Below are 144,179 nucleotides of genomic sequence, written 5' to 3' on the forward strand. Positions count from 1 at the left end.
TTATGTACCAAAGTTCCCTCGTAGTTAAATCTACCTATCTTGACTTTTAGTATTAAATTATTTATGGTTCCTTTAGGAACCCAAACTAATTTATATAAGATAAATTTTTAAATAAATACTTATAAGCATAATGATCACACTTACCATAAAAATTATATTTAACTTTAGGAGAGAATATATAATGTGGGTTTTTTAACAAATATAGTTGACTTTTTTTTAGTGTTACTACTCATGAAGTTAATTGCTTCTTTCTATGTACATAACTTTTATTAGCAAGAATCATGTTTAATGATTTGTTATCAATTTTAAATTTTTTAATATTTATTATAATAACATATTTTCTTTTTTTGAATGAATCTAACTCTTTACATTTAGTACAAGGTGTTAACAAGCATCTATCATACCCATTTTTCAATTTATCAAATTCATTAAAGAGAGATACGTGATCCTTTTTTTAGCAATTTACATTTCTTACCAACTATTTTAAGTTCATCATACAAATCATGAAATGCATCAAGTAATTCATTATAATGTAAAGAAGTTTCAGTTGAGTCATATACCTCGTTGCTGAAAGCCATCCATGCGTAGTTTATCACTTAATTTTCATTTGTTTGCTCTTCAACTTCTGATGCATTTAATTTATCCCAAGTTATCTTAAGTATTTTATTCTCTTTTGTGCTAGTAGTTTTTTCTTCAATTATAGACACTTATTTTTAAAATACCCTAGCCTTTTACATTCATATCAAATAATTATGTCCTTTTTTAGTTCATTTTTATTCTTAGAGACTTGTTTTACAAGATTTGCTTTGTTTCTTTTTATGAACTTTTTAAATTTTCTTGTGAAGAGTGCTAAGTTATCATCATCACTTGAGCTTTCACTCAAGTGGTTTTCTTTGGTTCTAAGTGCAATATCCGTCTTGTTCTTTGGAAGGTTGTCCTCATGTTCATTATGTGTCTTACAAATCATTTCATAGGTCATTAATGATCATATGAGTTCTTAAAAAAGAAAGTTGTTTAAGTCATTTGCTTCTTAAATTATAATTACCTTTGGATCCTAACTTTTTAGAAGAGCTCTTAAAATTTTGTTAACCAATTCAAGATTAGTATAATATTTACAAAGAGCTTTCAAACCATTGACAACATCCGTAAAATTGGTATACATATCACCAATCGTTTCACTTGGCTTCATTCTAAATAATTCATAACTATGTACCAAAAGATTAATCTTAGATTATTTTACTTTACATGTGCCTTTATGAGTAACTTCAAGTGTGTAACAAATATCATGTGCAGTTTCATATATAGAAATACAATTAAACTTATTTTTATCTAAAGCACAAAATAAAGTATTCATAGCTTTAGCATTTAAAAAAATATTTTCTTATCAAGATCATTTCATTCATTTATTAGTTTAAATAATTTTTCAAAACCACATTCAAGGATATTCCACAAATCAAAATCTATATAAATTAAGAAAATTCATATTCATATCTTCCAATAAGTATAGTTTGTCCCACTAAACATAGGAGAATAAGTGATAGAGTAACCCCTCTTGATTGATAAAAAAAGTCATTTATTCTCTCTTGGGTGTTAAACCAACTAAGAGAATATACTCTGATACTAATTGTTAGGATCATAAAGACACTATTGGGGAGGGGTGGGGTTTGTGAATTAGTGCTTTTAAAAAATTTTGATTTGAAAGTTCAATCAATGAATCTGTATCGAAAATATGATTAACAAAAAGTGCGAGTAAGGATTACTTAGTAAGTAAATCAGTATGTAATAGTAAATCAAGGTGAAAGAAGAAATACAAATCGATTTATAATGGTTCGGTTTTCTCGACCTACGTCCACTCCCAATTCCTCTTTCTTCAAAGCTATCGACTTTCACTACCGATCTTTCTTTCAATGGACAAAGATCAACTACCCTTGTTTCAACTCTTTTTTCTTTTCACAAAAGAGAACCCTTACACCCCTCTTTTACAAAAGACCTCTCACCTCCCTTAGAATAACTTCTATACTCAAGGAGGAAGAGATTCAACACTTTTCAAGAGTTTATAATATTTTAAAATCATAAGCTTTTCATATTTATCAAGCAAGTATGAAAAGATATTTATAAGCCCCAAATAGCTTCAGAAATTTAGCCAAAAATTTAAATCCCTAAGTTTTCGGGGTACTTATGGTACCATCGCCTGCACTAGGTGGTTCTATCGCCTAACAACCTAAGCACTGGTGTGACCATCGCTTGCCAGAGCGATACCACCACCTAACACGACCTAGGAGACTATGTTCTAGTAGTACCATCGCTAACCTAAGCGGTACTATCGCTTGACATTGGGCGGTACTACTACTGACCATAATAGTACCACCATTAGGTTTTTTGGAAAAGTATATTTTGTACTTTCCAACTTATAAGTGGTATCACCACCTAGCCTAGCGGTGCCATCGTTTGGCCTAATCTCAGGTCACTGAATTGGCTTTCCAATAGGCTCAATTCAACCCTGATTCAGGCCCAATGGACTCCTAATCAAGTTGGCATGGTTACACCCAAAAACCAACTTAATTAATCTCTAAACTACTTCGAACAAAACACAACAATTATAATCATGAAGCCTATGTTACCCGGTATGTCATTAGTTTATCTAGTATTTTGTCTGAAATTCCAGCATGTCGTCTTTTCCTTCAGAGTATTGCTTAATCCACCAGCATGTTGACCTCCCGCAACATTCGATTTTCTTAGTGAAATATCCGATCCTTTTGGCTTGATGCCCGATCTCTGACAAGATAAACTCTGGCCTAATGTTTGATTCTCCTACTTCAATCGATACGCCTCTCCATAATTGAAGTTTGTCATACATCATTTTTCTCAAATACTTATTAGTTCATAAACTTATCAATTGATTTCATTATCAAAATATGAGATACAATATTATCAATTTCTATGATACTTATTTTCATTTACTTAAACGGTTGCATTGGTAAAAATCAAGCACAAATTATGTTATTGTTTAAATTTGTCAATTTTTTGTAAAAGCATGTAAGTGATATAATCGTTGGAATTAAACTTGTTAAGATATCATAAAGAGATTCATTATATAAAGATAAAGGTTTATCGCATAAAAAGTACAAACCAAATTGACTATTAATATTTTAAAAAAAAGTAAAAAATAATTCATTTTAAATATAATTAATATTATGTAACTATGCGGACTATATAAACATGGGTCATAAAATATATAAAATTTTTAAAATTATAGAAAATTTTGAGAAAAATATAAAATATTTTATCTTGTCATACTCTTCCCTTTGCAATAGTTTTATCTCTACTTCCTATCTAATTCAACATCAACAGTAATTTCTTCAAAAGAAAGTGAGCAACTGAGATTGTAAAAGCTCTAAAACTGATGATCTCAATAGAACATAGAAACTACGTACACTTAAAGATGTTTTGATGATACGATGAAGCTTCCATTATGTCAAATTTCGATGTTCATGTGCTTGAGATAGTTGAAGTAGATGGATCACATTCACGAGAACGAGATGAAGCATTTACTAAGACAGTTGAATGAATTTGGTTTGAATTATGAAACTAATTAAAATTGCATGGCATTGACTTCTTGATTCAGAAAAATAGGAAAAGAAATATATATTTTGGATGGCGTTGACAATAAACTGATTTCGGCAAGTGTGAAATCACCGTGAACGATCACAATTGATCCATATTTTGGCTTAACATGGCATTTACTTACTTCCATTTGAGATCACAACTATTTATTTCTTTCGCAGATAAAACTACAATTTATTATCATCAACTTATACAAAAATACTCCATTTGTTGGATGCCAAAGTATTGATTCTGCTCAATGCAATGTCTTTTGCCAAACTAGGATCAATCTAGTCAACAGTAGATGCTTCCAAAGTTTTGATAAATTAAGCTAATTTTTACCTTGAGATATTTCGATTTTCTTTCTTCCAATCTTACCTTTGTGCATCGGTTTAACATCATGATTATAGTGTGTTCATCCAATGTTACCATTGTTCAATTTTTGTTACTCCAATCTTACTTCAAATTGTATGATTTGTCAATATATTCCTTCCGGTCATTATAGCATAATTATAATATGTTGGGAGGGAGATGATAAATGAAAATCAAATAAATATTTAAAAATTAATAAATATAAATATATTAAAAAGTTGATGTAAGATGTAACATGGTTCAACAATTTCTTACCTACGTCCACAAAGAAAATTAAAATTGTCACTATATAATATTAATTATAGTCATCCCAACTCAAGCATCATCCCTTGGATACCATCTCATATAAACCCAAAGAAGCTTTCTCTCAACTCTCTCTAGATCCATTAGATATAAACTCTTAAAAGCCTCCAAAATTTTTTACTCCTTCCTATTGTTAAAATCTTTATATTTTGATGTATTTATTGGAATAAATCCTAATTCTCTATGGACTTTTCCTACTTGAATCTTGATCCACTAAGGAGTTTGAATTCAATTATGACTCTTCCCAAGTAATTAGAACCTAGTTAGGAGTTCTAAAATACTTATAAATGCTAACAATATCTACTATGGTGAGAATATTTTCACTTTGTCTTCTATAAAAATAGAACTATTGGCTTGAAAAATTCATCACGACTACACAAATCAAATTAGTTCATATTCCAATACCTAATTCCAATAAATCTACTAATCCACTACTTGATTCCATAGATATCATCATCCCATTGTCTTACCACTAATAGGATTTTTTTTCATAATTGTATATATCCTAGAAACTATGAACATCACATTTCATTTTCTAGCTCCCGATATCTATATCCGCTGCACATGATATTTATATTTAGCTCTTTGAGATTTTTATTATACTTCTAGATGATATAACTGTTGATATAATCTTTCTTTCATTAAGACTATGCAATCTCAAGTAACTTTTAGAACTCCACCTTTAGTCTTATATTCTTCTATACCTTTGGAACATAAGTCATAAATATGCATCACTCCATAAAATATTTTGATCTTCACTTTATCGACACTTACGGCATCTACTATCGAATCATTACTCAAACTCAACTTATTAGTTAACTTATCGGTCAATGAATTAAAATAATATTTTTAAGTGTAAATATGAGTAACATAAGCAAAATCTAAAAATTAACTTTTTGAAAAGATGCATCGGTACTTTAAAATTTATGAGAATATTTTCATAATCATTTATCATAAGAGAGCACTCACTATCTCTTCTTCATGTTTCTTTTTTCTGGAATAATTTTGTTTGATATGCATATACTCTCTTTGCATTTATAGAATAAAATATCATTACAAATCTTGACTCTTAATTTTGACTTGCCATAGTAAGATCTACCCTTGTCAAAAAATTCTCCTCATTGACTTTTATCTTGAGCAGCTAATGTCTCACCATCTGCATTTTCATATTTATCCTTTTTCCTTATAGTAAGCAATACTAAAGTTTTTTTAACTTATTCCATAGTTACGTATTTATCCCATGTAGTATCATCTCCACAAAGTTATATTAAGAATCGATGAGTGATGTAAAAAAGCAATAGTACCTTATTTTCTTCATTAATCTTAATATCAACTTGTTTTTAGTTATTCTATCAAATCTTTGCCTTTTTTTCATCTAAAAATTTTATTTTAGATATAATTTGTTAGTTCAACTTTTAACCATATAAAGCTATTCTAACTTATCCCAAATAACTATAGTAGAGTCACCATTAATAATATTTTTGATAATATTATCAGCGATGCAAAAACGAATAGTACTTATATGTTTTACCTTAAGCTTCTGTTAATCTTCGTATCTGTCTTTTTCTATTTTACTTGCTTACCCCTGCAATGTTCTTACTAAGCCTTTCTAAACAATTAGATCTTTTACTCTTCCCTGCCATAGGATGAAATTATTTCTTCCATCAAGTTTCTCCATGATAAAACTAGTAAAAACAATCAATGTCATCCTTATTAAATCTTTGATCACTAAACATTTTGGTAATCGATACCACTTTATTGAGTAAGGAGAGGAGAACAAAAAGCTAAAAGAATACCTAGAGATAAATAAATAAAGAATATATTAGAAAGTGGACGTAAGATGTAACGTTGTTATGTAACACCGTCTACAAAGAAAATTATTTTTTTATGAGATTAATTATATAACTCTTGAACTACCTCACTCAAGCATAATTCTTTATATACTTTCTCATATAAACCAAAATAACTCTTCTCTCAACTCTCTTTAGATCCAACAGGATAAACCATAAAAAGCACCTAAATTATTTTGCCACTTCCTCTCACCAAATTCTTGAGACTCGATATGTATCTGTAGAAGTAAATCCTAATTCTGTAAGGAGTCTTAGAATCTCTAATATAAATCCTAATCATAATCCACTAAGGAGTTTGAATTTAATTAGAACTCTTCCCAAATAGTTGAATCTGATTAGGACTTATAAAATACTTATCAATCATAACATAATGATCATTCAAAAAATTAATTATAATTATTATTAAAAAATTATCGATAATTACCATAGTGAAATAAAAGTTATAGAAAAAAGTTGTATAGTTTAAATTTTCTGATGCTATTATTAACTGAGAAAAAGAAAGAAAAAAAAAAAGAAGGAAACCCATGAATCTATTGTATTAATCTCAGGTTTACAAGAAGAATCTTGAAAAACCAACTATATTTATAAGATAAATCAAAATGAGAATCTCATCCATCTCAAACTCCTAAAATAATTATAAAATTGTATATCTTATCATTATTTAGAAAAGATAAATCTATCTAAATCATCTAATTATACCAACACTGATTAGAAAAGGAAATAAGAAGAGCTTTGCCGAACTAGGATCAATCTAGTCAATTGGAGATGCTTCCAAAGTATATGAAGCAACAAGGAAGAATATTGAATGATGGAGAATTTTGGCAGTAGGCCACTTTAGGTACATACAATAGCACTACACTTTCCTACCCTATCAATATAGGATGGTGGTGGATAAATAGGGTTTTGGTTGGACTGCTAATTCCCTTAAACTATACAGGCTAAATTCAACGCCTCCTATTAGGCTTTTGCATGCGAGGATGAACTCATCAAAATCTTTAATAAGCTATTCTGCATGTTCTTAGCAATAAAAAGGTGGTAAGTTTCAAGTTTCTTATCGAAGAGCATGGATGAGTCGATCATAAGAAAGGAATCCATATTGCTTATGGGGTCTAGATTTTATATTTCCTTTTTAATTTCTCATTATTTTCTTATAATTTTAGTATCATAAATTTTTACTATTTCCCTTAGTATTGAGAAAGCATTGTGTAATTAGGCTTGAAATTGTCTTTGTTGAGATATCCATTGTTACACTTATGATAGTTCTCCAATTCAAATCAATATGTGAATGTTTGAAGGTGTTAGCTAACATAGCTTATAGAAACTTTGATAATATATCGTAAAATTCTAGACTCTAATCTCATCTTCGATATTTACTTTAAAAAAAAAACATGTGAGTATTGTTTATACCATTTTACTATAATAAATATTTATTTTATTTTTTAAAAAATATGGGCTTGAACTCTTTATTAGTGTTTTGCTAGGGTTCATCTTTATATCTTAATGTCTTAACAAACACTTCCAAGAAATCCTCACTTCGTAAAACTTTTAGAATTCCTAGAATCTATATTATTCATATCAATGAAAAATTTGAATATTTATGGAACGTAAATTTCTACTTGAAAATTTTGGAATAATATTAGAATTTAAAACCATATATCAAATAGGGGTTTCCACAATATTTGTTGTATGTTTTCTATCTTCTTGAGAAAAAATAATTTTTTTTTTTTATAGGATTTGATAGGTTTACTTCTTCATTTGAAAATTTAACTTAGTGGATGGTGTGGCCATCTATTGCTACATAAATACACATTCTATTTGGTCCCTTCTGTTAGGCAGTAGAATAGTGCAATTTGTTTTGTTTACATTGATCATATTATAATGTTTCGACCATAATATTCCTAAAGGTTTAAATTTCTCTACCTCTCTTAACACCATTGATCTTAATTGACACTAATTATCTAGTTGGGGGAATTTGTGATTTCCTTCTTACTAGTTAATATCTTTTTGGTTTCATCTCCATTGAAGACACCACCTAGTTATAGATGAATCTAAGCATTCATCTCAACATCAGTAATATTTTCATGTCTTTTCTAACTATATATCCAACATTTGGATCCATATTATGGCTGAAATGTATTGCATAATTCTCCTTTTAATTAAAGTGATAAATGATAACTCAAAACTCCTAATGCCCTTAACCATTTCAACTATGTATGTTCAATTAGGAACCTTTCAAGATCTATGATAATTAGAACTTTTGCTTCCCCTATTTAAGAACTTATTAATTAAAACAATCATCGGAAAATAATAGATATAATCGAGTTATATAAATAAAAAGGATAAATAACTTAGTCCACTCCCATAGTGTCAAAAACATGCAGTCCTTTGGTTGGGCAAAGTGGATCGATCCTTAAATTGTAATTTTCTTTTTTTACTTTTAAATTAGTTAAAAATATAATTAGTAATTAATAATCAGGTTCTCACAATAATTTTCTTCTATAAACCTTGATGGAAAGCTATAAGTAGGACTTCATATGCCAACCCTAATAATTCAACCTAGCAATTTCAGTACAATCCTAAATATATTCCAAATTAAACTTTTTTATACCATACTTGGCAAGCTAAATATTTTTCTCTGGCTATATTTCTGTCAAGTCAGTAAAGTAAAGTCCTACTAGTAATAGAACATGATTGAAATGTCAATCGCTAAGCTAAAATTTGCGGTCAAGATTAAGGCCTACTAGTATAATTTACCTTCAAACAATATCTATCTTTGTGTCTAAGATCCAAACACTGCATACTCATAACTCACTAAGAGTTTCATGAATATAAATGGTTTGGACATTTTATTTTTCCAAGTAATCAACCAAAAAACTTGTTTCATATTTGAAACAATTATTTGACTTGTATATTAATCAAATAAGAGCAAGGAGAGAATGTAAGTTACCTCCCCTTCGACAATCGTTTAGAAGTCAACATTATCAATATCTCTATGTGCAAATTCATTTTCCTGAAGTATATAACTTGCTTCTAATTCTATATTATATTGCTACGAAGGAAAATAATAAAATGAGTTCGTTTAGGGATAAGATAAATTAGCACTTACAAAATATGTAAAAGGATAAATGATAAAAAAAAAAAAAAAAACCTAAAGGTTAATTGTTATATTAATGACATTAAATATATGGCATACAGTTCATCCTCATTATTTGAATATTCAGTTTTCAGTTGTACTAATTCTATATATAATGGATCTTTTATTTTTCATGGCAAGTAATTTTAAATAAGGTCATTAGTTTTCAAAAGGAATTTAATTCCTATACCCCTATTTTTTTTGTAAAAATATCTGCTAATCTTGCAATGTTCATTTGATTAGTTGATATTTATGCACTGATTTACTTAATGGTTGATTTATAGAATGGTATTTCAATTTAATCCTGCAAGGAATAAGGTGAAGATTTGAGTTGGTTTATATGAATGAATGAATGAATGAATAAACCTATTATTATTATTATTATTATTATTATTATTATTATTATTATTATTATTATTATTATTATTATTATTATTATTATTATTATTATTATTATTTATTAAGTTAGGCTTAAACATTTTGGATTATAGGGTCCATCAAATTAAAATTTGCATTTCTATAAATATCTTATTTATCTCAAGGTTTCCATGAAAATAGATTTTCTTTGGTGGATTTAGAAACATAGGGCAGAGCGTAAAAGAGAGAATCAGACTTAAAGTTTAAGTTGATTTAAAAGTGATTTATTCATTATTCATTTGTGCATGAATGTAAATAAAAAAGAAATGATCTTAATTATGATATTTTCCTTTTTTATATCGAGTTCCCAACAAATAATGTGTAATCGCGAAAGGGAAAAAAGAAAAAGAAAAAAAAAAAAAAAGACGCTTTCTTTCTGCTTTTACTTTTTCTCAACTTCTGCTAAACTAAGATTAATTTAGTCAACCAAAGATGCTTCTAAAGTTTATAGAGCGAAGAATATGGGAATGATGGAGAATTTTCGGCGGTAGGCCACTTTACAAAGTCGTCTATATGTATGCCTAATGGTGAAACAATAGGTTTGGAATGGACCACCACTTTCCTTAAACTATAAAACTTACTAATGTCAATACCTCACTATAGGCTTTGCATGCTACGATGAAGCCTCATCGGAATGTTTAGCAAAGGCTATTTTCGTAGGAGTAAAAGGGCTTAATCATGTTATTGATGATATCATATTTAATCCTTTCATTGATGTGAGTCTTTTGAGGTCCATCTCCAAGGAATAAAACTATAGGGGTAGAGATCATTTCGTCTCATGTCAGAGTCGGAGGAAGAATCAGAGAATTAAAAGCTTTTACTAAGGTTGAAGATGACTCCTCTCTCCGATGTACTCTCGGATCTCACACCATTAACAATCAGTGTAGATATCATCAAAGTAGAAAAGCATTGATTGTATGTTTGTTTCGTGCTGCTACATTGAAAAATTCAAAGAGCATTTATTCTAAAATTCTTCAAATAATAAAATAATTTAGTAAAAAAATGTTATTTTTTTAAGGACATGTTTACCATTTCAGTGGAATATCTATCTCATGACAGTCTATTAGTAATTGGGAGTTTTTATTTTTTTACATGGTTTAGAGAATAATGTGATTTTTCTCTTTCCTTTTCATGGTAAGAATGTGGAAGGATCTATTGATTTATAAGCTTAGAACTTATTATTATGACATAATAAATATACAAATAACATAGTATATTTTTTTAAAAAAAAATATTATAACATAATGTAAAAATATTATCCTACGGATTGATTTATTAAAAAAATAAATAACTAAGATGTTTTAAATAGTTTTCAAAAAAAAAAATTGTCTGAATCATCTCAAGTCAGTTTTTTAAATTTTTTTTCTACTTTTCTTCATTTCTTGGTATGAAAAAAAAGATGTTTTTTCTTTTGTCTTTCTTCCACGCAACAAATGCATAGCGTAATGTTCCATCTTATCTAATTGGTCGACGGCCGAGGGTCCCGCACCTAAAATGGGCCTGTGGTCAATGGGGGTTGCATGAAATCCCTGACAAGTCCCATGGTAGCGTGTTAGAAAGACGGCCATTTGGATCATCCCTCACGTGAATACACTAATCCCCTCATATATGTGCTGTAAAAGCACCTTTATCTCTTGCATCCAATCATGCTGTCTCATGACCGCTGCTTTCCTTTCTCTCAGCAACCCTTCCGGCCAAAGCAACAAAAGCCAAAGAAGAAAGCTGAAGGAGGAGAGTGGAGAAGTATAATAATGAAAAGGGCGATGGGAGTACTGCATGGCATGCGTACATGATGGATTATTATGGAGATTCTCCTACTCTCTCTCTCTTTCTCTTTCTCAGGTTTTGTATCCTCTCATGTGACAAAGTCGGTCAGCAATGCACGTAACGCAAGGAGGAGGAGAGGACGGCCTGCATGCTTATGACTCTGGTGCCAGAGACATGGCTGCAAGTCCATCTCAGCTTTTGTCTAAGCGTTGTCCAATTTCCCTTGGGTACTCAACATGATATGAAGAACTAAGTTGGAGAAACAAAAAAAACATCTCCTCCTACCTCAACTCTCGAGTTGCACACACAATTCAGACTCAATCCAGTAATTACTTGAGTTTTTCTTAGTTTATCTACGAGTAATCATTTCCTATTTATTACTCATTATTATGTCGAACACAAACTCCGGTGTGGTGAGAATCAAATGTGTAATGCATTTGTCAAGATGAAATTTAATGAGATATCTATTGACTTTGTAGACCTCAAGTAGTAATCCCAAATGCTTAAACCTATAGATCGGTAACATCAATACAACAAAATTGTTTGATGGTTAGCATCAGAACCAACAACATTTAACTGCATAATAAGAAATTTATAAGATACATTTAATTTTCGTTTGATCTTTTATTAGTCAAATTAATTTACTACATATTAGGATCTCCACCTTAAATATATTGAAGATGATTAAAGAAGGGACAAGAAGTCTAATGACCCTTGCAAAACTAAAAGTGATTTATAACTTAATGTAAATTTGGAAATCATAAATAAGAAACGCTGAAAAACAAATTTAACAACATTTGCTTTAGAAACAAAGGATAATTATCGATATTCTTCGAGAATATCAAACTGAGCAGACAACCAAGTTTTGATATTCTTGATAATTAGTCATTTGGAATATATTTGCTAATGGTCCTCCCCAAATTAGTCACCTCAAGCGAACAAATATGGCGTGCAAACAACACATCTCAACTTTTTTTTTAATTTTTTTAAGCGTTAATTTATTTGTTGCAACACAAACCCAATCTCTGATAGAATAACTACCGTTGTAGAACACTATGTATGGTCTCTTGTACGCGTTGAAAGATCACCTTTGTGTTGTTAATTCACGAGCACGTTTGAACAATGAGAATGATCGAAGAGGAAAGAAGAGAAAGTCTGATCGGACGATCATTTTGATTTATTAGTCATATAATAATAGTAATAATAATAATAATAATAAAGTATTCGATTAAACCACACATAAAATAGTATTTTGATACTTAGTGTAAGTATTATCAATGCAAACTGCTTCATTGGTAGATTGAATCACCAAACAATTTATGCTAAACATTGCTATATAACTGAACTCATATGGAAAATTAATTTTATTTAATTTAAAAAAAATAAATGATGAAGACAAGTCTTGATCTTAGAGATTTGTGATGATCTGACAAAGCTTTTACTAGCCAAGTTAACTGATACCTTATACATATTTCTTTGTGCTTTATTTTATTTTTCTAAAATATCTTTAAAAAGGAGAAAGATTATTTTATAGAAAACTTAAATCTAAAATTATAAAGCAAAAAAAGACTAAGCTATATGAAGCATGTTTCAACCCGATTTCATCTAATCGATCCGAACTGTTCTGAGTGTTATTAGAAGAAAATTACCAAACTTAATACTCTGATCCTTTAGTTTGTTATCCATGTCTATTAAAAAGCTATTTTTTAAGTTTCTAAAAATAAAGATTCAGTGGATTTTCAGAAAGCAAAATGAACGAAAAATAATGCTAGAACAAGTTGAGAAGTTATATCATCTTCAATTTAATGGATCCTTGTTCATTTTGATTTTTTTTAAACCTTTTTATAACACTAATTATTTCCTTACTTTATGTATATATAAAAAAAAAAAAAGTGGTTCCAAACCAAATAAAATGTCAAAATAACATTAAAAAAAAATTCTCAATTTATTTCTAGCAGATAGGTTTTGTAGAATAATTTGCTTCTAACTTAGGTTTCAAAGAGTGGAGGATGAAAACAAGAAAAAACTATGATGTCTCCGGATGGCGTTGTACTGGTAGTAGACATAATTATGGGCATTTTTTAGTTATTTATTATTAATTAACTTTTTTTTTAGCTTTATGTTTCTTAATGCCTGTTGTCATTATGTTCAGACCAAAGGTTCTCATTCCTAAACCGAATCAACATCACGTAGTTATATGTGGTGGGTAAAGTTAGCATCAAGTGCTCAACTCCTTACTTTTTCTAGTCAAATTTAAAATTCAAGTGGAAATGCGCATATATATATATATATAATTAATTACTTTAATCTATATCATAACCATTGAGGTTTTATAAAATGAATCACAACAGTTCTCCAGAAATCGACTATAATTTAATGTGTAATGTGGTACCCATCAATTATTTATAATATATATATATATATATATATATATATATATATAATTGCTGTCTTCAATCATCAAACAGGTAGGTTAAGAGATATAGATTTAAAAAAAATACTGTTAAATAAAGGGTGAATTTTCAGAAAAAAAAACTTTTGGACTTTTGCCAATAGCTACCTTTTTCATATTTCCAAAGAAAATCATTGTTTTTCATAATATTTTTAAATATTTTTTTTCTGACAAGATAATTGGTACGGTGCTGATGACATTGTACTTGTTATGAATCTATCTAATTCTATGTGTATGAAATTATAATCTTTTGAAGAGACTTATAATTAAGGAACACCCTATGAGATCGATTCAAATTGATGATATGAATCACTCGGTAGTTATTATTGTCTCATCAGATATATTAGGAAATATGACAAAAAAAAAGTATTAATTGAAAATTATGAAAAAAAATTGCCTCTTGAAAAAAATAAAAAATAAAAAATTATTTATTCATTTATTCGGTGATTTTTTTTTTTGTTAACTTCAAATGAAAAAAAAATAATCACTGACGTGGCCAAGCAGAGAGACAGAGAGAGAGAGAGAAAGAAGGAGGTCAGGTTTTTATTGGATTCTGTGTACGTCTGCTTTGTGCTCTTTAGCCAGCCTTCCGCTCCTCACCTCACCGGACCTATCCCTCTGTCACTGTCTGCGACATCTCTCCGTCGTCCGCCCCCGACCGACAGAAAGCTAACTCTCTGGTAGACAACAGCAGCGCTGCTGCTGCTCCTAAACGTCCCTTCGCTGCTTCCCCTCGACGCTACTCCCAAACACATCCTTCCTTTCTCGCCTGCTATTAAATGGCATCATAAATATTTCGCACAGTTGCCGTTGCCGGCAGCAAGTACCGCCTCCCCTCGCTTCTCTTCCGTCTGCTTACTCAGAGCTTTCTGCTGTTGCTATCTTCCTCCCCATTCCCACTACCTTCGCCCATATTTTGCACCTCTCACTGTTTTGTCATCATTTCTCCTCGAACACTGTCACACCATTGCGATAAAAAAGCTACTTCTTTCCATCTCAGCCTGTACGACTGCTCCCGTCTTCAAGCGAAACAGGGGCTCTTTTAGCTCCCCCTGCTTCAAGACCCATCCCATTTCCCGTCCTCTCATTTCAGCCGGAACCGAAAGGGACCAGAGCTCCTCCGGTTGCCATTCGGCGGAAGCAACAGCGGCGGCGAAGGAGATGATCTCCGCCGCTGACCTTTACCACGTGCTGGTGGCCGTGGTGCCACTGTACGTGGCCATGATCCTGGCCTACGCTTCCGTGAAGTGGTGGTGCATCTTCACCCCAGACCAGTGCTCCGGCATCAACCGCTTCGTGGCCCTCTTTGCTGTCCCCCTCCTCTCCTTCCATTTCATCTCCACTAACAACCCGTATGCCATGAACTACCGCTTCATCGCCGCAGATACGCTGCAGAAGCTCATCGTGCTCGTCGTGCTTACTGTGTGGACCAAGGTCTGCTCCCGTGGCTGTCTCGAGTGGACCATCACCCTCTTCTCCCTCTCCACACTCCCAAACACCCTCGTCATGGGCATCCCCCTCCTCAAGGGCATGTACGGCCCCGACTCCGGCAGCCTCATGGTGCAGATCGTCGTGCTCCAGTGCATCATATGGTACACCCTCATGCTCTTCCTCTTCGAGTACAGGGGTGCCAGGCTCCTTATCATGGATCAGTTCCCGGACACCGCCGGTTCCATCATCTCGTTCCGGGTGGACTCCGACATCATCTCCCTCGATGGCAAGGAGACGCTCCAGACGGACGCGGAGGTCGGCGACGACGGAAAGCTCCACGTCACGGTGCGTAAGTCGACGAGCTCCCGTTCCGAGATCTGCTCCAGGAGGTCACACGGGCTCAACTCCGGCGGCATCTCGATAACGCCGCGCCCCTCCAACTTGTCCAACGCAGAGATTTACTCCCTGCAGTCATCAAGGAACCCGACGCCCCGGGGCTCCAGCTTCAACCACGCCGATTTCTATTCCATGGTGAGGAATGCCAACGGAACTGCCAGCGTCAGCCCGAGGCACTCCAACTCCGGGACCATGGTGTTCGACGAGGAAAGCGACCTGAGGGCGAGTGGCATCGCAGCGCCTTGCGGCTATCCAGCCCCGCCCGCCACCGGAATATTCTCGCCGGTCATGGCGACGAAGAAGGCACGTGCGGCCGAGGGTGGAAAAGACCTGCACATGTTTGTATGGAGTTCGAGCGCGTCACCCGTGTCGGAAGGTGGGATGCATGTGTTCAGAGACACAGATTTCGCTAACGAGAATGGTGGGGCAACTCACCCAGCCGATCACCATCACAGAGGTTTCGATCATTTCCTTTCTCTGGGTTGGATTCAGCTTCCTACATTTTGCTTCGTGCTGTTCATGTTGCACTCCATGGTCTCGTGGACCCTTTGTTGCACTTCTTTAAGCTTAGATTTCCTTCGAGTCCTCTAAAACACAAACTACTGTTTCCCTTATCGCTCAGGAACCTCTCATGCTTCGATCTTGTTCTCGCAGTGAAATCTCAACTACGTAAATCTCGCTAATAACTTGGTTCTTTTCTGGTCTTAGAGGCCCATCACGATGCTTACGATGTGTACGCCAGAGATGGCTTCAGCTTCAGGAACAGACCCTTCCATGGAATTGAAACGACGCAGAGTGATGGTCCAAGCCTCTCCAAACTAGGTTCCAGCTCTACCGCCGAGCTTCACCCCAAAGCTGGTGCTGCAGGAAACCCAAAGCCTAATTCAATGCCTCCTGCAAGTGTGATGAGCAGACTTATACTGAGCATGGTCTGGCGGAAGCTGATCAGAAACCCAAACACCTATTCCAGCCTTCTTGGTGTCATCTGGTCTCTTGTCTCTTACAGGTACTCTCCAGTATGCGCAAATCCGTATGATCTTGAAGTAAATCTCATGCTCACTCCTCTTTCTCAAGGTGGGACATAGAAATGCCTGCTATTATTGCTCGCTCCATCTCAATACTCTCTGATGCAGGACTTGGAATGGCTATGTTCAGTCTCGGTGGGTAACTGCAGATTTATGTTTCCGCAGGAGACAAATTGAAGTTTATAAATCAAGAAATTTGTGTTTCAATTTACAGGTTTATTTATGGCCTTACAGCCGAGAATTATAGCTTGTGGCAATTCTGTAGCTGCATTTGCTATGGCTGTCAGATTCGTCACTGGTCCTGCTGTCATGGCTGCAGCTTCCATTGCGGTAGGCCTGCGTGGAGTGCTGCTACATGTTGCTATCGTGCAGGTTGGGGTTAATCGACACCAAAAACTACAGTAGATGTGCATATTGTTCATATGTTGATGACACATGTTTCTTTTACTTTGCAGGCAGCTCTTCCACAAGGAATTGTTCCATTTGTCTTTGCAAAAGAATACAATGTTTATCCTGATATTTTAAGCACAGCGTATGATGTCTTCTACCTCTTTTATGTGTGACCATTGATGCAATGTTTATGCCAGTTTCACACTGTATTTTTCTCACAAACAGCCTAATTCTTGCAGGGTTATCTTTGGGATGCTAATTGCTCTACCCATCACCTTGGTGTATTATATCTTGCTCGGACTTTGAAGCTCAGCCATCTATTATAATCATCATCGTTCTGACTGAAATAGTTAGGTTTTGGCAGATATATATATATATATCAATCATGGCAAGTAGATTAGAGCACTGTTCGGAAACTAGTGTTAGATAGATACTAAACACCTCGGTCTTCTTCATATCCTTGTAATGTTAGTTGAAAGACTTCGCTTTTGAAGAAGAATCTATCGGAATTGCATTCTAGCTCTGTGATACGTTACCATATATATTTCATTTCGATATATATTTTCTATGCAAAGAGCACCATCAAACTTTTAGATTTGAATCTATTTGGATGTCTGTATGCATAGATGTTACTTGTAATCAACATTAAACCTATTGAATTTCACCTATTTTCTTTTCTTCAATCTATTGGTTTTCTAAGATATCACTGTTTTTATTATTTTCTTCGAAAATTTTTTTTTGATCAAGACAGTGAATTTCATTTTCGTTTGATGAAGAGTAGAAAGTTTTAAAAGTGTGATTACTAATGTAATTAACAACAACAAAAAAAATGGTTTTTTTTTTTTGGAAGAGGGTGTTCCCTGCAATAAGATAATTTTAAAACATAATAGAATAGCTATATGTAATTTTGCTTATATTTAAATGTATACAAACTAAAATGGTGATATATTTCACATAATCAACAACAAAAAAGTAAGAAAAGACATTATTAGATGAAGAGTGGAAAGTTTTAAAAGTGTGATTATTAATCTCATTAACAACCTAAAAATCCATTTTTCATTTTTTTTGGAGGAGGGTGTTCCCTATAATAAGATAATTTTAAAACATAATAGAATTGCTATATATAATTTTGCTTATATTTAAATGTATACAAGCTAAAATGGTGATATATTTCACATAATCAACAACAAAAAATTAAGAAAAGACATTAGAAGAAGAATAGAAAGTTTTAAAAGTGTGATTATTAATCTAATTAACAACAAAAAAAACTATTTTTCTTTATTTTTTGGAAGAGGGAGTTCCTTGCAATAAGATAATTTTAAAAAATAATAGAATAGCTATATGTAATTTTGCTTATATTTAAATGTATACAAGCTAAAATTGTGATATATTTCACATAATCAACAACAAAAAAGTAAGAAAATAAATTTGATATAGCTACCTAGAATCGGATCATGGCATTTAAATTATGCTATATAATTTTTCATAAAGGAACATTGGTATATTATTATTCTTTGAGCACAAAATCAATTAGTCCTTTGGTTCAAATGGAGGGTGGTTGAACACATGAATAACAACTCTCAAATAAATATAAAAAAAAGTTATAAAACAATGAAAATACTGAAAAGAAGTCTCTATTTAATACACATATCATATTAAAAAAGGGGGGCACATTTGATGATTCTCCTTAATTATAAAGAGAAAAACAAGTTAGGAGGTATACTATATATAAAACTAGCACAAACACATGGAAAAAAAAAAGACCTATAATTGTCTCAAAAGTCTAATTTACATATATTAATTATTAGTCAAGAAGATAAAAAAGATATAATTTACCTCCATAATTATAGATAAAAAAGAAGAATGGGCATCTTTTTTACATTAAAAAAAAGAGATAGAAAAGATAGCAGACACTCTAATAAGTTTTCATTTTCAATCAGTTGTAATTATTAAATAGACAAAAGATGGGGATACTCTATTGCCAGCGGATTTAGCTTTAATCGTCTAAGCCTTCTTTGTAAAGGATCAATCTACTTATAATCCCAAAGAAGCTAATGACACGTAAATATGTACGCAAATTATAATGATCGTACAGTAAAAGGTGTGAGGCAACTCCCACACAACATATACGTATACCTTATGTGTAATTGATCCATTATAAGTATACGTATATGAATACGTATATTCTTTTGACGATTAGTTCGTTAGTCTCTGGGGGTGGTCGTATGCCCGTGAGATTCCGCGACTCCGCCCATTGTATCGGAGTCGGTGAAGTTGGGGACGACGAGCTTTTCCTATTAATATGTCCAGCCCTAAGCGAAGGTACTTTTTCTTTGTGGTCAGAACTGGTCGACTTGGCGTAAGTGGTAGGAGAAGACATCGCCGCCGCCGGCTTCCATGGGAGATGAGACGATTGGCCGGCTGTTCCGGATCCGGCGGACGGTGATGCAGATGTTGAGGGATCGGGGCTACCTGGTGGTGGACTTCGAGATCAACATGACCAAGCTCGACTTCCTCCACAAGTTCGGGGAGGGCGTCAAGCGCGAGGATCTCCTCATCAACAAGTCCAGGAAGAACGACCCCACTGACCAGGTCCTCTCTTTGGTTCTTCGCTTCTTCTCTTCTTTTTGGATCTTGATTGATTTAACTTCGGATTTGTAAATTAGCTCGATTCTTGCGGCGGTTGTGTTGGATTTGTTGGAATTTTCTTTCTGAATGCCTCGGATATGCACTATTTTCCTTTGTCTTGTTTTTTGCTTGAGATTGTTCAGAGTGGTTTTTCTGAAGGGACATGATTTTTTATCCATTGTATGGTGGGTGGGGTGACTAGCTTCAATAGTTCATTTTCTTAATGTTTTACGCATCAAATTACATATTTTAGCTCATAAAAAGTGGTGGCTGGACTTATGTTGATTTAAATTGTTCTCGAACCAGTGTCGTGAAGTTTAGGACTGTTTCTGTTTAGTTCAGCATTGCAGGCTGATACTTTTGTTAGATTCATTTTTAGTGTCTATTACTATTATGCATCATCGAGGGCACAACAGAATCAAATTTGACCTGGTCCTCCTACCCATGCTTATTGTTGGCATAGTAGCCTGGCGAGGGGAACAGGAGATGTATGGATTTTGAGCGCGCAGCAAGAGAGAAGTTTTTATTGCTGTAATAAAGTGACTGAAGTTAGTCTGCAATTTAATATTTATGCGCTACCGAGCATTAGAACCAAATTAGGAAGGAGTCAAGAGGATACTTTAAGTACTAAAAAGGCCCAATAAATAACTTGATGAGTTGCTGCCTTTCTCACGTTAATATGAGGATCAACACTCCTTAATCACACGAGCAAGTGACAGATTGTATCAACTGCACTTTTGAAGCAGTGGTATTATGGAAACATCTCCAAATGTAAGAACTTTAATGTGATAAAAACTTTGACAAAATCAAAGTAGCTACTAAAATAGACTATAGACTTGAAGCAAAACTAAGATTTCAGGAAATAAAGATGTCTATGATGATCCTAAATTAACTAGTCAAGTTATCCGCTGACAGTATTAAAGGTAACTCTACATTATAAGTATATTATCTCAAGGAATGAGCAATAGTTCTGCCTGTGGTTGTCTCATAAAGGAATAATCATTCTAACTGAGCAAATGGGCTGAAGTTGACAAACAAAGGATCGTAGCCCAAGGATCTTGGTGTTGAAGAAGCAGAGATTGATAGATCCACCAGAAATAAACAACAAAACTAGCTTCCCAAAATGACTTTTCTCTACAAACCAATGTCCTTAGTCCCAGCATGCACGTCTTCAAAGCAAGAGGCAACTTATCTCAGCAGTAAACATTTGGAAAGAGAGTGAAGGTTTCAAAGACAAGAAATTATCAGGAGTTTAGGATGAGATTGTGAAGCAAGGTTCGTTGCTTCTAAAGAAGCTAAAAGCTGACCATTGTTCTTCTCCCTTAGGTCCGGTTGCTTTTTTTTTATTGTTTGTTATAGAGGTTGGTTAGACTACAAATAACAATCAAATCCAACCAGTTACTGAACAATAGCAATCCAAGCCAGCCAATTTAGAAATATATAAAAAACTAGTGCTCCATCCCAATCAGGAAATAATTAACAAATAAATTCACCACCAACTGGAAACGTATAACAATCCAAAATGTAAGTGCCAGATGGAAATTGACCAAAAAAGAAAGTAATAAGCAACTAAATAGGATCGAAACTTCAGAAATAATCCTACCATGGCCTGTCAGTTGGTGACGTGACATCGTATTACTTCTATTTTTGACCACTTGACCAATTTGCATGGATTACCCTAGTTGTAGATGGTTGGCATTGATGTGAGGGGATTTTTTTAATGTCATTGATGATTTTGATCTTGAATCCGGGGCCCAAAACATATGTATTATAACAATTACCTTCCCTTAGGCATACCTTGTCCCTAAGATGGAGGATTGGGAATGCTTCCTATCACTATATCTTCAAGCACTCATGTAGCATTTTCTTAGGAAATGTCACTCAAAATAAATTAGAACCTCTTATGTTTGTCAATGCTTTTGGCATTGTCTCTTTAGTATCTCTGTTGGTCTATAAAGATAGCCTATTCAAGGGGTAAAATTGAGATGGGGAAATATCGGTGATGCTCGAATTAGCTCGACACGATTTGAGCTCATGTGCTCAAAAGAGGTGAGATGGTCATTGGGTGGCTCAAGCGTAGACCTGACCACGGTTTGGTTCAAACGGGAATCTAATCGGGCCGGAATCGGAATTAAACCAACCTGGTGGTTTGCCAGTTCCAAACCCAATCGGAATCGGCTAGGCACGATTCAGTTCTGATTTTCAATTTTGTGAAACCGGAACCACCGGTTTCGATTCCAGTTTGAACCATTCTGGTCATTTTATAATTGAAAATATAAAAAATTTGAAAAAAATATAGATTTGCCCCTTCTAACAACCACATAACAGTTTGTTTTGGGGGCATTTTAGGAAAAAGAAATAAAAAATCCTATAAATATCCCTCAAATCCCTCACTCTTCCCCACATCTTTGATTAAGCACTCATTTTTAGGACTGTGGATGAAAGTTTTGGATCTGTGATAGATGGCAGCAAAGGTTTGATAGAAATCAGTGGAATTTGCAGCAAGTATTTGCTGTCTTGTAATAGCAAAATTGTCGTCGAAGAAACAACGGTTTTTCGACGAAATTTCCACCAAAAAACTTAAGAGAATTGAGGAGGGAATTGATAGCAAAATCACAGTTTATATGACAGCAAGGATGTCTAATTTAATCAAGAAAATTTCGGCAGTATAACAGCAAGGAAATTGGTGTAAGCTGCGATAGCAGAATTCTCGTCGAAAAATTTCAACGGCTTGGGACAAAAGTTTGCAGCAACACAAAATTGTTTTTAGAGATGAATTCCTCAATAGATCAATCTTAGATGAAAACCAAGATGATCTATGAAGTATCTAAGAAATTTCGTTCAGAAAAGATTGCAAATAGATGGGTTAAGGCAACAATATGCGGCTGAAATTTTCTGTAGCACAGATTTTCAAGTGTATCAGATTAGACGTAAAAGATTAGTGGTTTATATTGAGATTTTTTCGACGAAACCAAAGGGAAATCTACTGTTAGGAAGTGTTAAAGCTATCATAAAAATTTCGTAGAGATTTGGACAGAAAAAACATAGTGTCAAGATCAAACAAACAGTGCTATACGGCTGAAATTTTACAATACAAATTTTCAAGTATAGCAGATTAGACGTAAAAGATCAATGGTTTATATTGAGATTTTTTTGACAAAATTAAAGGGAAATCTGCTGTTAGGAAGTGTCAAAGATGTCATAAAAATTTCGTAGAAATTTGGATAGAAAAAACACAGTAGCAAGATCAAACAGACTGTGCTATGCGGTTGGAATTCTGCAATGTATCTTTCGTCGTAAAGATGAAAACTTTGTGACGAAAAGTTTATGCAGCAATATAGTGACAATTTTTTTGGGATTTTTGAACAAGGATAACTAAATTACAGTAGCAGTAAGGTAGCAAACCAGAACCTGTTGCAATTCACGGGGAGATCAAAGGATGATCCGCGGTGGTGGAGATGACGATGGAATTTGGCGACGATCTTTTAAGCAATTGTGAGAATTGCTTTAGGCGGCTATGGAGGGTTGATGGATAGCTGTGGAAGGGCAGCGAGATGCCAAGAACGCTGCTCTGATACCAGGTGTTAGAACCCTTGCAGATTCTAAACTTGGGGTTGATTTCTTTAGGGGATCGGCCTCCTTGGAACTCTATAGGGGTTCCTCCCTCCAAGTTGCTGCTCAAAGGCTGCAGAAAAGATTTATCTATTGCTTATGAAAAGAGGAGGAATACATGACTATTTATAGGGCTTCTAAACCCTAACTCCTAATAGGACTCCTACTCAAGACTCGTACTTCTAATCAACTCCTAATAGGACTTCTACTCAAGATTCCTATTCTTTTACGACTCCTAATTCTTCTCTAAGAAACAACCTCTTAACCCTAGCCGGCCTCTTCACCTCTTTAATAGGGGTCGACTTAGGTAGGTTTTACATGAATGTCCCTCTCAATTAGGACTCTCCTAGCTAGAGTCCTAACAATTTCCTAGGGATGTTCCTATTCGATGGAATTCTACAAATTATTTGCTTAAAGAATCTTTTGAATATAAAGAATCATTATGCACTTTTATTGCAAATAATATTAAGCAAGTTTGTTTTTATCCATAGCATTGGAATGTGTGTGAAAGAATTCTAGAAATTCAAAAAGTTTTTAATAATGCAACATACTTTGTCTAGTGTTTATTATCCTACTGCATATATTTTTATAGTTGTTTGTATTAATATTATTAGTACATTAAAAGAATATGAAAATGATAATAATTTAAATATAACAATAATGGCTATGAAATTAAAATGAACAAATTATTTTCTTGACATTTCATCAGTTTATTTAGTTGCATTTGTTTTTTATTCTCGTTTTAGATTAGACGACTTAGGTGTTTATTTAACCATTTATTATGAAAGTTTAAGAGTACATATTGATATTGGTGATAAAATTAGAGATATTAAAAAATTGGTCAATAACTTATATGATTATTATAGTGCCAACTATTGTAGAGAACATGATACCTTTGAAACTTCTAAATCTACTAATTAAGTTAGCAAGGGTAAAATTTGAAGGAAGAAAAGCTATTATTATAAAGTAAAAAAAGATCAAGGGGATCCTCAAGCTCGAACTCCGAGCTTGATATGTATCTAACAAATCTTTTAAGTTTGGTGATAGCTACAGGCAAAGATTGAAATATCGTACTATACCGGAGTTTCGACATTCGCTCGGTACTGTACGGTACTATATATATATATATATATATATATATATATATATATATATATATATATATATATATATATATATATATATATATATACCGCCCGATAACAGGCGGTCCATGTACCGGTCTACTGACGGACCGGTATGTACTGCCCGTACCGGGCGGTATTATTTGAAATTGAAGACCTTGGCTACAGGTATAGAGTTTCCTATTTTAGAATGGTGGGCGCGATACATGACAACATTTTCAAATTTGGCAAAGATCGCGAAATACTAGTGACTCCAATCTCAACGGTAGCTATCGAGTAAACTTTTAGCATGGGAAGATGGATACTAGATTGATACGGGAGTACCTAATTTGCTACAATCAGCTCGTGTGGACCTTGCTGATGCTATGGTATTCTCTACAGCCCATAATGTTGTCTCATAGTCTTTAACTCAACCCACTCAAATATGACAACTCATGAGCATATTCCTTAGACAAAGTTACAACTGTTTCAAGGTGTTTTTCTTCATGACCAAAGAATGCATTAAAGGAGTTAATTACCAGCTGTAAAACACTTAATTTTGTAATTCCCTATGCATGAAGGGTTGTTTCATGCACTAGTACTTATTTTGATGTTTAGGGGTTAGAAAGAAGTTTAGAAATTGATGATATTGGCAGAAGCTCTCTTTGAGTTCTCTTTTAAACTTTGTATCTCTTGGATGTTTCCTTGAGTGGTGAGTCTTTTGTTTTCAGTTCTGTATCCTTGTTTATTATTCTTGGGAGTGGTGAACTTTTCGTATCCCTTTGTGATTTTAAAGTTGGTGATGAGTTATTTTTCGATTTTATTAAAGTATTATCGTGAGTTCATTCCTTTTCTATCTGAAAAACTTATTCCAGTAAATACAACTATACTATCGGCTTTCTTTCAAAATCCATTCTGCATTACCCTCGTATCATAGATGAAACAAGATCGAGCATGCCTCTCAAATCAATAGAAGCTCAAGCCTCCCTTGACGATTAGATAAACACTGCGAAACAAAAACAAGAGATCGTCCGTGAAGAAAAGAATCTCCTATTTGACATATCAACTAAAGGGATTATCAGCTCCAAAACATTTGGCACTAGTAGCAATTACGATTAAATATTTATATTTTACTCAATTTTATATCATTTTTTGGTTATGTCCTTACACATTTACACTGATTAAGTCATTATGGATGTACATCAATCTTTTTAAATTTAAAAATAAAATTATGATTTTTTATATCATAAATTATTTATTTATTTATTTAAATTATCAGTTCAAACTGGAATTGAAACTGACAAAATCGAAACCAGAACCAGCGGTTCTAGAACTAACATCGGTGGTTTTACAATTGTGGTTAGGACTACTCAAGTAGTCTTCGACGGTTGAGGTGGACTTGGGTGTGTGTTCCACAGCTAACTTGCATGAAGACCGAGGTTAAGTGGGTTTCTCTACCTGATCTTTCCGATGCTCAAGTCAATCGCAATAAGGGTGGAGTAAATTTAATAAAAAATAATTGATCTCAATTATCCCACCTAAGGTTGTTTTTTATAGTGTGTTAATGAGGGGGAATATTCTATGGAATGTTATATATATATGTGTGTATATATATGTATACATATATGTATATATATGTATATATCTATATACATATATATACATATCTATATACATATCTATATACATATATGTATACATATATATACATATATATATACATATATATATACATATATATATGAAGTCTTCTACTTTCTCATGTGAGGTTTGAAACTGGGCTTAGATATTTGCAGGACAATAAGCATCTCTTTTCCTATTACCCGAAGTATCAATCTCCGGATTCTGTTTTGAGTTACCTTTGTTATTATTGTTGAACTACCTGTGATATACTGAATATGCATGTGATTGAATAAATCTTATACTTTCTCATGTGGGAAGCCAGTGCATTCTACAAGCAGATATCATAAAGGAAAATGTGTTAATTCATTATTAAGAGCCACTAATATATTTAGAAAACCATTGTTGGATATGTTTAATGATGCATATCTTTTAGGCTCTTCATTTTTCATTGATATGTAAACTTTCAACTTCTTATAATTCTTAGCTTTTCCATGGAACCAGATATATGTTTTCTTTCCAAATGATGAGAAGGTTGGTATGAAGCACATTAAAAAGTATGTTGAATTAATGAAAGCAGAGAGTGTGCCAAGAGCAATATTAGTTCTTCAGCAAAATCTGACTCCATTTGCAAAATCATATCTTCAAGAGCTATCACCGAAGTATCATCTGGAGGTTTTTCAGGTCATTAATGGAATATTTTTGCATTAGTGTCTCCATTTCTTGAGTCTTGAATACTTTTCATCTTATGATGTGTTGGTCAATTTCCTTTTTATCTTTGCACTAAAATAAATTGTAGAAAATGACTTTTGACACTAAAATAGGAGGCTGAGCTGCTGGTGAACATTAAAGACCATGTGCTTGTTGCAGAGCATCAGATGCTTACTAACGAGGAAAAAAAGACTTTATTAGAGCGTTATACTCTAAAAGAAACTCAGGTATGGCATCATGATCACAATTTACCAAGACTTGGTCTCATTTTTTTGACCGACACTTAAGGAAATTGAGTGTTTTAGATACACAACAACATTAACAAGGTATAATGTCCTAAGTATTTACCTTTGTGCATGATCTTTTAGCATTAGTGGCAATATATCTGGTTAAATCTTGAACATTAAAGATATCATTTTATTATTTTTAGTAAAGTGTTTTTAGGTCTTCTTTCTCTTTACGACATCAATACTAATTGCCTCACTACATGTGGCCACTATGTCTGTAGGGTTTCTTTGAATATATTTAGCACTATCTTTAGATGATTTGCTCTCAATTTCTTTTCTATATGAATTTTACTCGAAAGAATCTTTATTTCTTGAATACACATGATTTTTAGCTTATTTCTCTAGGCTACGCCTAATTAATTGTTCATGAATGAAACTATGAAATTATTTATATTATTTTCAAGCAACTTCGTACATCTAGTTTAACATTCTTATCTTATCTAAACTTTTCGTACATGTTATTTCGGATTAATTCAGATTATTTCTATAACTAGTTACCTTTAGCATCCCGATTTCTATATTAACGAAAGTGAAACATTTAATCCCGTTGCTTCAAAAAAAAAATTTTTTTTTTTTTGATTTTTAATCATGTAAAATTAACTTTTTAACCTTGTATAGGGATCTCGATGTTTCACTTTCGTAAGTATAAGGATCATAATATAACTTTTGAAAATGTAGGGATCATAATATTTCTTAGTTGCCCGTTAGGATCTATAAGCTATAGTTGTCTTAGCCAAGATTTTCAATGGGACATCGGACTCATGTCAGTCCAAAGCATGAGCGTGGGTCCAATCGGTTTCGATTGTACCGACAAACAATATGTTGGAACATACCTCGGTACCTTTCTGTAGAAGGAAGAAGAAAGAATTAAAAAGAGAGTAGGAAGAAGAAAGTAGGGAGTTGATAGTAAAGAGGATGAGAAAGAGATGGAGAGGAGATGTACCATAGATGAGGCTAGCAACACGCGTGCGAGCAGCAGTGGACGATGGTGGTAGTCGAGCGACAAATAGTGGAGAATGCTGAGTCATGAGCCCTAGGTAACAAGGCTTTAAAGGGGAAAAAAAACCTATGGACTGGACAGACCGAATCATCTGAAATAGGACGGTTTGCAAACCCATTTAAACGTGGATTGGTAAATATTGCTGGTATGGATCGATCTGGACAAAATTGAATTCCTTAGCCCTAAGCACCTAACAATACCCAATAATTTGATCCAAAATTATAGTTGCCCCTAACAATTGTCATATTATTATTATTATTTAATTGCCCCTAGTGATTACACAGAATTCAACAACACTCTCTGCTTTAGCCACCCCCCTTTTACTTTATAAATGGCATGTTCATACTCACATGAAAAGAAGACTTTACCAGAGCATGATACTCCAAAAGAAACTCTGCTTTGCAATCATGATCAACCTTTAACAAGGCTCATTAGGTTCATTTTTGCTCAAAACTAAAGGAAATCATGTTTAGCATCATGATGCTAACTTGCTAAAATCCAAAATGACTTGCACTATAAAGCTTCTCATGGATGTCCTACATATTTTCTGTTTGCAAATATATTTTCTAAATAACTTCATATTGTATATTTTTTCATATGCTAATGTTTATTGGTGATAAGTACTAGCTTTCAATTCTTTTGTTGCTAACTTGCTAAAATCCAAAATGACTTCACTATAAAGCTTCTCATGGATGTCCTACATATTTTCTGTTTGCAAATATATTTTCTAAATAACTTCATATTGTATATTTTTTCATATGCCAATGTTTATTGGTGATAAGTACTAGCTTTCAATTCTTTTGTTCAGTTCTCTTTCTCTGGATAGGCATACTAATATATGTATCTTAACCAAAGACATCTTGATTCTAACAATTTCATGTGTTCTCACGCAAGCATATTTGTTTTCACACATTCTAGTTCTTCAGTCCTTTCTGGATATGAATGCTAATGGATGTATCTTTACAAAAGACCATCATGATTTTAACTATTCATTCTCATTCTAGCATATTGGTTATCAAGCATACTAATTCTTCCACCCATGGTAGAATAAAAAGCATGCTTTTTTGTTTGAGAAATTCTCATGTATTTTTCTCATCCATATGCATTTCTAATAACTGCAACACCTGTCAAGTTTATGTAGCAGAACTTTTATCACCTCGGAAGCGGCCTACTCAAATATGGTGCAAAGTATGCAAGGATTCTCTCATTGCTTTGGACCAATAAGAGAATAAGAGTAGCAGAACTTTTCTGCTTATGGGTTAGAATTGATAGACATTACGATCAGAAGAACAATAAATATTATTTACTTATAAGAGACTAAATTGACAAGAGAAAAATCTAGAGAAATTAATAGTATTGGATTTAAAATTTGGTATAATAAAAAAGTTAAATAAAAAATGATTTAGGAATTGTTGTTAATAAAGATCTTAAGAACAATATTATGGATGTGAAAAGATCTAGAGATATAATTATATTCTAAAATTTGTCAAAGAACTAGATATTTTGAATGTCATAAATATTGATGCCCTTCGAGTTAAATTGGATGATTAGATCCAAAGAGAATATTATAATAAAAAAATTTATAACTATAGAAGATTTGAATGATTATGTAGAGAAAATATATGGTGAATATAAAAGGATATATGATTTTGATTATGGGAAAAGAAATGAAGATGATGGTATGATTTTAAGTTTTGTAGCTTCGCATGAACTTATAATTCTAAATATTATCTTTAAGAAGAAAGATGAACATTTGATTTCTTATATAAAGTTATATGTAAGAATTATAAAGTTAAATTTGACAAAAGTTTGATGAATCAAGATAGGTTAATGATATTAGATATTTGTTGTAGAAAATAAAAGAAAAAAAAGATAGTAAAAAAATTTACTAAGACTAGATTTGAAATTTTTAAAATGAAAATATAATGATTTTTGAGAATAGGATGGAAAGGGTGATGGTTTGAAACTTAGACGACGATAGCATTAATATTCTTTAGAATATGATGGCTAATAAAATTAAAAGCTTAACAAAGGAGATCCTTGATAAAATTAAAGGTAGAGGTGTAGTTTTAAGAGAGAGTTGGTGATGGTGCGAGAAGATTAAAAAAACAATTATTACTAAAAGATTATATTTAAAAAATTAATAAAATAATAAAAATGAGGAAAAATTTAAGAGATATAAAGAATATAAAAAAAGGCTAAAATGGTGGTTAGTATGGCAAGATATAAAGCTTATGAAAATTTTTATAATAAATTAGGTCGTGAAAAAGATATATATTGAATTACTAAAGTTAGAAAAAGAAAGCGTAAGAATTTATGTATTATCATATGCATTAAACCATTGCTAATGATAATGAAATTAAGGAAAGATAGAGAAATTATTTTTTAAAATTATTTAATGAACATTCCACACAAGACTTAGTTTTAATAATAAATAATAGTGGTAGATTTAATAATCATATATTTATTCATAAAATTAAAGTTAGTGAAGTAAAAGACACCTTAAAAAAATAAAAATAGTTAAGAATGTGGGACCTAATGGCATCGCTATTGAGGTTTAGAAAAACTTAGGAGACTAGAGAGTAGTTTGGTTATCTAGCTTATTTAATAAAATTATGAGATTCAAAAAGATATTTGATGAATGGAGAAATCATTTTTTAATGCTAATATGCAAGAATAAGGGTGTCATACAAAACTATTCGAATTATAAAGGAATCAAAATCATGAGTCATATTATGAAATATTGGAAAAGAGTTATTGAAAATAGTATAAGGATTGAAATAAATGTCTCAAAAAATTAATTTGATTTTATATCTGGAAGATCAACTATGAAAATTATTTATTTATTAAGATAATTAATGAAAAAGTATAGAGAAAAAAAAGAAAGATTTGTATATGATTTTTATTGACTTCGAGAAAACCGAGTTCCTCAATATTTATTACAATGGGTTTTAGAAAAGAAAGGTATATCCACTAATTATATTGTTGTTATTAAAGGATACGTATGAAAATATAGTTGTCATTGTTAGAATTATAGAGAGTATATCTAGTAAGATTCCTATTAGTATAAGGATTACACCAAGGATCCGTATTAAGTTCCTACCTTTTCACATTTATAGCGAATAAATTTACTAATCATTTACAAAATAGACCTCCATAGTATATGTTATTTACTAATGATATAGTCTTAGTTGATGAAAACTTAAATGTAATTAATTGTAAACTTAAGTTACGGAGGCGATCCTTAGAAACTAAAAGTTTTAGATTAAGTAGAATTAAAATTAAATTTATGATATGTAATTTTAGTAATACTAAAAATAGATAAAAAAATATTATCAAGTAAAATGGAGAAGAAGTTCCTTTAATTATAAGCTTTAGGTATCTTAGATTAATTATTCAATAAAATGGAGAGATTGATAAAAATATTATTCATAGAGAAAATAAAACGGTTTAAATTGTATGGGGTGTCAAGAGTCTTGTGTGATCATCAGATACTCTTAAGATTAAAGTAAAAGTTTTATATGTTGTTTGTTAAACCAGTAATGCTTTATGGATTCAAGTGCTAGGCAGTTAAGAAAAAATATATTAAAAAAAAATTTTATTGCTAAGATAAGAATGCTAAAATGAATGTGTGGAGTTACAAAGAAAGATAGGAAAAAAAATATTTTTATTTACAAGAAAAGATAGGATAAGATGAGAGATAATCGCTTAAGATGGTATGAACATATGTTTAGGAGACTTACGGATATAATATTTAGAAGAGGTGAAATGATTAATGTTAATGATACGAGGAGGGATATACGAAGATCTAAAAAAAAAATAATTTATAAATAAAGATTTAAATATTTTAAACTCAATTAAACATATGACTTTTTACATATTTAATGATGATAAAATGTTCATGTAACCAACTGATCCCAAATAATTTAAAATTATGATATTATTATTATTGTTGTATTAGCCTCTGTCAAGAAATATCACACCCAAACAACATAAGATCATCTTCTGACATTGTTGTGGCTGTTTAGATTAGATGCAAAAGGAAATAGCGGCCTAGAACAGAAAGACCAGTCAAATGATTTGGGTTTTACTTGATGACACAAGTGAACATTTATTTCAGGGATGTATTTTGTTTCTTGTGCTAATGGACTGCAGAAGCTCTGGCTTTATCTGTCATGCAAGTTAATATTAGTAGATATTAGTAGGGAGCAGTATATTTCAGTTAAATATCCCCATTCTTGGAATGGTTCTCTTACATGGCCTGTGTGTTTTCCTGGGTTAAAACGATGTGTCACTCAGCTTCCTCGTATTCAAGTTACTGACCCCATTGCAAGATACTATGGTCTTAAGCGCGGACAAGTCGTTAAGATCATTCGCCCCAGTGAAACTGCAGGGAGATATGTTACCTACAGATACGTCGTGTAGCTGCACCAGAGATTGCCTATGTTGTAAGGCAAACGATTTCAATAGTTTGATTAAGGTCTTACCCACCAAATGAACTTACTAGCAAACCATAAATGCTACATTGTTAATGTTGTATTTTTACTGAATAAACAAATAAATAAAAGCTACATTGTTAATGTTGTATTTTTACTGAATAAACAAATAAATAAAAGCCTTGTGTGACTGTGTGGAAAATATTTATTAAATGCTTTTACTGTGATATCTCGGAGTGTGTGTGTGTTTCTATAGAATGAGTTGGGTTGGATTTTGGATCTCAAAATGTGTGACATGATGAAAATAAAGTAGCATCCAACATTCATGATAGAGAGTAGCATCCAACATTTACCAATGTGAAACCCTATAGCAACTTGAGGATTAGACTATACATGAATTGTTTTTACCTCAAGAACATCTTAATAGATTGCACATCATTCATGATAGAGAATAGAATAATAGCATGTAGCCTAAGAAAGAAGTCCCAACCAACAACAGTAAAAGCTAAAATTGTTTCTACCTTAAATAATGTCCTGAGTGAAAAGACCTTTTTTTTTTTTTTTTTTCTAATAATATGTTTTCTTTCGAGTTTCAATTCAAGGTAAATAAATATCATAATATATTTATTTAATAAATAAATAAATAAATGTATCACAATTAGTAAAACTGAAAAATTCAAAAAAGACCTTTCTTTTACATGTCATTCATTATCTCCATCACAGCACATCTTTCGAATGTCCAACACAAAAGACATGACTCGAACATTTTTTTAATTATTATTTTTTACTAATAAAAATAAGTGTTATCGATAGAAAAATATAATACAAAGTACCTTAGACCAAAATAACTACAGAAAAAGGGATCTAAACCCATAACCCAAGCCAGACCATCACAAACCTATATTTTGTTCTTTAACTTGTAACATTCAGCACCATCTCGTACGATAGATAGTTTGGTGAAATTTTATATTTGACATAACACGTTTTAGTTTTTGTATGATTTTATAAGTTTATCTGACTCATCCCAAATAATTTTGTTTTAGTACGGCAAGCACATATGGATAAACAGTAATTCTAATATTTTTCTTTTTTGGATGAATTTGAGTACATCCATATTCAAATCTTATGAACCATATAATAATTTTAAAAAGATTAATATAAAGGGAAAACCTAATTATGGATGATTTTTCTGGATAAATTAATCTAAATTTAATCGATGGTCTCAAGAAAACCAATAAAAATTTCCAAAAGAAAAGAAAAAAAAACTAAACCTCGTTTCTTGCAGCTCGCAGAAGCTACGGGAGGCGGGTTTTAGTACTCGAGTCGGTGGCGCTTCCGTAACTCTCGCCGCGGCGCGGCTCTCGCTGTCTTATCCTTCTTTTCCACCGACAGACGGCATACTATATATTCTCTTCGAGTCTTGGATTCTCCATTCATCGATCGCATGGCAGCCGCCGAGACCGAAGTGGATGGCCCGGCTATCCGAACCCTGGGCGCCCTGTTCTCCGTCTCGACTGTCTACCTCTCGTGAGTCGATTCATCATCATGATCAGCGTCATCCTCTTGATTTCACAGAAATCGCTCTTTTCTTCTTTGCTTTTAGGGTTTTTGAGTTTTGTTCTCTTTGCTGGGGTCTTAACTGGACAGGGATGACGCTAGGGTTAGCGACTTGGAGGTCTCTGATCGCATTGGTAGCCTGGAAGAAGAAGAAGAAGAAGAAGGTGAAGAAAGCGAATCCAGGGTAACTATCTTTTGTTTTCCTATGTAGGATTTCTTTCTTAGTTAGGATCGAGTCGGTTTTCTTCCAAGTTGTTGGAACTTAAGCTTTATTTGAGAGCTAATGATGCATCATCTGCACATGGTGCATGACGATCTTGGTCTGTTGACTACGCTGAGTTCGGAGTTTAGCATACATGGCTTAATAGTCTCTTGACTAGATTAGAATACCCCTTCCTAAATGGCGTTCTGTGGTTGACACTTTGATGCGTGAGGAGGTCAATCGAGGAAGATGCATTCTGGAGGCGTATTTCCTTCTCTTACAAAGTCAAATCATCGAGACCTTGGAGAGATTTTTGGGTATTCAAATCAATCTCAAAGGAAGAGGTTGGACTTAACATTTATATATTACTGTGTTGGAGCCGTCGAGGTTTATCTGCAAGCTCTTATTGTTCATGTCCGGTTGAACCATCTTATTTGCTCCGCTGTTTTAGCTAGTCCTGTTCCCATCCTATACACATTGACGAATTGGACACAACTAACTACACGTCCTCGTGGGTATCGAAGATCTAACTTGTCGAAGAAATAAGCATACGAGATGCATATTTTCTATTGAAATTTGCTTCTCTCTTTGAGGTCTGAATCTAGTTCCTGGGAAACTTGTAAATAAGTTTACTGTATCTTGTCCTGAATTTTAAGCTGGTAAAATTCTTTCTTTATTTCAAATTAGTTTATCTTCTAAATACTTATCTTATGCCAATGTCCTATAAACAGTTGTTTAATACAACATTTCCAGTTATTTAGTTGCTGGACTTATATTTATTAGATAATGGATTTTCTCTTACTATGTAACTTGTGGATGTTGCAGAGATCTACTATCACTTGTGACGCCAGCAAAAGCGGCAAGCAGGAAACAGATTGTAAAAATTCTGAACTTCTATACTTTCATGTACTTTGGCTAATTTTAAATTTGTCTTTTTTTTTTTCACTTTCATGTTCTTTTTCAAATTTCTGAACTTTTATACTGTTGCTCATTAAAAATGTGTCTCTACTAGCTTTTCTGTATCTACTAAATTGCCACTGTATATAGACCTTTACTTTGCAAATTTTCATTTACCTTTTTAGAACTTCTGAGTTAGTTTAAAATTTGACCATCCCTATTGTTGGACCTTCCAGATTGTTATTTGATGGAAGATGCGGAACTAGCTCAGAGTATGGCTGCTCTTGGACTCCCAGTTTCTTTCAAGACAAATAAGCAGGTAAGTGCCCACTGAAGATCAATAATCCAGTTTGTGTGAACTTTGGATTTTCTAATGGTATGAGCTTTCCATCTTTTATTTATTTGGTGTTTGCGTTATATTAACCTGTTTATCCATTGTAGAGAAAGGTGTCTACTTCAGCGAAGAGAAAGGGAATGCTGGTGAAATCTAAGTATGCTCATAATGATGTAGAGGAACAAGATCCTGGCATTTCTAAAGTTGAAAAGGTTCTTCGTGATGGCACAATTTTACCTGTTTCCATCAATAGTACAGAATGGGTAGCTTCTAATCTTGATGATTTAGAGGAAAGTCCTAGTAGCAGTGTGCACTTTGATGCACAGTTTGTATGCGAAACTGCTGTAACCACTAGTGAGGTTGGTGAAAGTCAAGATTGTGATGAAATAATCACATTGGAACATGTGGTTGATGAATTTCAAACATCTGGTGGCAATGTAGATGTTAAAATTTTAGACCATAATAAGAATTTAGATACTGGAAGTTTTACGCAAGATGTTTCGGAAGAGTTGAGCTCTGGACATTATTTGGAGTTGCCTAACAAACAGGTTCTCTCCTATACCATTTGATTTTACAAGTACAAAAGAGAAAAATATTTTTGATTGACTAGATCTGTGGCTCTGCAATGCTCTGTTGAGCCTTCTCACTTGTTCTTCGAGTGATCTTGCAGGAGTCTGATAATACTTCTGTATGCTTGGAAGTTGGTGACTGGAGGGTATTATGGGATGATTATTATCGGAGAAACTACTTTTACGACTCCATAACACAGCAGACAACTTGGTACGCTCCTCCGGGATTCGCGTATCTGGCATCCAACCAATCTACTTCTAATGGCTTGTCTGCTGATGCAGCTGAACAGCATTCAGGCTTTGAGATTGATTGTGATACTGACAGACATCAGGATGCAAATGTAATACAAGCTGAAAGTGATCCACTCCTGGAAAACGAAATTGTTATAGATCAGATGCTATCAGATTCCTCTGATAAAAGCAACTATGTTAATTGTCTTGGTATAAATCGTGGCTCTGAAAGTTTCAACACGATCACCAATGCCAAAGAAGTTTCAGAGTATCTATTTTCAGACCATCCTACATGCATCAATGACAATACCAGAGGTTGCACTATACAATCTTCTCCCTACAGCTTCTTTTGATCCGCACATTAGATGTTAGCTACCATAAATGGTTAAACTTCAGTAAAAGTTTCAGTTCTGAAAAGTGTAGAGGACTAATACAAAGCTGGTACTTGTGATCTCTGAAACAGATGAGCTTGAAACTTTGGATAAACAAGCAGAGAAAGTCACTCACGATGAGGCATCACTTGAAATTCCCATACAAAACTGGTACACTGAAAAATATGAATGCTCTCTCTTTGTTGAAGTATTTGTTTTGTTCTCAAGACAGTCATTTTAATTTCATGTTGATATGATTTTATGGCAGTTTGATCACTTCATCAGATGAGATAGGTTATGTTGGAGAAGGAAATGAAGGCTCTATGACAGATGAGCTGGGCAATAATTATGTGTCTCTTAATGGCAAAAAGAAGAGGAGAGCAAGAAGGCAAAAATCAGGTGAACAAAATTATGTAAAAAGATATGCAAATGCTAGATATAGTAACTTATTCTTTTGCAGTTCTCTTTTTAATTAAGGTCAAGATCAGGATGACAAGAGGTATATATGGGGTTAGATGAGACAAAATGTTTGCATTTGTGGGGTAGGTGTAGTATCTAGTAAGGATAAAATCACAAAAAAAAGGCTTAAGATGAGTTGGACATGTTGAAAGGAATTATTAGATGCATCACTTAATCAATATGATTTAGTTCCTATTAGTGGTTACAAGAGAAAATAGTGGTTATCACATTCTCATTTTCCATTTGCTTCACAGTTCAATTTGTATATTGATGAGGCCAGATTTGGTCATTAGTTTAATAAGCTGAATCTAATCCAACCTAGCCCACTTACCAAGCCCGAACTTCAGGAAGACTCGTCTAAATTGATCTCAGATGCGATGTCCAATTCTTATAAAACTAGTTCTGGAGGTGTTCTCGGCATGACCTCTTTGATGCTCAAGTTCGAAATGACCTAAGGTAGAGAAATGAATATTCAAATTGGTGAGAGAGAAAGTGTTTGTTTGTCTGGTACCGAGAGATTTTTCTTCAATAAATTCATGGATTTTACTTGTTTTAGTCAAAGTGCAAATGCTAGGTCATGGGTATTGGTATCTGGTAGCTTTCAACAGTATGGTGTTGGTAACCTGTGGTCCTATTTTTGGCTAAAGAAATGTGTAATGAAGTCCTAGAGTCACTAAAAATATGCTGGGAGTTATTTTAGGATTCTTGCAACTTCTTTGTGGAGAATTGCACCTTACATCTGGTGTTTTATAAATATATGTTAAAGGAACATTACAAATTACATAGAATTATTGGTGTATTGAGTGAAATGTTCTTGTTTGTAGTGGTTCCACAAGCTTTCTCTTATATTCTTTTTGACCTTTTCATGTCTTTCGATATGGAGTTCCATGTCTTATGCATGTGGTTGCTTTTGGTTTCTTTCAAGTTACTTTAAACTTGTAATAAGATGAGATACGAAAGTAAAAGGCGAAAGGGGTCATCCCAGTAAACGAGGCTCCCACCAATGTGGGGTTTGGGAAGGGTCATTGTACTCAACTTTACCTCTATATTTAGAGAAATTGTTTTCTAGACTCGAACTCTGATTTCCTGGTTTGCAATGGAGCAACTTTGCCGTTGTACCCAGGCTCACCTCGAGATGGAAACTTAAAGTACAAATATATTTACATTTGTTAGATACTGTTGGCAAATTCTTTTGTGGCTTTTGAACGGACTGGATACTCACTGAAACGTGTCTTCTTTTTCTTTGGTATACCTCCCAAGAAATGTTTTATGAATTGAAGAATGGGTAAAAGAGGGTGACTTTACGTTTCAGAAAACCTTTTCATTTGTGCATACTGGGTAGACCAAGTAGTTGGTTATTATAAATTGATAAAATTGTACTTGTTATCAGGTCTGTTCTGATCATAATTAGATAACTGGGAGGGAGCTTTATCAAATAAGGAAGAAAGAAAAGAATTAACATACCATAGTCATAACACCAACAAAAAAAAATCTCATGGAATTGTTTTGAAAACGATCACTGAGCATTGGTAGCTCTGAAATGTTAATAATGTTTCATGTTTGTGTCTAAACAAGATCTGTTTATAATTCAGTGTAGAGCTTTAAGATGCTTTATAGGATTTAGTGCAGAGCATGAGACCATTCCGTTTCTAAATTTTTTTTAAGGCATTTAGCCATAGTTGTGAGGTCGTAACTTTGATTCTACTTCTGTTTCATTGTAGAGCCTAAATCGCCAGGAGTTTATGAAGGTGTCTCTGCCAGTACTTTCAAGTATTGGTGCCAGAGATATTCACTATTTACCCGATATGATAGTGGCATAAAGTTGGATGAAGAAGGATGGTTTTCTGTCACACCGGAGCCCATTGCAAGACATCATGCAAACCGTTGTGGTGGTGGTGTTGTGATTGATTGTTTTGCTGGAGTTGGTGGAAATGCTATCCAATTTGCCATAAAGTGCGTAAGTAATGTTATTTCAGTAGTTATCTTCTGCATTTTATTTCCATAGTGATTTTCTGCATTATGTATCAGAACTATCCCTTTGATGAAAGAAAAAAATCTGATTATTTCTTTCTCTTATTAGCTTGATAGTAGGTGTTCTTTTCTCTGGTATTTCATAAACACATAAAAGCTTCAACATAATTGAGGTTATCCATAATAAATGACTGGCTTGGCTAACTTATCTATAATCAATGAGTTTGATCCTGCGAATAAGAAAAAATAATTCCTTAAAGCTGATTGCTTTTCTCTTCGATTGGAGGCCAAGTTTATCACACGTCTTCCTAACATCACAGTTCTGTTGGACATATAAGAAAAACAAATTCAGTGATGGTAGGAGCTATGAAGTAACATTCACTGCTTAACAAAGATGCATATGCCTCTTAATATGAGGATAGACCCAGCCCCCAGTGTCCAAATGACCCAGCTAGCAATGCTATGGTCTATCAGTCTATGTTAGATGATTGTTGGAGCTCAATCTTTTTCACGTAGTACGAATTCAAAGCTTTCCCTCAGCAGACTCTCAACTAAATCTGGCATGCAGCCTTGCTAATAAAAATGGATTATGCAGTGGTGCAAACTTATTTTGACTAGGGCTTATTGCCCTGGTTACTGCCAGTGTGCATTTACTACCTTATTTGTGGGATAATGTTGCCAATATCATTGCCCCCCTTGGAGGATGCTTCTTGATTCTAGGAACAGGTTAAGTTAGCATAGAAGTTACATGTGATGCAGTTTTGTCATTTATGAAAATCTGTTTATATAAGTTGTATTGTATGTATTTGTTGTCCCTCCTTCGAATGTAATTTAAAATATGATTTTTCATTTTCAAAATCTTGATTGTGGGTATCCATTTTATTTCAGGAGTAATTATGTTATTGCCATTGACATTGATCCTCAAAAGGTTGAGTTCGCATATCATAATTCTACTATTTATGGAGTTCGTGACAAAATAGACTTTGTTCAAGGTGATTTTTTCAAGATGGCAGCTTACATGAAGGTACAATCTGCATGACAGATAAACATAATAGGCTTCCTTTTGATAAATGAGCAGAATGTTTTGCCTAATTAATGAACTATTCATTCTAAAATTGTTATCTGTAGCACAAATGGCACCAACAGCTCATGGTTTTCTTTTCATTCTAAAATTGTTATATGTAGTTAAAATAGCATCAATAATCAACTACATGCAGATTTTGGGTTCAAGACCCTTTGGTTCTTTGCTAATCATCACTTCTTTGTGTTTAAGGAGTTATATTCAACTTATAGAAGAGAATAATGATTATAACTTATTCAACATAAGAGAAGAAATTCAAGTTTTGTCTAAATTACAAAATTTCCAGTATCCTATATTTTCTCATGTATTTCTTGTTAAGGTTTAATCACTGAGAAATCCTCTAGGATTTAGAGCTACTGAGCTCTGCAAACATTTTATTAGCTTGGCTGCTTAGACAGCTCAGCAGTTTGCTTTGAGTGATGGTTATAAAGATGACCAAAGGCCTTCTCATTTTCTCTTTTGGTTGATTTGCTGTTCTAGTAGAACTTTTTCTCTGATGTTGAATACGATAATATAAAATATGATAAAAGTGTTTTGATACTCGACGAGGTTAGTTCTCTCACTTTTTCTGATACTTCAGTACTTTGATAAACCCTATTTTCTGTGTCTTCAAGCATCTTTAATTATATTTCTCCTCTAATTGTTTATTATGCAGGCCATTTGGTAGATAAGATTCGGTTTTGAAAAGGTAGTGATAACCCGAGAGTAATCAAAGGAGAAGAGCAACAATGGGAAGATTGGGTCTTTCTGAGTCATTTGATATGGGAAGAGAGATTAGAAATTGTCACTAGAGGATTTCTACACACAATATATTTGCAAACTATTTTAGCACATAAGTTGCATCGGCTTATGATTAGAATATGACAGAAAACCTTGGATCATGGTAGCATTGGCCCTCTACAACCTAGGTGTCAAGTGGTTTGAGTCATAATAAAAGCCTCTATGCTTTTGTAACCAACATTGGTAGGAACCTTGTATTTGGTTCTCGCCTTTCAGGTACATGATACATACATAGGTTAGCTTGAAATGTCCTGCCCAAGTGAAAACATAAATGGAATAACCACCTTTTTATCTATTGGTCATGTCAGAACCTTTTCGTGTAAACAATTTAGATATGGAACATAAATGAAAGTGAAGGAGATTGGATGGAAGATATGACAGATTGACAAAGACCTATAGTTTTGACTAGTTGCCAACCATATCAAACTTTGGAAAAGTGACTCAATTGTGAAATGTGAAGAACTAATAAAAGAGAACATAGGCTTTGTTACATAAATGAAATGATTTTGATGCATCTGAACTAATTTACGAGTACTAAGATACGGAACCATATAAGAATCCACCACTTTACAAAATGGTGACTCTACTTATGAAGGATGTAATCTGCATCTAGTTATTCAACTAATACACTGCATTGTCTATTGTATTCTGATGTAGGGAGACTCCGTGTTTCTATCACCGCCTTGGGGTGGACCAGATTATGCAAAAGTGCAAACTTATGATATCAGATCCATGCTTAAGCCTCATGATGGGTTTGTTTTCTTTTTTCACTTATTATGCAATTATAGTTCTTTACTGATTTGTCAACCATCAATGAATTTTATTTTCTTTTATTAATATATCAGGTACCATCTCTTCAAAATTGCAAGCAGGATTGCCTCCAAAGTAGTAATATATCTTCCTCGGAATGTTGACTTCAACCAATTGGCAGAGCTTTCTTTATCAGTCGATCCTCCTTGGACACTTGAGGTATATTTCATTTAAAATCTGCAGTCTTTTGGCATTTATTTGAATGATAACAAACAATGTATGCCTTTTGTTGACACAGAATGGGATTTTTTTTATAAAACAAAATGTGCATATATAATTAATTCAAACATAATGAATAATATTTTTATTTTATTTTGATAGCTATCCGTGTAAAAGTTCAGATGTAGAACTCAGTAGTGGATGCCTAATTGTAATTCTTTGTTGCTCTAAAGAACTAGAATTTGGAATGTAGGAACTCTCAACATTCCAGATTGTTAGCATTTTCATCTCTGGATATGAGTGAGGGAGTGACCAACTCAGATGTTGGTTGCCACAGTTAGGGGAAGTGTATCGACATTTATAAGTGGGCTGATTTTGTTGATGTCAAGGTTGTAGAAAAGGATAGAAGATAATACATTTCAGATAAAAGAGAGAACAGGAGGGAGTAATATTGTTGAATTAAGACGAAAAAAATATCCTGCAGTTGATAATTATCTTTGATATTTTTGTTAACTTATGTTTGGTTGCAGAATAGACTGAACCTTTGTTAGGATAAAAGAAGCTAATAGATGGTTTTTTAAGCTATATTTCACTTATATTGTTTTGCCCTTAGGACACTTTTAAATAGGCCTTGGATGCAAGCAAACATGAAAGCAAGCCATGTGGCTTTACATCACATTTTAGGATTTTACTTCTTAAATAGATCATATTAAGTAGATCTAAATCTGATTTAAAACTCATTAAATTTTTTACTTGATTGGTTGGATCACTAGTTTGATGGTTTAGTTTAAATGTTGGTTTAGATTGCCAGCTTGCAGAGGCAGCAAGTTTCCAACTTTTTATGTTAACGAGGAGATGAGGTTGGGTAACTGATAGAGAACAGGTTCCATGGTAAGCTATTACCGAAGCAAGAATGACAAATATGAAAATTTTATGACTAAACAAATTGACAACTTTCAAAATTATGATTGTGGAATTGGTATTCTGATTATTAGTTGTTGCAACAGAGTCAGGAACTAGGAAAAGACTTAATCCAGATCATGACTAAAAGAGACAAGCAAAAAGAGTCACCTTTGTTATTTGAAATCAACATAATAATTGCATTTTCAAGAGCTGATTGCTTCTCTTATTTGCAGCCTCATCTGGATATGTCACTCTGTCATAGGAATCCAGAAAGCAATTGACTGGGCATTCTATTCTTAAGAGAAAAAATTAATCCAATAAATCATCAACTGGATGTTGCTGCACCATGCACTTTAATAGTATTAGTGCTTACTCTAGCGTGACAATGTATTAAATCAAGGTGGTATTTAAAAGTCCTTCCACAAAATAGTTGAATTGAGAAATAGAACTTGATGTACCGAATCTCAAACCTATGTGATACTCTGTTATAACTCTATAATTTGACATAGGACAAGTAAGCTTTTTTAGCTTTATTGAACTTGGGTCTTAAGTTCAATAAAATGACCTACTGTTCTTTGTTTCTATATTTATTACAATGAAGGGTGGCATTCTAAGATAGGTCAGGCAACTCGTGGGATGTTGGTTTCATTAATTCGTAGTTCAGTTTTTCCTTATAATGACATTATAGATGTTTCTTCTAAAGAAGCATTAATTCCAGAATGGCCAAAATGTGCCCACATGATTTGAGGTTATTCTTGATAGGAGAATATGGTACGACTCTCTCTCTCTCTCTCTCTCTCTCTCTCTCTCTCTCTCTTTTCTGTAGATCATTTTTTGTTACAATGTCCTTACATAATTTGAGTCTATTCATGATAGGGAAACAGGGTACTCCTGTATGTATTTGATGTAGGTCATTTTTTTACCCATATTCAACATTTATTATTTATTATTTTATCATTTCCGAAATAAAGGGAAGATGATGTATGAACATGAGGGGAAATAAACAGATTATAATCAGTTTATTTTAAATGTTGAGTTTGGAAGAGTTGTAGATAAATCTGGAAGATATTAGTGATAAATGAACATCATTCCACTTTCTCTGGCCTCTTAATTCTTAATTCTGATACACTTCAAAATGCTTATGACAGCCATACTCTCATCTTCTGATTAATTGTCATTTAATACTTTTTTGAAATGCTTATGAAATCATATTCTGATTTTCTTGGTTATTGATGTATGGTAACTATATTATTGCCATATCCTGTTGCATTATATGATATAATGTCAGGAATTGAGGTATGCTCATGTTTTTATCCATACCCCATCTCCCCGTGTTAATGTTTAATAAATAAGCCAAGACACGTAGATTATGGATCTTAATAAGATGAGATTAATAATATTCAAGACACCATCATCCAACCATATTTACCTATTTCTCACAAATTCGAATCCTTAAAAAGCCGGAGAAATTATGATGTTTTCTGGTATGATGGCCTTCAATTGTTTCGTGTTTTTTTTTGTTTCCTCGTCTTTTGCTACAACAAAAGTGCCATTTTGAATTAGTAAGACAGACAGGCAGTGATTTTGCCTAATTATATTCCCTTTTTGTAGGTTGAGAAGAATATATTGAACGGGAGGCTCAAAGCTGTCACTGCCTATTTCACTAGTACATCTTGACTCGACTCTCTAAACACTGTTCCGTTTTGTGATTTCGCTGCTAAAAATGCGGGTGATGTTTGCTTCTCCTATTTATCTGTAATTGTGTCAGAAAGAATCTCCGCCGTCCCCTAATCAAGACTAGTGAGATCTCTGTACGTTGTTTGTAACTTCTCCTTTTATGTTATGACAGGGTCGGTCTCTCTGAAACTGTCTTCTCTTCTAGGGAAATATATATATATATATATATAATATAATATAATATAATATAATATAATATAATATAATATAATATTATATTATATTAAAGAACAGATTTAATCAAATCAAATCGACGATTGATATCAGGGAAGGGAAACGAAATGGACTGTATGGTCGTCCAATCCCATTACGCAAATCAACGGTACCACGCGGTTCTCCGCGTGGGGCCCATCTTCCTTGCCGACTACCCACGGCTGTCGTAAACCGCAACAAACTTGTCGGTGGGTGTCCCTCGGTCTTCTTCGTTTCAGCCTCCTCCCACTTGCTACTACTGCTACTCATTTCCCACACTTGGTTTGGTTTCCTCGTTTACCTCGGCAAGCATGGGCTCCGAGTTCCCCGACGTGGCCGGAGAGGAGCCCTTCTGTGTGTTCATCGGTTACGACCCCCGTGAGGACGTGGCCTACCAGGTCTGCCGCCGCTCTCTCCTCCGCCGCTCCTCCGTGCCCCTGTCCGTCCACCCCATCCGACAGGCTGACCTCCGCGCCGCCGGCCTCTATTGGCGACCCCGCGGCCCCACCGAGAGCACCGAGTTCTCCTTCACCCGCTTCCTCACCCCCTACCTCGCCGGCCACCGCGGCTGGGCCCTCTTCGTCGACTGCGACTTCCTCTTCCTGCACGACCCCGCCGCTCTCTTCGCCCTCCGTGACCCCAGCTTCGCCGTCATGTGCGTCCACCACGACTACGCCCCTTCCGAGACCACCAAGATGGACGGCGCCGTCCAGACCGTTTACCCCCGCAAAAACTGGTCCTCCCTCGTCCTCTATAACTGCGCCCACCGCAAGAACGTCGCCGCCCTCACCCCCGACGCCGTTAGCACCCAGTCCGGCGCCTTCCTCCACCGCTTCATGTGGCTCGACGATGCCGAGATCGGCGAGATCCCCTTCGTATGGAACTTCCTCGTCGGGCACAACAAGGTCGACCCCGCCGATCCCGACAACACCGCGCCCAAGGCCATCCACTACACCTCCGGCGGGCCTTGGTTCGAGCGCTACAAGGACTGCGAGTTCGCCGACCTCTGGATCAACGAGTTGGAGGAATCGAACGCCGAGAAGGCTGCCGAGGATGAGAAGAAGAAAGGTTCCGCAAAGAATAATTAGATGGAAAGGGAGATGCTCCCAGATCTGGTGGAAGGTAGTAGCATTCAGGTATTGTGTTTGGGTCATTCTCCTAAATTCTTTTTCTTGTTGCTAATCAACATTTCACATGTTCTTTTCTTATTTCTTTCATTTTATGTCAATTTGTGCTTCTAATATTGACAATTGCTGTGTTATTTGACCGTTTTATATGATTTCATCCGATGATTGGAAGTGCTTCATTCTCCATCTTTTATTTGTTTCCTTCTTCTATGAAAATGTTTCACCCGGATCAAGGTTTTTGCCTCAAGGTTAAGGATGCTTTACTGTTTGGTTGAATGCAAGAACTGGGAACTGGGCATCTTGTCATCAATTTATGCAGGTAAAGAATCACTTGCCATGGTTTCCCCCTTATCTTAGATGGTCATATATTCTCACACATATATGGAATGAATGCTGTGCCAATTTAGGATGGAATGTCTTTTGGCGCTCTTGTGAACCTGAAACTATCAGGTTTAGAATAAAGCAAATGGAAGTAATTTACTATCTCTGAGAAGAGTATGCCAACTTATTCCTCGAAATAATAATTCTGCACAATTGATGGGGTTAGACCATTGCCTTTCTGAAAATTCAGTATAAATTTGGTTCTTAATTGTTCTGGTATAAAAATGTAATGTACTTATTTTACATAAATTAAAATATGCATTATCGAACCAAGTTTACAATCGGCAGAAATTAAGCAACTCTGTTATGACTCTTCCCTTAGGATGATTCTGTTATTGGCTTTGATGTATGTAATATATATATCTCATAGAGTCATGCTTTGGAATGTCATGCTATATGCTAATAATCATGATTGTGAAAAATGCAAAAAGAAGGTGCTTTTTTTTCCTATGTAATTTGGGAGCTTTTGCATGTGAAGTGTTCTACTCATATGCAACAATTCTGTTCTGTTTTGCCTTTCTAGATGTAGTAGGAGTGTATTTCTTTATGTGGTCTAACCTTCAGTTCATTGAAGTTTTGATTTTTGTTTGTTAGAATACAAATTCCTTTTCTCGGTTGTTAGCGTCAGCAAAGTGCAAAGTGGGTGCCACCTTTCATGTGCTGCATGTTCTGTGGCATATTTCTTTGGAATTTGCCTTGTGAGTGCCAATACTTATGCTTGTTTGTGTTGATGCTGCATCTGCTTCTGCATCCAGCATCGGGGTGGGTCTTTTTACATTCGTTCTGCATCATTGATATGTTGTGTCAACTCTCATGCTTGCTTGTGTTGATGTTGCATCTGCTTCTGCATCCAGCATTGGGGTGGGTCTTTTTACATTCATTCTGCACCATTGATACGTTGTGTTAACTCTCATGCTTGCATCGTGTTGATGCTGCATCTGCATCGGGGGTGGGTCTTTTTACATTCGTTCTGCACCATTGATACGTCGTGTTAACTCTCATGCTTGCTTGTGTTGATGTTGCATCAGCATCTCATTTTTACAATCGTAATAGAGGATTTCCCTCAACAGAGTAAAAATATTTCCTCATATAGCTGGGGAAATCTTATTTGCTATCATGCCCCCGTAAGATGGTGCTCCTGTCAAGGATACCAATCTTGGATTGATGCAAAGAAAATAGTTTACGAGCCAGAGGTTTCGTGAGTAGGGCAAGAGCAGATCGCTGCTGCTATTATTACTGTTGCTGCGGCTGCGATGACGACGGCAATGGCTACAACAGAGGAGAAAGCTACAATAATGGAAAAAGCTATAGCAATACTGTAGCAGAGGAAGAAGCTGCAGCAGAGAAGGAAGTTGCAGAGGAAGAAGCTGCAGTAGAGGAGGAAGTTGCAGCGATGCTATAGCAGAGGAGGAAGCTACAGCAGAGGTGCAGCAAAGGAGAAAGCTGCAATAGAGGTGCAGTAGAGGAGGAAGCTGCAACAGAGGAGGAAGCTACAGCGATGCTATAATAGAGAAGAAAGCTACAACAGAGGAGGAAAGGTGAGGTAGTGATGGTGAGCGCAGCACTAGAGACGCCACGGAAGGGAACGGACGTTGGCGCAAAGTGGCAGTAGAGAAGATAGTTGTCGTTCGCTGAGGAGGAAAGTTTGTCGCACCGACGGCCTGACGACGGAAAAGCAGTAGTAGAAAGCTTTTTCTTTTGTTGTCGGATGTGGAGAAGCAACAGTGATGAGTCGACAGCGAGAAGAGAGCTTGCTCTAGACAAGCGGCTCTGATACCATGATGAAAAGAATAAAAGATAAGAAGCTTTATTGAAGTAGCTTTAGCTTAAATATATTAAGCTGTCACTCTCCTATTTATACATATTAGAAGGGAGGATTTTCCTCAACAGAATAAAGGATTTTTCTCAACAGAGTAGTTAATATAGTTCGAAAAATCTTATCTGCTATCAGCATCTGCTTCTGCACGTGTTGTGTCGACTTTAAACACACTTGGTGCCTATAACACGAGGAATTGGGTGATCTTTGAGGGTATTTTGGGAACTTTGGGTAGTGAAGTTTGAATAGATTATGGTGCTGTGTGGAGTAGCAAGTGTTTGAAGTTTCAACTGGAAACTTGGTGTTGGATTCATTAAGGTGATAAAGATAATTTGAAATTCTGTTTCTGATTTCAACCAAGACCCCATTTATTTTAGTTTTAAAATTGAATTCCCAAGAATTTGAGATGGATAGGATTACTGTTTTATTAGCATCTTAATGTTTGTTTCTACTGTACACATAAGTCTAAATTAAATCGCATTCTACAGGCCTTGTAAATCAACTTGTAGTTTCCGGTGTGGAAAGAAATTTAAAATGGTTTACGATGACAGAGTGAGTGGGTAAGCCAATTGTAAAAAAAATTGAATGAATAAAATTAAGTAATAATAAAAATTGATGAGGGGGGGTTTGAATTTGTAGTGGATTGGTGGCTGGCTGGCTGGCACAAATCATTAATCTATTGGGTGATTGGATTTCAACTTGGATTAATGTTGCTAATTTTGACGGATTGATCAAAGGACGATGATTTCTTGTATCGTTTTAATTTTATCGGATGTCTCCGAAGAGACAATTGATCAAATAATTTTAAGATTAATTTGTAATAGTTGTTTGGCGCATGATATAATTATTCTTCTTGACATGGGACCATTGGATTTCTTTTGATCATGTGCGTGTGATATGATTAAATAGATTAAATCTTGACGAACAAAGATGAATTGTTTTTTTTTGATCGATCAGGGAATTCTATATGCCTATAATCTTATTTTGGATAAGAATAAGACAGCAAGCCGTCTTTTTATTTTTATGAAGTATGATTTCATTCATTTTCTTGTTTCTACATTATTGCGTTGGTGGTGGTCTTAGTTTCCGTCACAGGCTTCTCCTTTTTAGCATTGGTGCATGGTAAGTAACCTCAATGCCATATACGCACGATTTTGTAGCACGTCTTTGTACGTTTGTATACCCAAACATTTTTTTTAATCTGTTATTGCATAGTGAATTGATGATAAAATTAACTTTTTTGTCGATAGGGGATAGGGAGACCGATCGATATTTGGTTGGGCAAATTCCATTCAATGATAAATAAACTGGCAGCTAAACTATATATTGTGCTCCCACGTATGGATTCGAATCATCCATTGTGGCACCAAGAGATTCGAGTTCGTACAAAGAAGCCTTCGAAGAGGACGTTTAAGTACTCGAATACAGAGAATGTTTTTAAGAGACCTTAGAGAGCCCTCTTATGTTTGACAATTTTCCTTTTTATCCATTTTATTGACTCCATTGTTGGCAAATATCATTTAGCTGTCCAAAAAAGAGGAAACCCTATGTTCTTATTGTCTCTTCACCTCTTTTAACGTTTCTTGGTTTACCAAGTTATTATGCCCTAAAAACAAGGATAAACTTGGTGCAATAATCAAACAATCTTACCAAAATCCAACCTAAACTGGAGATTTGCCTAAAGATCTAATATTCTACCCGAGTTGTTGAAGACATCCAAGGAAAATAAATCCAGCACATTTTGAGTCCCTAAATGGGATAATAAAGCTGCTAAACAAAGTCAGATTTGTTATGAATCCCACAACAAATAGTAGCTGCAATGGCTAAATAGTGGTGGTCTTTCCTCGATAGCATGGTCAGTCCTTCCTCAGCTCCATTAGCTCCTGCCGGATACCCGATGCATTTATAACCATGATTTCCACTTTATCTCCCTGCAAAAAAAAAAAAAAAATACAATTGGTGTAAATAAAATGATGGACCTGTAATTGCTCAAGGAGAGCAAGGGAAATCCTCTTAAAACTTGATAAGCATACAGTATATATGTCTCTCTCAGTTGCTGATGCAAAAACATCTTTCACCAAATCGACTGCCTCTGTTTCCGACAAAGGTGTGACGGCATCCTGCTCAATCATGTGAGGCTTTTTATGCTATGCTACCGAAGACGATCCCTGTCGTGAAACCCAAACCAATTCTATTTTTAAGCAAGATTTTCTATACCTTGGCAGGTAATAGTAGAGGACTTGGAGACTTAAGCTGGTTGTCCAGAACAGGAATGATGAGTCCTGCGCCCGTGCCTTGGGCACTGTATCCGACTCTCTCGTAAGATCCAACTGCATCATATGTGTAGACACAGCCCTTTCCTGAAACAAACATCACCATGATGGTCAGATTCTAATATATTCAGGTACATGTTTTAAGAAATAAGCACAAGTGAGAATTCATACCATCACTGTCAAGTCCACCTAGGATGTTGAAAGTATAGTAGGGGAAAAACCGCTTGTAGTAAAGGGTATTTGACAGAAGCTGAGCCATGGCAGGACAGCTCATTTGTTTGTTGTGCTGATGCTGATAGATCTGCAGTATTAGAAATATCAGAAAGTAATTCCAGGAATCATGCTGATAGATTCTTTTCTAAACAGTAACTAAGCATTCAAATTAACCATTTAACTTGGGGATCTTTCTACTTCAAAATTCCTAGTCACAGATGCCATTATGTACAAATATGATATATTTCTGGTAAGTAAAGTGATCCCCATTTATTAAGAAAACAGTAAACATACTAATATAGGCCACAATCAACTCCTTGCATTAGAGAATTCCACCACCTTTTCTCTTGTGATCAACTTTCACCTTTCAGAAGATGGGAACATTTTGCAACTGATTAGGCAGATGATGTTGATACAATCATGACCATTATCTAGTGACTACAAATGCTGAGAATTTATTTGCTGAAATATTTATTTATCCATGCCGAGGAAGGTGACTGCTCACTGTTCATGTATATCTTCAAATAAAGATAAAACATGTTTCGAGGAATGCGTGTGTGCACAGACATAAAGCATGCTCACATAAGGATACCTTGCAAGCCAAGACACAAGCTTCTAGAAAGCATGTAAAAAAAAAAAAAAAAACTTAAAACTGTTGCCAAGACATAAGCTTCTAAAAAGTTTTATGGTGCTTCCTGCAATGATATTTCAAGGTAAGTTCAATATATGCTTTTCGTGCCACAAATGAGTTTATTATTAAAAATTGCCAAAAGAGTATTCTCTGCACTTGTGCCTTTCAAGATTTGTATGTGGTCTATATCTTGTTCCATTCAGGTCGTAAATGGACAAATTAAGACCAACTCTTCTCAGGATGGGACTCCTTTTACAGAAGCAAATCTTTATGTTGCATGAACAACACTAGTTACTACAACTAGCCTATGTTGATTATGAGAAGCAAGAATTTAAAAACTGATACGATCAATCCTTCAAATCAGTATTTTCCAGGCCAACCAGAATACAGGACATGGACTAAGTGATTCGGTTTGGTCATAAACAAGGGTTATCGCAAGATAATTCTATCAAATCAGGTGTAACATCAACTACCACCCGGTTTTAGCAACAAAAAAAGAATGTCTTCCTCCTTTATTGCTTCTCCCCAGTTAGCTCTCTTCCTCTCTTCTAACTCCTCCTGGTTCTCTCTTTCCCTTTGGTACATGCCAACCTGTTACAAACTTAGTAAGTTTTGCCTAAGTTGTGCGACACTCTTGTCCAATAACCTCGCAGGATCCCCTAAGAACATGCTAAAGAGCATATGGCTTAGTAGAAGCATTAAACTCGAAATCTCCCAAGCAAACATTTAGTAAACACTTAATAGACAACACAAAATACAAAGATGGACTTTGCAAGCTTTGAACGGTCACACAACAAAGGGTCCAAGGCAGTCTGCCTCGCCCAAAAGTCCCTACACACATGTCATACGACACTACTGCAAAGCCAAGCGATGGGCCAACCCGACACTACCCCAAAGGCCCATTAAATCATATGCCATCTAGGTAGCTTCAAGGTGTTGAGATAGTTGACATTTCCATCACTCTGTGCAAATAAAAAACCCCAAAACGACTGACTAAAGGCTTTGCGTTTGACAATTTTGCTTTTACACAACAACCACACACTACCTACGTTTACAAGCCTAAAAAGGTCACAAAATTAAACCAAAATAAGATTGTCAAGCCTACTGCAAACCCCTTACATGATGTCTAAGGCATAAACAAAATAAAAAAAAAAACACAAACATATAGAAACATTACATCAAACACTTTCTCTGCAAGCTGTACGAGATGTTCTCCCTCACTTATTCCTTCGACGTCCTCGTCGAAGCCTTTGCAGATGCTGTATCTCCTCGCCTTTGTTGTATTTTCAATCCTCTACTTTAGCTATAATGCACCACTTGGCTTCTAGTCACTCTTCGTCACTACTGTTGAGTAGTTGATCTTTGATCCATCATTGTTGCTTCAACTCGTTAATGACTTCGACTTTGGTGCGGAGTCGATGGAGTTATGCTACTCTTTATTGGTACTTGGGATCCTTCAAATGAAGAAAAATACCTTCCGCCTTGTGCGCTAGTCCCTCGGATGTCTTGAGTCAACTGAGCTAGATGGATGCCTGTCGAAGCTTCAATGAGCTTCGCCTCATATAATTTGAAGTTTTAAGACCTTTCCTTCTCAAAATTTGGTTATCGACTTCACTTTTGCTTAGTCATCGCCTTTAAATAGGTTCGTACCACCTCCACTTTCAATTGTTACTATGTTGGAAAATCAAGTGGACAAGCAACCTTTAGTAGAACCAATCATTATTGATGAGGGTTTGATAACCGTTGTCTGTCACTAAGTCTCTCCGAAGGGAAGTGTGCAAAACTCCTTTGCCAGCTAACTAAGAAACTAGGGTACTCAGTTTTGCCAATTCTATAAAGAGTTGAGAAGGGTAAGATAATTTAACTTCGCTCACCTCCTCGAGGGTTGTAGTTCATGTATCAAGTCGATTATTAGTCTTCGTCTACTCTTTGCTCATACTTTTGAAGCACTTAAAAGTGTTTACACTCCTAGCTATTTTGTGATTCCCCTTCGTAATATTATCGAATTTCCAGAATGCAAAAAGTATTACTCAAAAGAGCAAAATTTTGCCCTGATTAGAGCTAGTCTATATTAGATCTAGTCATCCCCTCTAGGATTGTACCATCTTATCCATCATTTCCTCCGCCTACTCCTTTAAGCAGAAAAGGATACAACACCATGTGCTGCCTACTCTGTTCCTTGGTCAAGCACTCCCCACACCCAGAGTCCCCCATTTTCGACTATCTTGATGAGAAGCCTATAGACATTGATCTTATGAAGTTCCCTAGCCTCTTCCCTTCTACTTTGTCTTAGTACTTAGAGCTTGTCACTGCATTCTCAACCTCCTCAGCTCCCTTCCCGACCACACCCTCTCCCTCCATGAGAGCAAGAGATTGGTGACTCCACTGAAGTCTTGCCTCTACATTACCATAATGCTTCCATGTCCATAGCCCTACTATCCGTTGCTTTGCATTTGTGTCCATTTTCTTCTCGTGATCGGTAGATTCGCCTCTACAACACTGTGGCACTCCTTTGAGACCACCCATATTCTGATCGATGCTTGGTTTTGAATAGCTAAGCCCCTTTTGACCCCCTACTTCAGTACCTTTATGTTCTCTAAGTAGTTCACCTTAGATGATGGAAAGACAGACTGTAACTCCCATATATGGCCTCTACTATCGTATTGTATGACTTGCATCAGTTCTGTTCTCTTTGCGTCCTTTATAGCAATGCTCACTCACTCGGCCTTGTCCTGTGACTTGTTATGCTCCCTCGAGCGAACATTAGCTCTAGAGCTACTCTCCAGCAACTTAGATCATACCTCCGTATGGTTAAGTCCCTTGTGAGACTTGCTGGTACTTGCACTCAAAAATCTTATCTTTACGATACCATGACATTCATTTCTTAAATCCATAGCCCTTCTTGCAATCGTGTTGCTCACCAAAACGGAGCTCTAGTAGCTCTAATCATCCCTCCATATGATTAAGTCCCTCACGAGACGTGTGTGTTGTATTGCCTCGAACTTGTTCCACCACGATTCATAGGACCGCGTCACCTCCTAGTGACGTCTTTATTGCACTCTGATCGTTATGTGGTGAAATCGAACTACAATCTCTCCCTATATGGTCTCTGCCAAACCATCACAGGGCCTCCGCTATTTTCGACTATGTTCACTCATTTGGCAATCGACCTTCGTCCACTTGCACTCGAGTCACTCACAAATAAACAATATCATTGGGTTAATCCATCGCTCAACAACTCTCGAAGTCCACAGACTTCACTGAAAATCAGTATACTATTGTTTGGATCTTAGGCCTCTATTCCCAACACAATCTCTGCTACCCACATCTTCCATTTGGGACAACTCGAATGGTGTCACTATGACATATTCTTCATAAGCACCTGCCTTCGCAACCTCTTGTCGCATACAAGGCCTTCAAACTCCAACTTTACTACTGCACGTTGAATTGACTTCATGCCTTAGTCCCTTTGTCAATAGCCTCGCCGAGATAAGGTGTATGTGTTTCGAAGCTCCCTTTAACTTTGGCACCATGCAATAAGAGTCAGCTCTATCAAAATGAGGAACCCAAGGAATGACATGATCTCGCTCTTACCTCTACAAGAGTTCATGTCCTCAACCTTTGTCCAAATAAAGCTCCACGAAGTTAGTGCTTATGCTTCATGTTCTATCTTCAAAGTCGACTCCAAATAAATGAACTAAGTCTCACCCAAATTGCTTCGCTCCGCGGTTTGCATTAAGATGATGGTTGCCTTCACGTTCACCATTCTACGGGTTAGTCCTCCATTAAGCCTAATCTCCTCATCGACTATAAATGTGTCTTCGTTTGGTATTTGCCTTCAATCGCACCCCCACAATCTCACAAAGCATCACCTCATATGAGATTTTACGACAACTCCTCGTCGCTTGCTCGATCATTTAAGCTCCATAGAGCTTTCGTCTTGAGGTACCTTTCTCAACATGTATGGTCCGCTATCTTATTAGAGCAACTTTCCCCTTTGCATGCTTCCCACTAGAAGTTTCAGAGACCATCTCTGTGAACTACTCCACCTTACTGAACAAAATATGCGTTGTTCCGCCACTATGAATACACTTTGTCAGATTGTGACTCTTTGCTAATGCAACTCTCTCCTACACCATGCAAGGCCTAGCAACGTGCTGAACCGACTGCATAATTCTATCTTATGAAAGCATCCATCTCACGCCAAAGAAAAAGTTCCTATGCTCCATGGCATTGAATTTCAATCGTCTTAGGATGACCATGGACAGACCGTCATCTACATATAAGCCATTGCATGAGTATCAAATTCTGAGTCGACAATTCCCCTAACTCTATAAATTTGCATAAACTCTTTCGATCGTGGAGTAACCTAACCCTCACACGGTCTCATCTTTTGCTAAGCATCCCCCACTTGCATTGAGCATCATCAAGCTAGATTGGCAACATCAAGTCGTAGCTCAAACTCAGCCATCCCAACCTTTGTATACTACATAGTCTTTCTAGCTCGCTTGTTCTTATCGTGCTTCTCGTATAAAGGGTTGGTCATTTATCTGAATGCCAATCTCGGATGCCTGCTTCTCTAAGCGACTCCTTTCCTTATGTCTCTATATTTGTTTCCCTCAAACGGTCACTTGTGTTATCTGCCCTCATTGCAACTTTGCTAGGTCCCCCATATTACTGGCCAAGTGTTTCCTAGTGTGCTTGTCTCACTCTAATGCCATCTGTTATGGACTTAGCTAGTTTTATCTAAGTCATATGGTACCCTTACGTGTTTGTCCATAAAGGGTCAGTCTCCCCATGACCTCGCAAGGTCCCTTAAGGACCTACAAATAAGACTAGTTAAGAGTTAAAAGTGTTAATCTCGAAATCCCACAAGCAGACATTTTAATAAACGCTTGATACGCAATGTAAAATACAAAAATGGATTTCGCAAACTTCGAACAATAATACAACAAAAAGACCAAAGGCAATCCACAACGTCCAAAAATCCCCATATAACACAGCAGCAAAGCCAAACGATAAACTAACCCAAGACAATACCCAAAAGTCCATCCAACCATATGCCACCTATGTAGGTGGTTAGATAGTTGATATTTTTTAGCTACTTAGTGCACATGAAAAACATTCAAAGCTGGCTGGAGGCTTTGTTTTTGAACAAATTTGGCTGCACGATGATCGTACACAACCTACATTTACAATACTAAAATGACCACAAAACTCAACCAAAATAGGACTATCAAGCAGTGATTTAAAAAGGCGCTCGGGCGCTCGCCTCGCCCCAAGGTGGTTAGAGAGTTGACATTTTGTAGCTGCTTAGTGCACATGAAAAACATTCAAAGCTGGCTGGAGGCTTTGTTTTTCAACAAATTTGCCTGCACGATGATTGTACACAACCTACGTTTACAATACTAAAACGACCACAAAACTCAACCAAAATGGGACTATCAAGCAGTGATTTAAAAAGGCGCTCGGGCGCTCGCCTAGGCGAGGCGAGGCCCGAGCGCCTCACTAAACTTCCAGGCGACGCGCTTCAAAGAGGCGTCGCCTAGGTGCTCGCTCGAGCCCAAGCGTTGGGCGCTTCGGGCGAGCGCCTGTGTTAAACTAGGCGACCGAACTAGGATTTTAGGTCTGATTCAGTCTCCGGTGGTTAGTTGGTTCAATCGAACCAACTAAAATCGATATCAGCTGTCGCTGCCCAACCCTAATCGGCTAACACTGCTCGTTGCCGCTATCACTCCCGCGCCCACTACTCGCCGTTGTCGCTACTCGCAACCGCTGCCGCTGTCGCCGCTCCCGCTCCTGCTCCCGCTGCCGTTGCCGCTACTCGCTGCTGCCGCTGTCGCCGCTCCCGCTCCCGCTGCCTCCTTACACTCCCGCTGTCGCTGCCTCCTTACACTCCCGCTGCCGCTACCTCCTTACACTCCCATTCCGGCTCCCGCTACCGCTGCCGCTTCCTCTTTTCTCAGTCAGCACCCCCTTACACTCTTCCTTCTCCTTTTGTATACTGTTAACAGTATACTGTATACTGTTAACAGTATACTGTATACTGTTAACAGTATACTGTATACTATTAATATTGTTAAGTTTATTTAAAATTATTAATTTTCAATACTGTTAATAGATTAATAATATATTATTTTGATTTTAATACTATTAATTTTTATTTATTTAAAATTATTATTAGGTTTCAAGATAAATGACAAGTGTACAAGGCAACTCATTAGAGTCTCCAATTTTCATTTATGATTTTGTATCATAGATTTTCTTAATTTAATAACATATTTTTATTTAAAATTTTAAATAATTATATTTATTAATTATATTATATATTTTTATATTTTAGCGCCTCACTTCGTTCGGGCGAGCACCTGGCTCCTCGAGTGTTTTTGGACCTTAACGTCTTTTGGCGCCTAGCGCTTTTTAAATCACTGCTATCAAGCCTATTGTAAACCCCTTACATGCTGTCTAAGGCATGAATTGATGTTGGTACAAAAAAATTACACCAAACACCTTCCCTACAAGTTGCCCATGATAGATCTGTACACCAGCATACCATGCATTGATGCTGGTACTATCAAACCTGTACTGATCTTGAAACCTTGATCAAAAGAGCTCATATGTTAAGAGGGTACTTTGTTCAGACTAGCATACCTCCTCTAGAGCAGTCTTTTATGTACTTTTTCCAAGGCATAAGGATACAGTGGAGCATACTCATTTTGTAGGAGAAAAGAATGAAGAGCATATAACGCTGATATGGATCCTAAGTCTAAATTAGAGAAAGTAGTTGTAGCACATGTAAAGCATAGTTTCCGTACAGGTGAAATATGCATTGCCACTTTGCTTAACAATCCTCCAGCTGAATTTTGTTACTTAAGACAGAAAATATTCAATGGACCTACAAATGGGCACAATATATTATGAATAAAGTCTTAAATTAACAAAAGAAGGAAGGCCCTTTCACATGGTTTGAACATGTCCAAGGGAGATGTACAAAATGCACTGACTAGATAAGATGAGTCAGTTAAAATTATTAGCATGGGAAGCAGTATAGAAAGACATAAGAATACAAGAATAAATTTGATAGCTCTTAGTTAAAGTAGTGATATTGCCTTTAATAGATAAAATTCAATGGTAGGAAAAGATCCATGCAGCCAACCAAGTAAAATAGGTAGTGATGAACATATAAGAATGGGAGTACCAGTATGATACATCACAGTAATTAGAGTCCATTAGTAGCTAACAATATAACTACTCGTGTATAGTTTAAACTGCAATATGCTAAATTCTCATTGCAACTCTTGTCCTCATTTCTCTATGCTATATTCATGAGAGAGAAATTCTTAAAAAGCTAAAATAAGAAAAGTTAGAGACCACTGAACAAGTTGACTGACAGTCGTTGGCACTAAAATACTACTAAAGATAGGCCAACACAATCAACCAGCAGGTTTCTTCCTCCTAGTTTCCGTGTATGCATCACTTGTCATTATGTTGATATAACAGAATTTTTTATTTTCTTGCCTATTTTCATCTTTTTTTCCATCAAATATAATCCTAAATCCTACTTTGCTTTAGAACTCTAGATTACCTACCTGTGAATATCTGAATTTTTAAACATTGGTTTTAGAGTTCTTAAACAACAAAAAGAACGCACTGGCAAATATAAGGCCTTTACTGCCCAATCTCATAGAGTTCTCCTAATAACATTCAGTTACTATAGCTTTTTCTTAGAGCATGTTATTTCTTATACTTCTCACTAAAAAATTTGTGCATGCTCTATGGGCTCCCAAGATTTGAAGTAATGATGTAACCATTCATATCAAAATATGACTACCAAAACATCTTTGTTGTATCATTTACAAAAGCAACCAAAGATAATCCCTGGACCTTCACAGTATTAAGTAAGAGGAACAAAAGATTAGTTATCAATGAGATCCATGGACCATTCATGATATCTGAAAACAACAACACATCTTTTTGTGGACACAAAATTGATATTTCCATTGCAGTGTTTTGAAAAAACACCAAGAATACCTTATATTTGGTAACAAAATTCTAAATTTAAGTCTCATGATATGTACCTTAAGTTTGTCAATGTCACCATGACATATAAAAGATTGTTTAAAGCTTATAAGATGAGCAAACTTGGAGCAGACCAATGAGAAAAAATGTCCCCTTAAACAATTGGAACCATGAAGATATTAGCTTCTGGTCATGTCTAAATGAAGCATAAAAGACAAATAAGAAAAAAGGGGAAAGTGACTCTGTTTCTATACCAAGATTTCTAGCATTTTATCACATTACAATTCCATCGTCACCTTGAAGGCTATATGGATCATGATTACCTGGAAACAGAGGTATTCAGATGTCTGGAAAAGGAGTTGGAACTGTACAACACCGCATGCAAATTGTTTAGCCACAAGGCATGAGATGTAGGGCAATTGGCCTACTCCAAGGGATGCCCTCTCAAAAGCATGAGAACTAAACAACTTTTTGCCACCACTATTTAATAAAAAAAATAATAAAAAGAACCTAAAGTTCTTCTACCTGAGTCAGCATGTTTCTAACAGAACCAAATTAGCTCAACTTAATTTGTTAAAAGTACACCCTGCATGGAAATACTTTGGATAGCATAATCAAGAAAGTGAAGGCAGTGAGTTTCAAATGTGAACGACCACTGCCATCATACCCTCAGCCAATTGAATAGGAAAGATGTGTCTTGCAGATCTAATGGACATAAGATTAGAGGCACAAGACATAAATCACCATTAAAAAATTATAATTTTTCAATGGCAGTGTAGCATGACATTCACTGAGGTCTAAGTGTGTCATATGCTTCCAGCCTAAACTGCACCTCATCACTGCATATCTGGGATACAATGTATGTGTGTGTGAGAGAGAGAGAGTTTAAGGTCTATGGGCATACTTATTTTTGCTCTGAAAATGTTCATTATCCCCTTGAAAATATTGAAGATCAATAGTTGGTCAAATGTGAGAATTTAAATTAATCATGCTCTCATGGCTGGTTAAATTGTGAGATGAGTGGTAGACTTTTGTCTAGAAGTTATGTTTATATACAACACACAGTAAGATATATTTCTCATTATGACACATTCAAATCTAGATTATGACACATTCAAATCTAGATTTCCAAGAATGACTAAAACATTGGTCAATCTAAGTTGAGATGAGTTTGTTAAATAACAGAAGGACTAATTTTTAATTTTTCTTTTTTTTCAATTGGCTCTATGACATTCACCACTTATGTGATAGGACTCTAGCAGGGTTGGGTCCTACTCAACCAAGAAGCAACTAATAAAACCCTATGAGATTGTAATAAACCCCATCTAGCCGCCTCTATCCTATAAAGAAGAGTAGCTAGGGTTTATATTTGGGTCTTTGGGCTTCCTAGCTGCCGCCCCCTTTTACTAGGCTAGTTGGTTAGGGTTGAGGGCAAAAAGGGTAACTCACTTAGGAAGCAGCCCCTAGGGCTAGGGTTTGGAGCCCTATATAAGTATGTAGCTTCCATCTCTTTGGAAATAAGATCTATCTACAATTGCAGCTATTTGACCGACTTTTAGAAGGGTGGAACCCCTATAGCGTTCCAAGGAGTGATCTCCCTCAAAGATCAATCTACATAGAATTCCTTTGGGGTTCTATCATCTGGTATCAAAGTAGCGATCTTGCTACTTTTGCTGCCATCCCTACCGCCCACCACTAGCCAAGCAATTCCCACAATTGCTCTTGACGTCGCCATCTCTACCGTCATCTTCTGTCGTAGATCAAATCAATCTACTGTCGTCACCTCCAATTGCATCAGAGATATGGTATTCTCCTATCAGTAATACCTTTTACTGCTGTAATTTTCCATTCAAAATACCAAGAAGAAATCTTCTTATCTATCCCATGCTGCGAATTCCTTTCGTCGCAAAATTTATCATCTTTGCGAACGAAAGATTGCTGTAGAAAATTTCAGCCGCATATTGTTGCTTTTAACCGATCTATTTGCTTTCCTTCTTGAACGAAATTTCTTATACGCTTCATAGATTATCTTGGCTTCAATCTAAGATTGATCTATTGAGGAATTCATCTCTGAAAACGTTCTTGTGTTGTTGCAAATTTTCGTTGCAAACCGTTGGAATTTTTCGACGAGAATTCTGCTATCGTAACTTGCACCAATCTCCTTGCTGTTATACTGCCGAAATTTTCTTTATTAAATTTGTTATCATTGTTGTTATCTAAACTAACATTTTGTTGTCAAATTCTCTCCTCAAATCTCTTGGTTTTTGCTAGAAATTTCGTCGAGAAACCGATGTTTCTTTGACGACAATTCTGCTCATACAAGACAACACCTATCTGCAGCAACTTTCACTGATTTCTATCAAACCTTTACTGCCATCTACCACAGATCTAAAACTTTTTTCGTAACCTTCATCCACTACCAACACAACCCTAAAACTCCACCAAACCACACCCTCAAACTGCACCCAAAACAGCCAAAAAATAAGCCTAAAACCGTAGCCTACATCCACCAATCCACCAACCCTTTCGACCACCACTTCTCTCAACCGATACATGCCTTTAACTCGACAACAAAAGAGAGATCTTAATATTACAGATTTGGAGGCATATACTATGACATCTGAGGAGGCAATCAATACAAAATTCGAAGCCTTCGAGACGCGAATGGAGGATAAGATTCGAACTCTCTTTATCGAACTTAGTTTGGGCCGATCACCAAGCCCGAAGAAATCACATCAAGAGGAGAGCTCTGACCAATCACACCAAGCCTGAAGAGATGACTTACAAGAGAGGGGAGGCTCTATGATCGATCCCCACTATCCACGCATGAGGGTGGACTTCCCTAGATGGGAAGAAGGAGACCTGATTGGTTGGATCTCGCGCGCGGAGCGATATTTTTGGTACCACAAAACCACGGACGCATCTATGGTGGAAATTACAACTATACATCTTGAAGGGGATGACATACATTGGTTTGACTGGTTCGAACGCACTCATGGAGTCCTCTCATGGCGATAATTCAAAGAAGGACTGCTGATCCACTTCGGACCAACTGATTACGAGAACATTGACGGACAACTAGCAAAGATCCGACAAACCTCTACCATTCAGGAGTACTAAACCAGGTTTGAAAGGTTATCTAATCAAACTCGTGATTGGTCTGAAAAACAACTATTGGGGACCTTCATTGAGGGCTTGAAGCCGGAGATCCGGGGAGAAGTTAAAGCGCGTCAACCGTACACGCTTTTGGCAACCATCTCTTTCGTACGACTTCAAGAGGAGCGATTGAATCATGAAGCCCGGAGGACTAGGGTCGCTCCCCGACTAGCAATACTGAAGCCCTTAGCCCCCCCACTGTTAACCGAGCCCTTGCACCAAAAAGGTTGACAAGAGAAGAGCTTCGGGAGCGATCTGCGAAGGGGTTATGTTGGCATTACGACGAGCCAAGGAGCCGTGAGCATCGCTGTAAAAAAGGAAGACTTGTGATTGAACTAGTAGAAGAGGTCATTGAACATCTAGAAGAGAGCCTTGAACATGAAGAAGAAGATGCGGAAGAAGAGCCACAACCGACCGACTTTATAGTACACGTGCTAGCCGGCTACTCAAACCCGCAAACGATGAAAGTTGGAGGCCTTCTCAAACAACAACCAATCATTGTTCTCATCGACACGGGCAGCACTAATAACTTCCTAAACAGTAAGGTTGCTACTCGGATGGCGCTCCATATCGAAGGTTGCAGCAAGTTTGATGTAAAGGTCGTCGACGGCAGAATCTTAAAGTGTGACCAAAGATGCCCGCAAGTGAAAACTATTGTTGCAAGACCAAGAAATTATCATCGACTTCTTCCTCCTACCAATTGATGACTATGAGGCCGTGCTTGGCATAGAATGACTGACTACGCTGGGTGATGTCTCTTGGAACTTTTCCAAATTAATTATGAAATTCTACTACAAAGGCAAACAGATCATCCTACGTGGGAAGCGCGGAAACAACGTAACCACTGTTTTGACCCAACGATTGTGGAAAGTTTTACACAAGGTAAATGGTGGCTTTTTGATGCATCTCCAACATCAACCAAAGGGGAAGAAAATATAAATTGAAGATCAAAATCTCGTCCAATTGCTTGCTGAATTTATCGACATTTTTGCTGAGTCGCGCGGTCTTCCTCTTACTCGACAACATGACCATCGGATTCCAATCCTTCCGGGCAAACCACCAACGAACACTCGGCTGTACCGTTATCCTCACCTCCAGAAGGATGAAATTGAAAAATTGTAAAGGAGACGCTTGAAACAGGGGTGATTTAGCCAAGTTACAGCCCCTATTCCTCATCGATGCTACTTGTACGCAAGAAAGACGGAACTTGACGGATATGCATCGACTACTGAGCTTTAAATGACATCACCATCAAGGACAAGTACATAATACCAGTGGTGGATGAACTTCTTGATGAGTTAAAATGAGCTCGAGTCTTCACGAAGTTGGACCTCCGATCCGGTTACCACCAAATTCGGGTATGTGAAGACGATATTCCAAAAACTGCATTCCGCACATATGACGACCATTATGAATTCTTAGTAATGCCTTTTGGATTCACTAATGCTCCTTTAACCTGCCAAAGTCTTATGAACGATATTTTTCGGAGCTTTCTTTATAAATTTGTGTTGATATTTTTCAATGATATTCTCATTTACAGCCCTTCTCTTGAGACTCACTTTCAGCATTTACGGGTTGTTTTGACGATCCTTCGGGAGAATACACTTTTTGTTAAGCAACCAAAGTGCAGCTTTCTCCAACAAAAAGTAGAGTACCTTGGGTACATAATATCAGGAGTGACGGTAGACCCAACAAAAATTGAAGAAATGCAAGGCTGGTCGAAACCTACAAACGTGAAATTACTACGCGAGTTCCTTGGACTAATGGGCTACTACCGAAAATTTGTCAAGGACTATGGGAAGATCAGTGCACCCCTCACTTCTCTCTTGAAAAAAAATGTCTTCCAATGGTCGGGCAAAGCCTCTATTGCCTTCGACAAACTTAAGGCACCCATGACGATGATGCCGGTGCTAACGCTACCAGATTTCAGCCAACCCTTCATCATTGAGGCCAACGCATCTGGAGTCGGAATTGGAGTCGTTCTCATGCAAGATGGTTGACCACTCGCATACACCAGCAAGACATTGTCCCCCTCCCATCAAAACATGTCAATATATGATAAGGAGATGCTCGCCATTGTGCATGCAGTAACGAGGTGAAGACCCTACCTGATCGGTCGGTGATTTCAAATTAAAATCGACCATAGAAGCCTCAAGTACTTTTTGGAGCAGAAGATATCATCCCCTAAGCAACAAAAATGGGTAACCAAACTTCTAGTATTTGATTATGAAATTATTTACAAAAAGGGGAAAGAAAACATTGTTGCAGATGCACTCTCACGGCTACCTGAGCAAGCTAAATTTTCAGCCATCTCCCTTCTTACCACGAGCTTCCTCGAGGACATTAGGGAAGAATGGAAGAAGGATCAAGAGATTAGCAACATCAAAAAAAAATTAGAGGAGGATCCAAGTGCAATAGCCCACTACACTTGGGATTCGAGAGATCTACGCTACAAAGGTCGTATTGTGCTTATACCCGACTCCCCTTGCATCAAAATCATCCTGCATGAAATGCACTCCACACCTTCAGTAGGGCACTCCAGATTCTTAAGAACCTACAAAAGAGTGAAGCAAATTTTTTATTGGAGAGGGATGAAAAAAAATATTTCTGAATATATGGCACAATGTAGTATATGTCAACAGCACAAGGGTGAAACAGTGGCAAGTCCAGGGAAGCTACAACCACTACCCATACCGGACTCGGTGTGGACTGACATCTCTATGGACTTCATCAAAGGGCTGCCACCTTCTAAAGGTAAAAGCATAATTCTCGTAGTAGTTGATTAACTTATGAAATATGCTCATTTTTGTGCTGTGCGAAATCCCTACACTGCTGCTAGCATTGCCTAGATTTTCATAGAAAATATTGTTAAATTGCATGGGATGCCAAGGTCCATTGTAAGTGATCGTGACAGGATCCTCACCAGTAAATTTTGGACCGAATTATTTCAGTTACAAGGCACCAAACTCAAGATGAGCACAACATATCATCCACAAACTGACGGCCAAACCGAGGTGGTAAACAGGTGTTTAGAGACGTACCTTCGGTGTTTCGCTAGTGACCGGCCAAAGGAGTGGGCGAAATGGCTTCCCTGGGCTGAATGGTGGTATAATACTACATATCATTCATCTACAAAACGTGCCCTTTATGAAGCACTGTATGGTTGGCCGACCCCTGTGATTCCAAAGTATGTAATTGGCTCGGTCAAGGTAGATCAGGTCGACCAAGAATTGATTGACAGAGACAAACTCCTACAACTGCTAAAAAATAATCTCTTTACCGCTCAAGCTAGAATGAAGCAGCAAGTTGACACACGACGAAGCGAAAGAGAATTTTCAGTAGGAGATTGGGTTTATCTTCGCCTACAGCTATACAAGCAACTATCCATCAATACATGAGCCTCCATGAAACTATCCCCACGTTTTTATAGGCCCTATCAGATCATAGAGCGTATTGGAGTTGTGGCGTACAGACTTAAATTGTTTGAGGATGCCAAAATTCACACTGTCTTCCACGTGTCATGCTTGAAGCCCAAGTTGGGGGAACACGAGTCACCCCAGATCCAACTGCCTAACACCACTGATGATGGAGATATTCAAGCCCAACCACAAGTCATCCTCGACCGTAGAATTGTGATGCATCACCGACGTCCCTCTACTGAAGTACCAGTGCATTAGAATAATTTACCACTTGAAGACGTCACATAGGAATCACATGTGGAGTTGAAGACCCGGTTCCCTGAGTTCATGGAACCTCAGCCTTGAGGACAAGGCTGATTTGGAGAGGGCGAGCTTGATAGGACCCTAGTAGGGTTGGGTCATACTCAACCAAGAAGCATCTAATAAAACCCTATGAGATTGTAATAAACCCCACCTAGCCACCTCTATCCTATAAAGAAGAGTGGCTACGGTTTATATTTGGGTCTTTGGGCTTCCTAATTGCCGCCCCTTTTACTAGGCTGGTTGGTTAGGGTTGACGGCAAAAAGGGTAACTCACTTAGGAAGCAGCCCCTAGGGCTAGGGTTTGGAGCCCTATATAAGCATGTAGCTTCCATCTCTTTGAAAATAAGATCTATCTACAATTATAGCTATTTGGCCGACTTCTACGAGGGTGGAACCCCTATAGCGTTCCAAGGAGTGATCTCCCTCAAAGATCAATCTACATAGAATTCCTCTGGGGTTTTATCATCATGACATTTATAAGTATCCAAAGGTGGAAATGTAGTATTTGGACTGTAAAACTTATTGTGATGCATCATCTGATAACTGTTGTCCAAAATCTACATCAAAAAAATTGTTGATGGAAAGTATATGAGAAAAAGTAATTAAGAAAACAGTCCTAGCAGGACTATGCAGGTTTTAAATAAGCGTTGATGGGAAACCTAACCAGATATATTAATATAAAGAGAAGGTAATTGGTATAGTATAATATGCAAATTATGCATCACCAGTAAAAGAAAAGCACTAAAACTATTTTTTGTGTATTATGAGAAACCATCTTGTAACCCCATCTGACTCACTTCTGTCTCTTTTCTATTTTTCCCTTCTCAAAAATATAAATTTCTTACTTTTTGCTGTAATATAGGCAGTGCCACCATTTGTATCTACTGAGTATTTACTTTTCGTTTTTTTGAGGCCCTAAAAAAGTAATGTACAACTAACCTTCTTTTCAGATCAGAGGTTCCTAGTGCGGTCAAAGCTGATCATCTACCACTTACTTGATAGATCTTAATTGGCTGTTTTAGGGGGTTATGTAGTTTTTAATTGTAGCTTTTCATCTTATGAAATTTAGTTCCGATCTAAAGCTTTTGAAGCATTTTGAATCAATGGACTTGTTAAAGAGTGGCAATCGCTTTTATGAGTGAGGTAATTGACTTCAAACAAGTCATTTGTTAAGCGAGGTTTCCATATCAACAACCATGGGCACCGAAACGAAATAAGAATGCAAATTAGACCTAAGATTCACATGATCTAACGATCAAAAGCAACTTAAAGTAATAAAAACATCACTGTTTCATCGCTTACCAGGTGCCTCGCCGCCAAGTTCTTCTGCAGAGCCTTTAGATCACCCTGGAAGCCCGAAGATGCCATCACGCACTTGTCCGCTCTGCACAACAACCGAACAGACAAAACATCAAATAGCTTGTCAGCATGAACCGAAAACCCAGGCTGGAAAACCCAGCAAACTAACGCAGCACAAGGGATTCGACCGTACAGTTTGCAGATCTTGGAGTAATCGCGGGTGTAGATACTGTAACCTACGGAAAGCCTCGTGTCGGCGGCGATCACGCAGTAGTCCGTTCCCGCGATCGCAACGCACGTCCTGCAGCAAAGAGAACGAGAGGATGAAAACGCACATATCAAGAATTTGAAAGGAGGGCGGAGACAGGGAGATGGTGCGCACCCTCCGTTGTTCTCGTACACCCAGTCGCGGCGCAGAGCCATCTTGATGTTCTTCTTCTTGTCGTCGATGATGCAATGCGAGGGGGGGTCTCAAGCTATGTAGCGTTTTCTTTTCGGGGTCTCGTTTCTTTTTCCTCAAGGCAGGGGATGGGAATACGATGGGCTCGGAACCGGGCCGGGCCGAGTCATCCTCCCCTGAGCCGAAACGCGTTGGGTTGAATTGGAAAGTTGTCACGGTTTATTTTGTGATTCCTCAAGAACATTTTCGTTGCATATTATTTATTTATTATTATTACAACAAAAAAATCACTAATAATATATTTTAGAAAATATATAACCACTTATTATTATTATTATTATTTTATTGGTATAAATTAGGAAAGAGTAACCCGGGCAATCAATAGTGGATCATAATATTAGGGCTGGACCGTGATGGGCCTAATAACGCACGCGCTCGGGAAGGCAGCGGTCCGGTGACATTCGTCGTTCGGGCGGAAATCCCTGCGCGATCGACCTCTCATGGCGCATGTCCCCAAATCTCGACGACGCCTCCCCTCGATTTCGCTTCCCTCATCCATCCTCATCGTTTTCTCACATTTCTCAGCTTCTGCTTCGGGTTTTTATTCTTGTTTCCCTCGTTTTCATGTGCTGATGCGTGTCACTACATCTCTACTTTCTTTTCATTTTTCGTTGTTTATTACTACTATCAATACGACGAGCATATGATGATTTACTTCGTGTCATGAACAGGACAACGGTGTCGATGTGGCGACGTCTCTCGGCGGAGCCTGCTCAAATTCGGTGCTCTATTACTGCCCAAATCAACTTGAAGTTCCTTTCATCTCACGCCGCGCAGGTGTTTGTGAAAAGGTGCTGTTTCTTGCCCCGCTGTACTAGGCACATAATTGTAGTTCTCTTAATGTGCAGAAATTCCGCCCGTACATGCATATACATGGACATGCAATTTTAGATTGCAAATATATATATGTATGTATGTGTATATATATATATATATAGCTGTATATATGTATATATATGTATATGTATATGTATATGTATATGTTTATATATATGTATATACATATACATATACATATACATATACATATATATATATACATACATACATATATATATATATATATATATATATACACATATATATATATATACATACATACATACATATATATATATATATATATACATATATACATACATACATACATACATACATACATACATACATACATATATATATATATATATATATATATATATATATATATATATATATATATATACATACATATATATACATACATATACCCTTATATATATATATATATACATATATATATACATATATACCCTTAGTTGATCCTCATTTGATTGTTAGTTGAAACTTAACCCAAGAGTAATCTTTATGAACTCCTAAACATTTTTTAACTGAAACAATTTATTTCAATCATAATTAGCCAATAATATGAGATTTCTCAATGAACACTAATGGAAAGTATTAAATGTTATCTAACCTCGCGTATGCTCATTAAAATTTGTATATATATATATATATATATATATGCTGAACCTAAAATAGTGAAACTAATATAGAAATCACTGACTTTGGAGGGATATATATAATTTTGCCTAGAATATATATATGGTTAAAAAGGAAGCTGTAATGCTATTTGATATACATATTTCTTTTTTTTTTCCTTGGAATCTTAATTAACTTTGACATACAAATGACCTGCTAAGGATTCTCAGTGTAGGAAGAGAGCCAGATCTGCCATTCAGCAATGCTAAGACATCCTCATGCTCATGAAAATGTTCTAAGTAGGCTTTCAACAGGCAAAATTGTTGCACCACTCATTCCATAAACATCCTTTTTTTCTTAGGTAGCCTTTATGTCTTAGGTATAGATATTTCTCATTAAAATAAATTTAGTCATTTCAAGTTTGTTTTAAATCTGCAGAAATTTCAGAAGACCAATTATTCTTTGTTTAGCCTGACAGCAGGTCATAATTAAGATGTTGTCAGAAAACATTCATGTAGTTTTCATGTTTTTTCTGAGGAAAATATGAATTATTTATCAATTTATTAGTTAAACAAAAGAACATACAAAATTTACAGACTACGCAAGATCAAAGGTCTCAAGATTCAACTATTCTCCCATCAGAGGCAAAACAACAGAGTGAGGACTTCATCCCCCAGCAAGTCATCAATAGAACCAATTGTTCATGACTTATATGTGATAGAAGATATGCTCAAATTATGAAAAAAAACAAATCAAGAAAAGTATTAATAAATAAAAAAATTTATGTGGTTCCATAGACTTTGCTTACGTTAAGTGATAGTAAACTATATTATTCATTGTGTGAGAATAATCACAGTAATAGATAAATTCTCTCTTGACTTAGAAGTCCTTGGTTTAAACTCAGTAGCAAGACAGTTTAAAACTCATTAGAAGTCTTTCGAAGTGCATCTTTATACAATATTCGATCCTTAATTTCCAAAAAAAATCTTTTTTTAAGCAAAAGACTTAAAACATGAAATCTTCTTTATTGATCAAGCAAAGGCCAAGAGTAAATACTTCAACTCCTCGCAAACCTATAAAATTAAACAAACACAAGAACAAGTCCAAGTCAGCTAGGGAGATTATAATCCTCCTTCGGCTAAATGATGGACACCCAAGAACAAAAAACTTGATCTTTTTCTTTTGCCAAATAGACCACAGATCAGCAGTCTAACATTGGAAAAAGGGACATGAGGGGCATCACCATTTCCATGTTCCAGTGAGCAGATTATGAGAAACATTATATTCCATGCAGCTGAGATTATTATCTGGAGAGGATTCTTCCACGTTTCCTGTCCTCCTGGTTAGTCCACCAACCACTTCACAGGTGACACCTACCACCCTCAGTTTCATTATTTTCTTCAGTGGGCTACAAGTATACATATCAATGTTTTATTCCTTCATGAACTTTCCTTCTCTGTTCCAAGCACCTTCTGTGGATAAAGTGAAAGCTTAAGATGTCATCAGATACGCAACAAGGTTGCTTTGTAGACCAAATTAAGGACAAATCTTGCATGTGAAAGATCACATGCAAGGTTAAAAAATTAAACGGTCCAATGCATCCCCAGCACATGTAAAGTGGCACTTGATCTTTTGGCAGGTGGTGCAGTTTCAACAAGCAGTGCTTTGAAGCCCATGCATGAAGGATTTGATGAACAAGGAGACCTACCAACATAATGACATTATCAGCTGGAAAAACCCTGTTGGTGCAAGAAGAAAGTCGGTAGTCTACATCACGTCATGAAGGAGGTGAGGAGCCTGATAGAATTTTATAGTGTACATTTTTCTTACTGCTTGATTAAATTAGTATCCAAACAAACCTTCTAGCTTAGTCTTTTCCAACTGCTGAAAAAGAATAATACTTCTTTTCAAGTTTGACCTACAAGGCATTCTCATCCAAGTTTCTTGCATTCACATAGATGGGATCAATCTTCTGTTTTGAAATCGAGTTAGTTTAAGAACAAACTGGATATGGCTGTCCACAATTTGAGTTAGTTTAAAATATTATCATTGATAGTCCAAAGTTATCTAAACCTTTTTCTATTTAGAGAATATTTACAGATATATAAGTTATTCTTGTCAGAAATCTTAACATAGTCCATGTTTAACAGTTTGTGTCGGCGTCTCTGCATGTTTTTTTCTAGTAGTTCAACAAACCATCAATTTGTGTTAAATGACTTCCATCAAAGAACAAAAGGTAAAGGGGGACAAAGTTGGATTGGGTGGTTTCTTCTGATTTAAAAAGCACCGGAATTAAAGTGTTAAAAAAGTTTAGCAGATGGTAAGAGAAGTTAAGAGGCAGATATGAAACTAGATTTATTTATGCTTTTCCCGGAAGAGTAGTAGATAGGGAAGCATGTGTTTCTTGGAAAGAAAATATAGTGTCTATTTGTCAAAAAGACTGAAACAAGAATTGACCAAGTTTGGTTGCTTGGAAGTGATTATCTGAAGATGGCTTCGTAGGAAAATACCAAATGGGATCATTTATATGGCTTCTATTGTTTGAATGGTCGTAGAAATATAAATTTTGATCACAAATTTGGACTACATATCATGCACACATGAGAAACACCAAATGACCTAAAAATTCTTGCATTTTTTATGTCCCCATTATTTTCTTCACAAGTACATATCCGTGTTGCTTGATACTTCCAATTGGTAGAACTAAAATGTTGCTTGTTATTCTTTTACAGAGCCACCAGACATTGGGGCCATCCATGTATCTACCCTCACAAAACTGTGAGTGATTCCTCATCGGTAAAAAGTATGTGCCATCCATATTTTTAGACTTTGAACCAAGAAACAACAAAACATAGTATATGTTTTCACCCAGAAAATGAGAACTTTAGACTCCTTTGTTGTCCTCATCACATAGATTAATTATGTAGTGCTTGATTGATAGAGATTGATGAGGTGGGGAAATTTTAGCTGTGACCTCATTAGGTACGTAGTGATGACCGAGTTGCCTGCCGTGTGGGACACGAGGTTGCTTGTTCTCGGGGGATGTTTGACTGCCATGTATATGATCATGAAAATAAATAGTACAAATGAGGCAGTCAAATGTTACTAGTTAGATTCTTAGACAGGGAATTTAAAGGTGTTCATGGGCTCAGAGAATATTATTGGATCAATTGCGTCCTAAATTACCACAAGTTACTTCATTTGAATTAATATACTTGGATGTTCTTGGTAGATTAAAATAGAATGCTAATGTTCAGAATAATTTAGTATTAAAAATGGGGATTCCACCTCTCATAATTTACGTCATTAGTAATTTATTGTTTAGTCTTTAATTGATTTAAAAAGACATGTGTCTGTCAAATCCATTCTTTCAAGTTAAATCAAATGCTTTTGAGTAATGGAATAAGAAAAAACACAATAGAATTCTTACATCTTTCTCTGATTAAAGGGGTAAGTGTGAAGGTGGGATCTGATCGAAACCTTACTATCAAATATTCATATTATGTTGACATCCCATTAAGATGTATGGTGATGCTAAATAATGTATACCGATAAGACGATGGATGATCAATAATTGATCGGAAACAACGTTGGACAAATGTATAAATAAAACCTCCAGTTAGAATTTTTGTTTTTCAGTGTTCTCGTTGTTTGGCAAGAACAATTATTGATGTCTCGCACATAAAATGGGAGTGATTAATCTCTTTTAATTGATTTTTATTATCCTAATACGTCTGAGTTGATTAAAACTCCATGTTGCAAACAAATCAGATGAAAAAGCAAACAAAACTTTATTTCCTAATCAGCAGTTCCAGATGCAATCCAACCATTTTTCGTTTGGAGGATTCGTATGCATGTACCTCATGTTCTAAATTTCTTCGAAATCAAGAGATATTCAAATCAAATCATATTCTGAGCATCGGTTGAACGGTACATATCAATCAATATTTATAAAACACGATCAATATAAAATAAAAAAAATAAGGTAAAACGTCTGTAAAAGATATATGAATTTTTTTATTATTTCTTTAATAATATTATATTAGTATAAGCACGAAAAGACGTTGAAAATGAAAACCCAATTGAGATTTTCCAACATTAATCAGTAGTCAAGGAAAACCGGGGAGATCAAAAAAGCACTACTCCTAAATGTGCATAGATGTACCCCTACAACCCAGCCGCGGATCCCCACCATCCAATCACTGGGCCACCACCTCACTTTTGGTGGGGGCACAACAGAGGAATGTTGGAAAGGAGAGAAGATGCAGTAGTGCATGTGTCATCGCCTTTAGGGCCGCCCCCTTATACTTTGGAATGATGACTAAAAGGTGTCAGAAGAGGCTGGGAAATGGAATAGGAGGAATCTGGTTGCTATTTTCCAATATTAAGTTAACACCTTCTGTAATTTGTGTTTTCCTTTTTATATACTATTACTATTACTATTTATTTATTACATAACATGTTCTTTTAACTTCATGACAAACGAAGAAATCAAACTTGTTTAATTGGTAAAATAATTTTGACTATTGATAGTAAAATTTTATGATCAAGTCTTGTTAAAGCTTTGAGGTAAAACATTTGATGGTTAGCACATACTTTACAAGTTAATTAATTGGGTGTGATTATTAAATCACAAAGACCTTGAGATCCTATCACATACTGTTGGCTTATTCATTATTATACCTCTTTTAATCTCACTCTTTGCAACAGTATAAGACAAACAGCAAGAATTTTAATGTCTCAAAACCATGGACAGGGCCACACTGTATCACCCAATAAAGTTACATCTAGACTGGCACATAGAGACTTTTTTTTGTGTGTGCGTGTGTTGATTTGGAGTAAAACAGAGGGACCTGTATTTTTCTACCTTCGTATTACCATATAGGGAGGTTAATCTATTTGAGGTTTCTATTGTTGACCTCTCTCTCTCTCTCTCTCTCTCTCTAGAATGTCATTTGAATATATATATATATACATATACTATTATATCTATTAACATAAAACTGCGTTATGATGGTCAAGGATACAATGTAGAATATCCATGACTCATATGGATGGGATCAGCCATGGGATACCGGATTTATATTAACCATTCACGTGGATTGAGCCCGTTCCAATGGTGAGACCACGTTTGGATGTTTTCTATGTAATATCATCTGAGAAATGTTTTCGCTCAGCTCTGACTGCATGAGAAACCAAGAAGGTAAAGAAAGAAGAAGAGAATGGGAAGAAGCCATGTTGTTGACTGTCAACCAAGGAAGAACCATATTCCAGCTTCTCATTGGCCAATATCTGCTACTATTTCCATATTACATGCCTTCTTATCTCCACTGTGTCCATGCGTTCCCTTTTCAAGCCTTTAAATGGAGAAAAGGGTGAGGGAAAGAGAAGAAACCACTGCCAAACAAGCTGCGGGTGTCTTCTCTCAGAGCACAACTCACAGCTTCCCTCGGTGCTTCGATGGAAGCTGAGGCACAGGATGTGATGGCCAAGAGGCCATCCACATCTCGGTTCGGAAGGGTCTGCGTCTTCTGTGGCAGCAGCCCTGGGAAGAAGGCAAGCTACCAGCTTGCAGCAACCCAGCTCGGCCATGAACTGGTGCGTCTTCCTAACTGTGTCTTGATCGATTCTTCTTCTCAATTGAAGATTCTTAGAGCAGAAGCTGGCCATCTCCTCTTTTTTGCTATTTGGGGTCTGATGCGAGGAATAATGCTCTGTTCTGCAGGTCCAAAGGAACATAGACTTGGTCTATGGTGGGGGAAGTATTGGCCTCATGGGTCTTGTCTCTCGAGCTGTTCATGATGGCGGCCGCCATGTCTTGGGGTCTCTCTCTCTCTCTCTCTCTCTCTCCCTCTCTCTCGCATATATACTCATCCATGATATTTGGATATGCTGCAGAGTTATTCCCAGGACCCTAATGCCCAGAGAGGTATGTCTGTCTGTCTGTGTCTCAAGCTTCTTATCTACAGTTTTCGGATTCTTTTGACGAACTAATTACTAGTGGAAGCATGACTGATAAGTTTGGGGACCTGCAGATTACAGGAGAGACTGTAGGAGAGGTGAGGCCTGTCTCAGGGATGCACCAAAGGAAGGCCGAAATGGCTCGCCAAGCTGATGCCTTCATAGCATTGCCTGGTAATTCATCTCTTCTAGATCATCATCTTTACTGTAGTAGCTTTTCTTTAGATAGATGTTCTACCGTTAATTTTGACCTCATGCTGAGTGTCTTCGAGTTGCTTGGTTCTTCATGTGATTAACCATACAGGTGGCTATGGAACCCTGGAAGAACTCCTCGAAGCCATAACCTGGGCTCAACTAGGGATCCACGACAAGCCGGTAAACCTCCGTTAATTCCTTTATCTACTTTCATTCCATTAACGCTAACATGCATCCATACATACATATGATTTGTTGCTGCTGCACAGGTAGGCTTGCTGAACGTTGATGGCTACTACAACTCCCTGCTCTCCTTCATCGACAAGGCCGTGGACGAGGGATTCATTGCGCCCGCCGCGCGTCATATCATCATCTCCGCACAAACTGCCCATGAGCTACTGTCGAAGCTCGAGGTACGGAACTGCTTGCTTGCTCGTCTTCTTGGCACTACTGTTCTTCTTGCTCTTCTGCCAATTTGTGGCAGAAGGTAATCTGCATGATTCAAGCTGGTTCAAGGAAAGCGTTTGGTTTCAAGCAGGAGTACGTGCCGACGCATGATGGAGGTGCACCGAAGCTGAGTTGGGAGATGGAGCAGTTAGGGCACTCTCCAAAACTGGACATTTCCCGTTGACCACCTGCCCCTGTGTGCATGTTGACCAAGCCTCACTCCCACTCCATTCTCGAACCACTTCTTCTGCTTCTTCTTCTCTCTCTCTCTCTCTCTCTCTCTCTCTCTCTCTCTTCCTTCCTTCTTCTCTAATCTAATGACTTGTCTTCTTCGCCTTCTTTTCTGGTGGTTGACCTTTTGACCTCAAAACTTGGGGAACAGATAAAGCGAAAATGACTCACTCGGTGTCGGTAAACTTTTTCTTCTTCTTGTCTTTCCCTTCTTAAAGCATGAATAAAATTGTCACTTTTGTTTTTAATTTAATTTTTCAGAAGTCGGAATGTACCATGCAATTAAATTGTAGTTATTTTTAAATCAAAATATTAGCAAAAAGATCGATTGTATTTTGTGTCCATTTAAGCCTTTAGATGAAGTAATCAATTGTATAATATATTTATTTTCTATTAATTATTCATAAATGATAAATGTATTCTCAGTATATCGATTATAATACTAATTAGATTGAGATTTAAATAAATATGTGAGCTGATGTAGACCCAACAAAGAGACACGTGGAGGGGACATTGATGTCCTTCTCGGTGAGGAGGGGTGTGGATGACGAGGGAGATGGGAACCTGTGCTCGCGTGAAGGAATCCTGTGGCTTAGAGCTGTGTAATGGAGTGTGCCAGTGGTGGAAGGAGGAGGAGGAAGAAGAAGATGATGATGACTCCTCAGGGATCAACCCAATCGATCATTCCCCCTCCGTTTGGAACCTTCTCGCACAGCTACATGTGGCGAGTTGGATCAGAGAAGAAGAAGAGGTCCGTTTTCTTGTAGACATGATTGCATCCCAGCTCGGAACGCAACTAGAATTCATAGTAATCTTCTTCTCATCTATTTCCAACGGTGCGTTAGCGTTTGTGCTGCGCTTGCGGCTTCGATGGCATGTAAGCCCTGCATAGTGATGATGTCCGCTGACACGAGAAATTAAAATCATGGCGTCCCAAGTTTGGAAGGCATGATTATTAAATGTACAGTGATTAAACCTGCACTCGGTTCACCATATGTGCTCACGGGAGATAGCTCGGCAGTCCACTGCAGTCTTGATAAGAGACAACATCTTTTCATGGAACGAGAACATGAGAGCATGCAAGAGTCTTGCGACAACAGCACTCCAACAGAGGATCCATTAAAACCTACTCGATGAACGAGTCTACACTTCCATGCCATTCACCGCTGTTTCGGATCCAGAATGGGCCATAGAACTTGACCTTTCACAACTGTCAACACAATGCTTCTACACGCCTCCAGGAACAAACACTAGGTCAACTTTAGTCCTTACTCGTCGGGGACAGCTAACTGGGACTGTACCTCTCCATGAAATAAACAGGGAGAAGACCAGACGATTGCTACTGTGGAAAAAAAAAAAAGCAAAAACTTGTAGTGGCTACTCCTAAAGGATCACAATAATAATGTCATTAGTCCATTAAATTAGTGATATAATCATATCGGCGAAAGGCCTCTGATCATTGCTGCGTCTGTCTAGTAATAATATTATTTACTTTGAAACTAATTTCTTTTGTTAATTTGATCTCTATATTTAATTCATTAACACCACTAACTAATCCCTTCATCCTTCGGTTGTCCTCACTAACCCTATAATTAGACTAAACTAATATAAATTTCAACAATTTTATTTATTTATTTATTTATTTATTTGAGTTTATACAAAGTGATATCTTTAATTAAATAAAATAATATTATTATTTTTTGTTTATAATTTTAGTAGAATTCTTGTTAGGCCGACTCTCTCTCTCTCTCTCTCTCTCTCTCTCTCTCTCTCTCTCTCTCTACTATTAAAATTGTGATTGATATTTAATACTCTTTAAACTCTAAAGATGATAACAATATGAGGGGAATTTTATAAATTATATATATTTTTGTGTAAATAATGATCAATTGGAGTTTAAACAGACCATTAATTGATTCGACAGGTTGTAGGTGGACGCGTATTGATTGCTACCTCATTTCCACTTAGCTCTCTCAGTCTCCCTCGTTTACCCACAAAACCGGCACAGGTTGTTTGCCATACAAGGTTTAAGTTACACTCGTTTCCCACTCACTTCGCCCTGCTAAGGGAAGGCGGTAGGGTTTTTGATCGGATCTCTTTGGTTCTCCATTGCATCACCGTCTCTTGATCGGTCATTTAACTACAGTTGTCTTGTTTCTTTTCCTACCTTTAGTTTGATATCGTTTCTTTCTCGATATTTGATCGGTGAACTAACTACACGTTGTCTTGTTTCCTTTCTTACCTTTAGTTTTATATCGTTTCTTTCTCGATATTTGATCGGTGAACTAACTACACGTTGTCTTGTTTCCTTTCTTACCTTTAGTTTTATATCGTTTCTTTCCCAATATTTTCACTTGTTTGATTTCTCAATCTGGCCTTATGCGAGGATTTTTCAGTTCGTTTCTCAATTGTGTAAGTATAAAGATTATAACTATAAATCAAATCATAATAAATTAAATTTAGGTAGCATCCCTTTTGATATCATTAAGAATGTCTTTATTATAATATACAAACACTCCATCATCTAATCAAGCAATTAGGATAGTGTCTTTTATCAAGGTCAATCTGTTAGAACCCTGGTAGATTTTAAGCTTGGGGTTGATCTCTTTAGAGGATCAGCCTCCTTGGAACTCTATAGGGGTTCCTTCCTTCAGGTTGCTGCTCAAAGGCTGCTAAAAGGATTCATCTATTCATTGAGAAAAGAAAGTTTGCAGTAACGTAAATTACACAAATAGAAAAGCAAACTAGAATTTAGAGTGGTTCGGTCAATGTGACCTACATCCACTTCCGATTTCTCCTCTATCGAGGTCACCGGCATCTACTAATAGTCTTCCTTCAATAGACGAAGACCAACCATCTTTTTATAGCTCTTTTATAACATTTTAATACTTCAAAGACTCAAGATTATGCCAATACTTTCGTGCCTTTTCATGCAGAAAAGGATAGAGAATTTATAGGTCCCAATAGCTTCAAAATTGGAATAAAAAAGTGTCTTATCTCGATTTTCCGGGGTACTAGCGGTACCACCACCATTACTGGGCAGTACCACCGCTTGACACCTGACACTCGACGGTACCACTACCCAATTTGGATGGTACAACTACTTGACAAAGCTTTAAGATCGAGCTCTGGCGGTACCACCGCTTGATAGGAGCGGTACCACCGCTTGACAGGAGCGGTACCACCGCTGGCAATATTAACTATCGACGGTACCACCGCCTAGAACACCTAGGAGATCGGGTCTACCAAGCGGTGCTACCACCGGCCGTGGTTTCAGGTGCTGAATGGGCTATTCAATCCGGCCCAATTCAGCATGTTAAGGGCCCAGTTGGCTCTTGATTGAGTTAGTGAGATTACCTCTCAATCCTAACTTAACTTATGATTCTAACTATGATTAAGGCAAGTAATTAGTCCGGTATGTCGAATTTTCTTTCGGTGAACTTCTCGATGAAACTTCCGGCAAGCTTCCGACAAACTCCCGATGTACTTTCGGTAATCTTCCTATGAACTCTCGGCGATCTTCCGATGAGCCTCCGACGAACTTCCGACGAACTTTCGATGAGCTCCCGATACACTTCCGGTATATCGTCCGAATATTCGACTCTGGCCCATCATATGCTTTATGCCTTACTGCTATCGTAGTTAATCCTGCACAATTATCTCAACACATAGATTATGTCAAACAATTCACCAATTGATTTCATCGTCAAAATCCAAGATTCAACAATCTCCCCATTTTTTATGATGACAACCAATTAGTGAAGGAGTTAACCTTAACTCCCCTTATTTATATGCCATATTTTGAGAAAAGACATTTTTGTATTCAAGGCTTTTGAATTCAAGCATCAAATTGATAAGTTATTATTCAATCATGCACAACATGATACTTATCATGATTCACCGATTCAAAATATGATATCATGTATCTATTTTTAAAATTTGAAAGATGATGCAAATGACAATTCATCATAGTATCAATTGTATATAGCGAGTTAAACTCATGATACCTCATCATAATAATTTGATACGAAATCAAGCATGACACTAGGAAGGAAACATTTAAAAGTAATCATGCCACATAAGTAATTATGCCACATTATGGTATATTTCAAGTAAGCATTTGATATTTTTCAAGTATTTGTATTTGACGATACCAATCATATTTCAAGTATTTATGATAAGATATAAGCATATTTACGATAAAATATATTGCATATATTTACAATGCCAATACCAATTGGTCATCAATTTTGTCATATTTTGGTATCATTTCTCCTCCTTTGTCATCAACAAAAAGGAGAACAATTCAACAATGCAAGTGTGATAAAAATTCAAGCAAGTTTCTCACTAATTTATCGAATCGATATTGCATTATTACATGGTAACATTCAAAAGTTCTTAACATCAAAAGTTAACAACATTAAAGTGATCATATCAACATCAAAAGTTATCAACATTAAAGAGGGAATCCAATCGAATTTGTGAAATAATTTGATTCAAAATATCATGTGAAATCAGATCGTTATTCTTGCAAGTAATCATCATACACTAATATTCATCTTTCAAGGATCAAGATATTTATTGGAATTCATAAAATTCATCTTTCATGAGAAGAATAAGAAAGAATTCATGGGAGAGGAATATCACATGAAAAAAAAAAATTCACGAATAGAACTTCATAATTCAAAACCATTTCTCATTAAAAATTCACAAGAGTTAAACCCGTGAGAGATGTATTTGTCAATGAAATTCATGAAGTGATTAAGTGTATCAAAAATCATTAAGTGATGGAACAAGGGTATGAAGTAAACTTGATACCAAGGAAGATAAAAATGAAATAGATTCATGAAAGCCCCATGCATGAAATAAATTAAGAGAAGGATAGTCCGGAAAAGAAATACAACAAACTCATGCATTCGGACAATTTAACATTTCTAACTCCCTTCTAATGAAATCAAATTGTCATTCATTTAAAGGTTTTGTTAAGATATCGGCCAATTGATATTTTGTATCAATGAATTCTAAAATTATATCATGATTATTAACATGATCTCGTATAAAGTAATGTCTAATGTCAATATGTTTAGCTCTAAAGTACTGAATATAATTTTTCGTTAGACATATTACACTTGTGTTATCACACTTTATATGTATATTCTTCAAGTGAATTCCATAATCCTCTAAAGTATTTTTTATCCATATAACTTGAGCACAGTATGCACCTACTGTAATATACTTAGCTTCGGTTGTGGATAATACAACCAAGTTTTGTTTATCGGAAGTCCAAGAGACAAGCGTGTGTCCTAAAAATTGACATGTTCTAGATGTGTTTTTTCTATCTATTTGGCAGTAAGCAAAATCATCATCAGCATAACCAAGCAATTCAAAAGTTTTAGATTTTGGATACCATAATCCTAGTTTAGGAGTTCCTTTTAGGTATCTAAAGATTCTTTTGACAGCTTTTAAATGAGATTGTTTAGGGTTAGATTAAAACCTAGCACAAAGTCCTATGCTAAATATGATGTCTGGTCTAGTTACGGTGAGGTATAATAAACTATTTATCATACCCCTATAAGCTTTTTGATCAAAGCTTTCTCCACTTTCGTCAATGTCTAACTTAGTGGAGGTACTCATATGAGTATTGATAGCCTTTGAACTATCCATATTAAACCGTTTTAGCAAGTCTAATGCATATTTTGTTAGGAACGAGATCGACACTAAGAGAGGGGGGGGGGGGGGGGGTGAATTAGTGCAGCAGATAAAAACATCGGTTTCGGAAAATCCTTTTGTACGATAAAACCAAACTCGAAAATGCTTAACTTTGAAAGATAAGTAAGAGAGTATTGAAGGTAGTTTGTAGTTAATGTAAATTATAAGAAGTAAATGCAAACCAGAGAACACACCAATTTTATAGTGGTTTGGTTGTCGTGACCTATATCCACTCTGTCGAGGCCACCGACATCCACTATCGATCTTCCTTTAATAGGCGAAGATACAACCTCCTTCTTACACCTCTCTTCTCCTTTTACCGGGTTTAGGAGACAACCCTTACAAGCACACACGCTCCTCTCTAAACAGAATTCTAAGTTTAAGCTAGAGGAGGGATTTCTCAAGTGATTTCTATAGCGTTTTCTAGCTTTAAAACTCTCTGTGCTTGTGTAGTTTATCTAGGGATGAGAGGGATATTTATAGGCCTCAAGTTGATTCAAACTTGGAGCCTAAAAACATCTCATCTTGGGTTTCCTGGGTTCGGGCGGTACCACCACCTGGCATTGGGCCATTAGGCGGTACCATCACCCAGACTAGTGGTACCACCCCCTAGACTGACGGTACTGTTAGGATCGGAGCGGCACTAAGACAGGGGGGGGGGGTGAATTAGTGCAGCGGATTAAAACTTCGGTTTTAGAAAAATCTTTCGTACGATAAGAACGGAACTTGAAAAGCTTAACTTGAAGGCGTATTCTTGAAGTTACGCAGCAAGGGTAATAAGGAACTAAAGCAGTAAGAAGATTTGCAGTAATGTAAATGGCAATATTGAAATGCAAACCAGAGATTACGCCGATTTTAGAGTGGTTCGGTCAAATGACCTACATCCACTTGCGAGGCTCCTCTTCGATGAGGCTCCCACCTTCCACTAGCAAATCTCTTGAAATGGAAGGGTAAACACCCCTCTTACAACCTTTTACAAGCAGTTCAACCTCTTACAAATTTTCAAAAAGAAAGAAGGAGGATAACTCTCTAGCAAATTGAAAACAAGACTTGCTAAGACTTTCTAAGACTTTTCTCTCAATCAAATGCTTCTCAAAAGTTATTATCTCAGCTGAGATTTGAGGGGTATTTATAAGCCTCAAGAGGATTCAAATTTTGGGCTCCAAAATTTGAATTCTCTTAGGGTTCCCGAATGCTGGAGGTGCCACCGCCCAGCCAAGCGGTGCCACCGCCCAGCGCTCGGGTGCTGGACGGTGCAACCGCCCAGCCAAGGAGGTGTCACCGCCCAGCCAGGCGGTGCCACTGCTTGGCTCTCCGGTTCGCTGATTTGGCTTGATTTTAGCCCAAACCAAATCGGACTTTGGGCCCAGTTGGCCCCTAACCAGGACATAGGATTATCTCTTAATCCTAATCCTAGTTACAAGTGAACTACATAACAAAACACATCCTAAACAAGTTTTCTACCGCGAACGTCGAGTCTTGTTCCGGCGAGCTTTCCGACGAACTTCTTCCGACGGACTCCCATCAAGCTCCCGAACTTGTGATGACTTTAACGAGTAGCCGAGCCTTCTCGGTGATCTCGGTGAACCTCCGACGATCTCTTCGGCGAACTTCCGAAAATTCCGACAGGTTCCCGATTTCTTCTCGATTGGTTCCGGTAACATCTCCGACGATTCTTCGGACTCTTAAACGTCCATCGAACTTGACTCCAGTATACTTGCTTTGTGTTTTCTGGTTATCGTAGTTAATCCTGCACACTTAGCTTAATAATATGGATTAGATCAATTAACCCATCAATTGATTTTATCATCAAAATCCGAGATTCAACAATCTCCCCCTTTTTGATGATGACAATCAATTGATGACGGAGTTAAACATAACTCCCCCTATCTATATGCCATATTATGAGAAGATGAAAACACTTGAATTTCATCCATTGAATTCAAGCATAAACCGATAAGTTCTAACCGTAGAACTTATCATTATTCTCATTAAGCAATAGTAAATGCGAAACTTCGATGAAAATCATAAGTCAAATGATATGGGACGATTTTTACTACGATAGGAGATAAAGATTTTCAACATGAATTTCATGATATAGATGTAAGGCATGCTTTCAATATAATCAATCTTGTGATATTTTCAAGGATTTGCAAGGCATATAAGACATTCATATCACACAAGTTTTTGAAATTCATATAAGTCATGCTATCGTTATGATGTAAGTCATCACTTAGTCATCACTTCTCCCCCTTTGTCATCAACAAAAAGAGACAAGCCAGCTAATTGATGATCATAGAAAAAAGGTTTAGCATTTAACAAAGTTCATCATTCAAATTTGCTAGAAATAGTTTATCCAAAAGACATCATCATTTATGCAGATTAAAACAATAGTTATCTAAAAGGAAGGATCAGTTTTCGTTCAATCGATGACAAACTTGAACTTGTTGTTAAAAGCAAACAGAACAGAATAAAAAGATACATCAATTTAATCCTTAGGAGGTAATCCACAGTGCTGATACATGATATCTATTTTTTCATTCATCTGTCGTAGTGTCTTCAAAATTTCAACTTGTTGATTCTGAATTTGTTCTTGCTGTGATTTGATCTGAGATAGTTCCGCCATAATGATATCTTCAAAGGAGGAAATAGGAGTCGAAGGTGCTGTGCCAAAGGAACTAGGAGGAGGAGATTCATTTCCCATAAGAATTGGTGTTTCGGGGTGTTCTATTGGTGGAGGAATTGGATCAGTCCTTCTAGGCTGCCTAACCCATATGCCATTGCTAAAAGTGCACCTAAGTCTTTTCAGTAGGTTTTTATTTATTATGTTATATCGATCATTTTGAATAGATTCTTCATCGGGTGGGATGCAAATGTCATAGGCATAAAGAAATCTAGTGATTAACCTCCCATATGGCAATATAGTATCTTTAGCCATAATATCCTGCATGTGTTGCCGAATTGAGTACCCAAAACAATTATGCTGACCGGTCATAATCCAATACATGGTACTCATCTCTATTTGACTTATTTCGTCAAGATGAAATTGTTTTGGGAATATGATGCTTGTGATAATGTGATGAAGGATTTTAGAGTTGAAAGGCAGTAAGTGTTCACAGCTCTTAGGTAGGAAGTCAAGGTTTGGATTTGCAAAAATTGTTTCTACGGCTTCGGTATAGGTTGCTCCTATTGTTTTGACGTCCCATTTTCCTTTAAAATAGCATCCCCTATCTTTTTCAGTTATGCCAATTAGCTCACAAATGGTGCTGTCAAATATTCTAATGGGTGTTCCTAGAAGGTAAGTGCTTAGGCTATCATTGTCTTAATATAGGTTGGCATAGAACAATCTCACTAACCGTGGATAGATTGGTTCCTCTATTTGTAGTAGAGGTAGAGCTTCTAGGTGTGCAAACCACCTAATGGGATCTAAGTCCTCTAGTTCATCCAGATCAACATATTTTCCTTTATGGACACATCGTGTTTCAAATTTTGGAAAGCTAAGGGCTACCTCTTTTGATCTAAAAAGGTCATGGTTATATGAATCTCCTTCAATCCTTTTTCCTTTTGATCTCTTAGGAGCCATTTTCTAGACAAGATGATGATGAAATTGTGAAAAATAAGCAAGAGAAAGAGAAAAGAAAAGAGGGATTTCAAGTGTTACCTTGTGGAGATTATGTTGAGAGATGGAAAGCTTGGACCACCAAGAATCCTTCTCCAATGCTTCTAAGAGTTAGAATGAGGGTTAGAGGGAATGGGAGAGGGTTTTTTGAGAGGTTTTTCTTCGGGTTGGGGGCGGTGTCACCGTCGGCCCTAACCCCTCGGGTTAAAAGGGTCGCTCGATCGGTGTCACCGCCAAACCGGTCGGTGTCACCGCCGGATCTGGTGGTGCCACCGCTGGCATCCCGCGGAGGAAAGAAAAAAAAATTTTTCTTCCTCCCTTTTAGTTTAGCTTCTTCCCTCAAGATCATAAGTTATACTTTAATGGATCATTTTGAATTGAAGAAGAAGAAAGAAATCAAATCCACAAAAGAAAGGAAAAGGACGAGTCATTTTTCGTGAAGCTCATTTTAGGGACAATTTAACATGCCTAATTCCCTTCTAATGAATTCAAATTGATCTTCGTTCAAAGCTTTTGTAAATATATCTGCTAATTGATGCTTTGTGTCAATGAATTCTAGAACAACATCATTGTTAAGGACATGATCGCGTATGAAATGATGCCTAACGTCGATGTGCTTAGTTCTAGAGTGCAGAATTGGATTTTTAGTAAGACATATGACACTAGTATTATCACATTTTATGGGAATATTTTTAAAGTGAATTCCATAGTCTTCTAATGTATTTTTCATCCAAATGACTTGTGCACAACATGCACTTGCAGTAATGTATTCGGCTTCCGCCGTAGATAGTACAACTGAATTTTGTTTCTTGGAAGTCCAAGAAACAAGTGCATGTCCTAAAAATTGGCATGTTCCGGATGTACTTTTTCTATCTATCCTGCATCCACCAAAATCGGCATCTGCATAAGCTACTAGATCGAATTTTTCAGATTTTGGATACCACAATCCTAAATTTGGAGTTCCTTTAAGATACCTAAATATTCTTTTAACACTCTTCAGATGAGACAATTTAGGATTAGATTGAAATCTAGTGCAAAGTCCTACATTAAACATAATATCTGGTCTAGTCGCGGTGAGGTAGAGTAGACTACCTATCATTCCCCTATATGTTTTTTGATCGAAATTTTCACTATTTTCATCCATATCTAACTTAGTCGCAGTACTCATAGGGGTGTTTATTGCTTTTGAATTATCCATGTTAAAACGTTTTAACAATTCTAATGTATATTTAGATTGGTTAAGAAATATACCGTCACCAAGTTGTTTGATTTGTAATCCCAAAAAGAAAGTTAATTCACCCATTAAACTCATTTCAAATTCAAGACTCATACATTTGGCAAATGATTCACATAGTGATTCATCCGAAGAGCCAAAAATAATATCGTCAACATAAATTTGCACAATAAGAAAATTATTTTCAAAATGTTTAATAAACAATGTAGTATCAACCTTGCCTTTAGTAAAATTATTTAAAATAAGAAAGGAACTAAGCCTTTCATACCAAGCTCTAGGAGCTTGTTTCAAGCCATAGAGGGCCTTAGTCAATTTGAATACATGATTAGGAAGAAGAGAATTTTCAAATCCGGGAGGCTGTTCGACATATACTTCTTCGGAAATAAAACCATTCAAGAAAGCACTTTTGACATCCATTTGAAATAGTTTAAAATTATTACTACTAGCATAGGCAAGGAGCATCCTTATGGCTTCTAATCGAGCCACGGGAGCGAAGGTTTCTTCGTAATCGATACCTTCTTCTTGGTTGAAACCTTTGGCCACTAATCTAGCCTTGTTTCTAACCACGATACCATTTTCGTCTTGCTTGTTTCTAAAGACCCACTTAGTACCTATGACTGAGTGGTCACTTGGTCTAGGAACAAGCTTCCATACCTTATTCCTCTCAAATTGGTTCAATTCTTCTTGCATTGCAATGACCCAAAAATCATCTTTTAAGGCTTCGTCAATGCATTTAGGTTCAATTTGAGAAAGGAAAGCGGCGTTAGCACAAAAATTCTTAAAAGAAGAACGAGTTTGAACCCCTTTTGTTGTATCTCCTATAATTAGCTCCTTTGGATGAGCATCTACATACTTCCATTCTTTGGGTAAAGAAATTTCGGAAGAAGATGCATTCAAATGGCTATTTTGAGGAGGGGTTCGTTTAAATTCAGATTATCAAAACCAAGATCATCATCAAAATCATTTTTCTTTAAATCAAAAATTTCATTAAAAACTACATGAATAGACTCTTCTATTACTAAGGTCCTTTTGTTAAAGACACGAAAGGCCTTAGAAATGGAGGAGTAACCAAAAAAAATGCCTTCATCGGATTTAGCATCAAATTTACCTAGGGCATCCTTTTCATTTAAAATGAAGCATTTACAACCAAAAACTTTAAAATAAGAAATGTTTGGTTTTTTGTTATTCCATAATTCATAAGGAGTTTTTGATAGAGATGGTCTTATTAGGACTCTATTCATGATGTAACAAGCCGTATTTACGGCTTCAGCCCAAAAATATTTGGGTAAACTATGTTCATTTAACATAGTTCTTGCCATTTCTTGTAGGTTTCTATTTTTCCTTTCAACTACTCCATTTTGTTGAGGATTTCTTGGAGTTGAGAAGTTGTGATTGTACCCATTAACTTCGCAAAAATTTTGAAAGTCACGGTTTTGGAATTCACCACCATGATCACTCCGAATTGATGAAATCATGAAGCCTTTTTCGTTTTGAGTGAGTTTACAAAATTTAGAGAAACACTTGAAGCAATCACTTTTGTGAGCTAAGAAATAGGTCCAAGTGTATCTAGAGTAGTCATCCACAATCACAAAAGCATATTTGCTTCCACCTAGACTTGTTGTATCAATTGGTCCAAATAAGTCCAAATGGATCAATTGTAATGGTCTAGTGGTGCTAATTTGATTTTTTGGTTTGAAGCTTGTTTTTATTTGTTTGCCTAGTTGACATGCATCGCATACCTTATCCTTAATAAACTTCATATTCGGAATCCCTCGTACTAGTTCTTGAGATGAGATTTTAGATATTGTTTTCATGCTTGCATGACCTAATCTCCTATGCCAAAGCCAAGCATCATCATTTACGGCGGAGAAACACATTTCATTACTTAGTTCATCAAGATTGATGGTATAGACATTATTTTGTTTTAAAGCAATCATAGTCATGTTATGATTTGGATTTTCAATAATGCACATATTTGATTCAAATCTAACGATATAACCTTTATCGCATAGTGCTAGTCATAAGTGCCCAGCAAGCCAATCACGTGAGTGATGGCACGTGTGACTTGATACAGAATCTTTTTGCTTATTATATTTTGGCGTATATCACTTTATAACTATTGCATAAATGCATATATATTGTGATGTCCTTGGATTTGTGCAATGGGAATCGGATCGTGATGAGATCACGATAATGAGATCGATTCACCTTTAAACACATATCCTAAATAATCCCGGTCATAGGTTACTCGAGAGGGACATCGTGATAACCGGATAGACTGGTGTGCTGTATACCCGTCCATATGATGGATGCAGCTGGTCTCATAGCTGCTCGTGTAGGGACACTAGGGATACAGTACAGGTGCTCATTGGAGAATGAGTTCACTGATTGATCCGCTTACGGAATGCTGGATGGTTGATGATGCCTTATTGTCAGACAACGATTCCGTAGTCCTAGTGGTGTATCTGGTTTTTAGACTTGAGACACCAAGGATGTCCTGTATGAGTGCTCCACTCTTTGATACCAGACTTATAGGTTTGGCTGTTCCCAGATCTAGTACAGCTGGTCATTAGGAGTGGTAGTCGACCTTACGAGGGCTATTGAGTGTCAATAGAGGATCATCCACTCTCGGTATCATGAGAGGAATATCCCATGTGTTCTTGCTCAGACAAATCCCTGGCCAGGGTCATTCGGGTTGAGAGAGAAAGAGTTCTCCGGGAGAATCCGATTAGAGCGAGACTCGAGTAGAAACCGTATGGGTCTGACAGCACCATGCTCGATATACGGTCTCTGGGATATTAGATGGATGAGGGACTATAGGTACATGGTAACTGAGGACAGACAGGTCCAATGGATTGGATTCCCCTGTATCGTCTGGGGACTACGGCGTAGTGGCCTAGTACTTCCGTAGTCGATGAGTCGAGTGAATTATTACAGAGATAATAATTCACTGAGTTAGAAGGAGTTCTGACAGGTATGACTCACGGCCAGCTCGATATTGGGCCTAGAGGGTCACACACATATGGTAGGCATTGCGATGAGTAGAGGTTCGGATATGAGATATCCGACGGAGCCCTTGTCTTATTGGATGCAGATCCAATACCCACTAGGGAAAGGACCCATTAGGGTTTTGACACGGGATCTCTATAAATAGGAGGGATTCACAGCCTCATAGGCTAGAGTCTTTGCTTGCCCTTCCTATTCTCCTCTCCCTCTCCACCTCAGAGTAGGCCTGGAGTTTTGAGGAGCGTCGTCGCAACCCTGCTGTGTGGATCACCGCTAGAGAGGAGGACGCTTGACCTCCTTCACCCTCTCCTAAGGATCTGCAAGGAAACAGGGATATACGATCTCCCTAGGTAACACAATCTCTATACGCAGTTTTGTGTTTTGCGGATTTTGCACACCAATCTTCGCACGACGACGAACATCTTTTTGGGAATCGGGGATTTTGTTTTTCTTGTTCTTCCGCTGCGCATATGATGCCCCCCCCTATGATTTCCCAACAGTGGTATCAGAGCCAGGTTGTTCGTGCGAATGATTGGTTTTTGAACTGCGTGTGTTGTGTTTAGGAAGAATATTGACGTCAAAATCGTTGACGCAAAAGCAAGGAAGGGCAGCAACAGTTGCTGCCCTCGATCTGCATGCCTGCAGCCACCTGCAGCCGCAGCCGCAGCCAGGCAGCACAACGCCGGCGCAGTGCCTGCAGCAGCCGGCCAGCGGTCTGCTTGCAGCAGGTTTGCTGCCGGCGGGGCTGGCAACCCACGGGCAGAGGCGCCGCAGGGCAGCGGCGCCTACCGCCGAAAGGAAGCGGCGCCTGCCGCCGCAGGGCAGCGACGCGCGACGCCTGCCGCCGCAGGGCAGCGACGCGCGACGCCTGCCGCCGCTGCTCCCGCGGGCGAAACCCCCCCCACAGGGGCGGCCGCCCGGCGGGGCAGCACCGCTTGCGGAGGCAGCGACGCCCGAAGGGAGAGCCCACCTGCAGCGGCAGCGCCGCCAGCGAGCGTGCCGCCTGCAGGCGAGGGCAGCGCCCTCGCCCCGCCGCACAGGCCGCCGCCAGCAGGGTGGCGGCGGCGGCAGCGGCAGCAGAAAGAGGGAATTAGGGTTTTCTGGGAAAAAGACAATTTTGCCCCTCGGAATTTGAGAAATTCCAGTTTCTGTCTTTTGTCCAAATTACGAAAATACCCTTAGGAATTGAGAAATTCCCTATATATCCCTGATTTCAGAAAATATTAATTAATTAAAAGGTTTAGTTGATTATTATTTTTATTATTATCTAGTAGTCCTACATGATGATGATTATTTATACATGTGATGTATGATGAGTGGACGGATGATCATGGACCGTGTGATGTGTGTACTTGTGATTATTATTATTGAGGTCTGCGAGCCTCCATTATATTTTTCGTTTATTGTCGGGCCTGCGTGCCTATGATTAAGTTGTAATCACATGAGGAGGCGCAGCGGGAGCGTGGAAGCCATAGCGGGACCCACGAGACGGACGATCGTGATGCATGGAGATGCATCAAGATGTCGACGGAACCGACGAGGACGAGATGGACGATCACAAGGCATGGAGATGCACCGTTGCACACATAGATCTTGATGTGAGTGATTAGGCCTACTGGCTCGGGCCTAATCATATTAGGTTGTGGTCCATGATCATCTGGTGTGATTGCTTATACACATACTAGATATGTATATATATTTGCATGCGATGTAGATATATATTAAATATGTATATGTGTGACATGTCATATTAGGAGACCAAATCATAGAAACATCTCTCGATAATATTAAGTCGGTAAACGTGAGGCAATTAGATTGACCCACGTGGCCTTCCATCGTTATGAGTAGGAACCGAATCCCGGTGTAGGTTGAGTTGGTCGAGTCCCTCGAGACTCACCTATATCGCGATTCGCTATCTTGCTTACGACATAGAGATGTCACCGGTGACCTGAGGGCATGATATGCTTGGTCGAGTCCCTCGAGGGTATATCATCAAATCAGACTCATCTTGTAACGAAGGTGTTGACTTAACCGAGCATCATGGTTGGTCGAGTCCCTCGAGGCCATGGTGATTCGGAGGCCGAACAGGACGGGAATCACAAGGAGTTGTGATCGGCAAGAGTTGTCTACCTTTTAGGCTTAGTGTGATTGGTCGAGTCCCTCGAGGTTACACTAAGACGCTGATTGGATCCTGATCCCCACTAGAAGTCTGCCGGAGACTTCCGTTTCACGTGCTGAGGGTGTCGCGTGACTCGTTAGTAAAATAGTGGGAGCATATTAAGATAGAAGTCCATATCTTGATAGTTTATTTCTTGCAAAATCTGCATGTTATTCATTTTTGCTACATCTTTATTTTCAGAAAATGTCGCTTTCAAATCCCTTACGTGGCATACTTGATGTCAACCGCCTCACTGGTCCAAATTATACGGATTGGCTCCGTAACTTGAGAATTGTTCTCACAGCGGAGAAAATCGTGTACGTCCTTGATACAGTGATGCCTACGCCCGAAGAAGGGGCAAGCGAGGATGAGATCGCTCGCTACGTGAAGTACATTGATGACTCCACTCTTGCTCAGTGCTATATGTTGGGCTCTATGACTCCAGAGTTACAGAGACAACATGAAAAGATGGATGCCAGATCCATTCTCCTACATGTCCGTAAATTGTTTGAGGAACAGGGAAGGACTCAATGATATGAGATATCCAAGAGCCTTTTCCGCGCTAGGATGACTGAGGGGACACCGGTTCAGAACCATGTCCTAAAGATGATTGAGTGGATAGAGAAACTCACAGGTCTAGGAATGGTCCTAGAGGATAACTTGTGTGTGAACATTGTGCTTCAGTCCCTACCAGATTCCTTTTCACAGTTCATAATGAACTTTAATATGAACAAGCTTGAGGTGACTCTCCCAGAGCTCCTCAATATGTTGAGGGAGGCAGAGAGTACTATTAAGAAAGAGAAGCCAGTTCTCTACACTGGTGAGACCAGAAAGAAAAGGAAAGCAGAAAGGTCCCTTAAGAAGGGAAAGGGCAAGGGCAAACAAGGTAAAGCAAAGGTTGCTAAGAAAGACCCAACAAAGGACAAAGGCCAGTGCTTCCACTGTGGTAAAGATGGGCACTGGAAGAGAAACTGCAAAGAGTACCTTGCAGAAAGGGCGAAACAAAAGCTTGATGAAGCTTCAGGTACATTCATGATCAGTCTCCATTTGTCAGACTCTTATGATAACACATGGGTATTAGATACCGGTAGTGCTTATCATATATGTAATTCGTTGCAGGTTCTGGCAAGGCCTAGGAGACTAGAGAGAGGCGAGATGGACCTCAAGATGGGTAATGGAGCAAAAGTTGCTGTATTAGCTGTTGGCGAGGTCGCCTTACATCTGCCTAGTGGAGCTTTTATTGCATTAGACGCATGTTATTTTGTTCCTTCTATTATCAAAAACATTATCTCCATTTCATGTTTAACAGTTAGTGGATATAAATTTGTTTTTGAGAACAATGGTTGTTCGATATTATTAGATGATAAGATCATCACGAAAGGAACATTGCATAATGGTTTATTTATGTTAGACACCACTCCACATATCATGAATATAAATGTGTCCAAAAGGAAACGAGATGAGTTGAACAATGCATACCTGTGGCATTGTAGGCTAGGTCACATCCATGAAAGAAGGATTCAAAAGTTGCTAAATGATGGATATCTAGATCCATTCGACTATGTGTCATATGCAACTTGTGAGCCTTGCATTCGTGGAAAACTGACCAACTCTCCATTTAGTGGAACTAGAGAGAGAGCCACTGAGTTGTTGGAACTCATACATAGTGATGTATGTGGACCCATGTCAACTCATGCCATTGGAGGTTACTCCTACTTCATTACATTTACTGATGATTTCTCAAGGTATGGATATGTGTACTTAATGAAGTACAAGTCCGAGGCCTTTGAGAAATTCAGAGAGTATAAGAATGAGGTGGAGAACCAGACTGGAAAGAGTATCAAAACTCTTCGATCAGATCGAGGAGGTGAGTACTTAAGTACAGAGTTTACTCACTTCCTCAAGGACCATGGGATATTATCCCAATGGACACCTCCTTATACACCTCAGCTCAATGGTGTCTCTGAAAGGAGAAATCGTACATTATTAGATATGGTACGGTCCATGATGAGTTTCGCTGACCTACCCATCTTATTCTAGGGATATGACCTAGAAACCGCAGCTTACCTTCTGAACAGAGTTCCAACTAAGTCGGTGGTGTCTACACCATATGAGATATGGAAAGGGAAGAAGCCTGATCTTAAAGTAGTTAAGATTTGGGGCTGCTCTGCCCATGTTAAAAGACACAACCCCGATAAGTTAGAATCAAGAACAGGGCGATGTAAATTTGTGGGATACCCCAAGGAAACTTGTGGGTATTACTTCTATCATCTCGAGGACCAAAAGGTCTTTGTAGCTAAGAGAGCAGTGTTCCTTGAGAAGGAACACATTCTTGACGGAGACAGTGGGAGAATGATAGAATTGAGCGAGGTTGGAGAACCAAGCTCAAGCACCACTCTACAGCCCGAGTCTGTTCAGGTATCTAATACACAAGTTTTAACTTTACGCAGGTCTGATAGAGTATCCCATCCTCCTGAGAGATATGTGGGACATATTAGAGCAGAGGATATAGAGGATATTGATCCTCAGACCTACGAGGAGGCTATTATGAGTATAGACTCCGGGAAGTGGAAAGAAGCCATGAATTCTGAGATGGATTCTATGTACTCCAATAAGGTTTGGAACCTAGTTGATGCACCCGAAGGTATTGTACCCATCGGTTGCAAGTGGATCTTTAAGAAAAAGATCGGAGTAGATGGAAAGATAGAGACCTATAAAGCAAGGCTAGTGGCTAAGGGGTATCGTCAAAGGCAAGGTGTTGACTACGACGAAACTTTCTCACCCGTAGCAATGCTAAAATCCATCAGAATTCTATTGGCTATTGCAGCACACTATGATTATGAGATCTGGCAGATGGATGTGAAAACCGCATTCCTCAACGGGAACCTGGAGGAGGAGGTGTATATGATGCAACCTGAGGGATTCGTGTCCAAGAACTGCCCAGATAAGGTGTGTAGGTTGCTTAGATCCATTTATGGACTAAAGCAAGCTTCCCGAAGTTGGAACATAAGATTTGATGAGGCAATCAGATCTTATGACTTCGTTAAGAACGAAGATGAGCCTTGTGTATACAGAAAGGTAAGTGGGAGCGCTATTAGCTTTTTGGTGTTATATGTGGATGACATCCTCATCATTGGGAATGACATAGGAATGCTATCCACAATAAAGGCTTGGTTATCTAGACACTTCTCCATGAAGGACTTAGGAGAAGCATCTTATATCTTGGGGATTAGAATCTATAGAGATAGATCCAAAAGGATGCTTGGCTTGTCCCAGTCCAGGTACATAGAAACTATTGTCAAAAGGTTTGGCATGGAAAATTCCAAAAGAGGTCTCATACCGATGAGACATGGGATATCGCTTTCTACGAGTATGTCCCCAAAGACTCCAGAAGAAAGGGCGAACATGGATATGATACCTTATGCCTCAGCAATAGGGTCTATCATGTATGCCATGCTATGTACTAGGCCTGATATAGCGCATGCTCTGAGTGTCACGAGCAGGTATCAGGCGGATCCAGGCTTGGAGCACTGGAAAGCAGTAAAGTGTATCCTTAAGTACTTGAGAAGGACTAAGGATCTTTTACTAGTATATGGAGGTAATAGCCTTAAGGTTGAAGGCTACACTGACTCAAGTTTTCAGTCTGATGTCGATGATAGCAAGTCGAATTCAGGGTATGTGTACACCTTGAATGGAGGAGCAGTGTGCTGGAAGAGTTCCAAGCAAGATACCACTGCTGACTCGACCACAGAGGCGGAGTACATTGCTGCATCAGATGCAGCAAAGGAGGGAGTCTGGTTGAAGAAGTTCATCACAGATTTGGGAGTCGTGCCGGATAGTGAGGAGCCGATTTCCCTATATTGCGACAACAACGGGGCAATTGCTCAAACGAAGGAACCTAGGTCTCATCAGAAATCTAAGCATGTTCTGAGGAGGTTCCACCTTATCAGAGAGATCGTGACCCGAGGAGATGTCGCAATGGAAAGAGTTCCATCCGAAGATAACATTGCAGATCCACTAACAAAGCCATTGTCTCAGATTGTCTTTGAGCGTCACAGGGGTCTGATGGGGATCAGACACATAGGTGATTGGCTTTAGGTCAAGTGGGAGATTGCTAGTCATAAGTGCCCAGCAAGCCAATCACGTGAGTGATGGCACGTGTGACTTGATACAGAATCTTTTTGCTTATTATATTTTGGCGTATATCACTTTATAACTATTGCATAAATGCATATATATTGTGATGTCCTTGGATTTGTGCAATGGGAATCGGATCGTGATGAGATCACGATAATGAGATCGATTCACCTTTAAACACATATCCTAAATAATCCCGGTCATAGGTTACTCGAGAGGGACATCGTGATAACCGGATAGACTGGTGTGCTGTATACCCGTCCATATGATGGATGCAGCTGGTCTCATAGCTGCTCGTGTAGGGACACTAGGGATACAGTACAGGTGCTCATTGGAGAATGAGTTCACTGATTGATCCGCTTACGGAATGCTGGATGGTTGATGATGCCTTATTGTCAGACAACGATTCCGTAGTCCTAGTGGTGTATCTGGTTCTTAGACTTGAGACACCAAGGATGTCCTGTATGAGTGCTCCACTCTTTGATACCAGACTTATAGGTTTGGCTGTTCCCAGATCTAGTACAGCTGGTCATTGGGAGTGGTAGTCGACCTTACGAGGGCTATTGAGTGTCGATAGAGGATTATCCACTCTCGGTATCATGAGAGGAATATCCCATGTGTTCTTGCTCAGACAAATCCCTGGCCAGGGTCATTCGGGTTGAGAGAGAAAGAGTTCTCCGGGAGAATCCGATTAGAGCGAGACTCGAGTAGAAACCGTATGGGTCTGACAGCACCATGCTCGATATACGGTCTCTGGGATATTAGATGGATGAGGGACTATAGGTACATGGTAACTGAGGACAGACAGGTCCAATGGATTGGATTCCCCTGTATCGTCTGGGGACTACGGCGTAGTGGCCTAGTACTTCCGTAGTCGATGAGTCGAGTGAATTATTACAGAGATAATAATTCACTGAGTTAGAAGGAGTTCTGACAGGTATGACTCACGGCCAGCTCGATATTGGGCCTAGAGGGTCACACACATATGGTAGGCATTGCGATGAGTAGAGGTTCGGATATGAGATATCCGACGGAGCCCTTGTCTTATTGGATGCAGATCCAATACCCACTAGGGAAAGGACCCATTAGGGTTTTGACACGGGATCTCTATAAATAGGAGGGATTCACAGCCTCATAGGCTAGAGTCTTTGCTTGCCCTTCCTATTCTCCTCTCCCTCTCCACCTCAGAGTAGGCCTGGAGTTTTGAGGAGCGTCGTCGCAACCCTGCTGTGTGGATCACCGCTAGAAAGGAGGACGCTTGACCTCCTTCACCCTCTCCTAAGGATCTGCAAGGAAACAGGGATATACGATCTCCCTAGGTAACACAATCTCTATACGTAGTTTTGTGTTTTGCGGATTTTGCACACCAATCTTCGCACGACGACGAACATCTTTTTGGGAATCGGGGATTTTGTTTTTCTTGTTCTTCCGCTGCGCATATGATGCCCCCCCCTATGATTTCCCAACACATAGTTGACTAATACTCAAGAGATTATGTTTCAACCCATCAACTAGTAAAACATCATCAATGGAAAGACTAAATTTGTTACCAATAGTTCCCTTGCCAATGATTTTGCCTTTGTTATTGTCTCCGAAGGTGACGTATCCTTCTTCTTTGCTAGTGAGCATAGAGAAATAAGATGGATCTCCAGTCATATGTCTTGAGCATCCACTATCGAGATACCATCTCTTGCTCCTAGCTTGTGGGTTTGTCTACAAAAGAGGATGATTTTTAGGTACCCATTTGATTTTGGGTGCCTCAAAAATTGACCCACTAACCTTGTTATTTATTTTTGAATCCTTTATAGTTCCTTTAGGAACCCATATTAATTTTTGTGAACTAATTTTCCTAAATGGACATTTGTAGGCAATATGTCCGGATTTGCAACAAAAGTTGCATTTCATATAAGAGGAAACATGTAATGTAGGTCCTTTTATGAAAGTGGTAGGATTTTGATGTAATCCTTTTACAAATCTAATTCCATTTCTAATTGAGATGTGACCCTTGTGTACAAGGATCATATCTAATCCTTTGTTACCAACCTTAAACTTGTTTAAGGTTTCCTTAAGAAGCAAATTTTCGTTTTTTATTGCTTCTAAATGCTCACACTTAGAGCATGGAGAAGTTTGAAGACTATCAAACTTATCTTGTAGCAAAGCATGCTCTTTCTTTAAGATACTTAACTTCTTGCTAACAGTTCTACATTCATCAAATAATTCATGAAAAGCGATAGAGAGTTCTTCAAAAGATAAATCTTCATTAAGTAAATCACATACCTCTTCTCCTAAAGCCATTAGCGCGTAATGAGCAACTTGCTCGGTGTTGGACTCCTCTTCTTCGGACGCGCTTGAATCATCCCATGTTGCCTTGAGCGCCTTCTTCTTTGATGTCCTCTTTTTGGCTTGAGGACAATCGTTCTTGTAGTGTCCCAGTTTTTTGCATTCATAGCAAATCACTTGGTCCTTCTTTTGTTCAAATTTATTTTTTATATTATTTTTAAATTTGCTCTTTCTTAAATATTTTTTAAATTTTTGAGTCAAAAGTGCAATGTTATTGTCACTGTCCTCATCACTTGATGTTCCTTTCAAGTGGTCTTCTTGTGATTTGAGTGTCATATCCTTCCTGTTCTTTGGAAGGGGGTTCTCGAGCTTGTCATGAGCTTGACATGTCATTTCGTAGGTCATTAAAGACCCAATGAGCTCTTCAAGTGGGAATTCTTTAAGGTCTTTGGCCTCTTGAATGGTCGTAACTTTTGGATCCCAACTCTTAGGGAGGGATCTTAAAATTTTAGTTACTAATTCAAAGTTAGTAAAATCTTTACCAAGAGCTTTGAGTCCATTGATGACATCCGTAAACCGGGTGTACATGTCTCCGATGGACTCACTTGGTTTCATTCGGAAAAGTTCGTAAGAGTGCACAAGGATATTGATTTTGGACTCTTTCACTCGGCTAGTGCCTTCATGAGTGACCTCAAGAGTTCTCCAAATATCAGAAGCCGAATCACACATTGAAATACGATTAAATTCGTTTTTGTCTAATGCACAAAACAAGGCATTCATAGCCTTTGCATTTAAAGCAAAAACCTTCTTCTCCAATTCATTCCATTCGCTCATCGGAAGAGAAGATTTTTGAAATCCATTCTCGACAATAGACCAAAGCTCAAAGTCCATAGAAATGAGGAAGATCCTCATGCGAGTCTTCCAATATGTGTAATCCGACCCATTAAACAAAGGTGGTCGTGCAATAGAATGACCCTCTTGCATGCCGGAGTAAGCCATCTCTCTTGGGTATTAAACCAAATATGAGAGATAACCTCGCTCTGATACCACTTGTTAGGATCGGAGCGGCACTAAGAGGGGGGGGGGGGGGGGTGAATTAGTGCAGCGGATTAAAACTTCGGTTTTAGAAAAATCTTTCGTACGATAAGAACGGAACTTGAAAAGCTTAACTTGAAGGCGTATTCTTGAAGTTGCGCAGCAAGGGTAATAAGAAACTAAAGCAGTAAGAAGATTTGCAGTAATGTAAATGGCAATATTGAAATGCAAACCAGAGATTACGTCGATTTTAGAGTGGTTCGGTCAAATGACCTACATCCACTTGCGAGGCTCCTCTTCGATGAGGCTCCCACCTTCCACTAGCAAATCTCTTGAAATGGAAGGGTAAACACCCCTCTTACAACCTTTTACAAGCAGTTCAACCTCTTACAAATTTTCAAAAAGAAAGAAGGAGGAGAACTCTCTAGCAAATTGAAAACAAGACTTGCTAAGACTTTCTAAGACTTTTCTCTCAATCAAATGCTTCTCAAAAGTTATTATCTCAGCTGAGATTTGAGGGGTATTTATAAGCCTCAAGAGGATTCAAATTTTGGGCTCCAAAATTTGAATTCTCTTAGGGCTCCCGAATGCTGGAGGTGCCACCGCCCAGCCAAGCGGTGCCACCGCCCAGCGCTCGGGTGCTGGACGGTGCAACCGCCCAGCCAAGGAGGTGTCACCGCCCAGCTCTCGGGTGCTGGGCGGTGTCACCGCCCAGCCAGGCGGTGCCACCGCCTGGCTCTCCGGTTCGCTGATTTGGCTTGATTTTAGCCCAAACCAAATCGGACTTTGGGCCCAGTTGGCCCCTAACCAGGAAATAGGATTATCTCTTAATCCTAATCCTAATTACAAGTGAACTACATAACAAAACACATCCTAAACAAGTTTTCTACCGCGAACGTCGAGTCTTGTTCCGGCGAGCTTTCCGACGAACTTCTTCCGACGGACTCCCATCAAGCTCCCGAACTTGTGATGACTTTAACGAGTAGCCGAGTCTTCTCGGTGATCTCCGTGAACCTCCGACGATCTCTTCGGCAAACTTCCGAAAATTCCGACAGGTTCCCGATTTCTTCTTGATTGGTACCGGCAACATCTCCGACGATTCTTCGGACTCTTAAACGTCTATCGAACTTGACTCCGGTATACTTGCTTTGTGTTTTCTGGTTATCTTAGTTAATCCTGCACACTTAGCTCAATAATATGGATTAGATCAATTAACCCATCAATTGATTTTATCATCAAAATCCGAGATTCAACAGGTACCACCGCCCAGACTAGCGATACCACTACCTGACACAGTTTTGAAGATTGTACCATGACGGTGCTGTTGGGAAATCTTAGGGGCGACATCATATGCACAGCGAAAGAACAAGAAAAAACAAAATCCTCGATTCCCAAAGAGATGTTCATCGTCGTGCGAAGATTGGTGCGTAAAATCCGCGAAATTTAAAACTGCGTATAGAGTATATTGTGTTACCTAGGGAGATCATATATCCATGTTTCCTTGCAGATCCTTAGGAGAGGGTGAAGGAGGTCAAGCGTCCTCCTCTCTAGCGGTGATCCACACAGCAGGGTTGCGACGATGCTCCTCAAACCTCCAGGCCTGCTCTGAGGTGGAGAGGGAGAGGAGAATAGGAAAGGCAAGCAAAGGCTCTAGCCTATGAGGTTCTGAATCCCTCCTATTTATAGAGCCCCCCTGTCAAACCCTAATGGGTCCTCCCCTAGTGGGTATTGGATTTGCATCCAATAAGACAAGGGCTTCGTCGGATATCTCATATCCGAACCTCTACTCATCGCAATGCCTACCATATGTGTGTAACCCTCTAGGCCCAATATTGAGCTGGCCGTGAGTCATACCTATCAGAATTCCTTCTAACTCAGTGAATTATTATCTCTATAATAATTCACTCGACTCATCGACTACGAACGTACTAGGCCACTACGCCGTAGTCCCTAGACGATACAGGGGAATCCAATCCATTGGACCTGTCTGTCCTCAGTTACCGTGTACCTATAGTCCCTCATCTATCTAATATCCCAGAGACCGTATATCGAGCATGGTGTTATCAGACTCATATGGTTTCTACTCGAGTCTCGCTCTAATCGGATTCTCCCGGAGAACTCTTTCTCTCTCAACCCGAATGACCCTGGCCAGGGATTTGTCTGAGCAAGAACACATGGGATATTCCTCTCATGACGCCGAGAGTGGATGATTCTCTATCGACACTCAATAGCCCTCGTAAGGTCGACTACCACTCCCAATGACCAGTTGTACTAGATCTTGGACAACCAAACCTATAAGTCTAGTATCAAAGAGTAGAGCACTCATACAGGATATCCTTGGTGTCTCAAGTCTAAGGACCAGATACACCACTAGGACTACGGAATCACTGTCTGACAATAAGGCATCATCAATCATCCAGCATTCCGTAAGCGGATCAATTAGTGAACTCATTCTCCAATGAGCACCTGTACTGTATCCCTAGTGTCCCTACATGAGCAGCTATGAGACCAGCTGCATCCATCATATGGACGGGTATACAGCACACTAGTCTGTCCGATTATCACGATGTCCCTCTCGAGTAACCTATGACCGGGATTATTTAGGATATGTGTTTAAAGGTGAATCGATCTCATTATCGTGATCTCATCATGATCCGATTCCCATTGCACAAATCCAAGGACATCACAATATATATATGCATTTATGCAATAGTTATAAAGTGATATATGCCAAAATATAATAAGCAAAAAGATTTTGTATCAAGTCACACGTGCCATCACTCACGTGATTGGCTTGTTGGGCACCTATGACTAGTAATCTCCCACTTGACCTAAAGCCAATTACCTATGTGTCTGATCCCCATCAAACCCCTGTGATGCTCAAAGACAATCTGAGACAACGACTTTGTTAGTAGATCTGCAATGTTACCTTCAAATGGAACTCTTTCCACTACTACATCTCCTCGGGTTACGATCTCTTTGATAAGCTGTAACCTCCTCAGAACACTTCTGATGAGACCCGGGTTCCCTTATTTGAGTAATCGCCCCATAGTTGTCGCAATAAAAGGAAGTCGGCTCCTCGCTACTCGGCACGATTCCCAAATCTATGATGAACTTCTTCACCCAGACTTCCTCTTTTGCTACATCTGATACAGCAATGTACTCCGCCTCTGTGATCGAGTCAGCAGTAGTATCTTGCTTGGAACTCTTCCAGCACACTACTCCTCTATTTAAGGTGTAGACATACCTTGAATTCGACTTGCTATCATTGACATCAGACTGAAAACTTGAGTCAGTGTAGCCTTCAACCTTAAGGCTACTACCTCCATATACTAGTAAAAGATCCTTAGTCCTTCTCAAGTACTTAAGGATACACTTTACTGCTTTCCAGTGCTCCAAGCCTGTATCCGCCTAATACCTGCTCGTGGCACTCAGAGCATGCGCTATATCAGGCCTAGTACATAGCATGACATACATGATAGACCCTATTGCTGAAGCATAAGGTATCATATCCATGTTCACCCTTTCTTTTGGAGTTTTTGTGGACATACTCGTAGAAAGTGATATCCCATGTCTCATCGGTATGAGACCTCTCTTGGAATTTTTCATGCCAAACCTTTTGATAATGGTTTCTATGTACCTGGACTAGGACAAGCCAAGTATCCTCTTAGATCTATCTCTATAGATTCTAATCCCCAAGATATAGGATGCTTCTCCTAAGTCCTTCATGGAGAAGTGTCTAGATAACCAAGTCTTTACTGTGGATAGCATTCCTACGTCATTCCCAATGATGAGGATGTCATCCACATATAACACCAAAAAGGTGATAGCGCTCCCACTTACCTTCCTGTACACACAAGGCTTATCTTCGTTCTTAACAAAGTCATAAGATTTGATTACCTCATTAAATCTTATGTTCCAACTTCGGGAAGCTTGCTTTAGTCCATAAATGGATCTAAGCAACCTACACACCTTATCTGGGCAGTTCTTGGACACGAATCCCTTAGGTTGCATCATATATACCTCCTCCTCGAGGTTCCCATTGAGGAATGCGATTTTCACATCCATCTGCCAGATCTCATAATCATAGTGTGCTATAATAGCCAATAGAATTTTGATGGATTTTAGTATTGCTACGGGTGAGAAGGTTTCGTCGTAGTCAACACCTTGCCTTTGACGATACCCCTTAGCCACTAGCCTTGCTTTATAGGTCTCTACCTTTCCATCTACTCCGATCTTTTTCTTAAAGATCCACTTGCAACCGATGGGTACAATACATTCGGGCGCATCAACTAGGTTCCAAACCTTATTGGAGTACATAGAATCCATCTCAGAATTCATGGCTTCTTGCCACTTCCCAGAGTCTATACTCATAATAGCCTCCTCGTAGGTCTGAGGATCAATATCCTCAACATCCTCTCCTCTAATATGTCCCACATATCTCTCAGGAGGATGGGATACTCTATCAGAACTACGTAAAGTTGAAACTTGTGTATTAGGTACCTGAACAGACTCGGGCTGTAGAGTGGTGCTTGAGCTTGGTTCTCCAACCTCGCTCAACTCTATCATTCTCCCACTGTCTCCGCCAAGAATGTGTTCCTTCTCAAAGAACACTACTCTCTTAGCTACAAAGACCTTTTGGTCCTCGAGATGATAGAAATAATACCCACAAGTTTCCTTGGGGTATCCCACAAATTTGCATCGCTCTGTCCTTGATTCTAACTTATCGGGGTTGTGTCTTTTAACGTGGGCAGGGCAGCCCCAAATCTTAACAACCTTAAGATCAGGCTTCTTCCCTTTTCATATCTCATATGGTGTAGACACTACCAACTTAGTTGGAACTCTGTTCAGAAGGTAAGTTACGGTTTCTAGGGCATATCCCCAGAATGAGATGGGTAGGTTAGCGAAACTCATCATGGACTGTATCATGTCTAATAACGTACGATTTCTCCTTTCAGAGACACCATTGAGCTGAGGTGTATAAGGAGGTGTCCATTGGGATAATATCCCATGGTCCTTGAAGAACTGAGTAAACTCTGTACTTAAGTACTCACCTCCTCGATCTGATCGAAGAGTTTTGATACTCTTTCCAGTCTGGTTCTCCACCTCATTCTTATACTCTCTGAATTTCTCAAAGGCCTCGGACTTGTACTTCATTAGGTACACATATCCATACCTTGAGAAATCATCAGTAAATGTAATGAAGTAGGAGTAACCTCCAATGACATGAGTTGATATGGGTCCACATACATCACTATATATGAGTTCCAACAGCTCAGTGGCTCTTTCTCTAGTTCCACTAAATGGAGAGTTGGTCAATTTTCCACGAATACAAGGCTCACAAGTTGTATATGACACATAGTCGAATGGATCTAGATATCCATCATTTAGCAACTTTTGAATCCTTCTTTCATGGATGTGACCTAGCCTACAATGCCACAGGTATGCACTGTTCATCTCATCTCGTTTCCTTTTGGACACATTTACATTCATGATATGTGGAGTAGTGTCTAACATAAATAAACCATTACGCAATGTTCCTTTCGTGATGATCTTATCATCTAATAATATCGAACAACCATTATTCTCAAAAACAAATTTATATCCCCTAACTATTAAACATGAAATGGAGATAATGTTTTTGATAATAGAAGGAACAAAATAACATGCATCTAATGCAATAAAAGCTCCACTAGGCAGATGTAGGGCGACCTCGCCAACAGCTACTACAGCAACTTTTGCTCCATTGCCCATCTTGAGGTCCATCTCGCCTCTCTCTAGTCTCCTAGGCCTTGCTAGAACCTACAACGAATTGCATATATGATAAGCACTACCGGTATCCAATACCCATGTGTTATCATAAGAGTCTGACAAATGGAGACTGATCATGAATGTACCTGAAGCTTCATCAAGCTTTTGTTTCGCCCTTTTTGCAAGGTACTCTTTGTCATTCTTCTTCTAGTGCCCATCTTTACCACAGTGGAAGCACTGGCCTTTGTCCTTTGCTGGGTCTTTCTTAGCAACCTTTGCTTTACCTGGTTTGCCCTTGCCCTTTCCCTTCTTAAGAGACCTTTCTGCTTTCCTTTTCTTTCTGGTCTCACTAGTGTAGAGAACTGGCTTCTCTTTCTTAATAGTACTCTCTACCTCCCTCAACATATTGAGGAGCTCTCGGAGAGTCACCTCAAGCTTGTTCATATTAAAATTCATTATGAACTATGAAAAGGAATATGGTAGGGACTGAAGTACAATGTCCACATACAAGTTATCCTCTAGGACCATTCCTAGACCTGTGAGTTTCTCTATCCACTCAATCATCTTTAGGACATGGTTCTGAACCGGTGTCCCCTTAGTCATCCTAACGCGGAAGAGGCCCTTGGATATCTCATATCGCTGAGTCCTTCCCTGTTCCTCAAACAATTTACGGACATGTAGGAGAATGGATCTGGCATCCATCTTTTCATGTTGTCTCTGTAACTCAGGAGTCATAGAGCCCAACATATAGTACTGAGCTAGAGTGGAGTCATCAATGTACTTCACGTAGCGGGCGATCTCATCCTCGCTTGCCCCTTCTTCGGGCGTAGGCATCACTGTATCAAGTGTTGAATCTCGGATTTTGATGATGAAGTCAATTGTCATTTGTTGTCTAATCTATGTGTTGAGATAAGTGTGCAGGATTAACTACGATGAAAGATAGACAAGCAGCAGGAGTTGCGCCGGAGTCAAGTTCATGATCACGTTGGGAGTTCGAGAGTTCGACGGAAGTACGGACGGTCGTCGGAGGTTCTGCGGGAACAGATCCGAGAAGTCCAGAAGCTTGCCAAGCGAAGCTCGTCGGAACTCGCCAAGTGGATCGTCGCAAAGTCCAGGAGTTTGCCGGAAGTCCGCAGAAGCATCACCGAGGGTTCATCGGATGATCGACGGAAGTTCGCCGGAAACTCGCCGGAAAAAGCAATTGACGTACCGAAGCAAAGCTGCAGAAATTGTCTTAGATTTAATCGTAGTTAGCACGGTGATTAAGTTAGAAATGGGAGGTGATCCCATTAGCTTAATCCTGGGGCAATTGGGCCCCTGAAGAACTCAAGTTGGGTCGAATGGTTCAACCCATTCGAACCCAAGAAGCTGTGGGAGGTGCAACCGCCCAGGCAGGGAGGTGCCACTGCCCAGGCTAAGTCTCCCAGCGAGACTGGGAGGTGCAACCGCTCCAGCCAGGCGGTGCAACCGCCCAGGGCTCAGTCTCCAAGCGAGACTGGGCGGTGCAACCTCCTCTGTCAAGCGGTAGCACCGCCTGAGCTCAAGTTTCGAGCTCTGCCTGGTGATGCAATCACCGAGCTCAGTCTTCGAGCTCTGGAAGAGAAGTACGACCTCTCTGGCCAGGAGATGCACAGCCTAAGCTCAGTCTTCGAGCTCTGGCAGAGAGGTGCAACCACCTCTGGCAGAGAGGTGCAACCACCTCTGGCAGAAAGGGGTGATCACCTCTGGCAGAGAAGAGAAACTTCTCTGGTCAGGAGATGCACCGCCTGAGCTCGGTCTTCGAGCTCTGGCAGGAAGGTGCAACCACCCCTGACAGAGAAGGTGCAACCGTCTGAGCTCAGTCTTCGAGCTCTGCCAGGCGGTGCCACCTCTCCAGTCGAGAGGTGCAACCGCCTGAGCTCAGACTTCGAGCTCTGCCAGGCGGTGCCACCTCTCCAGTCAAGAGGTGCAACCGCCTGATCCCGGAATTTCGGGATTTGATCGTTTTGAGCTCGAAATTTGAATTGGGTTGGGGCCTATAAATACCCCACCCATTCAGCACTGAAAAGAAACAGACCCACACCGAAATCTTGATCTTTTCTGTGATTCTAAGAGCTCAAAAGTGTTGTAAAGCCTTTAAGTCTCCTCCTTCTGTTCTTCAAGTTTTCAGTTGTAAAGTGAGGAGAGAAAGGTCTGTAAAGGTTGTCTCCTGAGCCTGTTAAAAGGAGAGAAACTGTAAAAGGGCAGTTTGGCCTTCGCCCATTGAAGGAAGGCCCCTAGTTGACGTCGGCAACCTCGTCGGTGGAGGAAGCCAAAAGTGGAGTAGGTCAAGGCTGACCGAACCACTCTAAATCTCTGGTTTGCGTTTATTTTTGAGCACTTTATCATTACTGCAAACCTCCTCCATTACTACTGCTCTCTGCGCTTTCACGAACAAGTTCTAAGTGCTGTTCTTCCGAATCTGCATTCAGACGTAAATTCGTTTTTTCGTACATTACAGTTTACGTTTACGTTTGATTCTGCAGAACTATCTTCCGTGCTTTTACGAAAGAGTTTCCTTGCAGTTTACACTTACATTTTGATCCTATTGATAACTGCAAACTGTCCTCTACAATTTTACGAACGAGTTTCAACATTTAGACGTAAAACTGCATTTAGACGTAAATCGGCTTTCCTCTCACAATCATCAGTTCTCAGTTCACGTTTACGTCTTGATTTCAACTGCATACTGCCTTCTGCGAGTATACAAACGAGTTTCAAAGTTTAGACGTAAATCTGCGTCTAGACGTAAAACAGCGTTTAGACGTAAATCTGAGTTTAGACGTAAATCTGCGTTTAGACGTAAAACTGCGTTTAGACGTAAATCTGCGTTTAGACGTAAAACTGCGTTTAGACGTAAATCTGAGTTTAGACGTAAACTGCGCTTAGACGTAAAACTGCGCTTAGACGCAAACTGTGTTTAGACGCAAACTGCGCTTAGACGCAAACTGTGTTTAGACGCAAACTGCGCTTAGACGCAATCTGCGCTTAGACGCAAACTGCACTTAGATACAAACTGAGAATTAGCTTTTGCATCATAATAGTTTTTTTATTGAACGAACGCAACTTTTGGTTTTTAATCGCTGTAAGATTTCCGCTGCACTAATTCACCCCCCCCCCCCTCTTAGTGCTCTCGATCCTAACAATTGGTATCAGAGCCCGGTTAACTCTCAAAAGGATTAAAACCCAAGAGAGATGACTTACGCCGGAAACCAAAAGGGCCATTCTATTACACGTCCACCCATGTTTAATGGGACGGACTACACCTACTGGAAAACCCGAATGAGGATCTTTCTTATTTCTATGGATTTTGAATTATGGAATCTTGTCGAGAATGGTTTTTCAAAGTCTTCTCTTCCAATGATCGATTGGAATGATTTGGAGAAGAAGGCTTTCGCTCTAAATGCAAAGGCTATGAATGCCTTATTTTGTGCACTCGATAAAAACGAGTTTAACCGTGTTTCAACTTGTGAAACTGCATTTGATATTTGGCACACACTCGAAGTGACCCATGAGGGCACAAGTAGAGTAAAAGAGTCAAAAATCAATTTGCTGTTACACTCTTTCGAACTCTTTCGGATGAAACCGAGTGAAACCATTGGCGACATGTTTACCCGTTTCACGGATGTCGTCAACGGTCTAAAAGGACTCGGAAAGAGCTTTTCGGATTTTGAGCTTGTTAATAAGATACTAAGATCCCTTCCTAAGAGTTGGGATCCTAAAGTCACCGCTATTCAAGAGGCAAAAGATCTGCGAAATTTCCCTCTTGAAGAACTAATCGGGTCACTAATGACCTATGAAATGACTTGTAAAGCTCATGAAGAGCAAGAAGACATCCTTCCAAAGAACAGGAAGGATATGGCACTCAAAACGTCAGAATGCCACTTGAGAGAAAACTCAAGTGATGAGGACTGTGATGATGACTTGGCACTTCTAACAAGAAAGTTTAAAAAGTTCTTTAAAAGAAACAAGTTTAAGAATGATGCAAAAAATAAACTTGAACCCAAAAAGGACCAAGTGATCTGCTATGAATGCAAAAAGCCGGGACACTACAAAAGTGATTGTCCCCAAGTCAAGAAAAGAACAACAAAGAAGAAGGCGCTCCAAGCAACATGGGATGATTCGAGCGCATCTGAGGAAGAGGAGTCCAACACCGAGCAAGTTGCTCATTACGCCTTAATGGCCATCGAAGACGAGGTAACAAATTCAATAGATGCTGATTTATCTTTCGATGAATTATTAAATGCTTTCAATGACTTATTTGACGAATGCAAGAGTATAAGTAGAAAATATAAATTGCTGAAAAAGATGCATGATAGTCTTACTTGTGAGTTTGATAGGTTAAAAGTCGAACATCATGATAGTTTAAATTCATGTATCAAATGTCATGATTTAGAAACTATGCAAAAAGAAAACCTGCTACTCAAGGACACCTTGAAGAAATCCGAGGTTGGTAGCAAGTCATTAAACATGATCCTTGCAAACAAGAGTCACATTCCAAAAAGGAGCGGGATTGGATTTGTGAGAAATCCTCACCAAAATCCAACCACCTTCATAAAAGGCTCCATCTTACATGTTCAACACCAAACCAAGTGCAACTTTTGTTGCAAATCTGGACACAAGACACATTGTTGTCCATTCAAGAAAATAAGTCCAAACAAATTAATTTGGGTTCCTAAAGGAACCATGATAAACTCTATGCAACATGATAGAAAATGTAGATCTATTTATGAGGCACCCAAAAGCAAATGGGTACCTAAACATCATCCTTTCTTGTAGAAAACTAAACAATCGCAAGCTAGGAGCAAGAAATGGTACCTTGATAGTGGATGCTCAAGGCATATGACCGGAGATCCATCTCAATTCTCTAAGCTCACTAGCATAGACGAAGGATATGTCACCTTCGGAGACAACAACAAGGGTAAAATCATTGGCAAAGGAACCATAGGTAACAAATCCAACCTCTCTATTGAAGATGTTTTACTAGTTGATGGTTTAAAACATAACCTCTTGAGCATTAGTCAATTATGTGATAAAGGATATATTATAAGATTTGAATCTAATGCTTGCATCATTGAAAAACCACACAAAAATATATCTATGATTGCATTAAAACAAAACAACGTATACACTATTGACATCAATGACTTATGTGATGAAATGTGCCTTGCCGTTATGAATGAGGATGCTTGGCTATGGCATAGAAGATTAGGTCATGCTAGCATGAAACTAATCACTCAAGTATCATCTAGAGAACTTGTAAGAGGAATTCCTCATATCAAGTTCATCAAAGATAATGTATGTGATGCTTGCCAATTAGGTAAGCAAATTAAGGGTAGCTTCAAAGCTAAGAATCAAATAAGCACCTCTAGGCCCTTACAATTGATCCATATGGACTTGTTCGGACCAATCTCTACATCGAGTCTAGGAGGTAGCAAATACGCCTTTGTCATTATTGATGACTATAGCAGATATACATGGACCTACTTCTTAAAACAGAAAAATGAATGCTTTAGATATTTTACCAAGTTTTGTAAACTTGTTCAAAATGAAAAGGGATCTATGATTTCGTCAATTAGAAGTGATCATGGTGGAGAATTTCAAAACCATGACTTCCAAGAATTCTGTGAACTCAACGGATATAACCATAATTTCTCTACTCCAAGAAATCCTCAACAAAATGGGGTAGTAGAAAGAAAAAATCGAAATTTACAAAAATGGCAAGAACAATGTTGAATGAACATAGCCTACCCAAATATTTTTGGGCCGAAGCTGTAAACACTGCATGCTATATTTTAAATAGAGTCCTAGTAAGACCCTTACTCACCAAAACTCCTTATGAGTTATGGAATAACAAAAAACCCAATGTCTCATATTTCAAAGTCTTTGGGTGTAAGTGTTTTATCTTGAATGAAAAGGATAACTTAGGAAAATTCGATGCTAAATCTGATGAAGGAATCTTTCTTGGTTATTCTTCGGTTTCTAAAGCTTTTCGCATCTTCAATAAAAAAACCTTAATTATTGAAGAATCCATCCATGTTGTTTTCAATGAGATTTTAGAAATTAAGAAAAATGATCTTGATGATGATTTTGATTCCTTGAATTTAAACGAAACCCCGTCTCCAACTAGCAACTTGGATGCATCCACTTCCGAAACATCCTTACCCAAGGATTGGAAGTATATAGATGCTCATCCTAAGGAGCTAATCCTAGGAGACACATCAAAGGGGGTTCAAACACGATCTTCTTTTAAAAACTTTTGTGCCAACGCCGCCTTTCTCTCCCAAATTGAACCCAAATGTGTTGATGAAGCCATGAAAGATGATTCATGGATTATCGCAATGCAAGATGAATTAAATCAATTTGAGAGAAATGAGGTGTGGACGCTTATTCCTAGGCCAAATGACCATTTAGTTATTGGTACTAAATGGGTCTTTAGAAACAAGCAAGATGAAAATGGTATCGTGGTTAGAAACAAGGCTAGATTAGTGGCCAAAGGTTTCAACCAAGAAGAAGGTATCGATTACGAAGAAACCTTCGCACCTGTGGCTCGATTGGAAGCCATAAGGATGCTCCTTGCCTACGCCAGTTGCAATAATTTTAAGTTATTTCAAATGGATGTTAAAAGCGCTTTTCTAAATGGTTTCATTTCCGAAGAAGTTTATGTTGAACAACCCCCTGGATTTGAAAATAATGGCTACCCTAATCATGTGTTTAGACTAACTAAAGCTCTCTATGGTTTAAAACAAGCCCCAAGGGCTTGGTATGAGAGACTTAGTTCTTTTCTCATTGAAAATAATTTCATAAAAGGCAAGGTTGATACTACATTGTTTATCAAGAATTTTGAAAATAATTTTCTCATTGTTCAGATTTATGTTGATGATATCATCTTTGGCTCTACAAATGAATCTCTTTGTGAATCGTTTGGTAAAACTATGAGTCTTGAATTCGAAATGAGCTTAATGGGAGAATTAACATTCTTCTTAGGTTTACAAATCAAACAACTAAGCAATGGCATCTTTATTAGTCAAACTAAATATGCCATGAATTTATTAAAAAGGTTTAACATGAACAACTCAAAGGCCAGTAACACTCCTATGAGCACCTCCACTAAATTAGAAATTGATGAAAGTGGAGAAAGCTTTGATCAAAAAACTTATAGGGGTATGATAGGAAGTTTACTTTACCTCACTGCAACCAGACCAGACATCATGTTCAGTGTAGGACTTTGTGCTAGATTTCAATCAAACCCTAAGATGTCTCATCTCAAAGCAGTTAAAAGAATATTTAGATATCTTAATGGTACCACAAATCTAGGATTATGGTACCCAAAATCAGAAAATTTTGAGTTAATTGCTTATGCTGATGCTGACTTTGCTGGGTGTAGATTAGATAGAAAAAGCACATCAGGATCATGTCAATTTTTAGGACATGCCCTTGTTTCCTGGACATCAAAGAAACAAAACTCAGTTGCACTATCAACAACCGAAGCTGAATATATTGCAGCAAGTGCATGCTGTGCACAAGTTGTATGGATGAAAAATACCTTAGAAGATTATAAAGTTCATCTAAAAAATATTCCAATTAAATGTGATAACACAAGTGCAATATGCTTAACCAAAAATCCTATACAACACTCAAGAACAAAACATATTGATATTAGACATCACTTTATACGAGATCATGTCACCAATCATGACGTAACCATAGAATTCATTGATACTAAACATCAACTAGCTGACATTTTTACAAAACCTCTAAGTGAAGAACAATTTGATTTCATTAGAAGAGAGTTAGGAATGCTCATGTGTCCGAATAAATAAACTTGTTAGAATTATTTTTCGTCTATAAGCTTTCGTCTAAATTGGTCTTCCTTGTATAACAATGCTTTTTGTTGATGACAAAGGGGGAGAAATATATGAATTGATAAACACTGTGATTAGAAATACCTTGAGTGATGCTATAAATAATGTTTGCACAATGCCATCCTTGCATCACCAAGAGATATATGAAACATGTGCTATAGTTTGCATTATGTCTTGAGTTGATATCCTATTTTGTGAAGTAAATGCAAACTTGCTAGAATGATAATATGTGTGCATCATGTAATAGTCCTTCGAGCTTTAAATGATAATGTTCAATTACATGATGAATAGTCACAAACACTATCATACAAACTTGATGATGAATGTCAAGCTTTGACATCATCCTTGAAGAGATACATCATGATAGGTATCATGATGGGAGTATTGATAAGTTTAACTGATCTAACTTATCAATACGTCACTTGAATTCTTAGGTCTTGAATTCAAGGTTGACTTATCTCAACTATGGCATATAGACAGGGGGAGTTAAGGATAACTCCATTATCAATTGATTGTCATCATCAAAAAAGGGGAGATTGTTGAATCTCGGATTTTGATGATGAAGTCAATTGTCATTTGTTGTCTAATCTATGTGTTGAGATAAGTGTGCAGGATTAACTACGATGAAAGATAGACAAGCAGCAGGAGTTGCGCCGGAGTCAAGTTCATGATCACGTTGGGAGTTCGAGAGTTCGACGGAAGTACGGACGGTCGTCGGAGGTTCTGCGGGAACAGATCCGAGAAGTCCAGAAGCTTGCCAAGCGAAGCTCGTCGGAACTCGCCAAGTGGATCGTCGCAAAGTCCAGGAGTTTGCCGGAAGTCCGCAGAAGCATCACCGAGGGTTCATCGGATGATCGACGGAAGTTCGCCGGAAACTCGCCGGAAAAAGCAATTGACGTACCGAAGCAAAGCTGCAGAAATTGTCTTAGATTTAATCGTAGTTAGCACGGTGATTAAGTTAGAAATGGGAGGTGATCCCATTAGCTTAATCCTGGGGCAATTGGGCCCCTGAAGAACTCAAGTTGGGTCGAATGGTTCAACCCATTCGAACCCAAGAAGCTGTGGGAGGTGCAACCGCCCAGGCAGGGAGGTGCCACCGCCCAGGCTAAGTCTCCCAGCGAGACTGGGAGGTGCAACCGCTCCAGCCAGGCGGTGCAACCGCCCAGGGCTCAGTCTCCAAGCGAGACTGGGCGGTGCAACCTCCTCTGTCAAGCGGTAGCACCGCCTGAGCTCAAGTTTCGAGCTCTGCCTGGTGATGCAATCACCGAGCTCAGTCTTCGAGCTCTGGAAGAGAAGTACGACCTCTCTGGCCAGGAGATGCACAGCCTAAGCTCAGTCTTCGAGCTCTGGCAGAGAGGTGCAACCACCTCTGGCAGAGAGGTGCAACCACCTCTGGCAGAAAGGGGCGATCACCTCTGGCAGAGAAGAGAAACTTCTCTGGTCAGGAGATGCACCGCCTGAGCTCGGTCTTCGAGCTCTGGCAGGAAGGTGCAACCACCCCTGACAGAGAAGGTGCAACCGTCTGAGCTCAGTCTTCGAGCTCTGCCAGGCGGTGCCACCTCTCCAATCGAGAGGTGCAACCGCCTGAGCTCAGACTTCGAGCTCTGCCAGGCGGTGCCACCTCTCCAGTCAAGAGGTGCAACCGCCTGATCCCGGAATTTCGGGATTTGATCGTTTTGAGCTCGAAATTTGAATTGGGTTGGGGCCTATAAATACCCCACCCATTCAGCACTGAAAAGAAACAGACCCACACCGAAATCTTGATCTTTTCTGTGATTCTAAGAGCTCAAAAGTGTTGTAAAGCCTTTAAGTCTCCTCCTTCTGTTCTTCAAGTTTTCAGTTGTAAAGTGAGGAGAGAAAGGTCTGTAAAGGTTGTCTCCTGAGCCTGTTAAAAGGAGAGAAACTGTAAAAGGGCAGTTTGGCCTTCGCCCATTGAAGGAAGGCCCCTAGTTGACGTCGGCAACCTCGTCGGTGGAGGAAGCCAAAAGTGGAGTAGGTCAAGGCTGACCGAACCACTCTAAATCTCTGGTTTGCGTTTATTTTTGAGCACTTTATCATTACTGCAAACCTCCTCCATTACTATTGCTCTCTGCGCTTTCACGAACAAGTTCTAAGTGCTGTTCTTCCGAATCTGCATTCAGACGTAAATTCGTATTTTCGTACATTACAGTTTACGTTTACGTTTGATTCTGCAGAACTGTCTTCCGTGCTTTTACGAAAGAGTTTCCTTGCAGTTTACACTTACATTTTGATCCTATTGATAACTGCAAACTGTCCTCTACAATTTTACGAACGAGTTTCAACATTTAGACGTAAAACTGCATTTAGACGTAAATCGGCTTTCCTCTCACAATCATCAGTTCTCAGTTCACGTTTACGTCTTGATTTCAACTGCATACTACCTTCTGCGAGTATACAAACGAGTTTCAAAGTTTAGACGTAAATCTGCGTCTAGACGTAAAACAGCGTTTAGACGTAAATCTGAGTTTAGACGTAAATCTGCGTTTAGACGTAAAACTGCGTTTAGACGTAAATCTGCGTTTAGACGTAAAACTGCGTTTAGACGTAAATCTGAGTTTAGACGTAAACTGCGCTTAGACGTAAAACTGCGCTTAGACGCAAACTGTGTTTAGACGCAAACTGCGCTTAGACGCAAACTGCGCTTAGACGCAATCTGCGCTTAGACGCAAACTGCACTTAGATACAAACTGAGAATTAGCTTTTGCATCATAATAGTTTTTTTATTGAACGAACGCAGCTTTTGGTTTTTAATCGCTGTAAGATTTCCGCTGCACTAATTCACCCCCCCCCCCTCTTAGTGCTCTCGATCCTAACATCAAGGATGTACACGATTTTCTCCACTGTGAGAACAATTCTCAAGTTACGGAGCCAATCCATATAATTTGGACCAGTGAGGCGGTTGACATCAAGTATACCACGTAAGGGATTTGAAAGCGACATTTTCTAAAAATAAAGATGCAGTAGAAATAAATAACATATAGATTTTGCACGAAGTAAACTATTAAGATATGGACTTCTATCTTAATATGCTCCCACTATTTTACTAACGAGTCACGCGACACCCTCAGCACGTGAAACGGAAGTCTCCAACATACTTTTAGTGGGGATCAAGATCCAATCAGTGTCTTAGTGTAACCTCGAGGGACTCGACCAATCACACTAAGCCTAAAAGGTAGGCAACTCTTGCCGATCATAACTCCTTGTGATTCCCGTCCTATTCGGCCTCCGAATCACCATGGTCTCGAGGGACTCGACCAACCATGATACTCGGTTAAGTCAACACCTTCGTTACAAGATGAGTCTGATTTGATGATATACCCTCGAGGGACTCGACCAAGCATACCATGCCCTCAGGTCACCGGTGACATCTCTATGTCATAAGCAAGATAGCGAATCGCGATATAGGTGAGTCTCGAGGGACTTGACCAACTCAACATACACTGGGAATCGGTTCCTACTTATAACGATGGAAGGCCACGTGGGTCAATCTAATTGCCTCATGTTTATCGACTTAATATTATCGAGAGAGATGTTTCTATGATTTGGTCTCCTAATATGACATGTCACACATATACATATTTAATATATATCTACATCGCATGCAAATATATATACATATCTAGTATGTGTATAAGCAATGACACCAGATGATCATGGACCACAACCTAATGTGATTAGGCCCGAGCCAGTAGGCCTAATCACTCACATCAAGATCTATGTGTGCAACGGTGCATCTCCATGCCCTGTGATCGTCTATCTCATCCTCGTCGGTTCCGTCGACATCTTGATGCATCTTCATGCATCACGATCGTCCGTCTCGTGGGTCCCGTTATCGCATCCACGCTCCCGTTGTGCCTCCTCATGTGATTACAACTTAATCATAAGCACGCAGGCTCGACAATAAACGAAAAATATAATGGAGGCTCGCACACCTCAATAATAATAATCACAAGTACACACATCACACGGTCCATGATCATCCGTCTACACATCATACATCACATGTATAAATAATCATCATCATGTAGGACTACTAGATAATAATAAAAATAATAATCAACTAAACCTTTTAATTAATTAATTTTTTCTGAAATCAGGGACATGTAGAGAATTTCTCAATTCCTAACGGTATTTTCATAATTTAGATAAAAAACGTAAACTGAAATTTCTCAAATTCACAGGGCCAAAACTATCTTTTTGCCCAAAACCCTAATTCCCGCTTACTGCTGCCGCCGTCGCCACCCTACTGGTGGCGGCCTGTGCGGCGGGGCGAGGGCGTTGCCCTCGCCTGCAGGCGACACGCCCGCTAGCGGTGCTGCCGTTGCAAGTGGGTGCCCCCGCGGGCTGCCCCTGCAGATTGGCGCCCCTACGGGCACCGCCGCCTCCGCGGACGGTTCTGCCCATGGGGCAACGCCCGCAGGCAGTGCTGTCCCGCCGGGCGGCCGCCCCTGTGGGGGGGTTTCGCCCGCGGGAGCAGCGGAGGCAGGCGCCGCTGCCCTACGACGCCTCACCCCACGGGAGAAGCGGCCGCAGGCGCCTCTGCCCGCGGGCTGCCAGCCCCGCCGGACGCAAGCCTGCTGCAAGCAGGCCGCCGGCCGGCTGCTGCAAATGTAGCCCTTGTGCTGCCTGTCGTCGGTTGCGCTGCACGCACGCAGATCAAGGGCAGCAACTGTTGCGGCCCTTTCTCGCTTTTGCGTCAACGATTTTGACGTCAAAAATTTTTCCTAAACACAACACACGCAGTTCAAAACTAATCATTCGCATGAACAACCTGGCTCTGATACCACTGTTGGGAAATCTTGGGGGCGACATCATATGCATAGCGGAAGAACAAGAAAACAAAATCATCGATTCCCAAAGAGATGTTCGTCGTCGTGCGAAGATTGGTGCGTAAAATCTGTGAAACTTAAAACTACGTATAGAGTAGATTGTGTTACCTAGGGAGATCATATATCCCTGTTTCCTTATAGATCCTTAGGAGAGGGTGAAGGAGGTCAAGCGTCCTCCTCTCTAGCGGTGATCCACACAGCAGGGTTGCGACGACGCTCCTCAAAACTCCAGGCCTGCTCTGAGGTGGAGAGGGAGAGGAGAATAGGAAAGGCAAGCAAAGGCTCTAGCCTATAAGGCTCTGAATCCCTCCTATTTATAGAGGCCCCCTGTCAAACCCTAATGGGTCCTCCCCTAGTGGGTATTGGATCTGCATCCGATAAGACAAGGGCTCCGTCGGATATCTCATATCCGAACCTCTACTCATCGTAATGCCTACCATATGTGTGTGACCCTCTAGGCCCAATATCGAGCTGCCCGTGAGTCATACCCGTCAGAACTCCTTCTAACTCAGTGAATTATTATCTCTGTAATAATTCACTCGACTCATCGACTACAGACGTACTAGGCCACTACGCCGTAGTCCCTAGATGATCAATCCATTGGACCTGTCTGTCCTCAGTTACCGTGTACCTATAGTCCCTCATCCATCTAATATCCCAGAGACCGTATATCGAGCATGGTATTGTCAAACCCATACAATTTCTACTCGAGTCTCACTCTAATCGGATTCTCCCGGAGAACTCTTTCTCTCTCAACCCGAATGACCCTGGCTAGGGATTTGTCTGAGCAAGAACACATGGGATATTCCTCTCATGACGTCGAGAGTGGATGATCCTCTATCGACACTCAATAGCCCTCGTAAGGTCGACTACCACTCCCAATGACCAGCTGTACTAGATCTGGGACAACCAAACCTATAAGTCTGGTATCAAAGAGTGGAGTACTCATACAGGACATCCTTAGTGTCTCAAGTCTAAGGACCAGATACACCACTAGGACTACGGAATCACTGTCTTACAATAAGGCGTCATCAACCATCTAGCATTCCGTAAGCGGATCTATCAGTGAACTCATTCTCCAATGAGCACCTGAATGAGCACCTGTACTGTATCCCTAGTGTCCCTACACGAGCAGCTATGAGACCAGCTACATCCATCATATGGACGGGTATACAACACACCAGTCTGTCCGGTTATCACGATGTCCCTCTCGAGTAACCTATGACCGGGATTATTTAGGATATGTGTTTAATGGTGAATCGATCTCATTATCGTGATCTCATCACGATCCGATTCCCATTGCACAAATCCAAGGACATCACAATATATATATGCATTTATGCAATAGTTATAAAGTGATATACGCCAAAATATAATAAGCAAAAAGATTTTGTATCAAGTCACACGTGCCATCATTTACGTGATTGGCTTGCTAGGTACCTATGACTAGTAGGTGCCACTTCTTAGCTCACTGTTTGAGCCTTTTATTGGGCCTAACGCGGTCCTTACATTGGCCCAACTAGCCTCTAATTGGGTTGGCCCAAATCCAATTCTAATTACGTGCTAATAATGAATTCTAAGACATTTCCTAAGCTAAACAAGTCCGTTAATCTAGTTTCTTCCGGCGAGCTTCCGACGATTTTCCGACGAACGTCCGACGATCTCTCGACAATGTTCCAACTGTTAAGATCAAGAGCACTAAGGGGGGGGGGGGGGGGTGGTGAATTAGTGTAGTGGAATACTTTCATTGGTTCAAAAAGGCTTCGAACGAAAACCATTTCGGAAAGATCTTTAACTTGAGAGCAAACGAAAGTATAGTTGATGTAAAGCAATAGAGGCAGTTTGCAGTTAAGAAAAAGAGCAGAATGTAAATGCAAACCGAGATTTAGAGTGGTTTAGTCAATCTTGACCTATATCCACTTTTGGCTTCCTCGTCCGACGAGGTCACTGACGTCCACTAGAGGCATTCATTCAATAGGCGAAGGCCAACCACCCTTTTGCAGCTTTTCTCCTTTTGACAGGCTTAGGAGACAACCCTTATAAGTTTTCAATCCTCTTTTGAATGATCAAGACTTAGAAAGAAAAGAGGGAGAGGAACTCTAGCCTTTTACAACACTTTTAAGCTCTCAAATACTCAGAATAAAAGTAGGCTTTTGGTTTTCTTTCATGCAGGAAAGAGTGGGGTTTATATAGGTCCCAATCAATTTGAATTCGGAGCTCAAAAGTGTCTATTCTTAGATTTTCAGGGTCTTAGCGGTACTACCGCTATAACTGGGTGGTACTACCGCCTATCATCTGTCACTAAGCGGTACTACTGCTAAGTCTGGGTGATACTACCACCTGACAGCACTTGAAGACCGAGCTCAGGCGGTACCACCGCCTGACAAGAGCGGTACCACCACTTGTAACATCCCATTAGTCCCACATCGGAAGTGGGCAATGTGTATGATTAGCTTATAAGGGCCTGATGAGTGTACTACGTTAACTCCCACTTAAGCATTTTTGTTTGTGGTTGAAGGACCAAAATGGAGTTATTGGCCAGTTGGCTCATCAGACTTGGGTCGTGACACCACTAGTAGTAATAACTGCCGGCGGTACCACTGCCTGACAGGGGCGGTACTACCACCCAGAACTCCTGGGAGACCGAGTCTCCTGGGCGGTGCCACTACGACCCTGGCGGTGCCACCACCGGCTAGGAATTCTGGGTCCAAATGGGCTGATCCATTCGGCCCAATTTGGGTCTATCAAGGGCTCAGTTGGCCCCATATTAAGTCATCAATACTACAGATCGTGTTCCGGTACGTCAATCGCTTCTTCCGGTAAACTTCCGATGAACCCTCGGCGACTTGCAACGATCCTCTTGGCGAGTTCCGACGAGCTTCTTTGGCAAGCTCTTGGACTTCTCGGATTGTTCCCATAGAACCTTCGACGACCGTCCCGACTTTCGACGAACTCTCGAACCCCCAATGTGAAACACCTGCTACATGTCTTACTACCATCATAGTTAATCCTGCACACTTATCTCAGCATACGGATTAGATAACCATATGATAATTGACTTCATCATCAAAATCCGAGATTCAACAATCTCCCCCTTTTTTATAATGACAATCAATTGATGACGGAGTTAACCTTAACTCCCCCTATCTATATGCCATACTTGAGATAAGTCATTCTTGAATTCAAAACCTTTGAATTCAAGAGACATATTAATAAGTTAAGTTCATTTAAACTTATCAATACCCCCATCATAATTCCTATCATGATGTGTCTTTCTGAAAATGATGTCAAGGCTTGACATCTATTTTCAAGTCTTATATTTCATATGTAAAAGATAGCAATCGTAGCAATTCATCACATGGCAAGATATCAATTTGTAAGATTGCGATGTAAGCTCTAGATATCTTAACATGCTGTAAATATGACAATCATAGCAATTCATCATATGTCAAGATATCAACATTATAAAATTACAATGCTAGCTCTAGATATCTTATCATTAATGCAAATATGGCAATCATAGCAATTCATTCTATCATCAATTTATCACATATTTCTCTCCCTTTGTCATCAACAATAAGGAGAACTATTCAAGCGTATTTCAAGCATAGTAATAAGTGTGGTAAAGATTCATGTTAGTTTTTCAACCATAAGATACCATTCATATAAATTATTTTTCAAGCAATCATGACATGATATCATTCAAAGTCCATTAAAGAGATAGCTTTCATTACTTCTTCCTTATTTGTCATTAACGTTTTGCATGAAGGAGGAAAGCCATTGTGAACTAACTTTGAATGAAGTTAAAAATGATAAGAGATTAAATCATGCTTCATTTTTACAAGAGTCAAGATATACATGTGAAATTAAATTCTTGTAAGTGTTCATTAAAAAAAAAGTCTTCCTTCATTAAGAAGGAATTCATTTCATCAAATCTATTTCTCGATTAAAAATCATTTTTCACAAGGTAAATCCATGAGAGACGCATTTGTTAATTAATTCCTTATGTCAAAAATCATGGAGCATTGATATGAAATAAGCTTAATATGACATAGGCTCATGAAAGCTTTATTAAGTCCGGAAGAGAAATACAAGATCATGCATTCGGACAATGTTTTGTTATAGCTTTTTGATCATAATCATGAAGGTAAAACATGCTTATCATAATGGAAATCAAGACGCACAATTTTCAATATGTTATTGAAGCATATAATCATGTAAAATTTGTATAATAAGATTTTCAGCATTGAGTTTCTAAGTGATTGATCAAGGATCAAGAAAGTCCGAAAATGAAATTGAACAAATTCATGCATTCGGACAATTCTTTCAATCACAATTATGAAACAAAATTATTAGTGTTTTGTAGTACTCAAAGATTAAGAATTTGATATATGAATGAACATTCTCAAATCACAATGAGAGTATAATATGCTCATCATGGAAACTTTTAGTACCAAGGCACAAAATTTTCAACTTAAAAAAAACACATTATCGAAGCATTTAATTATGTCAAATTCATATAAAATTTTCAGCATGAAATTTAAGTGATCAAAGAATTAGGAAAATCTGAAAACGAAGTTCAATCAACATTAATATTCCTAACTCTGTAAGTGCTCACCAAATAATACATCAAGTCATAGATACCAATAGTTTAAACATATCAAAGCAAGTGGTATTGTGATCAAGGTGAGTAGCATAAAGAGTTTACAACAACATAGTTTTACAACAAGAAGGAATTGTGTCCACTTTTTTCTAAATACATACATATGCTTATTTAGGTGATGGAAAATTAAAATGCCTAAACATAGTGTCAAACCGTCGATGAATCTGCTGCAGCTCAGATAGGATTTGATCTTGGCGATGTTCAAGCCGATCTTATCTTTATTCAAAGCGATCCATCTGAATCCCTATGTTTTCGATATATGATGAAGGAGCTTGCTCAAATGGATGTGATTCTTCAAAGGGACCAGTTGGAGGAGATTGATTACCCCTAAAGATTGGTGTTTCTGGTTTTGGTTTTGGTTGAGGGGGATTAGTTCTTCTAGGCATTCTAACCCACATACCATTTCTAAATATACATCTCATTCGACGAAGTAGATTTTTATTTATGATGCTAAATCTATCTACCTTTATAACCTCTTTGTTGGATGGTATTGTAATATCGTAGGCCTAAAGTATTCTAGTGATTATGCTACCATATAGAAGCATCATGTCTTTTTTAGATATTTCTATCATGTTTTGTTGGATAAGGTAACCAAAGCAGTTGTTATATCCTTTCATGATCCTATACATGGTTTCTAATTCCATTTGACTTACTTCATCATGATGATATTATTTAGGGAGAATGATACTAATTAGAATGCGATGAAGTATTTTGATATTTAATGGTAATAGATGTTCACAGCTTTTAGGAAATACCATTAAGTTGGGATTACCGAAAATTATTCATAAGGCATCAACATACGTGGTCCTAACTGTTTCATCATCTCATTATCCTCTAAAATAACAGTCTCTATCTTTTACAGGGATGCCTATAATATCGCAAAGGGATATATCCATAATGGATATATGATATCCTAAAAGATAGGTAGACACCCTTTCTTCTTCATCTATATATAGATTGTTATAAAACAACATAACAAGCCTAGGGTAGATGGGTTCACTTATTTATAGGATTGGGAGAAGATCTATATTTGTAAACTATTGAATTGGTTCTAAATCACTTAGTTCATCTAAATCAACATACTTTCCCTTATGAACATTTCTAAATTCTATGGAAGCAAATTTTTGGGCATGTAGATTTGAATCAAAAAATATGGAATCAAAGTTTTCTTCTAATCTCCTCTTCCCTTTGTTTCTAGAGGATCTTCTAGAACCCATAAATACTGCTATTTAGGAGGATAAATAATGAGCAAGAGCATATCAAATAAAAGAGAAATCGAAGGTTTTAGAGAATACCTTAGTTGAGATCTTCAAGAGGAAGTAGGATTGATTCTTGATCTTGCAGGAAATAGGCAGTTTTGGGTAGCTAAAGGAGAGGAATGGAGTTGGAGGAGAGTTTAGAGCTGCAAGAAGGAGAAGAAAATGAGTTGGGGTCGGTTCTACCATTGGCCCTAGTTGGGTTTAAAAGAGGGCAGGTTGCGGGCGGTGGCACCACTAGTTGGGAGGTGCAACCACCTGCCACCCATGATAGCCGACGGTGTTACCGCTAGCTGGGCAGTGCCACCGCCTATAGGCAATGAGCACTTCTTTTAGGGCTGTGTGGGCAGATGTGGGTGTTTTCAATTTGAAGAGGGTTTTTATTTGTGGAGCAGCCAACCTTAATTATGTAAAAGTTTCCAGATGAGAAATTTTGTATGTTCATGATAGATCTTGTGAAATGCATACTCTACTCAAATGTGTTTATGATAGAGTTTTCAATATGTTCATGACTTGTCATGCAAGCTTATAAGTCTTGCTAGTTCATGATTTGTATGCAGACTTAGCTTGCAAGTTGTAAGTTCGTGATCTTGTAAGATATAGTTGGATTTGAAAAAATTTGAAGAAGAAATGTATCCGATGAATTCGGAATTCCAGAGGATGTGTGAAAGGTAAATCATGAGTTTCAAAATTTGAGGGATCAAACAGGATTGTATCAGTATCATTTTGTAATTGATAGTTTCAATTTTATTGATCCTCTTTTTGTCATTTTAGCTAGAGAGCGTTATGAGTCATTTTGGATCTCTTGGTCATAGGTCTTGAGCATCCACTATCAAGGTACCATCTCTTGCTTCTAGCTTGTGGTGATATATGTTTCTACAAAAAAGGATGATTTTTAGGTACCCATTTAATCTTGGGTGCCTCAAAAATCGATCTAAATTGTTTGTCATATTGTATGGAATTTATTACGGTTCCTTTAGGAGCCCAAATCAATTTTTTAAGACTAATTTTCTTGAATGGACAATAATAAGTTCTATGTCCATGTTTGCAATAAAAATTACACTTATTTTGGTGCGAAACATACAAGATAGGGCCTTTAATGAAAGTGGTTAGATTTTGGTGAGAGCTTCTCATAAATCCGATTCCACTTTTTTTAGGAACATGACCCTTATCGGTAAGGATCATGTTCAAGGACTTGCTACCAACCTTGAATTTCTTCAAGGTGTCCTTGAGTAGTAAGTTCTCCTTTTGGAGTATTTCTAAGTAATGGCATTTCGTACATGGAACTAAACTATCATTATGTTTAATTTTTAATTTATCAAAATTACTAACAAGAATATCATGTTCCGTTTTTAATAATTTATATTTTCTACTCATTATTTTGCATTCATCAAATAAATCATGGAAAGCATTTAACAATTCATCAAATGATAAATCTGCATTAATTAAATTTGATACCTCCTCTCCAATGACCATGAGTGCATAATGAGCAACTTGCTTGGTGTTGGACTCCTCTTCTTCGGATGCGCTTGAGTCATCCCACGTTGCTTTGAGCGCCTTCTTCTTTGGTGTTCTCTTCTTGGCTTAGGGACAATCACTTTTACAGTGTCCTGGCTTCTTGCATTCATAGTAAATAACTTGGTCCTTTTTGGGTTCAAATTTATTTTTAGTATCATTTTTAAATTTGTTTCTTTTAATAAAATTTTTAAATTTCCTTGTTAGAAGTGCCAAGTCATCGTCAAAGACCTCATCACTTAAGTTTTCTCTCAAGTGGTCTTCTTGAGTTTTAAGTGCTATATCCTTCCTGTTCTTTGGAAGGGTGCCCTTATGCTCTTCATTAGCTTTGCAAGTTATTTCGTAAGTCATTAATGACCCGATTAATTCTTCAAGAGAGAAGTTGTTTAAATCTTTAGCCTCTTGAATAGTAGTGACTTTAGGGTCTCAACTCTTTGGAAGGGATCTTAGAATTTTATTAACGAGCTTGAAATCCGAAAAACTTTTACGGAGTCCTTTTAGACCATTGACGACATCCGTGAAACGGGTATACATATCACCTATGGTCTTGCTCGGTTTTAGTTAAAAAAGTTCATAAGAATGTACTAAAATATTGATTTTTGACTCTTTCACTCTACTCGTGCCTTCGTGAGTCACTTCGAGTGTATTCCAAATATCAAATGCAGTTTCACAATTCAAAACACAATTGAACTCATTTTTATCAAGTGCACAAAATAAGGCATTCATAACCTTTGCATTTAGAGCGAAAGTCTTCTTCTCCAATTCATTCCAATTGATCATTGGAAGAGAAGACTTTGAAAAATCCATTTTCCACAATATTCCAAAGTTCAAAATCCATGGAAATAAGGAAGATCCTCATTCAGGTCTTCCAATAGGTGTAGTTCATCCTATTGAACATGGGCGGACGTATGATAGAGTGACCCTTTTGGTTTCTGGCATATGCCATCTCTCTTGGGTTTTAATCTAACCGAGAGTGAACCTGCTCTGATACCAATTGTTAGGATCAAGAGCACTAAGAGAGGGGGGGGAGGGTTGAATTAGTGAAGCGAAAAACTTTCATTGGTTCAAAAAGACTTAATACGAGAACCATTTCAGAAGTTCTTTAACTTGAGAGCAAACAGAAGTATAATTGATATAAAGCAACGGAGGCAGTTTGCAGTTAAGATAAAGAGCAGAATGTAAATGCAAATCGTGATTTAGAGTGGTTTGGTCAATCTTGATCTACATCCACTTTTGGCTTCCTCCTCTGACGAGGTCATCGACGTCCATTAGAGGCCTTCCTTCAATAAGCGAAGGCCAACCATGCTTTTACAACTTTTCTCCTTTTGACGGGCTTAGGAGACAACCCTTACAAGTTTTTACTCCTCTCTTGAATGATCAAGACTTAGAAAGAAAAGAGGGAGAGGAACTCTAGCCTTTTACAACACTTTTAAGCTCTCAAATACTCAGAATAAAAGCAAAATTTTGGTTTTCTTTCATGCAGGAAAGGGTGGGGTTTATATAGGCCCCAATCAGTTTGAATTCGGAGCTCAAAAGTATCCATTCTTGGATTTTTGGGGTCCTGGCGGTACCACCGCCATAACTGGGCGGTACTACCGCCTGTCATCTGTCACTAAGCGGTACTACCGCTCAGTCTGGGCGGTACTATCGCCTGACAGTGCTCGAAGACCGAGCTTAGGCGGTACCACCGCTTGATAGAGGCGGTACCATTGCTTGACAAGGGCGGTACCATCGCCTGACAATAATAACTGTTGGTGATACCACCACCTGATAGGGGTGATACTACCGCCCAGAACATCTGGGAGATCGAGTCTCCTGGGCGGTGCCACCGCCGGCCAAGAATTCTGGGTCCAAATGGGCTAATCCATATGGCCCAATTTGGGTCTATCAAGGGCCTAATTGGCCCTAGATTAAGTTCATGGGATCACCTCCCAATCCTAACTTAATCTACATGCTAACTATGACAATTAAGACATCAATACTACAGATCGTGTTCTGGTACGTCAATCGCTTCTTCCGACGAGCTTCTAGTGAACTTCTGGTGAACATCCGACGAACCCTCAGCGATGCTCCGGCGGACTCCCGGCAAACTCCTGGACTTGCGACGATCCTCTTGGCGAGTTCCAACGAGTTTCTTTGACAAGCTCCTGGACTTCTCGGATTGTTCCCATAGAACCTCCGACGACCGTCCGGACTTCCGACGAACTCTCGAACCCCCAACGTGATCTTGGTCTTAACTCTGGCTGAACACTTGCTACATGTCTTACTGCCATCATAGTTAATCCTGCACACTTATCTCAACATACGGATTAGATAACCAAATGATAATTGATTTTATCATCAAAATATGAGATTCAACACCAGCGGACTCTCGGCAAGCTCTTGGACTTCACGACAATCTTCTTGGTGAGTTCTGACAAGCTTCTCTAGCAAGCTCTGAGACTTTTCGGCTAGTTCCTGTAGAACTTCTAACGAATGTTTGGACTTCTGATGAACTCTCAAACTCCTAATGAAATCGCATTCTTGACTCCAGGACTTCATTTTGCTTTATGCCTTCCTATCGTAGTTAATCCTGCACATGTAAAAACACACTTTGATATAGACAATTAATACTAAGCATTAATTATGTTGTCCGACATACTATTGGTCCCTCGATGCTTCGTCTGATTCTTCGGCGCATCGTCCTCTCTTGTGGCCTATTGCCCAATCGGCCAATTGACTCCGCAACTCCGATATCCTTGGCGCAATATCCGCTCTTCTTAGCCCGATGCCCGAATCCATGGCCCGAAGCCTTCTGTCGATATGTCGACCAATCCATCGACTCAACCTCCAATTTTCTGACATGTTTTCCCTCGGCCCAACATGATTTTTTCTGCTTTAATTGTCTCTCTCTGATTGAAGCATCCTACATCACTCAAAACATAGATTAAATCATAAACACTTATCAATTGGTTTTATCATCAAAATACGAGATTCAACAATCTCTCCCTTTTTGATAATGATAACCAATTGATGACAGAGTTGACTTTAAGTCCCCCTATCAATATTTTAATTTACACATCAGAACAATAAATTTTATAAATAATCTCATGTTTTATCATTCAAGCTAGCATATATTTTTATTCTCTTTTGCAATATGCAAGCTAACAATTTCCTTTTTCTTTTACACAATGATTCAATCATATTATGCGATATACAAATCATAAATTCTCATTTGTATACATCAACATAATATCATGAGTATTTCATGCATAATTTCATATCATCATATGAAGAATATCAAGAAAAATTAATTGGGTGATGAGATGAACATTTTATGAATACAAGGAATTGCATAAAAATCATATCATGAAAGATAAGATTATGTGAATACCAAAAGACATGATTTCTTTTGAAAAATCTCCTCTTAAATAATCAAAAGAAAATCTTAGGAGATCAAATAATAAAAGATATTCAAAAGAAATTTTAAGTCATAAATTTTGAAAAAGATATTCTCTTTAGTAAATAGTAAAAGAAACTTAGGAGAAAAAGATTTCGCATATAAAATCTTGATTTAAGCATAAGAAATCTCAAGTTATAAATCTAAAAAAATCAAGATAAAACTCATTCATATTCAAATTGTCAAATCAAAATCATTTTCAAGAGATTAAAAAAAAAAGGTAGATTCATCAATCTCTCCTTTTTAGATAAATGGTAAAATGAAACATAGGAGTTCAAAATTAAGATGATGATTCATAAAAAAAATCACAAGTTATAATCAAGAGAAAAATCATCATTTATCTTCAAATCATTAAACTTGTTAAATCAACAAAGTCACTTTTAAGAGATTCATAAAAATGATCCAAATAGATTCATCAAAATCAATTTTATGGTTCACAAAATTCATAACATAAATTGATTCATTATTTTAATTTCAATGATAATATTTTTTCCTTTTTATGTGTTTTATTTTAAGTGATTGATTTCATATAAGCATACCTTTTTCATTTATGTCAAATCAAAAATATGCATTATTTTTAAAACTGAAAAAGTAACTTTCATTATAGTAAAAATCAATAATCCATAAATTGTAAGAATCATTATGCATAATTTAGAAAGATAAACTCATTAAGCATGATCATTATGCATCATTACTTTGGGCATGATACCAAAACATAGTTTCAGGATTTCAAGGTATAACATGCACAATTTCAAACTAGAAACTCATTAAGCATGATATCAAATCTCTTAACATTATCATTAAGACATTAAGTATGGCTTCATTGAACATAATGTTGAATGATTCTTAAAGATATCTAATCTTCTTTAGTTTCAATTTGTATGATTGACTTTATATTAGCATGGCCAAATATTTGTTCTTATATCAAAACCATGCATTATATTTAAAATAAAAAACCAAGGACAAGATTCATCACAAAAATCATCAAGCCTTCCATACAAAAGCTATCATGTATAACTTCAAAATCTCATGCATAGAATAAAGTCATCAAGCATTATACCATAACTTTTATTAAAAATAACAAGCATGATTTCATTGACCGTTTTCAATCAAAGCATAAATCAATACGGAAATCAATATGATACACATTATTATTTCTTGAAAAACAAACATAGGATCATTATATTTAAATCTAATATTTTATTCCATTAATATAAAATATGTAATTTTCATTATCATTTTCAAAATTACTAGCATGATCATAATTTTTGCATTTTCATTTTATTTTTAAACATATAATTTTTAAGAAAAATAATTATTCTAAACTAAATTAAAAATAACTCATGAAAGGCATTATGTAATTTCAAAGTAAACTAAGGGCATTTTGATTACCTCATCGTCGAAAGCCATTAAGGCATAGTTTGCCACCTCGCCTTTGTTGATTTTCTTCTCGTCTTCGGATGAGCTTGATTCATCCCAAAGAGCTTCCTTCTTCTTACGGTCATAGCAAGTAGTTGCATTCTTTTTAAGTTTATTTTTGTTCTTTAACTCTTGTTTCATGAACCTTTTAAATTTTATAGTGAAGAGTTCATGTTCACCATCACTTGAGCTTATGCTCGAGTGGTCTTCATATGTTCTAAGTGTCAAATCCTTCCTGTTCTTTGGAAGGTTGTTCTTGAGTTCTTCATGTGCATTGTATGTCATTTTATAGGTTATCAAAGACACTATAAGTTCTTGGAGAGGAAAATAGTTTAAGTTTTTTTATTCTTGAATAACCGTTACTTTTGAATCCCAAGTTTTAGAGAGAGCGTAAAACTTTATTCACAAGTTCAAGATTCGAAAAACTTTTACCAAGAGCTTTTAAACCATTGACGACATCCGTAAAATGGATATACATGTCAATAGTAGTTTTGCTCGACTTCATTCGAAAAAGTTTAAAATCATGCATTAAAAAGTTGATTTTCAAAATTTTAACTTTACTAGTGCCTTCATGTGTGATTTCAAGAGTATCAAAAGCCGTTTCGCACATAGAAACCCGATTAAACTCAGTTTTATCTAAGGCGTAAAAAAAGGCATTTATAGCCTTTGCATTTAGAGAAAAGTTTTCTTCTCTAAATCATTCTATTGGTTCATTGGAAGAGAAGACCTTTAAAAACCAAATTCGACTATGTGCCATAAATCGAGATTCAATGAAAGCAAGAAAACTCTCATTCAAGTTTTCCAATAAGTATAGTCCGTCTCATTGAAAAAGGGAGAACGAATGAGAGAGTGACCCTCTTGAAAGCCGAAATGAACCATTTCTCTTTGGGTGTTAAACCAAATGAGAAAATGAGGCTCTGATACCGACTGTTAGGAACGAGGTCGACACTAAGGGGAGAGGGGGGGGGGGGGGCTAAATTAGTGTAGTAGATAAAATGTCAGTTTTGGAAAATCCTTTCATACGATAAAACCAAACTTGGAAATGCTTAACTTTGAAAGCAAAGTAAGAGCATATTGAAGGCAGTTTGCAGTTAATTTAAATTGCAAGAAGTAAATGCAAACCAGAGAACATGCCGATTTTATAGTGGTTCAATCGTCGTGACCTACATCCACTCTACCAATTCCTCTTCCGTCGAGGCCACCGACATTTGCTATCGATCTTCCTTTAATAGGCGAAGATCAACCTCCTTCTTACACCCCTCTTCTCCTTTTACTAGGTTTAGGAGACAACCCTTACAAGCACACACACTCCTCTCTAAACATAATTCTAAGTTTAAGCTAGATGAGGGATTTCTCAAGTGATTTCTATAGCGTTTTCTCACTTTAAAACTCTTTGTGCTTATGTAGTTTAACCAAAGATAAGAGGGGTATTTATAGGCCTCAAGTTAATTCAAACTTGGAGCCTACAAACATCTCATCCTAGGTTTCCTGGGTTCGGGCGGTACCACCGCCAGTGTTAGTCTGACACTGACACTACACTGGGCGGTAGCACTGCCCAGTTTGGCGGTACCACCGCCTGACACCTTGCCATGGGTGGTACCATCGCCTGACACAATCTCAAAGACTATGCCACGACGGTGTCACTTCTTGGGTCATTGTTTGGGTCTTTCATTGGGCCCAACACAGTCCTTACATGGGCCCAACTGGCCCATAATTGGGTTGGCCCAAATCCAATCCCAATTATATGCTAACTATGAATTCTAAGATATTTCCTAAGCTAAATAAGTTCGTTAGTCTAGTTTCTTCCGACGAGCTTCGGATGAACTTCCGACGATCTCTCGATAATGTTCTAGCAGACTCCCAGCAAGCTCCTGGACTTCACGACAATCTTCTTGGCGAGTTTCGATGAGCTTCTCTGGCAAGCTTCGAGACTTCTCGGCTGGTTCCTATAGAACTTTCGACGAACGTCCGGACTTCCGACGAACGTCCGGACTTCCGACGAACGTCCGGACTTCCGATGAACTCTCGAACTCCCAACAAAATCGCATTCTTTACTCTGAGACTTCATTTTGCTTTATGTCTTGCTATTGTAGTTAATCCTGCACATGTAAAAATATACTTCGATCTAGACAATTAATACTAAGTATTAATCATGTTGTTTGGCATGTCATTGGTCCCTCGACGCTTCGTCCGATTCTTCGGCGCATCATCCTCTCTTGCGGCCTATTGCCCAATCGGCCAGTTGACTCCATAACTCCGATATCCTTAGTGCAATATCTGCTCTTCTTGGTCCGATGCCCGAATCCATGATCTGAAGCCTTCTATCAATACGTCGACCGATCCACCGGCTCGACGTCTAATCTTCTGACATGTTTTCCCCCAACCCAACATGATTTTTCCTGCTTTAATTATCTCTCCCTGATCGAAGCATCCAGCGTCACTCAAAATGCAGATTAAATCATAAACACTTATCAATTGATTTCATCATCAAAATACAAGATTCAACATATTTTGTTTGACTAAGAAAATACCATCGCTAAGTTGTTTGATTTGTAAGCCTAAAAAGAAAGTTAGTTCCCTCATTAAACTCATTTCAAATTTTAGGCTCATACTCTTGGCAAACAATTCGTATAAAGATTCATTTGTAGAACCAAAAATAATAACATCAACATAAATTTGAACAACAAAAAAATTATTTTTAAAATTTTTAATAAATAATGTGGTATCGACCTTACCTATTCATGACATAGCATGCCATATTTACGGCTTCGGCCCAAAAATATTTGGGAAGACTATGTTCGTTTAACATGATTCTTGCCATTTCTTGTAAATTTCTATTTTTTTCTTTCTACTACTCCATTTTATTGAGGATTTCTCGGAGTAGAGAAATTGTGGTTGTATCCATTAGATTCACAAAAATTTTGAAAATCATGATTTGAAATTCGCTACCGTGATCACTCCTAATTGATGAAATTATAAAGCCTTTTTCATTTTGAACAAGTTTACAAAACTTTGAAAAATACCTAAAGTAATCACTTTTGTTTGCCAAGAAGTATGTCCAAGTTTATCTACTATAATTGTCTACGATGACAAAGGCGTATTTGCTACCTCCTAGGCTTGATGTAGCAATTGGTCCGAATAAGTCCATATGGATCAATTGCAATGATCTAGAGGTGCTTATTTGGTTATTTGGTTTGAAACTACTCTTTTTTTTTATTTTCCTAGTTGATATACATCACACACATTGTCTTTAACGAACTTAATGTTTGGAATACCTCTAACAAGTTCTTTAGATGAGATTTGAGAGATTAGTTTCATACTAGCATGACCTAATCTCTTATGCCAAAACCAAGCATCATCATTCAAAACCAAAAAACACATTTCAATACAAGGACCATCAATGTCAATAGTATATATATTATTTTGTTTTAGGGCAATCATAGATGTGTTTTGATGTGGTTTTTCAATAATGCAAGCATTGGATTCAAATATAATGATGTATCCTTTATCACACAATTGACTAATGCTCAAAAGATTATGCTTTAAACCATTAACCAACAACACTTCAATCAAAAAATTGGATTTGTTACCTATGGTTCTTTTGCCAATGATTTTATCCTTGTTGTTGTCTCCGAAGGTGACATATCCTTCGTTTAGGCTAGTGAGCTTCGAGAATTGAGATGAATCTCTGGTCATGTGCCTTGAGCATCCACTATCAAGGTACCATCTCTTGCTCCTAGCTTATGATGGTAAACATTTCTACAAAAGAGGGTGATTTTTAGGTAGCCTTTTGACCTTGGATATCTCAAAAATTGATCTACTCAACTTATCAGTTTGCATAGAGTTATTTATGGTTCCTTTAGGAACCCAAATCAATTTTTGTGGACTATATCTCTTAAGTGGACATTTATAAGCAACATGTCCAAGTTTGCAATAAAAGTTGCATTTGATGTGGGGTGATGCATGCAAGGTAGGGCCTTTAAAAAATGTGGTTAGATTTTGGTGAGAGCTACTCACAAATTCGATTCTGCCTTTTCTATGAACATGACCCTTATTGGCAAGGATCATATTCAAGGACTTGCTACCAACCTCAAACTTTTCTAAGGTTTCTTTGAGTAGCAAGTTTTCCTTTTTAAGCATTTCTAATTCGTTTTATTTTGTGTAATGAGCTAAACTATTATCATGCTCAATTTATTGTCTATCAAAATCACTAACAAGAGAAGCATGCTCCATTTTAACACTTCATATTTTTTACTAACTAATTTACATTCATCAAATAAATCATAAAAAGCACTTAAAAGCTCATCAAAACATAAATTTGCATCTAATGAACTGCTTACCTCATCTCCAATAGTCATTAGTGCATAGTGAGCAACTTGCTTGGTGTTGGTTGGCTCCTCTTCTTCAGATGCATTTGAATCATCCCAAGTTGCTTTAAGAGCATTCTTCTTCTTTGGTTGCTTCTTCTTTACTCGAGAACATTCGCTTTTAAAATATCCCGGCTTCTTGCATTCATGGCATATAAGTTGTTCTTTCTTGAATTCAAATTTAGTTTTAGAGTCATTTTTAAATTTGTTCCTTTTTATGAATTTTTTGAACTTTCTTGTCAAGAGTGCCAAATCATCATCACAGCCCTCATCACTTGAATTTTCTTTCAAGTAGTCTTCTTGAGTTCTTAGTGTCATATCCTTCATATTCTTTGGAAGGTTGTTCTCAAGCTCTTCATGAGCATTATAAGTCATCTCATAGGTCATTAGTGACCCGATTAGTTCTTCGAGAGGAAAGTTACTTAAGTCCTTGGCCTCTTGAATGACCGTTACTTTAGGGTTCCAACTCTTTAGAATGGATCTTAAAATTTTATTAACAAGTTTAAAATCCGAGAAACTTTTACCAAGTCCTTTTAGACCATTGACGACATCCGTAAATCGGGTGTACATGTCTCCAATGGTCTCACTCGGTTTCATCCGAAACAACTCATGAGTATGGACTAAAAGATTAATTTTCGACTCCTTTACTCTACTAGTGTCTTCGTGAGTAACTTCGAGTGTGTGCCAAATATCAAAAATCATTTCACAAATAGACACTTGATTGAACTCATTTTTATCTAAAGCACAAAACAAGGCATTCATAGCCTTAGCGTTTAAAGCCAAAGTCTTCTTCTCCAACTCATTCCAATTATTCATTCGAAGAGAAGACTTTTGAAAACCATTTTTGGTAATGTTCCATAGCTTAAAATCCATAGAAATTAGAAAAATCCTCATTCTAGTCTTCCAATAGGTGTAATCCGTTCCATTGAACATGGGCGGACGTGTAATTGAATGACCCTCTTGGTTGCTGAAAAATATCATATGTCTTAGGTTTCAAACCAAATGAGAGTGACCGGGCTTTGATACCAATTGTCAGGATTAAGAGCGGCACTAAGAGGGAGGGGGGGGAGGGGGGGGGGAGAGGGGCGTGGGTGAATTAGTGCAATGAAAAAAATATTTGTTTCGATTCAATCCATTTTGGAAAGAAACTGAACTTGAAAGCTTTCATAAGAGTGCAAAGAGAAGGTTAAGGAAGTTTGCAGTAATGTAAATTACACAAATAGAAAAGCAAACTAGAATTTAGAGTGGTTCAGTCGTTGTGGCATACATCCACTTCCGATTCCTCCTCCGTCGAGATCACTGGTGTCCACTAATGGCCTTCTTTCAATAAGCGAAGACCAACCACCATTTTACAATACTTTCTCTTTTTCATGGATTTAGGAGATAACCCTTACAAGTCTCACACCTCTCTTGAATGATCTCAACACTTAGAAAGGGAGGAGGAGTACTCTAGCACTTTTACAACACTTTAGTACTTCAAAGACTCAAGATTATACCAATACTTTCATGCTCGTTTATGCAGAAAAGGGTGGGGTATTTATAGGCCCTAATGGTTTCAAAATTGGAGCAAAAAAGTGTCTCATCCCAGTTTTCCGGGGTACTGGCGGTACCACCGCTATTACTGGGCGGTACCACCGCTTGACACCTGACACTGAGTGGTAACACCGCCCAGTCTAGGCGGTACCACCGCTTGACAGAGCTCAGAGACCAAGCTATGGTGATACCACTACTTGACAGGGGTGGTACCACCATTGGTAGCATTAACTACCGACGGTAACACCACCCAGAACACTTGGGAGATCGGGTCTGCTAAGTAGTGCCACCGTCGGTCGTGATTTTAGGTGTTGAATGAGCTATTCAATCCAGCCTAAATTAGCCCTGTTAAGGGCTCACTTGGCCCCTGATTGAGTTAGTGGGATTACCTTCTAATCATAACTCAACTTACGGTTCTAACTACGATTAAGGCAAGCAATTAGTTTGGTATGTCAATTTTTCTTCGGCGAACCTCCAGTGAACTTCTTGGTGAAACTTTCGATGAGCTTCTAACGAACTCCTGATGAACTCTCGGCGATCTTCTGACGAACTCTCGGTGATCTTCCGACGAGCTCTCAACCATCTTCCGATAAGCCTTCGACGAACATCTGATGAACTTTCAGCAAGCTCCCGACACACTTCTGGTACATCGTCCGAATCTTCGACTCCGGCCTATCATCTGCTTTATGCCTTATTGCTATCATAGTTAATCCTGCACACTTATCTCAACACATAGATTAGGTTAAATAATTCACTAATTGATTTCATCATCAAAATCTGAGATTCAACAAACCTTAGCTGGCCTATTTACCTCTTTAATAGGGGTTGACTAAGTAGGTTTACATGAATGCCCCTTTCAATGAAACCCAATTAGGACTCTCCTAGCTAGAGTCCTAACATACCCACCCTCTTCAAATCAGCCTTGTTTTCGAGGCTGACGCTCCATGAATTATGAGAATTTGATCTTCAAGTCATCATAGTTCTCCCAAGTAGCATCTTCTACTGGTAGGTTCATCCACTGTATTAGCACTTCAATAGTGGGTCATCATCGTCGAGTCACGATCCGTCGATCAATAATGGCACTCAACTAGGTCTGGAGTTCTCCTTGGGTTGTCATATTTGATAGATGGCTTTAGGCTGTCTCGTTTTGTCCCAACTTGAGCTTTAAACACACACATGGAAGATTGGATGGATTCGGGAGTTGTTGGGTAGGTCCAATCTGTATACTACCGCCCCAATACGCTCCAAAATTTGGTAGGGTTCATAGATGCTCTAGTCTGGATTAATATTTGCTTGTTTGGCTGGAGTCATAAGAAGACCCAATCTCCTACTGAAAATTCTCTTTCGCCTTTATGTTGATCATATTGTTGTTTCATCCTTTCTTGAGCTGTAGTGAGATTATCTTTTAGCAACTTCAGCATTTTATCTTTGTCTTGTACTTCCCTGTCTATTTATTCTACTATAGAGGTGCCCAACACATATTTTGGGATCACAAGGGGAGGTTGGCCATACATAGCCTCATAGAGAGTATATTTTGTGGATAAATGATAAGTTATATTATACCACCATTCGACCCAGGGAAGCCACTTTGTCCACTCTTTTGGTCGGTCATTGGTGAAGCATCTGAGGTATGTCTCCAAGCACATGTTCACCACTTTAGTCTGGCCATCGGTTTGTGGGTGATACACCGTACTCATTTTCAATTTAGTGCCATGCATCTGGAATAACTCTTTTTCTTGTGATGAGGGAAGTCATTCGATGAAGTCCATTAATATATCAGTCCATATTGAGTCTGGGACGGGTAAAGGTTGCAGCTTTCCGGGACTTGCCACTGTCTCGCCTTTATGTCGTTGATATACATCACATTGTGCCACAAATTTAGCAATAATATTTTTCATCCATACCCAATAAAAATTTTGTTTAATTCTCTTATAGGTTCTAAGGAACTCGGAGTGCTCGATCGTAGGTGTGGAATGCATCTCTTGAAGGATGGTCTTTATGCAAGTAAAATTTGGCACAAGCACAATGTGTCCCTTATAGCGTAATTCTTTTGAGTTCCAACTATAATAAGCCACAGAGCTTGGTGCTTCATCCAATTTTTTACTGGTCTCCGGATCTTCTTGTCATTCCCTCTTAATATCTCAGGGAAGTCACTGGTCGAAAGTGAAATAGCCAAAAATTCAGCTTGCTTGGGTAGCCGTGAAAGTGCATCCACAACAACATTCTCTTTCCCCTTTTTATAAATTATTTCATAATAATATCCAGGAAGCTTTATTACCCATTTTTGTTGCTCCGAGGAAGATATCTTCTGCTCCAAGAAATATTTTAGGCTTTTATGGTCGGTCTTGATTTGAAAGCATCGCCTGATCAAGTATGGTCTCCATTTGGCCACCACATGCACAATCGCGAGCATCTCCTTGTCGTAAATAGTCATCTTAAGATGGGAAGGAGATAATGCCTTATTGGTATAAGCGAGGGGGTAGCCATCTTGCATGAGTGTGGCACCAATTCAGACTCCGGAAGAATCAGCTTCAATAACAAAAGTCTTATCGAAGTCGGGTAGCGCTAGTACGGGTGTTGTCGTCATTGCGACTTTAAATTTGTTGAAGGCAATGGTGGCTTTGTTTGACATTGGAAAGTATCTTTTTTCAACAAGAAAGTAAGGGGTGCACTGATCTTTCTATAGTTTTTCACAAACTTATGATAGTAGCCTGTTAAACTGAGAAAGCCACGTAGCGATTTTATGTTCCTTGGGGTCGACCAATTCTACATTGCTTTAATTTTGGAGGGGTCCACCGTCACATCTTCCTCTAATATGATATGCCCAAGATATTTCACCTTCTGTTGAAGAAAGTTATACTTTGATTTTTTGACAAAAGGAACATGTTCTCGCGAAATCGTCAAAATAGGTCATAAGTGCTAAAAATGACTTTCAAAAGAAGGGTTGTAAATAAGGATATCGTCGAAGAAAACCAGCACAAACTTATGAAGATAATTCTAGAAAATATCATTCATAAGGCTCTAGAAGGTGGAGAGAGCATTGGTGAGACTAAAGGACATTACCAAAAATTCGTAATGGCCATTGTGTGTTCAAAAAGCAATTTTCAGTATGTCTTCTTTGCACATACGTATTTGATGGTACTTGGATCGAAGGTCCAGCTTTGTGAAAACTCATGCTCCCTTTAATTCATCTACTACTAGAATAGGGTATTTGTCCTTGATGGTTATGCCATTGAGAGTTCGGTAATCAATGCACATTCGTCATGTTCCATCCTTCTATCGTACGAGGAGCACCGATGAAGAGTAGGGGCCGCAACTTGGCCGAATAACTCCTGTTTTGAGCATCTCTTTTACAATCCTTTCTATTTCATTCTTCTGGAGATGTGGATACTAATATGGCTGAGTATTTTCTGGAGGTTTGCCCAGAAGAATCGATATATAATGATCATATTGACGGGTAGAAGGTAGGTTACACGATTCATCAAATATATCTGAAAATTCAGTAAGCAAAAGAAATAGGTTTGGATCTTCAAATTTTGTTAGCTCTCCCTTAGTTTGTTGCTCAAGTTATACCAAAAAGCCGTCGGATGCTTTATATAAAACCTTTTCCATTTGTTGTGTGTAAATCATTGTTACGTCGCCCCCACGTTTCCCGTGCAATATCACCTATTTTCCCTTACTGTAAAATTTCATAATTAGTTTCACAAAATTTTAGAAAATATCACCTAATATTATCAGCTATTTAATGCCGAGCATGGCCTCATAATAATCAAGAGGGAGGAGGAAGAAATATGCAATTATCTCTTGGTCCTACAGCAATAGTTTCACCCACGGGCACCTACGATCACACTTCAAAATTCGTCTATCGGCGACCTTAATGTCAAACCTACTGCAATTCTCGATAGGTAAGGCCATCTGGATAGTAACTTTGCTGTTCATAAAATTATTAGTGCTCCCAGTGTCAATAAGAACAGTGATAGGTTGTTGCTTCAGAAATCCTCCCACTTTCATTGTTTGTGGGTTCACGTAACCGGCAAGGGCATGCATCATAATATCAACCAGCTACTATTCTTCATCCATGACCTCTTTCTTATGCTCCTGGACCTCCTCCTCTATGTTATCAAGAGGTTTAATTAGTAGGAGGCGGCCCCTTTTGCAACGATGATCACAGTTTCACAGCTCGTCGCAATGCCAACAAAGACTCTTTGCTGATCGGTCACGTAGTTCTTCTCTTGTCCATTTTTTTAGCTGCGAAGGATGGCTAGGAGCAGAAAGATGTTTATATTCCATAGGCCTAGGAGAGGTTCTCATCCTCCGAGCATCTTGGTTGAGCCGTTCTTCTTGTATTCGGGCGAAAGAAATCGTAATTATCATGGTACGGAGCTGTCGCACCTTAGCCTCCACTTTTATCTCTGGCTTGAGTCCTTCGATGAATATTCCTAACAATTGATGGTTAGTCCAATCATGAGAAAGGTAGGATAGTTTTTCAAACCTGGTTTGGTACTCTTGAATCGTAGAGGTTTATCGAATCTTGGCGAGTTGGCCATCGATATTTTCATACTCCATAGGTACGAAATGATTCAATAGTACGTTCTTAAATTGATTCTATGCTGGAGCCCCATGATTGTATTCTAGCCAATTGTACCATTGAATAGCATCTCCTTCAAGGTGGATGACAGTAATTTCCACTATAGCATCATCCGACGTTCGGTAGTAGCGAAAGAAACCTTTGACGCGCAAAATCCACCCCGCCAGGTCTCCTTCTTCCTATTATGGGAAGTCCACCCTCATGCATGGGTAAAGCATATCCGAGGATTGTCCCTCCTTCTCTAGAGGCCTCTCTGAACTCTCTCCTCGCTAAAATTTGGTTGGACTCGACGGTTCTCCAATTTTAAATTCTGTAAATAAAGCGCACAATTTGTCCTCCAAGCGTGATTCAATCCAAGATTCCAATGCTTCAAATTTGGTATCAATTGGATCTTGAGAAACCATAGCATATGCCTATAGATTACAGATATCCCTATCTTTTTTCTATTGATGGGTTAATGGCGTAGCGTGGTAGAAGGTTCAAAAAAATTGAGGATCAAGGAAAGGTACTGCAACAGATTTTTACATCTAAAGTGTAGTAGATTGGACATAAAAGATCAGTGGTTTATATTAAGAATTTTTTGACAAAAATAAAAGAAAATCTGTTGTTAGGAAGTGTCAAAGCTATTGTAAAAATTTCATAGAGATTTAGGCAGAAAAAATTATAGTAGCAAGATTAATCAAACAGTGCTATGTGGTTGGAATTCTGCAAGTGCATCTTTCGTCGTAGAGATGAAAACTTTACGACGAAAAGTTTATGCAGTAATATAGGAACTTTTTTTTTTTTAGATTTTTGAATAAGGATAACTAAATTGCAGCAGCAATAAGGTAGGAAACCAAAACCTGTTACAATTCATGGGGAGATCAAATGATGATCCGTGGTGGTGGAGATGATGGTAGAATTCAACGATGATCTTTTAAGCAATTGTGGGAATTGCTTTGGGCGACTGTGGAGGGCTGATAGATGGCTATGGAAGGGCAGTGATATGCCAAGAACACTACTCTGATACCAAGTGTTAGAACCCTTGCAGATTCTAAGCTTGGGGTTGATCTCTTTAGAGGATCGACCTCCTTGGAACTCTACAGGGGTTCCTTCCTCTAGGTTGCTACTCAAAGGCTACTAAAAGGATTCTTCTATTCATTAAGAAAAGAATATGAATATATGACTATTTATAGGTCTTCTAAACCTCAACTCCTAATAGGACTCATACTCAAGACTCCTACTTTTAACCAACTCATAATAGGACTCATACTCAAGACTCCTACTTCTAACCAACTCTTAATGCTTCTCTAAGAAGTAACCTTCAAACTAATCCTAACTTTAGCCGGCCTCTTCACCTCTTTAATAGGGGTCGATTAGGTAGGTTTTACATGAATGCCCCTTTCAATGAAACTCAATCAGGACTCTCCTAGTTAGAGTCCTAACACAATCCTATTATAATTAGACTTTTTTATTGATTGATAATACTAATCAGAATCTAATAAAAACTATAATATATCCTATCCAATTAAATATGATCAAATAATTTAACAATCTTCCACTTGGCTCATTAATTAGTAAGATATAAAATAATTCAAAATTATAATAAATAAAATAAAATTTTATTTAAAAATATTTTTTCCTAATTGGATGACCGACTGAAAAGAAGATGGAGCCCTGCCTCGAGGGTTTCATAAGACAAGTAGAAGCCCTTAGGGATTTAGTCAAAGGGATGTTGCCGAGGTCGAGGGATAAGAAACTCGTACTCAGCCGAGATGCAATAGTGAGACCGCAATCGATCCAATTGACGCGCAGTCACGATCGAGTCATAATCGTGAGTGCCCTGCATGGACTCTAGGTCCTAAAGGGCTTTATGTTACTACCATTTCGGCACTAGGGGGGGGGGGGGGTGTTGAATTAGTGCTTTCGTAGAACTTCGATGATTTAGAAAAACTTTGTTCGATAAAGCCCGTATCGGAAAGATGTTAATTTAAAAACACATTCATAAATGTAGTGAAAGTAAGAAATCAGTTTGTAATATAAATAAAAAGTATAAAGTAAATGTAAACTAGATTTATTATGGTTCGATCATCATGACCTACATCAACTCCTGATTCCTCTTCACTTGAGGCCATCGACTTCCACTACCGATCATCTTTCCAATAGGCGAAGATTAACTACCCTTAAAACTCTTTCTCCTTTTGATAGACTCAGGAGAGAACATTTACACCCCTCTTTTATAAGGTATCCCTCACACACCTCCCTTAAAACAACATCTAAATTCAACAAGGAGGGACTCAACTTTTTCACAGAGTTTTCACACTCTAAATCCCAAGTTTTCATTCACTTTTTTTGCTTATCAAAGTACAAATAGCTAAGGGTATTTATAATAAGCAAAAAAACTCGAGAGTTTTTTTGCTTATCAAAGTACTTTTTTTGCTAGTCATAAGTGCCCAGCAAGCCAATCACGTGAGTGATAGCACGTGTGACTTGATACAGAATCTTTTTGCTTATTATATTTTTGGCGTATATCACTTTATAACTATTGCATAAATGCATATGTATAGTGATGTCCTTGGATTTGTGCAATGGGAATCGGATCGTGATGAGATCACGATAATGAGATCGATTCACCTTTAAACACATATCCTAAATAATCCCGGTCATAGGTTACTCGAGAGGGACATCGTGATAACCGGATAGACTGGTGTGCTGTATACCCGTCCATATGATGGATGCAGCTGGTCTCATAGCTGCTCGTGTAGGGACACTAGGGATACAGTACAGGTGCTCATTGGAGAATGAGTTCACTGATTGATCCGCTTACGGAATGCTGGATGGTTGATGATGCCTTATTGTCAGACAACGATTCCGTAGTCCTAGTGGTGTATCTGGTTATTAGACTTGAGACACCAAGGATGTCCTGTATGAGTGCTCCACTCTTTGATACCAGACTTATAGGTTTGGCTGTTCCCAGATCTAGTACAGCTGGTCATTGGGAGTGGTAGTCGACCTTACGAGGGCTATTGAGTGTCGATAGAGGATCATCCATTCTCGGTATCATGAGAGGAATATCCCATGTGTTCTTGCTCAGACAAATCCCTGGCCAGGGTCATTCGGGTTGAGAGAGAAAGAGTTCTCCGGGAGAATCCGATTAGAGCGAGACTCAAGTAGAAACCGTATGGGTCTGACAGCACCATGCTCGATATACGGTCTCTGGGATATTAGATGGATGAGGGACTATAGGTACATGGTAACTGAGGACAGACAGGTCCAATGGATTGGATTCCCCTGTATCGTCTGGGGACTACGGCGTAGTGGCCTAGTACTTCCGTAGTCGATGAGTCGAGTGAATTATTACAGAGATAATAATTCACTTAGTTAGAAGGAGTTCTGACAGGTATGACTCACGGCCAGCTCGATATTGGGCCTAGAGGGTCACACACATATGGTAGGCATTGCGATGAGTAGAGGTTCGGATATGAGATATCCGACGGAGCCCTTGTCTTATTGGATGCAGATCCAATACCCACTAGGGAAAGGACCCATTAGGGTTTTGACACGGGATCTCTATAAA

At 38.0% G+C, this 144,179-nt stretch overlaps 6 protein-coding genes across 19 annotated transcripts; 5 read left to right on the top strand and 1 right to left on the bottom strand.

The window, feature by feature from the left end:
- The first annotated feature begins 14,493 nt into the window (after window positions 1-14,493).
- LOC103968733 (probable auxin efflux carrier component 1b) lies at window positions 14,494-17,662 on the top strand. Of its 5 annotated transcripts, none has more exons than XM_018821340.2 (6): window positions 14,496-16,181; window positions 16,433-16,730; window positions 16,799-16,884; window positions 16,984-17,121; window positions 17,205-17,281; window positions 17,379-17,662. In XM_018821340.2, the coding sequence occupies exons 1-5, from the start codon at window positions 15,059-15,061 to the stop codon at window positions 17,264-17,266; spliced, it is 1,707 nt and encodes a 568-aa protein (XP_018676885.2). In that variant the 5' UTR covers window positions 14,496-15,058; the 3' UTR covers window positions 17,267-17,281; window positions 17,379-17,662. The 5 variants fall into 5 exon arrangements, with proteins under 5 accessions (XP_018676892.2, XP_018676885.2, XP_064995256.1 ...); XM_009382041.3 differs by having other exon boundaries at window positions 14,498-16,181; window positions 16,964-17,121; XM_018821347.2 differs by lacking the exon at window positions 16,799-16,884 and having other exon boundaries at window positions 14,494-16,181; window positions 16,964-17,121.
- A 1,733-nt stretch (window positions 17,663-19,395) lies between these two features.
- On the top strand, window positions 19,396-32,765 carry LOC135582394 (DNA-directed RNA polymerases II and IV subunit 5A-like). Its single transcript, XM_065138341.1, has 4 exons — window positions 19,396-19,731; window positions 26,607-26,786; window positions 26,927-27,040; window positions 32,400-32,765. The coding sequence occupies exons 1-4, from the start codon at window positions 19,537-19,539 to the stop codon at window positions 32,523-32,525; spliced, it is 615 nt and encodes a 204-aa protein (XP_064994413.1). The 5' UTR covers window positions 19,396-19,536; the 3' UTR covers window positions 32,526-32,765.
- A 1,051-nt stretch (window positions 32,766-33,816) lies between these two features.
- On the top strand, window positions 33,817-44,726 carry LOC135582419 (uncharacterized). Of its 2 annotated transcripts, none has more exons than XM_065140586.1 (13): window positions 33,817-34,063; window positions 34,184-34,277; window positions 35,121-35,172; window positions 35,429-35,511; window positions 35,634-36,074; window positions 36,197-36,641; window positions 36,790-36,868; window positions 36,966-37,096; window positions 38,878-39,109; window positions 40,016-40,151; window positions 41,646-41,740; window positions 41,834-41,957; window positions 43,094-43,476. In XM_065140586.1, the coding sequence occupies exons 1-13, from the start codon at window positions 33,981-33,983 to the stop codon at window positions 43,139-43,141; spliced, it is 2,043 nt and encodes a 680-aa protein (XP_064996658.1). In that variant the 5' UTR covers window positions 33,817-33,980; the 3' UTR covers window positions 43,142-43,476. The 2 variants fall into 2 exon arrangements, with proteins under 2 accessions (XP_064996658.1, XP_064996657.1); XM_065140585.1 differs by lacking the exon at window positions 43,094-43,476 and adding an exon at window positions 44,472-44,726 and having other exon boundaries at window positions 33,819-34,063.
- A 276-nt stretch (window positions 44,727-45,002) lies between these two features.
- On the top strand, window positions 45,003-72,253 carry LOC135631735 (protein CDI-like). Of its 8 annotated transcripts, none has more exons than XR_010494448.1 (5): window positions 45,003-45,925; window positions 68,558-68,677; window positions 69,944-70,865; window positions 70,987-71,135; window positions 72,080-72,253. XR_010494448.1 is itself a non-coding variant. In XM_065139557.1 (2 exons), exon 1 carries the CDS (start codon window positions 45,101-45,103, stop codon window positions 45,875-45,877), a length of 777 nt encoding a protein of 258 aa, XP_064995629.1. In that variant the 5' UTR covers window positions 45,003-45,100; the 3' UTR covers window positions 45,878-45,925; window positions 49,364-49,605. The 8 variants fall into 8 exon arrangements, 1 of the variants encoding a protein (XP_064995629.1); XR_010494450.1 differs by having other exon boundaries at window positions 69,944-70,713; XR_010494451.1 differs by having other exon boundaries at window positions 70,642-70,713.
- On the bottom strand, window positions 49,738-67,966 carry LOC135631736 (proteasome subunit beta type-1-like). Its single transcript, XM_065139558.1, has 7 exons — window positions 67,809-67,966; window positions 67,620-67,727; window positions 67,430-67,511; window positions 50,558-50,687; window positions 50,331-50,473; window positions 50,147-50,233; window positions 49,738-50,044 (listed from the first exon to the last, which is right to left on the bottom strand). Exons 1-7 carry the CDS (start codon window positions 67,847-67,849, stop codon window positions 49,970-49,972), a joined length of 666 nt encoding a protein of 221 aa, XP_064995630.1. The 5' UTR covers window positions 67,850-67,966; the 3' UTR covers window positions 49,738-49,969.
- A 2,317-nt stretch (window positions 72,254-74,570) lies between the features above and the next one.
- LOC135631423 (cytokinin riboside 5'-monophosphate phosphoribohydrolase LOG1-like) lies at window positions 74,571-76,525 on the top strand. 2 transcript variants are annotated; one of them, XM_065139085.1, is made up of 7 exons: window positions 74,577-74,945; window positions 75,073-75,170; window positions 75,246-75,276; window positions 75,383-75,482; window positions 75,613-75,683; window positions 75,773-75,916; window positions 76,042-76,525. In XM_065139085.1, the coding sequence occupies exons 1-7, from the start codon at window positions 74,808-74,810 to the stop codon at window positions 76,132-76,134; spliced, it is 675 nt and encodes a 224-aa protein (XP_064995157.1). In that variant the 5' UTR covers window positions 74,577-74,807; the 3' UTR covers window positions 76,135-76,525. The 2 variants fall into 2 exon arrangements, with proteins under 2 accessions (XP_064995156.1, XP_064995157.1); XM_065139084.1 differs by having other exon boundaries at window positions 74,571-74,945; window positions 75,073-75,276.
- Window positions 76,526-144,179: the final 67,654 nt, after the last annotated feature.

The sequence above is a fragment of the Musa acuminata genome, chromosome BXJ3-2, assembly GCF_036884655.1.
Source record: "Musa acuminata AAA Group cultivar baxijiao chromosome BXJ3-2, Cavendish_Baxijiao_AAA, whole genome shotgun sequence".
NCBI classification, from domain to species: domain Eukaryota; kingdom Viridiplantae; phylum Streptophyta; class Magnoliopsida; order Zingiberales; family Musaceae; genus Musa; species Musa acuminata.

Bases quoted from the DNA above. Each gene is read 5' to 3' on its own strand.
- LOC103968733 (XM_009382041.3), top strand. From the start codon at position 15,059: ATGATCTCCGCCGCTGACCTTTACCACGTGCTGGTGGCCGTGGTGCCA. The intron at 17,122-17,204 runs GTTGGGGTTAAT...TTTACTTTGCAG, and splicing joins TACATGTTGCTATCGTGCAG to GCAGCTCTTCCACAAGGAAT. The intron at 17,282-17,378 runs GTATGATGTCTT...TAATTCTTGCAG, and splicing joins CCTGATATTTTAAGCACAGC to GGTTATCTTTGGGATGCTAA.
- LOC135582394 (XM_065138341.1), top strand. From the start codon at position 19,537: ATGGGAGATGAGACGATTGGCCGGCTGTTCCGGATCCGGCGGACGGTG. The intron at 19,732-26,606 runs GTCCTCTCTTTG...CCATGGAACCAG, and splicing joins AGAACGACCCCACTGACCAG to ATATATGTTTTCTTTCCAAA. The intron at 26,787-26,926 runs GTCATTAATGGA...ACACTAAAATAG, and splicing joins ATCATCTGGAGGTTTTTCAG to GAGGCTGAGCTGCTGGTGAA.
- LOC135582419 (XM_065140585.1), top strand. From the start codon at position 33,981: ATGGCAGCCGCCGAGACCGAAGTGGATGGCCCGGCTATCCGAACCCTG. The intron at 37,097-38,877 runs GTGAACAAAATT...GTTTCATTGTAG, and splicing joins AGCAAGAAGGCAAAAATCAG to AGCCTAAATCGCCAGGAGTT. The intron at 39,110-40,015 runs GTGCGTAAGTAA...ATTTTATTTCAG, and splicing joins GCTATCCAATTTGCCATAAA to GAGTAATTATGTTATTGCCA.
- LOC135631735 (XM_065139557.1), top strand. From the start codon at position 45,101: ATGGGCTCCGAGTTCCCCGACGTGGCCGGAGAGGAGCCCTTCTGTGTG.
- LOC135631736 (XM_065139558.1), bottom strand. From the start codon at position 67,849: ATGGCTCTGCGCCGCGACTGGGTGTACGAGAACAACGGAGG. The intron at 67,512-67,619 runs GTACGGTCGAAT...GTTGTTGTGCAG, and splicing joins TACTCCAAGATCTGCAAACT to AGCGGACAAGTGCGTGATGG. The intron at 50,234-50,330 runs GTATAGAAAATC...ATGATTGAGCAG, and splicing joins CTCTACTATTACCTGCCAAG to GATGCCGTCACACCTTTGTC.
- LOC135631423 (XM_065139084.1), top strand. From the start codon at position 74,808: ATGGAAGCTGAGGCACAGGATGTGATGGCCAAGAGGCCATCCACATCT. The intron at 75,277-75,382 runs GTATGTCTGTCT...GGGGACCTGCAG, and splicing joins GGACCCTAATGCCCAGAGAG to ATTACAGGAGAGACTGTAGG. The intron at 75,483-75,612 runs GTAATTCATCTC...TTAACCATACAG, and splicing joins TGCCTTCATAGCATTGCCTG to GTGGCTATGGAACCCTGGAA.